The 144,179-nt window shown below is 42.7% G+C and overlaps 5 protein-coding genes and 2 long non-coding RNA genes across 8 annotated transcripts; all 7 read right to left on the reverse strand.

Annotated features, from left to right (window-relative positions):
* Positions 1-20,826: 20,826 nt before the first annotated feature.
* LOC142657339 (uncharacterized) lies at positions 20,827-22,520 on the reverse strand. Its single transcript, XR_012849902.1, has 5 exons — positions 22,389-22,520; positions 22,068-22,175; positions 21,441-21,575; positions 21,240-21,321; positions 20,827-21,152 (listed from the first exon to the last, which is right to left on the reverse strand). It is a non-coding gene; the product is annotated as an uncharacterized LOC142657339 (long non-coding RNA).
* Positions 22,521-22,762: 242 nt separating this feature from the next.
* On the reverse strand, positions 22,763-26,152 carry LOC142657340 (phosphatidylinositol polyphosphate 5-phosphatase type IV-like). The gene is made up of 7 exons (XM_075832362.1): positions 25,676-26,152; positions 24,881-24,972; positions 24,561-24,685; positions 24,164-24,283; positions 23,489-23,584; positions 23,212-23,373; positions 22,763-23,030 (listed from the first exon to the last, which is right to left on the reverse strand). The coding sequence occupies exons 1-7, from the start codon at positions 25,988-25,990 to the stop codon at positions 22,861-22,863; spliced, it is 1,080 nt and encodes a 359-aa protein (XP_075688477.1). The 5' UTR covers positions 25,991-26,152; the 3' UTR covers positions 22,763-22,860.
* Positions 26,153-54,641: 28,489 nt separating this feature from the next.
* Positions 54,642-56,347, reverse strand: LOC142657341 (uncharacterized). The gene is made up of 5 exons (XR_012849903.1): positions 56,216-56,347; positions 55,895-56,002; positions 55,268-55,402; positions 55,067-55,148; positions 54,642-54,979 (listed from the first exon to the last, which is right to left on the reverse strand). It is a non-coding gene; the product is annotated as an uncharacterized LOC142657341 (long non-coding RNA).
* A 340-nt stretch (positions 56,348-56,687) lies between these two features.
* LOC142657474 (phosphatidylinositol polyphosphate 5-phosphatase type IV-like) lies at positions 56,688-60,042 on the reverse strand. The gene is made up of 7 exons (XM_075832509.1): positions 59,566-60,042; positions 58,729-58,820; positions 58,383-58,507; positions 57,986-58,105; positions 57,316-57,411; positions 57,039-57,200; positions 56,688-56,857 (listed from the first exon to the last, which is right to left on the reverse strand). Exons 1-7 carry the CDS (start codon positions 59,878-59,880, stop codon positions 56,688-56,690), a joined length of 1,080 nt encoding a protein of 359 aa, XP_075688624.1. The 5' UTR covers positions 59,881-60,042.
* Positions 60,043-70,801: 10,759 nt separating this feature from the next.
* LOC142657342 (phosphatidylinositol polyphosphate 5-phosphatase type IV-like) lies at positions 70,802-113,515 on the reverse strand. Of its 2 annotated transcripts, none has more exons than XM_075832363.1 (11): positions 113,039-113,515; positions 112,202-112,293; positions 111,856-111,980; positions 110,127-110,246; positions 109,452-109,547; positions 109,175-109,336; positions 108,878-108,993; positions 108,352-108,488; positions 108,031-108,138; positions 107,404-107,538; positions 70,802-70,883 (listed from the first exon to the last, which is right to left on the reverse strand). In XM_075832363.1, exons 1-9 carry the CDS (start codon positions 113,351-113,353, stop codon positions 108,063-108,065), a joined length of 1,239 nt encoding a protein of 412 aa, XP_075688478.1. In that variant the 5' UTR covers positions 113,354-113,515; the 3' UTR covers positions 70,802-70,883; positions 107,404-107,538; positions 108,031-108,062. The 2 variants fall into 2 exon arrangements, with proteins under 2 accessions (XP_075688478.1, XP_075688479.1); XM_075832364.1 differs by lacking the exon at positions 70,802-70,883 and adding an exon at positions 107,203-107,284.
* LOC142657475 (phosphatidylinositol polyphosphate 5-phosphatase type IV-like) lies at positions 72,211-76,902 on the reverse strand. The gene is made up of 7 exons (XM_075832510.1): positions 76,426-76,902; positions 75,589-75,680; positions 75,243-75,367; positions 73,514-73,633; positions 72,839-72,934; positions 72,562-72,723; positions 72,211-72,380 (listed from the first exon to the last, which is right to left on the reverse strand). The coding sequence occupies exons 1-7, from the start codon at positions 76,738-76,740 to the stop codon at positions 72,211-72,213; spliced, it is 1,080 nt and encodes a 359-aa protein (XP_075688625.1). The 5' UTR covers positions 76,741-76,902.
* Positions 113,516-137,378: 23,863 nt separating the features above from the next.
* On the reverse strand, positions 137,379-142,692 carry LOC142657344 (phosphatidylinositol polyphosphate 5-phosphatase type IV-like). The gene is made up of 11 exons (XM_075832365.1): positions 142,216-142,692; positions 141,421-141,512; positions 141,101-141,225; positions 140,704-140,823; positions 140,029-140,124; positions 139,752-139,913; positions 139,455-139,570; positions 138,528-138,664; positions 138,207-138,314; positions 137,580-137,714; positions 137,379-137,460 (listed from the first exon to the last, which is right to left on the reverse strand). Exons 1-9 carry the CDS (start codon positions 142,528-142,530, stop codon positions 138,239-138,241), a joined length of 1,239 nt encoding a protein of 412 aa, XP_075688480.1. The 5' UTR covers positions 142,531-142,692; the 3' UTR covers positions 137,379-137,460; positions 137,580-137,714; positions 138,207-138,238.
* Between the last annotated feature and the right edge of the window lie 1,487 nt (positions 142,693-144,179).

A 144,179-nucleotide genomic window follows, 5' to 3' on the forward strand; every position in this document is an offset into this window, starting at 1 on the left:
TTGGGGGATGCTTGAGAGGTGGAGTTTTCTCTGGCTAAGGTGAATCGTTTCATTGCTGGGTTGGCGTTTGGATTTAAATTACGGGGTTTTCAGGATGTGTCCAAGAATTTTTTGGTAAGGCAAGCTGTGAAGGGTTTGCGTCGCGGCAGGGCTGAAGCAGATCAGAGGCGACCCGTGTCTTTTACCCTTCTTGGTTCGTTGGGCGCATTGCTGGGGGCTGTTTGTAATTCGCCTTATGAGGTAGAGTTGTTTCGTTTGGCTTTTTCTCTAGCGTTTTTTGGAGCACTCAGAATTGGTGAGTTGGTTTCTCCTAGTGCGGTGAGGGCTGGGGGATTGCGACAGGCTGATGTGGGTCTATATGGGGATAGACTCGGGTTGTTATTGTGGCGTTACAAGACTGATCAAGTAGGACGGGGTAAGCGGATAGTGTGGTTTGCCCTCCCGGGGTCGGCGATGTGTCCGGGCATTTGTGTTCGACACAGGGATTTGGAGTCAGTTGTTCGAAGATATTGGCGGAGTGATGGAGTACAATTGACCGAGGTTGGAATTGATTTGTGGAGCCTGTCCTTAGCAGAAGGAATTGAGAGGGCGGTGGTGGTTTGGAGGGACTCACAGGCTTAAGGTGGTCAAGGCCTGTTTCGCTGTGGCGGGGGGAGTCCTGGAGGTTGGTCAGTACAAAATGGTGGGGGTTCGCATCGGGGGTATGCGTCCCCCAAAGAGGTATATAATTTGAAGACTTCATAGGGTGTTATCCCTTTGAAGTGGTCTTCTGGTGGTTGGAGCCATCAGCAGAGGTGAGCGGTGCCTCCGAGCTGGTTTACGGCTGGAGGTAAATAGTTGTTGGTTGGTTTTTCAGATGGCTAACTTAAAAGGAAAATCTGTAAAAAAAACTGGCTTCAAGGACTTCCCCTGCTCTGTTTAGTGTTAAAATGTTGATTGTTATTTATGATTCTGACCCATGTTGGGTCATGTGAATTATAGGAGGAATTCTCTGGTCGAATTCCTAAAGTAGTTATCCAAATGTTTTGGATTAAATTGTATTTCAAAAATAATGTAAATTAATAAACGGCTGCTGTGGCCATTTCACATCCAATCTCGGTTGTCACATGTCCTTATTTGGTGGATGGGTGGAAAAGGGGAATAAAAGGTAAAATAGCACATGACCCTACTTAGGCCAGTCAAGACGAGGCTGGACTGCAGCACGGAGGGCTTAAGGGAAAGCCTCCATGACTGCCATAGGAGGGAAGGTTAGCCAATCAGGGGGGAAAGGGTTAGTGGAGGCAGGGAGAGGGAGGAGATGGAGAGTGGAGGAGTTGGGGTTCGGTATCTGTTCCTCCCGCTGTTTTCGGCATTGAGCCGGAAGCAGCGGGAGGAATAACAGGTAAAAAAGTTAGCTCCCACCCTCCCGCCCTGAATTGGGTTGTGTCTTTCGGGATTGGGTTTGTTTTTTGTGCGTTTGTCTATTTTCTTGTGCTTATGATGTATGCTTGTGTAAAATAGCAAAAAAAATATTATAGAGGGAGTAAAGAAAAAGGTTTCAAAAATGAAACAGAAAGACTGCCTAGATAACAAGGAACAGGGAAAAGTTATACCTTGTAAAAAAGCAAGACGGAAAAAAGAGAAAGAAAAATTTGGACTGACATTATTTTGCTAAATATAATGGTAATATTGAAGAAATTAAAAGAATCCTAAAGAGAAATTGGGAAATACTATTAAGTGATCTGTTTTTGAAAGATGAAGTAAGAAGTGCCCCACAAATTATCGTAAAAAGACCAAGGATAATAAATGATATAGTCGCACCATCCTATCCAAAAAAATAAGAAATACTAAAGAAAGGAATAGGGTTTGGGAATAATATTAGAGTTTGAGAACGAGTAAAGTAAATGAGTCTTTACTATTCCCCATAGATTCATATTGGTTGTTTTTATCCTATTTTATTAATATATGTATTTTTGCATGGAAAAAGAAATATAAGAAATTCCCTGTATTAAATAATGTAATTGGGATGAAGTATTAGAGGAATAGAAAGGGTAAAAGAGCGAGAAAGAGCCTCTTCCGAAACATCTGCCATAGAGAGATATGTCCATTGTAGGAAGTATAAAGAGATTTAGGCCCAGATCACACTGAGTTTTTTTACGCTGATTTTGACACGGAAACCGCATTGGAATCAGCACCAAAAAACGGCCGAAACTGTCTTCTATTAATTTCAATGGAAGGCGGAGGCGTTTCTTTTCTGCAGCAGCTTTTAGCGGCTCGCTGTTCCGCCTCTGACCTCCCATTGAAATCAATGAGAGGCAGAGAAAGTGTTTTTCACAGTGTTTTTTGCACGCGGCGCGCAGTGGCCACGGGCGAAAAACGCAATGGTAAATGCTGCGCAAATCGCAGGCAGGTCAAAGTCTGCCTCAAAATTTTTCTGCCTGCAAAAAAACTCTGTGTGAACAGGGCCTTAGAGTTCGGAACGTCACTTCCGGTATTGCGTGAGAAAACGTAGAAAGGTTTGTTTATATAATATAGAGATATTTAAATTGTTTCAATGCTGTGAAACATAGTATTCCTGATGAAGGGGGCTGCCCCGATACAACTGACACAGTGGGTTTTATACGTTTTAATACTTTTTACTATATTAAATATCTGCTCCTATGCACTCTTACTAGGGTCCTGACGCTGAAGGGCTCCTACCACACCACTCGTCGTAGTGACTACTGCACCCAGTCCAGTACAATTCAGGAGTGTACTACTAGGCCACATCTCAGGCCTGCAGGGCAACCATTCATCACTGCAGCTATCTAAGCGGCCCTCTAATACATGGAACGTTCTTTATCCTAATCAGGACCTAGTTACAGCCTCTCCTGGGTTTAAGCACAGTACTGCTCGGCTGACCACTGGTTCCCATGCCAGGCTGACTATTCTCACAGCCCCAGTAGACTCCTCAGAGCGAACCACTCTAGGCTGACTGCAGGGGCGTAGCTAGAGGCTCATGGGCCCCGATGCAAAAATTCTTACTGGGCCCCCCCCCCCGCAAACTTCTCATGGCCGACGGTCCGCGGCTTTCAGCTGCATCGCTGGGTCTCCTAAGTGACAAAACAATGCAGCACTAGCAGCCGGGGGCGTCACTAAGGCTGGGTTCACACACACTATTTACGGATGTAATTAGGGCGTTTTAGCATTGAATTACGTCCGAAAATGCGGCTCAAAAGCGTCGGCAAACATCTGCCCATTCATTTGAATGGGTCTTACGATGTTCTGTGCCGACGGTCATTTTTATTTACGCGTCGCTGTCAAAAGGCGGCGCGTAAAAAAGTGCCTGTCACTTCTTCAGATGTAAATGGAGCCGTTTTCCATGGACTCCATGGAAAACCAGCTTCAGTTACTTCCGTAATGGACGCAGCAAAAGACGCCTCCACATGCCATTACGGCCGAAATTACGGTGCTGTTTTCTCCTGAAAACAGCACAGTAATTTCAGCCGTAACGGACGCTGCCGTGTGAACATACCCTCAGGGCTTAAAATGTCCGGGAAATAGCCCCAATACATATGTGTCCGCCCCAAAAAAAAGTGTGTATATGAGATAGCATAGCATATCTATAGCACTACGACTCTATAAACTATGGATAAGATTAGATACAGTGGCTGAGCAGACAGTATCACACATGATAGCATTAGATACAGTGGCTCAGAAGGCAGTATCACACATGATAGGATTAGATACACAGCTCAGCAGACAGTATTACACATGATAGGATTAGATACAGTGGCCCAGCAGACAGTATCACACATGATAGGATTAGATACAGTGGCTCAGCAGACAGTACCACACATGATAGGATTAGATACAGTGGCTCAGCAGACAGTATCACACATGATAGGATTAGATACAGTGGCTCAGCAGACAGTACCACACATGATAGGATTAGATACAGTGGCTCAGCAGACAGTATCACACATGATAGGATTAGATACAGTGGCTCAGCAGACAGTATCACACATGATCGGATTAGATATAGGGCCCAGCAGACAGTATCATACATGATTGGATTAGATACACAGCTCAGCAGACAGTATCACACATGATAGGATTAGATACAGGGCCCAGCTCGCTGACATTGCGGCTCCAGCGCTGGACCCAGGATAGGTAAGAATAATAATTTTGCTTCTTTATGTGTTACTGATTATTTTTGCGTGTTTGTGTTTTTTTACAGGTTCGGTTGTTGGACTTCGGATTTGAGGACTTCAATGACGGCGTTTTTTTTATTCTCAATAAAATGGTTAATGAGGGTTGTGTTTTTTTATTTCAATAAAATATTTTTTCTATGTGCTTGTATCTTTTTAAACTTTATTATCACCGCCTTAGTAATGGCCGCTGGCTGATTGACAACCTCCATTACTAAGGCGAGGCTTAATGTCAGCCGGTGCAGAGGCTAACACCAACCCCCATTATTACCCCGGTACCCACCGCCACCAGGGGTACTGGGAAGAGCCGGGTACAAACCAGTACCCGACCATCTGTAGTGACGGGCAGGCACCGGGGTGGCCGCAGGCTGGTAGTATTAGGCTGGGGAAGGCCAAAAACAGTGGCCCTCCCACCCTTGTAATGCTGCCTGCTGCTGCTGTGTTGTATCTGGCTGGTTATGAAAATTGGGGGGGACCCGACATCATTCTTTCCAATTATTTTTTATTTTTTTAAATGACGTGGGGTCCCCCCCATTTTCATAACCAGCCAGATACAATAAAGCAGCAACAGCCTAGCATTACCAGGATGGGAAGGGCCACTGTTTTCGACCTTTCCCCTCCTGATAATACCAGCCTGCGGCCACCCCAGTGGCCAACCATCACTACAGATGGTCAAGTACTGGATGGTACTCGGCTCTTCCCAGCACCCCTGGTGGTGGTGGGTAACGGGGTAATAATGGGGGTTAGTGTTAGCCTCTGTACCTGCTAACACTAAGCCCCGCCTTAGCAATGGATGCTGTCAATCAGCCGGCGGCCATTACTAAGGCGGTAGTAATATAGTTTAAAAAAAAAACCACAAAGACATAGAAAAAATATTTTATTGAAAAAAAAAAACCCACACAGCCCTCATTAACCATTTTATTAATAAAAAAAAAAGCTGTCATCGAAGTAGTCCTGGAATCCGCCGTAGTCCAACGACCGAACCTGTAAGAAAACACACAAAAAATGATTAGTAACACATGTGTTAGGGTATGTGCACACACACTAATTACGTCCGTAATTGACGGACGTATTTCGGCCGCAAGTCCCGGACCGAACACAGTGCAGGGAGCCGGGCTCCTAGCATCATAGTTATGTACGATGCTAGGAGTCCCTGCCTCGCTGCAGGACAACTGTCCCGTACTGTAAACATGATTATACTACGGGACAGTTGTCCTGCAGCAAGGCAGGGACTCCTAGCGTCGTACATAAGTATGATGCTAGGAGCCCGGCTCCTTGCACTGTGTTCGGTCCGGGACTTGCGGCCGAAATACGTCCGTCAATTACGGACGTAATTAGTGTGTGTGCACATACCCTAAGGCTTAGATACAGGGCCCATGTGTGATACTGTCTGTGGGACCCTGTATCTAAACCTACCACAAGGTAGGCTTAGATACAGGGCCCAGCAGACAGGATCACGCATGGGCCATGTATCTAAGCCTACCATGTGATTGGCTTAGATACAGGGCCCAGCAGACAGGATCACACAATCTGTGATCCTGTCTCATGGGCCCCCTAAGCCTGATACATCGTAGGCTTAGGGGTTGTGCAGTCCCTAAACATTGATGGCCTATCCACAGGATAGGCCATCAATAGCTGATGTGTCGCCCGGGACCCGCAAATCAGCTGTTTTGAAGGGGCCGCAGCACTCGTACGAGAGCTGCTTCCACTTCATTTCACTACTCGCCCACACTGTGAATCGCCGACACCGATTCACAGTGTGACCGGAATGAAGTGACAGGAATGAAGGGGAGCAGCTCTCGTACGAGTGCTGCGGCCCCTTCAAAACAGCTGATTGGCGGGTCCCGGGAGTCGGACCCCGCCAGTCAGGGCTAACCTTACCTTCCTCTTCGGCCGCGGCGGGAGTTCTGTAGTCTCGATGCTGTGCGCGGCGGCATAGCGCTGTGACGTCATGCGCTGCGCACAGCGCCTGACATCAGGACCTCCGCTGCGATCCGGAACCAGGAAGGTAAGTAAAGTCTGTTACTATAGTAACAGGGGCCCGCGGCCCGAGTTACTATAGTAACTTTTTATTGATGTGGTGCGGGGGGCCGTGGGCCCCCCTGGCTTCGGGGCCCGGTCGCAATTGCGACCGCTGCGACCCCTATAGCTACGCCAGTGGCTGACTGTACTCTTCAGCCACGCATGTTTCAGTGACAGCCTACACTTATAGGCCTACCCCTACATAGGATAGGCCTTCTCTATCAGCCTACAGACCATAAGAGGTCATTTTGTTAGCTTATTTTCTGCTTTGTTATTGACTCTCACCGTCTCACCTGACTTCATGGTGGCGCAGCGCATCACTGCCATTACACTCTGATCCCAGCCAGCACCAGGCTCTTTCTTTCCAAACCCCCTGTACCTCCCCTGTCACTGTTCAGCAGCCTCTCATTGCTATGTACAGTGACAGCACTGCACATAAGACAGTGCCGCTGGGAACTGCGGCCTGTCCTACTGCCAACCGGTAAGACAAAACCTTCTATACAGTGAAACACAACAGATACACAAATATACATTAACAGTGAGCACCTAAACAGTTAATATAAAGAAACAGGCAACCAATTTAATAACATAATCAGTTTATCAGCTGGAAATGGAGGTTATACGGCTCGCCCTCATTACAAGCTGCTTGCAATCGACCAACTCATTTATCTGGGATCTGCATGAATTTAAGGGTCTGTTCTGGGATTTGAATTTATTCAGAGGTCTTGGTCAGGTATCTAAATCCATTTTCTTTACTCTGGTTTGGGGTCTGAATTTAGCGGTCTGGTCTGTGGTCTGCAATTAATTGAGGGGTCTGGTCTGAGGTCTGACATTATTTAGATGTCTGGTCTAGGGTCTGCATTCATTTTATTTACTCTGTTTTGGGGTTTACATTTTGGAGTCTTGCCTGGGGTCTGCAGTTAATTGGGTCTGTTCTGGGGTCTGGTCTAGGGTCTGAATTTATATAGGGGTTTATGCTGGTGTCTAAATTTATTTGGTGGTCTGGTCTGGGGTCTGCATGAATTAAGGGGTCTATTTTGTGGTCTGAATTCTTTACGTTGCTCTAGAAGCTGAAGATGGCTGCAGAAGTGAAGAACTAAAGATATCTCAGCAGCAAACTCTGTAATGTTATGTCAGGAGAAGTCATCATAGCGGTCCTGGCTGGGTGGAGATAAAATGGAAAGAGAAAGTCTACAATCAGAAAAGACGTCACCTGTGATTTACCCATTTTAAGGCGGACCTGTCAGCTCTCCTGATATGGAGCATCTTTACTCAGAACTCTGTGTTGTGATGGTCTTCTGTTATTTTTCCTGGAAATGTGAAAATAAGGCCATCATGGAAACGCATTGGCATGCAACTAATTGATTTTAGCTACAAATCAACAGCCGCAGTACAAAGCTATACATTGAGTTTCATGCAACCCTTAACCCCTTCCCGACATTTGCCGTACATGTACGTCATGGAAAGTACTGACTTCCCGCATCTTGCCGTACATGTACGCCAAATGTTTGGGACCGGCTCAGAAGCTGAGCCGGTCCCATCATCACCGGATCTCAGCTGTATCTTACAGCTGACATCCGGCTGTAACGGCGGGGACCGAAATTAGCTTCGATCCCCGCCATTAACCCCTTAAGTGCAGCGCTCAAACGCGATCGCTGCACTTAAGGTGTTTGCAGCTCATCGGAACCCCAGTAATGAAATTGCCGGGGTTCCGGTGGCTGCAATGGCAACCGGAGGCCTAATACTGGCCTCCCGGTCTGCCTAGCACCGAAGCCGGTCAAGATCCGCCCGGCGGCGGAGCCTGATCGGCTTCCGTAGCTGTCGGCAAGATGGCGCCGGGTCAGGAGCTGATCCGGCGTCATCAGCGGTGGAAGTCAGCTGTACTGTACAGCTGACATCCACCTGTAACGGCAGGAACCGGAGCTAGCTCCGATCCCTGCCATTAACCCCTTCGATGCAGCAATCGAAAGCGATTGCTGCATCGTAGCGGTTACTAGCAGATCGCCAGCCCTGACAGGCAATCGGGACTGGCGACTGCTGTTATGGCAACAGGAGACACAATGGTCTCCTGCTCTGCCATTACGGAAGCCGATTTAGGCCCCGCCGGGAGGCGAAGCCTAATCGGCTTGCTGTCAGTGAATGACTGACAGATCTAATACATTGCACTACATAGGTAGTGCAATGTATTAGAAAAAAAAAAATCTGACCGTTGGAACTTCAAGTCCCCTAGTGGGACTTGAGAAAAAGTGTAAAAAAAGTATAAAAAAGTGTAAAAAAAAGTGCACAAAATAAAAGTTTGAAAACAGTAAAAGTTTCAAGTAATCAAATAAAACACAATCCCCCTTTTACTCTTATCAAGTCCTTTATTATTGAAAAATAATAATAAACCATATGTATTTGGTATCGCCACGACCGTAACGACCGGAGGTATCAAAATATTATATTATTTATTGCACGCGGTGAACAGCGTAAAAAAAACCCGTAAAAAACGTTACCAGAGTTTCTGTTTTTTGGTCACTTTGCCCTACAAATATTAGAATAAAAAGTGATCAAAAAGGCGCACATATCCAAAAATGGTACCTATAAAAACTATAGCTCGTCCCGCAAAAAACAAGCCCTCATACAGCTCCGTCGACAAAAAAATGAAAAAGTTATGGTTCTCACAACTTGGCGACAGAAAAAATACATTCTTTTTACAAAAGTAATTTTATTGTGCAAAAAGTTGTAAAACATGAAAAAGTTCTATAAATTAGGTATCGCCGGAATCGTACGGACCCGCAGAATAAAGTTAACATGTAGTTTATAACGCATGGTGAACGCTGTATAAAAAAAAAAACGAAAAAAGCTGTGCCAGAATTGCGTTTTTTTGTTTACCTGGCATCCCAAAAAATAGGATAAAAGGTGATCAAAAAGTCGCATGTACCCCAAAATGGTACCAATAATAACTACAGCTCGTCCCGCAACAAACCAGCCCTCATACCGCTACGTCTATGAAAAATAAAATTAGTTATGGCTCCAATAAGTCAGGAAATAAAAAAATATGCAGTTGTGCCCGAGGGGAACATTTCTTCTGTTTGAAGAGGCGATTTATCAAGGACCTAAAATTAGGGAACCAGGAAAGGGAGGGCCCAAACATATCCGCTGGAAGCGAGGGGGCCCGTATTATACCAGGACAACACTTCCTAGCAAAATTCCCCAAACTACAAAGGCGCGGAGTGTGCTCCAAAAGGGGGATAATAAAGGACGCCATTTATCAGTGCGACACCGGCCTGTGCGGAAAGGATTGCTTCACAGCGTAACACACATCTATGGATCATTTTATTGTTTTTTTTTACCCCATTATTATACCACCTGACTATGCCCCTGATATACTCTGCCCGGCTTACATATGCCCTACATTATAAACGGAAACACCAGTAAGACTCCAAACAAATCTACTACCAAGCAAAATCCACGCTCCAAAAGCCAAATGGCATTTCCTCCCATCTGAACCCTACAGCGTGCCCAAACAGCAGTTTCCTTCCACATATATGGCACCGTCATACCCGGGAGAACCCTTTTAGCAATTTTTGGGGTGTGTGTCTCCAGTGGCATAAGCTGGGCACGACATATTTGCCACTGAATGGCATATCTAGGGAAAAATATAAATTTTTAATTTGCACCATCCACAGCGCATTCATTTATGGAAAAGATCTGTGGGGTGAAAATGCTCACTACACCCCTTAATAAATGCCTTGAGGGGTGCAGTTTCCATAGTGGGGTCACTTCCCAGGGGTTTATTTTTATTATTTCACATCTGAGCCTCTGCAGTTGTGAACCAATACTTTGTAAATCGCCAAATTAGGCCTCAATTTTACATGGTACCCTTTCACTCCTGAGCCTGGTCGACTGTCCAGGCAAGAGATTAGGGCCACATGTAGGGTGTTTCTAAAACCAGGAAACCCAGCATAATAATTAGAGAGCTGTCTCGTTATGGTGGCACAAGCTGGGCACCACATATTGTCCACATATCTGTGGAAAAAATCCCATTTTCACTCTGCAACATCGAGTTCACACTAATTTCTACAAAACACCTGCAGGGTTAACATGCTCACTACACCCGTAGGTAAAAGCATTGAGGGGTGTAGTTTCCAAAATGGGGTCACTTCTGGGGGGTTTCCACTGTTTTGGGCCCACAGGCGCCCAGAAACCAATCCAGAAACATCTGCACTCCAAATGGCGGTCCTTCTCTTCTGAGCCCTGCCGTGTGCCCAAACAGCAGTTTATGACCACATATGGGGTATTGCCGTACTCGGTAGAAATTGCTTTACAAATGTTGGGTTCTTTTTTTCCTTTATTTGTTGTGAAAATGAAAAAATTTGCGCTAAAGCTACGTCTTATTGAAGAAAAAGGATTGTTTTTATTTTCACTGCCCAATTCTAATAAATTCTATGAAACATCTGTGGGGTCAAAATGCTCACTACGCCCCTAGATGAATTCCTCAAGAGGTGTAGTTTCCTAAATGGTGTCACTTTTTGGGCGTTTTCATTGTTTTTTCCCCTCAGGGGCTTTGCAAATGTGACATGGCCGCCGCAAACCATTCCTGCTCAATGTGATCTCCAAAAGCCAAATAGCGCTCTTTCCCTTCTAAGCCAAGCCGTGTCTCCAAACAACCGTTTATTACCACATGTGGGGCATTGTTTTACTCGGGAGAAATTGCTTTACAAATTTTGTGGTGCTTTTTCTCCTTCAGTCCTTGTGGAAATGAGTAAAAATAAGCTAAACCTACATTTTCTTTGAAAAAATGTTGATTTTTATTTTCAGGGCCTACTTCCAATAATTTCTGCAAAAAACCTGTGGGGTCAAAGAGCTCACTATACCCCTAAATAATTTCCTCAATGGGTGTAGTCTCCAAAATGGGGTCACTTGTGGGGGGTTTCCACTGTTTTGTCTCCTCAGGGACTTCGTAAATGTGACCTGGCCTCCGCAAACCATTCCTGCTAAACTTGAGCTCCAAAAGCCAAATAGCGCTCTTTCCCTTCTCAGCCCTGCCGTGTCTCCAAACAACCGTTTATTACCACATATGGGGCATTGTTTTACTCGGGAGAGATTGGTTTACAAATTTTACGGTGCTTTTTCTCCTTCAGTCCTTGTGGAAATGAGAAAAAATTAGCTAAACCTACATTTTCTTTGAAAAAATTTAGATTGTCATTTTCAGGGCCTATTTCCAATAATTTATGCAAAAAACCTGTTGGGTCAAAACGCTCACTATACCCCTAGATAATTTCCTCAATGGGCGTAGTTTCCGAAATGGGGTCACTTGTGGGGGGTTTCCACTGTTTTGTCCCCTCAGGGGCTTTGTAAATGTGACATGGCCTCCACAAACCATTCCTGCTAAACTTGAGCTCCAAAAGCCAAATAGCGCTCTTTCCCTTCTCAGCCTCGCCGTGTCTCCAAACAACCGTTTATTACCACATGTGGGGTATTGTTTTACTCGGGAGAAATTGCTTTACAAATTTTACGGTGCTTTTTCTCCTTTAGTCTTTGTGAAAATGAGAAAAAAAATCGCTAAACCTACATTTTCTTTGAAGAAATGTTGATTTTAATTTTCACGACCTACTTCTAATAATTTCTGTAAAAAAGCTGTGCGGTCAAAATGCTCACTGTACCCCTAGATAATTTCCTTGAGGTGTGTAGTTTCCCAGATGGGGTCACTTTTGGGAGATTTTGACTGTTTTAGCACCGCAAGAGCCCTTCAAACCTGACATGGTGCCTAAAATTTATTCTAACAAAAATAAGGCCCCAAAATCCACTAGGTGCTCCTTTGCTTCTGAGGCCGGTGCTTCATTCCAGTAGCACACTACGGCCACATGTGGGATATTTCCTAAAACTGCAGAAACTGGGCAACAAATATTGAGTTGAATTTCTCTGGTAAAACCTTCTGTGTTATAAAAAAAATTGTACTAAAAATTTATTTCTGCAAAAAAATATGAAATTTGTAAAATTCACCTCTACATTGCTTTAATTCCTGTGACATGTGTAAAGGGTTAAGACATTTTCTAAATGCTGTTTTGAATACTTTGAGGGGTGAAGTTTTTAAAATGGGGTGACTTTTTGGGGGTTTCTAATATATAAGGCCCTCAAAGCCACTTCACAACTGAACTGGCCCCTGTAAAAATGGCCTTTTGAAATTTTCTTGAAAATGTGAGAAATTGCTGCTAAAGTTCTAAGCCTTGTGAGGTCATAGAAAAATAAAAGGATGTTCAAAAAACGATGCCAATCTAAAGTAGACATATGGGTGATGTTAATTAGAAACAATTTTGGGTGGTATAACTGCCTGTCTTACAAGCAGATACATTTAAATTGAGAAAAATGCTAATTTTTGCAATTTTTCGCTAAATTTTGGTGTTTTTCACAATTAAATACTGAACATATCGAGCAAATTTTGCCAGTAACATAAAGTGCAATGTGTCACGAGAAAACAATCTCAGAATCGCTTGGATAGGTGAAAGCATTCCGGAGTTATTACCACATAAAGTGACACATGTCAGATTTGAAAAATGAGGCTCGGTCAGGAAGGTCAAAAGTGGCTAAAGAGGGAAGGGGTTAAATAAGTAATAGAATTTAAAAATAAGATCAATTAAAATCAATCAGTCTCTGTGAAGTCCTAGCCTAAATAGCAATTGAGTGTTAGCATTCACCTTGTCTATAGAATGTATCCCTATGTAAGGCCAAGTACCGGCAAGGACCGCAGGGTTAGTCGCAAGCAATAAAATACAGTAGACCCAAGTAATGCAAACAACAAATTCTTTACTGACCAGTGGTATATAAACATCCACAAGGGGATGTAAACACTACTCTACAAAAAAAGAGGCACAATCTCTTTCAAACATTACACAAATAATGGCGCAATGCGGCATGGGTTGCACACCAGCTTCTTTTGCTTGTTGGACGGAGCATTAACTCATCCTTGCTTCGCTTTAGGAGTAAGTCCTCTTCTTCCAACATCTGCCCATTTATTTCAATAGGAAAAACGGCGTTCTGTTCCGACGGGCCGTTTTTTTTAAAAAAACGGAAGCGAAAAAGAAGTGCAGGTCACTTCTTGGGACGTTTTTGGAGCCATTTACATAGACTCTATTGAAAACAGCTCCAAATACGGCCGTAAAAAATGCAGCGAAAAACGCAGCGAAAATCGCAAGTGGCTTAAAAAAACGTTTGAAAATCAGGAGCTGTTTTCCCTTGAAAACAGCTCCGTATTTTCAGACGTTTTTGAGTTTGCGTGTGAACATACCCTAACTGCAAATTAACCTGCCATACATATTGGGAAGAAAAAGAAGGAAAGTTTGTGCTCCTGAACTATACAATACAAAATCTTCAATGTATCATTGTCTCAATTTATTTACCGCCACCCTTTAATCCTTCTGTCTTGGGTGTGGTACAGGAGTTTATTGATAAAAAGCCCTTGCAGATTATCCACTGCTACTAATTGGCGACTTCAATGGAGTAATGGACTTTAGTATGGACAAATGTAACAGGTGGGAGGGGGTTTAGGATGGTTACTGCCCCGCAGAGGAAATTGCACAGCAAGAACTTCAGACGACACAGGTATAAGATGCTGAACAGAACTTTACTCCAACAGAGGCACAGTCTTCACGGTTATAATATTTAGTACATAAGCTTGACGGTTTCACTAATAAATAGGCTCTATACTTGGCGGTTTCTGATTTAACTTGTGAGAATGGGACAATGTGTTTGCTATGGTTCAGTCTCAACTTAAACTTGTGCTGCAGAGGGTCTTTGTTCTCATATGAAATGCTGAGCTAGCGATACGCCATTCAGGCTAGCAATACAAAGTATTTTTGGTTGATCAGTCACTTTGTAACTTCTGCCCTAACTGGCAATCTCAACTGGCAGCTCTCATCCTGCCCGTTTGTCCAATCTGAGATCTGTGGGGATTGTGTCACCCTAGCGGCTTCCCTGCTTAATGTGATTGTCTCCGCTTGTAAAGAGAGCCCAACATTACATTTTATGGAACTGAAATTTAGACTGCAAGGACACATTATCCACTTTACCTGCCCAGGACCTTAACCATCCTTCTTTGAATTAACACACCAACACCATCTTTATGGAAATGTGGAAGTGGCCACAGCTTTATTCTTATTTACAAACATCGGCATGAAGACATATATATATATTTATTTTTCTCTCCTCCTGAAATGCCGATGCTCCCTGTCTCCATCAGGCATGTAGGGTGCTACCTCCGTCTTCATCTGCTGTACTTTCCGCCAGCTGTGACATCTACGAAAAAAACAGAAAAACGCCAGAACAAGAATATAACCGTAGAAAAATTTCCAAAACAAAAACCAAAACCACCAGGGGAGGGAGGGCGGGTGTTTCTTCCACTGCAGCTTGAAGGTAAGAGGGCTTCCTGCTCCAAACCCCTGCCTTATATCTTCTTAACCACGCCCCTCTTACCCCTTGTTGACCAATCCTGGTCCTGGGCATTATTTTAAACCGTTCCATCCTTTCTTAACCCCTTGCAGTCCCTGACACTCTCCCTAGGCGCTTCAGTGTCTACAAGACTGCAAGGACCCATTATCCACTTTACCTGCCCAGGACCTTAACCATCCTTCTTTGAATTAACACACCAACACCTTCTTTATGGAAATGTGGAAGTGGCCACAGCTTTATTCTTATTTACAAACATCGGCATGAAGACATATATATATATTTATTTTTCTCTCCTCCTGAAATGCCGATGCTCCCTGTCTCCATCAGGCATGTAGGGTGCTACCTCCGTCTTCATCTGCCGTACTTTCCGCCAAGAAGGGGGAACTGAGAAACCTACTCAGTCCCCCGACCACCCCCACCAAGCAACGCCAACCCTCTCTCGGCACCATCCAAGAGATCCAATAAAAAGATATCGAGCCCGATATCATTCAGCTGCACTCCATCCGGCGCCAGCAAATCTGCATTATCCCCCTCCAGGGATTGGTGTCGCAACCCGATCCCCCCTATAGAGCGAATGAACCGCGACACCCGCACATTAATTAACCTGCGCACTCTCTCCAACGCTGCCATGTTCCTCGCTCCTCGCCACACCGTGCGCGCCACTATTTCGGACCAAACTACCACGCAACGGGCGAACAGATCCTGAAAACGCGCCAAATCAGCCCGTATAAATGACAATAACTCGGCCATTTTTACTTGGCCGATATCATTCCCACCAGCATGTATGATCAGGACAACAGGTCCGTACGTGTGCCTTGTAACTGCCACTACTTCTGGCAGTAACTGCACCCACCGTAATCCCCGGACACCTCTCCAATGGACGTCGGCCTGTGCGAGGCCCAAATTCGGACTTAATGGCCTTCGACCCGCTCGAACCGCTGCCCAATGCACATACGAATGCCCCAAGATCCACACTTGGGGGCGCCGCGACCCTAACAAAGAAATTAAGCTACATTCCGGTCAAATGAAGATACAGGCAAGGATTAACATAACACTCCATCTAAAACAAGGAAGGAAAACAGGGGTGGGGGGGGGGGAAGGGGACGACATTTTTACTATGAAAACTTCCAGCTTACACATTCTTTAAAACCAAATCAGGTCGCACATATGACTTATAGCTATTAGAACGCCATCTACCCAGACTCATGATAGCCGCCGAATCCAAGCCCAAGGCATCCGCCTCAGTTGCCGCCCCTATCCTAAACGAATGTGTACCAAACTCGCCCGGTGGCAAACCCAGGTACTTCAAACCGGCCTTAAAAATCGCCTCAAATTGAAAACGCGACATTGCGGATCCATGCTGATGGATCAAGAATTGAGCCCCGGGCACTCGGACCAACACGAATTCCTGGACCCATTTTACCGGGCAATACTGCCCCCCAATCCTCCCAATCGACAGCCAAGCCCCCCTCCCTACCATGTCAGTCTTTGACCTCCGCACACAGACCCTGAGAGAATCTCCCAACGTTACTACATCCGATCCGAGAAGACCACCGCTTGCACTTACGCTGTGCGGAACCAGCTCACTAACCCGTAATGCGGCAAAGAAAGCCAAAGAAAACGCCGCGCCGAACAAGGACACTTCATATTCATCCCGACACACAAAACATAAAAACGGCTAGAAGCCGACCCAAAAGCGAAAAAGATACTGGCCGCCTCGTGTCCCTGGAACACGCCTCTTTATTCCACCCTTTTAAAGACTGCCGAACTACAAATTCTTTTGTAACATCTTTGCATCCCCACAATTTTAACATAAAGGCCACCCCTGCTAAAAACTTGCTCGCCGTGGCCGCACTACCCCCTTCCTGACGTATTTGTACCAAACTTGCTAACGTGACGTCCAGGTGACACCCATCCTGTGATGGGAAGTTATTCCTCGCAATCTCCAACCACCGATCCCACGCTCTGCAATGACTCTTCCAAGACGCCGGTACCACCGAACCCCTCAACAGCCTCATAAGTTGTCCTCGACCAGGGCCCATAAGTGAAGGGGGGGGGTACACCCCTTCTGCCAAAGCTGCCGGGTGCAATTCCCGAAACCGAGACATCTGTGAACGAGACAAAGCATCAGCCATCACATTACTGACACCCGGAACATGTTTTGCACGAAACCACACATTCAAACGCAAACACTTCAAAACCAACCGTCTTAATAAAGCTAATACCGGCAATGAACTAGACGACAACCCGTTCACCGCATGCACCACCGCTATGTTGTCTGTCCAAAATACAATCCTCTTATTCACCATCACGCTACCCCACAACTCTATTGCAACTATAATAGGAAACAATTCCAATAGCGTCAAATTACGTAAAACTCCCAAATCACTCCAATGCAAGGGCCAAGGGGATCTACACCAACTTCGGCCCAAACTTGCTCCAAAACCATCACTTCCAGCTGCATCCGTAAACAATTCCAAGTCTACATTAGACAACTCAGCGTCCTGACACACCGACCTCCCATTAAACGAACTCAAAAAAGAATGCCAGACAAACAAATCCTTCTTCATCCAAGAGGTTACCCGGATAAAATGATTTGGCTTCGAGATACCTCTAGTGGCTAAAGACAAACGCCTAGAGAAAACACGACCCATTGGAATTATACGACAAGCAAACACCAGCAATCCCATTAACGACTGTAACTGTTTTAACGTCACTTTTTTCGACCCCATGACCTGGTCAACTTGCGTCACTAGCCTTGCCAATTTATCATCGGGCAAGCGAAAAATCATCCGCTCGCTATCTATTTCGATACCCAAAAATGACAAAACAGTTACAGGACCTTCCGTCTTATCTTCGGAAATAGGTACACCGAAACGCGACATCACCTGTCGAAACACTCTCAGCAACGGGCTGCACAACCCAGAGCCCCCCGGGCCTACAAAAAGAAAATTATCCAGATAATGAATGACCGAATCACAACCAGACTCCAAACGAACTACCCATTCTAAAAATGACGCAAACATCTCAAAGTAACTGCATGATATTGAACAACCCATGGGAAGGCACATATCCACGTAAAACCCTTTATCTAAACAACAACCCAGCAGATGAAAACACTCCGGATGAACCGGCAGCAAACGAAAGGCCGCTTCAATATCAGATTTAGCTAACAACGCCCCCTGTCCAGCCGCCTGTACCAGCCTTACTGCAACATCGAAAGACGTATACGAAAGCACCGCCTCCGCCCTAGAAATACCGTCGTTAACAGAACCACCGCGAGGAAAGGAAAGGTGATGAATCAGCCTAAACTTTCCTCGTTCCTTCTTTGGAACTAAACCAAGGGGGGAAACTCGCAGGTTCGTATACGGCGGCTCTCTGAATGGACCTGCCATTCTCCCTAATTCCACTTCCTTCGCCAATTTTTGCCGCGCAATGCCCACATTCTCATTGATCGACTTCAAATTGTCAGCCAATGACAATGTCGCAGAATATTCAAAAGGAATCTCAAAACCAAACGAAAACCCGCTAGTGAGCACCTCTGCTTCCCGCCTCCTGTGGTACCGCTCTAACCATGGGCCCATCTCGAGAACGTTCACCGGCGTTCTCCGCTGCGCCGGAAGGAGGTGCCTTAACCGGCTGCTTGCCTCTCCGGAAACACCGGAGCGCCGCATGAGCGCCCCCACAGATGGAACATTCATGTCGGAATTTGCACGTGGCAAAGAAACGACAGTGGCCCTCGTTGTAGAGCCAACAGGCACCCGTGGGCCTAGCGGCCGCAACTCCAGGGGCGGGGCCCGGCGCTGCGGCCGCACTGGGAAAGGGGCGTTGTTGCCTGCTCCCTTGCGCTAAGATAAGCTGCAACCACACGTCCGTTGCCTTCGTCGCCCAACTAATATCAGGCGACAAAGCCAAACGACGCCGAAATTCTTCATCATATCGCCACCAGGCCGCACCACCGTGCAGCCTGTGGGCGCTGAAAATTGTGTCAAAATAGACAAACAACTCGGCCCCTTTCCCAGGATAGCGTTGGCAAATAACATGAGCCAGTGTAGCGTAACACTGTACCCAGTTGCCAAATGTTTTCGCTACTTTCGCTTTCCTATCTGAACCTCTCTCAAAACCCCGCTCCTTGTCGACAGTCACCTGCTCCACCGAGACCAAGGACCAAATATCCACAAATTCATTCCTCCAAATCTTGTCCTTGATCTCAGCTGACAAATGAGTCCCGAGAGGAGCGACTCCACAAAACAATGAATCTCTAAACGTCAAACTAGCTAAAGCATTCTCTTTCTCAGACGGGGGCATAGCTCCCTCTGGTGGCACCGAGGGACACGACGTTCCCTCATTCAGTTTTAACCCAGGCACCACGGCTTTTAAAACAGAAATCAAATCCGCACCCGCTGCATTAGATTTATTAAGCCATGCGTCACCGCAGGCCGACTCACCGCTCACAGAGGTCCCACCGACTGCAGAGGGTCCTTCAGCCACTTGCCGCGGCACTGGAACCACGGCCTGCCCCTCCTCCACCGGCCCGGCGGGAGGAACAACCTGGGACAGCTGCTCCTGATCCACCGACAAGCGCTGCACCTCCCGGCGTCGACTGCGTCTCTGCGGCCGTGATGATCTCCTCGACGACCTCCTCCACGATCCTGATGATGCGGACGTCGTCGCCGACGAGGAGGAGAATCCATCGCTGGAAGACGAGGAATACCGCCGACCACGCCTCTTCTCGTCACCTGACCTGCGACGTCTATGATGGCCGTGCCGGCGATGTCCTCCAGCCCGGCGTTTCCTCCCTCGCCTGGAACGCTCCCTTCTTGGACCTGCAGGAGAAAAAGATGACAAGGCAGGAGAAGGGCAAATCGAGTCCAAAACACCCTCGACCCTATCTTTCCTAGCACACTCCCCCCCTGGCCTTGACCCATGCTGACAGGGGCCCGGGGGGACCGGGGTGGAGAAGCGACGGGCACCGCAGAAGCCCCCGCCCCCTGGCTGGGCTGCTTGCTCACCGCCCGCTTCCCCGAACCCGCCGCCATCTTCTTTTTACGTGAGCCGCCATCTTGTGTCCTGGCCGCACTGCTCCTGCCAGGACGTCCCGCCCCTCTTCCCCCCGCCGCCAATTCTGGCTGCGTAGAGAACAGCACGGGGAAAGATGGCGCCGACCCCGGCTGCACACAGGCACCGGAAGCAAGTCCCAGCTCCTGTGAACATGCCGCATGGTAAGCGACCATGTCGGACCAGTCACCTGAGTCCGCCATATTCACCCCACTGTCACGCAAGTCGACCGCTGCCTCCGCGCCCGCATCAGCAGCTCGAGGCGGGTTGTACCGTGCCCGTGCCGGTTTAACAGCCGCCCTCTTACCGCCATGGGGAAGGACGCCAGCGCGACGAGTGGGCGGGGGGGAGGGGGGCACTATGTCGACCGACGAAGCACCCGTCGACATAGGCCTAGGGGACCTGCTGGGACCACCGCATGACTGTGCAGCAGTCACAGCACCCCTCATAGCAACGGGGCTAGGGCTCAGTCGAACCGGAGGGCGTGTAACGCGCTGCGGCCTACCTCGGGTAGCCGCTCCCGACTGTTCCGTGCCCCGCTCAGATCCTCGCTTCTCTCCTTCCTCCAACAGGGATTCCAGCCAGGCAGGTCCCTCCGACGCTACCCGCTGTGCCACCTTCCGCAACAGTTCTTCTGCCATCTTCTTGAAAGAACACGCTCTGAATCTCCACAGCAGCAACAAAGGTGTTTCTTCCACTGCAGCTTGAAGGTAAGAGGGCTTCCTGCTCCAAACCCCTGCCTTATATCTTCTTAACCACGCCCCTCTTACCCCTTGTTGACCAATCCTGGTCCTGGGCATTATTTTAAACCGTTCCATCCTTTCTTAACCCCTTGCAGTCCCTGACACTCTCCCTAGGCGCTTCAGTGTCTACAAAACAACTATCAAATATATCAATATTTTACATCTCCTGTCACTTTTTGTCCAACACAGGATCTAATCCAGTACATATGGCGGCACGTTCCATACTCTCTGTATTGTGTACATATGATACAATGTCCTGTCACCTACCACTGGATTAAACGCGATGTCACACAAATAGCGCTGTGAAGGGTCGGATAAGTGAATTGTATACACTGTGGTAAGTTGTAGCCGGGCACTGAACACAATAATAAATACCAGTCACACTTATGAATTGATGTTAAAGATTTATTTAAGGTTTTTGTGGATCAAAATATATAATGGTAAAGATGATGTTATACAAGATTCAGCAAAAACAATGGAAGATGTCACAGTATATACTGTAGTATCAGTAAGTGGTGGGAAATCTGTATTCCAGAGACACAGGAAGAGATGACATGTTCTCCTGTTCTGGGCCTGGTCTTCTGGGTAACATTGATGCACCGGTAACCACACTGATGTCTCTTCTGTGACAGATGTAGAAAATTTTAAGTCTCGCCATTGGAATACTTGTAAGATGGCGGGTTGTTATTGGCATTGATGTTGATGGTCTGTTTGTATCTGCTGACTTTTTCTGGGGGGAGAAGCACACAATCCTATTAAATATTCATCATTCAGGCTGCTTACCAAATATAGAGGGGACATATCTAGAGGAACTTACCTTTCTATCAGCAATGATGGCGGCTCCTCCGGTCACAGGGAGCGCAGTTCTCACCAGATATACTGCGGAATTGATGTTTATGCTGCAAGAGAAATATTTGCTATTAATGCTCAACTAATGTGTGTTTCTTGGCAGTCACAAAATCTAGAAGAGGTTTTATTGTGGATTTTCCTATTTGATCCTAGGGGTTACACTACAAACCTTGAAGATGATTGATCCAAGCGATGGGTTGGATCTAAAGCTGCGCTGTTCAGGATGTTACAGGAACTTTCTGATGTTCACAAAGGTGGAATCATTGTTTTATGCACCTGAGATGGTAAATGTTCCTTAGGAGTCCTGCAAGATGCCAAGTAATGTCTTACATCAATAACAATGTTCCTTGTATCTATCATGTAGTTTCTGCCGCTTACGGCACTTTTCTAAAAAAGTGGACAGAGAGTAGCTGAAGCAGCAGAGTCCCCAGCGGCCGACACATTTATCATAATAACATGGATTATTAGTTATTAAGGTGTGGGCCTTTTAATAAATTAGGCACATTTTACTCCATGTTTTTTTATATTAAGACCGGTGTATGAAACGTCAGTCTTAATGAATTCCCACCAATCTATTATACTACATACACGCTTACAGTTTTCTTCTAAAACCCATAACCTTCATTTAGAAATTAAATAAATATCTGAATACAAGAAAATTGAACTAGAAGATAGAATGACTTATTTACAATTTCTTTATGTTGGTTGATAAAATCAATTACTGATACAGAGGAAGACTTAAGAGATGGAAGAACATTCTCACATCAAACATAATAGACAAGTACAATGCTCTCACCTTATGTGCTGTAAGGACATGAACAGACGCAGCTACTTTTTTTGTCCTAACCTCCTAATGCCCTTCAAATAGATCTTGCGGTCAAAGCGTCCACCAGCCAATGGGATGCTGGAATGAGAAATATATTGATGTAAGACATATGATAATGTTAGCAGGTAACCACACAATAATTGTTTTGTTTCACATTCTAGATTACTCCAGTACTGTCACCCAGGTATACAGCCACCTACCCCAAAGTGTGAGCTCTGGCTATAAGGCCCATGTAGTAATGGCGGCTACTGAAAGAATCATACCAACAACATGGAGGAAATCATGACTTACTTATCTGAACCAGGTCTGAGCTTTACTTCAAAGATACCAAAAACGGGTCGGTGGTCTGAGGTCTTCAAAACAGGGCAAGAGTCGTATTTCAGGACTCGCACATCTCCCTCGTATTGGCTTTTAAACAACACCCTGTCCTGTAGAGGTAATAAAAATAACAAATATCATCAGTGCAATCATATTATAATTTATTTATAAACCTCATAGCATCATAGACTGAACATTTCGGCCTATTTTATTTAAGTAATATAAATTTTGAGACTTTCTTGCATTTAAGGTTTGACTTGGTCACTCAGATTTAATGAAATAAGTATCTTTGAGCCATGCTAGGCGAAGACATATTACACTGGGAGACGATGACAAACTCACTACAAGTAAAATGGACTGGATGCTTTGTTCTTAAGAATTTTTCCTTCATCTATAATAACAATTCATTACCTTGCGCGAGGGGATTTATTATATGAAAATCTAATCATGAAATGTATTCTTTCTTTAGCTCTGTAGACCTGGAAATAAGATATCTTACCGTATATGATGGGACTCTCTGCTTTTCTGATGTATCGTAGGTGTCTGTGCCAATGTCGAACTTATATGTAGGAAGGAATTCTATGGTGTGCTCCTTAAACCCTACAAATATGGACCCTTAAATTAAAAGAAAAAAAAACATGTCAGTATTAAAAACATGTGCAAGAGATGTAGGGCTATATAAGAATGTGGAGAACATATGAACCATCATGACAGTGATTTGTATTGATCTGTCGAGGTGTATGTGGTAATAATACAGGCTGAGGAGTGATAGAGATCTGTCTACTAGTAAATGTACCGTTGTTCTTGGCTTCATTCAGATGGTCGTGTTTGAGGAGACTGGACATATCTCTTCCTTTAATGTTCTTCAGAAGAGATTCCACGTTTTTTCTGTCCTCTTTCAGTTGAAAATTGAGGTCCCCAAACCAAAAAACTCGATCAAAGCGGCTGGTGACGTCCACTGTAGAATGAGATAAACACAGGACACAGTTAGACGACGTGACTGCATTAGAGTCAATGGAGATAAATAGAGAGATAAAGGAATCGATAGGTTCAACCACATAAGTAATACTCACAGGCATTGGAGTTTATTCTTTCCGGAATAATTTGAGGCAGACGGAGACCCTCGGTGATAGTTTTATAGTCCTGGATCCTCTTGTAGACTGCCCCAACTGCCAGCAAAAATATACATATCAGTAAATATGACCTCTTGGAATTTAGGACAACCACCATATTTAAGTTTTCTTTGACAATAGGTTTCTTTATCCTATATTATCTAGGTATCGTATCTATTTCTTGGGCTGTGTAGTCTGAATGTTCCCTCAACAATCAATTTTTTACAAATAGTATTTATATTAATTGGATTTCTATTGACATTTTAGAAGATGAGACTGGTGGAGTTCCATGATTTGGGTCTGCACTCTGTACACCACACATACTGATATTTCTGTTACTGTAAATCTAAGACACAATCATTTTCATGACAGAGGATAATGTATTTCTATAGCATTCTGTAGAGGACATTAGGCCGTTTATCCTTCCAGTATTATTCTCTCATTATATAGAATAAGTTTGATGGATTAGAAGAAGTTTGACCAAATGAGGAAGAACTTTTAATTTTACACCAAAACATCAATAGTACAGATCTTTTCATGTCATCTCATATATTCCAACTTATTATTATTAAACAGCAGCACTTTTATATACAATAACACTGTACATAGTCATATATTAAAAACAGACATACTTACATCTCATATGGGAATTAATAAACAGGAATGATGTCCCAAAGATGGTGAAGGCAACACCCAAGGCTCCTTTAGTTTTGACATGGTGGAATAGCCTGGTTGTTACATGGGTGTGCTCTACCTCTGTATAAGAAATGAAACACAAGAAGAAGGGTTAGTGGTTAATAGTATAACATGCAACAATGAAACAGAGATAGTTTCCTATTAAACGCTGGAAATATTACTACAACACCATTTCACACTTTGTAACTGTGGAGTAAACTATCAGATCTCCAATACTCCACAGTGAAGAATCTGAGAGTCGAGATTGCAGACATCTAGTTCTAATGACTAAATAATAAGTTCAAACTAATGACTTCAATTAGGACTTATTATGTAAATGTAAGAAAGTGAATCTTACCTGAGCAGAACCAGATCAGTTCCCGTCGAATAAAGATGGTGAGATACAGGACTCCGAGCCCGGATGAATGGTATAGCACGTAGTGTGGACCAAGAGTCTCTTGTAATTTTATTTCCCATTCCCGTCTACAAGAAGACACAATTTCAAGTTTACATATTAATAAATTACACCAGATTAAAATATTGAACTCATTTATTAAATAATCAATATTATAACCTCTGGGGTTAAATAGGAAAATTTATCAAGAGAGAATTTCAATCAGCCGACCTGTAGTCCATCTGCAGACATAGACTGTTGTAAGACAACCTGAGAAGACTTACCTGTTTGGACATCCTTCCTGAACGCCAATTACGTAAATGTCTTTGGAGTCATCTGATGGCAACAGCAGATCCTCTAGATTTTGTGGGAACTCCTGCTCAAAATATGAAGATATTAATAATGTATACACAGAGCACCAACCAAACTGACATCTTCTATATCACCTACAAAAAATTATATCTGATCGAATTGGATTTTAGTCTTTATAGACTATGGCCAGTGCTGCAGTCTTAGGATCAGAGGCATTGCCATTCCAAAGACATAGATTATTAGTTTGACAGTTTGCAGTGTGTGCAGCAACATTGATTGGCCCAAATGTTTAGAAAATTTGGGCCTAGGGTAGTATATAATATGTCTATCTCATATCCAACTGCAAATTTATCCAACTTTAGGCTATGTTCACACAGAGTATTTTGCAGGAGGAATATCTGCCTCAAAATTCCGTTTGGAAGAGTTTTTCGCTGCGTTTTTCGCCTGCGGCCATTGAGCGCCGCGGGCATAAAACACCGCGAATTACGCTTTCTCTGCCTCCCATTGAAGTCAATGGGAGGTCAGAGGCGGAAGCGCCCGAAGAAAGGGCATGTCGCTTCTTTTTACCGCGAGGCAGTTTTACTGCTCGCGGAAAAAAGACGCCGACGCCTCCCATTGAAATCAATGGGAGGCATTTTCGGGCCGTTTTTGCCGAGTTTTGCAACGCGGTTTCCACGTAAAAAAACTTGGCAAAATACTCCGTGTGAACATAGCCTTAGATCAGATACACTCATGGTTCACAATAGATATTGTATGTTACTTCTCACCTTTCCCTCCATATTCCAGGTGGCAACGTATAATCTCAGCCGTCTATTTGGGAAACAGCGATCCAGTTCTTTAGCGCCAATCACAGCGCTGCTGCCCAAGCTCCTGATTGCGCTCTTCTTGGCGTTCTTTGAGCCAATGTCACAAGGTTTGCTGTGACTTGGATCGCTGCATTTTTCGGCTGGCATATCTTTGATGTTGGAAAACTTCTGGAGTGAGATGTTAGGTTCCTCCATAGTTGGTATCTCTTTCATTAGATTTCCATTATCAGGAATCTGAGACACATGATATTTTTTTGATTTTTTCCAAAAGGGCATGGTTGGTTAATAACCCGGGTGCAAAACTGCACCAATGTCCGTGGTAGAAAACCAGGCGACAGTAAAGATTGAATTTAACTAATCGCCTCTAGTTCTCTGAAAATAGGACAAATCGCTGACCGTAAAAGCAACACAGTAATCCAACAGTGTCAATCCAACAGCAAGATCTAGAATGACCAGAAAAAGAAGTAGTTAGGGAAAACTTAAAGAAAACCAGCTGGAGAAATTAGTTATAAAAGGGGTATTCCAAGTACAGGATCTAGACAATCAGAAGTGTTTGAAGATCACATTGCTTGGGGTCTTGGGGCTCGGACCCCCTGTGAATGACATTGCTTGGGGTTTGGATTTTGGAACAATGTATTGGTTGTTGAATTGACCATACGGTATGACATTTCCGGGGTTTATGTCATTTTTATATGAGATACTAACTATAATTTAGAACCTCTGTAGTTTGTTATAGACATTATTACATTTTATATATATATATATATATATATATATATATATTAATGAAAAATGACAATTGCTTTTGAGGATACAGGATTAGGGGGTCAGGGCTGTTCTTAAGAAATCACTTCCCTAACATTTTTATATTAGTAATTATTATTATTATTATTATTAATAATAATAATAATAATAATAATTGTGTATTTTACACAAATAGAAAACCTCAAATACATAATTAGTAATTCCCTAGTAAATATTTATTACGTGAATTACTCCTGTTATAAACTGAAGGGTTCCAATAATAAGTTCTCAGGGCTGCAGGACATTCACATTCCTTTTCTTTGAGGTTGCTTTATCAATTTACCAGCAGAATACAGATGGCAATTTTTGTCTGCAAGCTGCATTCTGTCTCTGGAGCAGAAGTCACAGGCCGCCATATTGCCATTTAGCAACTTCTTAGTATATTAGTATAACTATTCCAAATATAAACTAAACTTTAAATGGCAGACACAGCAGAATTGTACCTAAGAATAAAATATTCATAAAGAAACTGATAGATGAGACTCATCTAGAGACGTAGTGCTGATAGAGTACTTACCGGTCACATCCAACTGATGAGTGACAGCTCTGTGGCCAGCATCATAGTATACACCCACGCTCTGTGACATCACAATAGCTATACCCGGGGTGAGCTGCTTTTATGACCTCACCCATAATTTGCATATTTCAATATGGATTTATCATTATTTTTAATAGTAGTGACATCACAATACATAAGCCCAAAATACACTATGTGGCCAAAAGATGTGGACAGCTGACCCTTTACACCATTATAAGCTTGTGGTACTTCCCATTACAAAGCCATGGATGTTAATATGAAGTTGGGCCCCCTTTTGTGGCTATAACTTCTTCTGACAAGGCTTTCCACAAGATTTTGTAGCGTGTTTGTTGGAATTTTTGCCCATTTAATTAAAAGAGCATTTGTGAGTTCAGGCTCTGATGTTGGGGTCAGGGCTCTGTGCAGAGTGTCAAGTTCCTCCACACCAAACTTATCACTCCATGTCTTTATGGACCTTGCTTTGTGCAAAGGGGCAACATCATACAGAAACAGGGAAGGGTCTTTACCAAACTAGTCTCACAAAGTCGGAAGCATGCAATGGTCTAAATAGTCTTTACATTACCATTCACTGGAAATAAAGGGCCTAGCCCAAACCATGATAAATAGCCCCAGACCAGTATCAATTCCCCACTAATAATTTTTATATCAATTGATCAAAATTCAGAATTGAATTAAATTGTAATTATTTCTGGTGAACCTAAATAATATAAGGAATTATAGTCCCCTAATATACAGTCCTCTAATATGAGCATATTGAAATTTCTCTTTTACAAGTGGTAAACATAATGATAATAAGGGAGCTCAAATTTTGGCCACTTACCCTGCAAATCTAAGATACTTGAGCAATTTAATTGCACACTAATACTAATACCATATTACTACCACTATCACACAATATCTTCTAGAGATGGAATAATTCAATGTTCCTAATAAAACAAATTAATTAGCGTGAAGTACAGATGTAGCATTGATAGATTACTTACCGGTCACATCCAACTGATAGTGACAGCTCTGTGACCAACATCATTGTTTATACCCAAGCTCTGTGACATCACAATAGCTATAACCGGTTTGAGCTGCTTTTATGACCACACCCATAATTTACATATATCAGTATGGCTTTACCATTGGGAATATGAATTTGATGATACTGTATGATTTGTACCTCTAGAAAAGTTTAGTGTGATCTGTAATTTTTCCGGGTGTTTTCATCAATTGCTTTACTGTATAGAGTATTTTTTTATTGAAAATAATAAAATTGACGTTTTTAATGGGAACGTTCTCTGATGAATTCTTTATAGGTGATAAATGATCATTTCTGTCTGTGTGACATGGGGGAAATCATTTATATTATCTTAAAATATATAATTTTAGTTTTGAATTTTAATAAACCCTAAAGACCCCCATTAGAGGATGTGACTCTGCACCAGTAAGAACACGCTACATGCTGCATCTCCTGTGCTCAGCCCTCTTACTCCTTATAATCCTGAATACATACTGCTTCACAATTCCCCTACCAGCTTGTAATAGGCATCAGAACAGCTGTGGGCAGCCATTACCTCATGTACCATGTCCTGGAAAGGTAATAGAGGTGGTAAGAATCGATCTAGGCATCCTGAGACAAGACGGTCATACCTGATGTGAACGAATGCAGCATAAATTATACATATCATAGGCCTACCAGAGAGGGTAGAAGGCCAACAACCATATGTATTCATTAAAAATGGCTGCATTATATTTTTATGGATACCACAATCTCTGCTGCATTTATAGTCAAGAGAACTGAAGAATTCCTTCATAGTCTCTTCATCTGGGTCATTTCTCAGACAATTGATGGCCCATTTGGTAAACTGTAAAGACAGGGATTGGCTTTACTAAACATCAAGTAGTCATGGCAGTCAGAACTCCACAATCAGAAAGTGATAACATATCCTAATTGTATTCCCCCCACTTTATGAGATGTAAAACCACTTTAACCCATTAATGATGCAGCCTAGTTTGGGCCTTAAGGCTCAGACACCATTTTTCAAATCTGACCTGTGTCACTTTACCTGGTAATAACTTTGGAATGCTATTCTTTTATCCAAGCGATTCTGAGAATTTTTTCTCGTGACACATTGTACTTTATGTTAATAGTAAAATTTGGTCAATACCTTTAGTGTTTATTTGTGAAAAACACCTACATTTAGAGACATTTTTGAAAATTTTTGATTTTTCTAAATTTGAGTGTATCTGCTTGTAAGACAGATAGTAATACAACACAAAATAGTTACTAGTTAACATTTTGGAGCATGTATTTTTTTTTTTTTAAGAAATTCCATTATAATCCATTTTATTTCTGTAACACAGAAGGTTTTAACAGAGAAACTCAGCTCAATATTTATTGTTCAGATTCTGCAGCTTTTAAAAATGTCCCACATGTGGCCCTGGTGGACTGAAGCACAGGCCTCAGAAGCAAAGGAACACCTACTAGATTTTGGGGCCTCCTTTTTATTAGAATATATTTTAGGCACCATGTCATGTTTGAAGAGGTCTTGTGGTGCCAAAACATAGGAAACATCCCCAAAAAGACGCCATTTCGGGACTACACTCCCAAGGAATTAATCTGAGGGCATAGTAAGCATTTTAACACCACAGGTGTTTTGCTGAATTTATTGAAATTAGGTCATAGAAATTAAAATTGAAACATTTTTCACACAAAAAGTAGTTTCAGCTCCGATTTTTTTTCATTTTCACAAAGAATGAAAGAGAAAAAGAACACCAACATTTGTAAATCAAGTTCTCTCAAATACGATAATACCCCATATGTTGTCATACACTGCTGTTTGGACACACGGTAGGGCTCAGAATGGCAGGAGCACCGTTTGGCATGCAGATTTTGCTGGTTTGGTTTAAAGGTGGCATGTCGTATTTGCAGAGTTCCTTAGGTACCAGTACCGTAAAAACCTCTTGAGAAGTGACTCCATTTTGGAAAATAAAACCCTCAAGGAATTCACTAGGGGGGTAGTGAATAGTTTGACCCCACAGCTGTTTCATAGATTTTATTAGAATTAGGCAGTGAAAATGACAAATTAAATTTTTCCAAAAACAATGCTGTTTTAGCTCTAAATGTTTTATTTTTACAAGGGGTAATTGGAGAAAAAAGCACCACACAATTTTTTACTCAATTTCTCCTGAGTACAGCAATATCCCATATGTGGCCCTAAACAGCTGTTTGGGCACACGGCAGGGCTCTGAAGAGAAGGAGCGTCATTTGTCTGTAGGAGCGCAGATTTTGCTGGATTGGTGTTAGATTAAAGGAGTGAAAGAGCACCATGCGCATTTGAGGTCTATTTTAGTGATTTTTCCATAGCATTTGCCCCCAATTGCAGGACTCTGAGGTCAAATAGTAAAGCAAAAACTTCCAAGAAGTGACCCCATTTTTTAAAATACACCCCTCAAGGCATTTATTAAAGGGTGCAGTGCGTATGACCCAAATCTACTATTTTTACTAGAAAAATGTGCAGTGGATTTTCCGCTGATATGCCATTTACAGTGGAGGAAATAAGTATTTGATCCCTTGCTGATTTGGTAAGTTTGCCCACTGTCAAAGTCATGAACAGTCTAGAATTTTTAGGCTAGGTTCATTTTACCAGTGAGAGATAGATTATAAAAAAAAAAAAAAAAAAACATTGTCAAAATTATATATATTTATTTGCATTGTGCACAGAGAAATAAGTATTTGATCCCCTACCAACCATTAAGAGTTCAGCCTCCTCCAGACCAGTTACACGCTCCAAATCAACTTGGTGCCTGCATTAATGACAGCTGTCTTACATGGTCACCCGTATAAAAGACTCCTGTCCACAGACTCAATTAATCAGTCTGACTCTAACCTCTACAACATGGGCAAGACCAAAGAGCTTTCTAAGGATGTCAGGGACAACATCATAGACCTGCACAAGGCTGGAATGGGATACAAAACCATAAGTAAGACGCTGGGTGAGAAGGAGACAACTGTTGGTGCAATAGTAAGAAAATGGAAAACATACAAAATGACTGTCAATCGACATCGATCTGGGGCTCCATGCAAAATCTCACCTCGTGGGGTATCCTTGATCCTGAGGAAGGTGAGAGCTCAGCCGAAAACTACACGGGGGGAACTTGTTAATGATCTCAAGGCAGCTGGGACCACAGTCACCAAGAAAACCATTGGTAACACATTACGCTGTAATGGATTCAAATCCTGCAGTGCCCGCAAGGTCCCCCTGCTCAAGAAGGCACATGTACAGGCCCGTCTGAAGTTTGCAAATGAACATCTGGATGATTCTGAGAGTGATTGGGAGAAGGTGCTGTGGTCAGATGAGACTAAAATTGAGCTCTTTGGCATTAACTCAACTCGCCGTGTTTGGAGGAAGAGAAATGCTGCCTATGACCCAAAGAACACCGTCCCCACTGTCAAGCATGGAGGTGGAAACATTATGTTTTGGGGGTGTTTCTCTGCTAAGGGCACAGAACTACTTCACCGCATCAATGGGAGAATGGATGGAGCCATGTACCGTCAAATCCTGAGTGACAACCTCCTTCCCTCCACCAGAACATTAAAAATGGCTTGTGGCGGGGGGGGCGGAGCTTGCCGAGCAAGGTGATGGACGTGTAATCCCGGCGCTCCACACTACATCCACCGATTCCTCAGGATATTGCCCACTTTTTTCGGCTAAAATGGTGAAGACAGGTCGGGACAAGTCTAAGGAACATGCAGGTACCCCCAGATCCCATAAACAGTCGTCCGACATGGACAAATACTTCGGCAAAAAGATGCCGCCTGCAGAGAGCAGATCCAAGATGGCGCCGACATCTTCCCGCTGTGAACAGGGAGAGGATTCAGATAGCTCATGTGCGCCTTCAGACTCGGTGGGGGATGCAGACTCTGTACCGATATCTAGGGCTTATCTAAAGAAAACACTGCTCCAGGCACTTATGCCTGTGATGAAAGACTTATCAGACATCAAAACCGACATACATCACATTGGCCACAGAGTAATGGCGCTGGAGGAAGCTCACATTTCTACTGTTAAATTTGGTGCTTCAGTTCATCAGGAGCTGTCTGCTCATCACACGCACTTGAATAATCTATATCTTCACATGGAAGATCAGGAAAACCGTAGTAGACGGAGAAATGTCCGCCTTCGGGGTATCCCCGAGTCAATTGACCATGATGCCTTACCTGCTGTGGTGGATTCTATTTTTCGCTCATTAGTAGGTCCCGAGCTGGCTTTGGATATCACAGTAGAAAGGGTACATCGAGCCCTTCGTCCCAGGCCTGGGGCTGGCGAACCTCCACGTGACGTCATCTGTGGGATTTTGAGCTATGTTCACACGGCGGCCATTTTAAGAGCTGCAAGAGATGCTCCAGAAGTAGTGTATGAAGGGACTAAGATCTTACTCTTCCAAGACCTGGCTGCGAGCACATTGGCCAAACGCCGTATTCTGAAGCCGGTTACAGAGGCGCTACGCGCTAAGAAACTACCTGTTCGTTGGCTTTATCCATTCGGCCTTGCCACGATGAAAGATGGCAGTCAGATTACTATCCGCACACCTGGAGATCTGGACACTGCATGGAAAAAGCTGGGGATAGAGCCTATGGAGATTCCGTCCTGGATGCCAGTGGCGCTGGAATTGGGAATGCCTTCAGTGCAAGAACCGTGGCAACCTACTCCCAAGCCCAAGTCTCCGAGAGGCAAGAAGACGCGTATGGCAGAGGACACTTGAATGATGTCTTAAAGTGATTTAGTTTAAATTTCTTCACAGAAATGTTGGGATCGTTTGCATGTGTTGGGCATTATATTTTACCCATGTAAACCCAATACACTGTGGCAAATTCACCGTGATAAGGGGGAGGAAGGTGTATTATTGTTCTATTATGGGGTTGGAAGTGATTGTTATATCATGGGTAAAGTTGGCCATGACTTATACCCCCTATATATATATGTATTTCTCCCAACTCTCCAATATATTCATGCGGTGATTCAGTTTAGTATTAATATGTGGATCAGTATTCGGTTTATGTCTTACGAGTTATGAAGAATTGGTGCGATGTTTTGTACAAAATGGCAACTTTCTTCTCCCCCCCCCCTCTGGCAGGGGTTCTGTTGGATACTTAGTTGCATCATGATAGCACCTCCCATTTCCGGGATGATACGGAGGTTTCCTTTTGATACCATTCCTTATTGTTTTGTTATTATTCGTTTTATTGTTGATTTTGTCTTATCTCCCTGGTGGTGGCACTTAACAAACGTACCTGCATTCAGGTTGGTTCTTAATGTAAAATATCATGGGTAGACTACGTATTTGCTCCTTCAATGTGAAGGGGTTGAACTCTCCTCAAAAGAGATCTCGTATTTTTAATTCCTTAAGGTTTAATACTCCGGATGTCTTAATGCTGCAAGAAACTCATTTCCGGCCTACACATATTCCAAACTTGTCTACGCAACCATATACACAATGGTTTCATAGCACTTACTCCTCCAAATCGAGGGGGGTTTCTATTGCTATACACAAAGACACTCCTTTTAAAGTAGAAGCTTCTTTGCTAGATCCTATGGGAAGGTATGTTTTCTTGAAGGGACACATCTCCAACACAAAGTTTACGATAGCAGCTGTATATGCACCTAATGTTGGACAATTGACGTGGTTGCATAAAACTCTTTGTTCTCTTAAAACGTTTAGTGAGGGATATCTTGTTTTTGGGGGAGACCTTAATGTATCTTTGGACTCTGCTCTGGATTCCACCACATCTAGTACGAGGTTTTCCATATCTGCTATGCGTCGCCTTAAACTTATCTTGTCACAACTAGGGATAGTAGATGCCTGGCGTGTTAAGAATCCGTCCTTAAAAGACTTTACTTTTTACTCTACACCACATGAGACTTATCATAGAATTGACTATATATTCATTCCTATGGTCCTTGTTCCCTCGTTACTTCAAGCGGATATAGGAAGTATTACGGTTTCAGACCATGCTTCGATATCGCTTTCCTTAGAATTGTTTAATTTACCTCGTAAGGAATGGACCTGGAGATTGAATGATACCATTATTGCAAACAAAGAGCATAGTCAAGCACTTGCCCTAAAAATAGAGGAATTCTATGGCTTTAATGATACTCCGCAAATCTCTAGACCAATTCTCTGGGAGACGCAAAAAGCCTTTATGAGGGGAGAACTTATTGCCCTGTCCTCACGTGTTAAAAAACAAAGGAATGCTCAAATTCTAGACTTACTCCATAAGATAACTCAAATGGAATTATCGCATAAAAACTCTAACTCGACTGAGGATTATAGGGAATTAAGTCAGTTACGTCAGGAACTTAAGGACCATATGAATGTAAAAGCGGCTAAGGCTTTTTTGGCTGCTCAAAGTCACATGTATCTTCATGGAGACAAAGGCTCCAAATTTATGACCCGTCTGATCCGACAAAAACAGTCCAAAACATTTATTGAGACCATAAAAGATGACAAAGGGGCGAGGGTGACTACCACTCCGCTTATAGCACAGACCTTTCAATCCTTTTACTCTTCCCTGTATAATTTGGGAAACTCGGTGGGGAATTCGGGGTTGACACCACAGGAGAAGACTGGCAAAATAGGGAGTTTTTTAGATTCTATCTCGGTACCTGGCCTCTCTGAGTTGGACTGTGGAGAGCTCCTGGCGCCTATCACTAAAGAGGAGGTTGAGAAAGTGTTGCATTCAATACCATCTGGGAAAAGCCCGGGGCCTGATGGTCTACCTATTTCATTCTATAAAAAATTTAGTCAGCAATTAATACCGAAGTTTGTGGAAGTATGTAACTCTCTGATGAAGGGTGCTTCATTACCTAAGCAAGCATTGGAAGCTTTTATAACTATTCTTCCTAAAGAGGGGAAGGATCTGAAATGCTGTGGGAGCTAAAGGCCTATCTCGCTCTTGAATTGTGATGTGAAGTGTTGGGCTAAAATTCTGTCTCTTCGCATTCAACCACTATTGCCGAAATACTAATAAATGAAGAACAGGTGGGATTTGTGAAGGGACGGGAAGGTAGGCACAATGTGAGCAGGGTATTGCACGCTATATGTCAAATAAGGCGTCGGGGGCACTCTATGGTCCTTCTTGGTACTGACGCAGAGAAGGCGTTTGATAGGGTCTGTTGGGAGTACATGAGAGCTACCTTACTTAAATTTAATTTTCCTCCTGTATTTATTGATGCCATATTTTCTCTATATACCTCCCCATCTGCTAGAATTCAAGTGAACGGTTCTTTGTCAGATTACTTTTCTATTACAAATGGAACACGTCAAGGTTGCCCCTTGTCCCCGTCTCTGTTCTGTATGGTGATGGAGACATTACTGGCGAAATTACGACAGACCGTTGGGATTGAAGGATTGAAGATAGGGAGTTATACTCATAAACTGGCAGCCTTTGCAGATGATTTGCTATTGATGATTACAAATCCACTTGAGGCCTTTGCAAAAATAATAGATGTTTTTAATGAATTTGGAGAGATATCTAACTTTAAGATTAATTATGATAAGTCGGAGGCCTTGGGCATTAATGTACCGGTTGGTCAGCTCTTGGTTCTGAAATCTATGTCGCCCTTTAAATGGCCTTCGCAGGCTATTAAATACTTGGGGATAATGATTTCAGCTGATGCGTCCCAGCTTTTCGTACTTAATTTTAAACCCCTCCTCTCCAAGATTCATAGATATATTTCCCAATTGAACATACCTTATGTCTCTTGGATAGGACGGAAAAATTTATTGGCGACTTATGTGCTCCCACAGATCCTATACATGCTGCAGAGTCTGCCTATTGAGCTACCAAATAGCTTTTTCAACAGTTTCAGGAGTCTTTTTGTTAAGTTCTTGTGGAAGGAGAAGCATCCCCGGTTGGCTTATCGGCTCCTTACTCTTAAAAAAGCGCAAGGAGGGATGGCATTGCCTGATTTAAAGACATACTATGAAGCGGTCCAATTGTCTCGATGGTCACAACTAGCTAATTTGTCTATAGGGGCTCTTCATCTGGATATGGAAAGAGCGCTCCTCTCGGAGGACTTAGCTCACTTGCTGTGGGTGAAATTACCATTACCTCCACCAAAGGTATTGGTGACTAGGGGAATGCTTAAAGTTTGTCATAAATCGGGTGCTCTGGCCATGTCTAGTGGAAATCTTTCTTTATTGGCTCCGTTGGCTGTTCTACCACATTATGTAAATAAAACGCAAAGTATGAGTTCTTCAATGTGGCAGACACTTAAAACTTATAAAGTAGCGGAGATATTAGATGCAGAAGTTCTACCTGAGTTGGAGGCTCTTAGGACAAGACTTAGGGGAAATGAACCGAATCCTTCTCTTCATAAGGTTAAGGTCTCCTTTCTACATCAACTTAATTTTAAATCAGTATGTCGTAAATTTTTGTCAACTAATGTAAGCTCATATCCGGACCCCACGTGGCTTGAAAATTATTCTCTTTTACCCAATACCCCGACTAAGCCTCTGTCTAAGATACATTCTGGTCTCCTCCTACAACGAGCTCCATCTAAACCACACTTCATTAGAGAATGGGAAGTCGAGCTGGGCTCTATTTTCTCGCAAATGGAGATTGATCTGATACTCTCTCACTCTCACGGGTTCTCTAGATGTGTGAGGTACCAGGAAAATTCGTACAAATTGGTGACAAGATGGTATAGGACACCTGCTTATCTTTATAGAATACATCTAGTTAGCACAGACGTTTGTTGGAGATGTGGCCTGGAGACAGGGACGCTTACACACATATTGTGGTCTTGTCCTAAAATTAAGAATTTCTGGAGGGAGGTGGAAATAGCTATAGGCAAGATAACAGGAAATAATATCCGGTTAACTGGTTCTGTTGTGGTTACCTGTGAAAGATTTTACGCCTTCGAAAAAGAATTTGATAACTTTCCTGGTGTCCACTGCAAAACTTCTAATTCCCTTGTATTGGAGGAAAACAGATCCCCCTACGATAGAGGTCTGGTGGTCTAAAATGCATCAACTATATAGACTTGAGGAGTTGGTAGACTGGAATACTTTCACAAGGGACAGCTTTCTTAAGACATGGCAACTATGGAAGCAATACTTAGAACAATTATCCAGGAACAATTCCAGAAGCCCTGTTTTGCTTAGGTAAATTAATACATGGGGATTACGGGATGAATAATTTCTATACCATGATACTGGATTTATTTTGACGGACGAGACCAGGGACGTTGCAAGGTGCTGACATTCCATAATTTTTCCACCACCAGGGAGACTGTATTTTTTTGTACTGTATCTATCCTTTTATGTAATTATTATTTTCTTTCCTTTACTTTGTGTTTTTATAAGCACACAGTAGGTTACTGATAATTGATTTGTAAAGCATGTCTCTGTTTTTTCTTTCACATTATATTTCATGAAGATATGTCGGGAATTATCCCATTCGCTCAGAGACAATTTTTTCTAAAGATACTTGGACTTATGTAACCTGCTACATTGTAAGAATGTTATTACGATGGATGTAAGGACTGTTTTATATGGTTGTTTTATATGTTAATACCCTTAATAAAAGAGAATTTATAAAAAAAAAAAAATGGCTCGTGGCTGGGTCTTCCAGCACGACAATTACCCGAAACATACAGCCAAGGCAACAAAGGAGTGGCTCAAAAAGAAGCACATTAACCCCTTCCCGCTCCTTGACGTACTATTACGTCATGGCAGCTGTATCGTTCGCGCTCCATGCCGTAATAGTACGTCTCGGGAGTAACGGCCGTTTCGGCCGTCCTCCCGACACATACAGGAGCTGTGACGCTGCTGTCTTGTTCAGCAGCTGTCACAGCTCCTACAGCAGGGACCGATCGCGATGTCCCCGCTGATTAACCCCTTAAAAGCCGCGTTCTATAGAGATCGCGGCTTTTTAGGGGTTAAGCTGCCATCGCCGGCCTGCTACGCGATAGCGGCCGGCGATGGTGACTATGGCAACCGGACACCAAACAATGGCGTCCGGCTATGCCATAGACGGAAGCCTAGTGGGTCCTGACAACGTCAGGACCCACTATGCTTGCTGTCAGTGAGTAGCTGACAGTTCTAATACACTGCACTACGCATGTAGTGCAGTGTATTAGAATAGCGATCAGAGCCTCCTGCCCTCATGTCCCCTAGTGGGACAAAGTAATAAAGTAAAAAAAAAGTTATAAAAAGATGTGTAAAAATAAGAAAATAAAAGATTTAAAAGTAATAAAAGTAAAAATCCCCCCTTTTCCCTTATCAGTCCTTTATTATTAATAAAAATATATAAACAAACAAATAAACTATACATAATTGGTATCGCCGCGTCCGTAACGGCCTGATCTACAAAATTATTTCGTTATTTATCCCGCGCGGTGAACGCCGTAAAATAAAATAATAATAAACCGAACCACAATCACAATTCTTTGGTCACTTCACCTCCCAAAAAATGGAATAAAAAGAGATCAAAAAGTCGCATGTACCTAAAAATGGTACTGATCGAAACTACAGTTCGTTACGCAAAAAATAAGTCCTCGCACGGCTTTATTGATTGAAAAATAAAAACGTTCTGGCTCTTAGAATAAGGCAACACAAAAAGTGAATGATTGTTTACAAAACGTATTTTATTGTGCAAACGCCATAAGACATAAAAAAAAACTATAAACATAGGGTATCGCCGTAATCGTATCGCCCCGCAGAATAAAGTGAATATGTCATTTATAGCGCACGGTGAATGCTGTAAAAAAAAAAGAAAAAAAAACAATAGTACAATTGCTGTTTTTTAGTCACCACGCCACCTAAAAATAGAATAAAAACTGATCAAAAAGCCGCATGCACCCCAAGAAAACTACAATGGATTCCTCAAGGGGTCTAGTTTCCAAATTGGGGTCACTTTTGGGGGGTTCCCAATGTTTTGGCACCACAAGACCTCTTCAAACCGGACATGGTGCCTAATAAAAAAGAGGCCTCAAAATCCCCTAGGTGCTCCTTTGCTTCGGAGGCCGCTGCTTCAGTCCATTACCGCACTAGGGCCACATGTGGGATATTTCTCAAAACTGCAGAATCTGGGCAATACGTATTAAGTTGCGTTTCTCTGATAAATCCTTTTGTGTTATAAAAAAAAAGGGTATAAAGGGGATTTTCTGACAAAAAAAATATGCAAATTTCACCTCTACTTTGCTCTAAATTTTTGTGAAACACCTAAAGGGTTCATAAACTTTCTACATGCTGTTGTGAATACTTTGAGGGGTCTAGTTTCTAAAATGGGGTATTTGATAGGGGTTTCTAATATATGGGCCCCTCAAAACAACTTCAGAACTGAACTGGAACCTAAAAAAATTAATAAATGAGGCAATACTTTGCTTCTTACATTATACTGATAATGAGCAGTGCCCACCCCAAGATGACCCCAGTTTTGACCGTTTGTATAAACGGAGACCCCTATTAGACCGTTCCAGTGCCCGGTTTTCCCAACATACACCCCCGAGAAGTGTATTTCTATTGATGAGTCCCTGGTACATTTTAAAGGGAGGGTTCAATTCCGCGAGTACCTGCCGGGTAAGAGGGCAAGGTATGGCGTGAAGATGTATAAGCTGTGAGAGTGCATCAGGGTATACCTACAGGTTTAGGGTATATGAAGGAAAGGCCACCCCCAAACCAGACTGCATCCTGGACTACAATAGGTACATGGGAGGGATGGACTTGTAAGATCAAGCCCTGAAGCCCTACAGCGCCATGCGGTGTGGTATAAGAAGCTGGCCGGGCACATCATACAGATGACATTGTACAAAGCGTACATGCTACATCGATGTGCAGGCCAGACGGGAACTTTCCTGGAATTTCAAGAGGTGATTATCAAGAACCTAATCTTTAAGGACCATGAAGGGGGGGGCACCCAGTACTTCTGGAAGCAAGCCCACACGCATCGTACCAGGGCAACACTTTCCAGGAGAAGTTCCCCAAACTGGCAAGAAGGGAAAAAGTCAAAAGAGGTGCAAAGTCTGCTATAAGAGGGAAATAAGGGAGGACACAATATATCAATGTGACACGTGTCCCGAATAACCAGAGCTCTGTATGAAAGTGTTTTAAAATTTATCATACATCCCTTGGTTTATAATTTACCCCAATTTTACTTACCCTGATGCACTCCGCACAGCTTATCCCCCCTCGTCTTTCCCCTCTGGACCCTGCTGTGTGTCCAGGCAGCTGATAACAGCCACATGTAGGGTATTGCAATACCCGGGAGAACCCACATTACAGTTTATGGGGTGTAGATCTCCGGTCAAAATGCTCACTACACCTCTAGATGAATGCCTTAAGGGTGTAGTTTTTAAAACGGGGTCACTTCTTGCGGGTTTCAACTGTACTGGTACCTCAGGGGCTTCTGCATACATGACTTCGCACTAGAAAATCCCGAGTAGGCCAAATGGTGGTCCTTTCCTTCTGAGCCCTCCCATGGGCCCAAACGGCAGTTTATCACAACAAATGGGGTATTGCGGCACTCAGAACAAATTGCGCAACAGAATGGGGTATTTTGTTTCTGGTGAAAATAAGAAATTTTCAGCCAAAACTACATATTATTTGACAAAAATAATTTTGTTTTCATTCCCAGCCCAATTCAAATAAGTTCTGTGAAAAAACTATGGGGTCAAAATGGTCACAACACCCATAAATGAATTCCTTGAGGGGTGTAGTTTCCAAAATGGGGTCATTTGTGGTGGGTTTCTATTGCTTTGATACCTCTGGGGCTCTGCAAATGCGACATGGCACCCGAAAACCAATCCAGCTAAATCTGTACTCCAAAGAACACACAGCGCTCCTTTCCTTCTGAGCCCTCCCATGGGCCCAAACAGCAGTTTATCACCACAAATGGGGTATTTCCGCACTCATGACAAATTGGGCAACAAAATTGAGTATTTTATTTCTTGTGAAAATAAGAATTTTTGAGCTAAAACGACATATTATTGTAAAAAATATATTTTTTTTTAATTCCCAGCCCAATTTAAATAAGTTCTGTGAAGAAACTATGGGGTCTAAATGGTCACATTACCCATAAATGAATTCCTTGAGGGGTGTAGTTTCCAAAATGGGGTCACTTCTGGTGGGTTTCCATTGCTTTGATACCTCTGGGGCTCTGCAAATGTGACATGGCACCCGAAAACCAATCCAGCAAAATCTGCACTCCAAAGAACACACAGCGCTCCTTCCCTTCTGAGGCCTCCCATGGGCCCAAACGGCAGTTTATCACCACAAATGGGGTATTGCCGCACTCAGGACAAATTGGGCAACAAAATGGAGTATTTTATTTCTTGTGAAAATAAGAATTTTTGAGCTAAAATGACATATTATTGGAAAAAATATATATTTTTTTAATTCCCAGCCCAATTCAAATAAGTTCTGTGAAGAAACTATGGAGTCTAAATGGTCACATTACCCATAAATGAATTCCTTGAGGGGTGTAGTTTCCAAAATGTGGTCACTTCTGGTGGGTTTCCATTGCTTTGATACCTCTGGGGCTCTGCAAATGCGACATGGCACACAAAAACCAAACCAGCAAAATCTGTACTCCAAAGAACACACAGCGCTCCTTCCCTTCTGAGGCCTCCCATGGGCCCAAACGGCAGTTTATTGCCACAAATGGGGTATTGATGCACTCAGGAGAAATTGGCCAACAAAATTGAGTATTTTGTTCCCTGTGAAAATAAGAAATTTTGGTAAAAAATTACATCTTATTGGAAAAAATGTCATTTTTTAAATGTCACAGCCCAATTGAAATAGGTGCTGTGAAAAAACTGTGCGGTCAAAATGCTAACAACAACCATAAATGAATTCCTTGAGGGGTGTAGTTTCCAAAATGGGGTCACGTTTGGTGGGTTTCTATTGCTTTGATACCTCTGAGGCTCTGCAAATGCGACATGGCACCCGAAAACCAATCCAACAAAATCTGGACTCCAACAAACATATAGCGCTCCTTTCCTTCTGAGCCCTCCCATGGGCCCAAACGGCAGTTTATCACCACAAATGGGGTATTGCCACACTAAGGACAAATTGGGCAACAAAATGGGGTATTTTGTTCCCTGTGAAAATAATAAATTTTGATCACAAATGACATTTTATTGGAAAAAATGAAATTTTTTTCATTTCAGAGCCCAATTCAAATACGTGCTGTGAAAAAACTGTGCGGTCAAAATGGTAACAACAACCCTAAATGAATTCCTTGAGGGGTGTAGTTTCCAAAATGGGGTCACTATTGGGGGATTCCTACTGTTTTGACACCTCAACACCTCTTCAAACCTGGCATGCTGCCTAAAATATATTCTAATAAAAAAAGAGGACTCAAAATGCACTAGGTGCTTCTTTTCTTCTGGGGCTTGTGTTTTAGTCCACGAGCGCAGTAGGGCCACATGTGGGACATTTCTAAAAACTGCAGAATCTGGACAATACATATTTAGTAGTGTTTCTCTGGTAAAAGCTTCTGTGTTACAGAAAAAAAAATGAATAAAATTGAAATTCAGCAAGAAAAATGAAATTTGCAAATTTCACCTCCACTTTGCTTTAATTCCTGTGAAATGCCTGAAGGGTTAAAAAACTTTCTAACTGCTGTTTTGAATACTTTGAGGGGTCTAGTTTTTAAAATGGGGTGTTTTATGGAGGTTTCTAATACATAGGCCCCACAAAGCCACTTCAGAACTCAAGAGGTACCTTAAAAAAAAGGCTTTTGAAATTTTCTTAAAAATATGAGAAATTGCTGTTTATGTTCTAAGCCTTGTAACGTCCAAGAAAAATAAAAGAATGTTCAAAAAACGATGCCAATCTAAAGTAGACATATGGGAAATGTGAACTAGTAACTATTTTGGGTGGTATAAACGTCTGTTTTACAAGCAGATGCATTTAAATTCTGAAAAATGCAATTTTTTCAAAATTTTCTCTAAATTTTGCAATTTTTCACCAATAAACACTGAATATATCGACCAAATTTTACCATGAACATGAAGCCCAATGTGTCACGAGAAAACAATCTCAGAATCGCTTGGGTAGGTTTAAGCATTCCGACGTTATTACCACATAAAGTGAAATATGTCAGATTTAAAAAATGGGCTCTGAGCCTTAAGGCCAAAACTAGGCTGCGTCCTTAAGGGGTTAAGGTCATGGAGTGGCCTAGCCAGTCTCCAGACCTTAATCCCATCAAAAACTTATGGAGGGAGCTGAAGATCCGAGTTGCCAAGCGACAGCCTCGAAATCTTAATGATTTACAGATGATCTGCAAAGAGGAGTGGGCCAAAATTCCATCTAACATGTGTGCAAACCTCATCATCAACTACTAAAAATGTCTGACTGCTGTGCTTGCCAACAAGGGTTTTGCCACCAAGTATTAAGTCTTGTTTGCCAAAGGGATCAAATACTTATTTCTCTCTTTGACAGTGGTCAAACTTACAAAATCAGCAAGGGATCAAAAACTTATTTCCTTCACTGTAAGTGCACGATATGTTATACCCAGATTGTGCCCCTGAAGACAAATACATCATAAACTGTTAAGCGGGTTCTCCCGGGTATGGCGATGCCATATAAGTGGATGTAAACTGCTGTTTGGGCACACTGAAGGGTTCAGAATGGAGGGAGCGCCATTTGGCTTATGAAGCACAGATTTTGCTTGGTAATTTTTCTGTTTGGGGTTTTGCTGGTATTTCAGTTTATAATCTGGGGGCATATGTAAACTGTGCGGAGTACATCAGTAGATAATAAGAGGATATAATAATGCGGTAAATAAATAATAATCCGCAGTTCTGTGGCCTGTGTCGCACTGATAAATGGTGCCCGATCTTATTCCCCTTTTGGATCGCACTCTGCACATTTTGTGTCGCCATATTCTGAGAGCCATAACTTTTTTTTTGTGACAGAGCGGTGTGACTAAAAAACAGCAATTCTGCTATTGTTTTTATCCTTTTTTTTTACAGCGTTCACCGTGTACTATAATTGACATATTTACTTTATTCTGTGGGTCAGTACGATTCTGGCGATACCAAATTTATATTGCTTTTTTATGTTTTACAACTATTTGCACAATAACATTTATTTTGTAAAAATAATGTATTTTTTCTGTTGCCACAATCTGAGAACCACAACTTTAAAAAAATGTTTTGGTCGACAGAACTGTATGAGGGCTTGTTTTTTGCAAGACGAGCTATATGTTTTTTTATTGGTACCATTTTTGGATACATGCAACTTTTTGATCACTTTTTATTCAAAGGTGACCAAAAACATAGCAATTCTGGTATTGTTTTTTTATTATTTATTTTTATGGCGTTCACTGCATTGGATAAATTACATCATATTTTTATAGTTCAGGCCATTACGGATGCGGCAATACCAATTCTGTATAGTTTATTATTTTTTCTAATAATTAAGTACTTGATAATGGAAAAAGGGTGAGTTTTAAATGTATTACTTTAAATTCTTACTTTTTTATTTTTGTATAACATTTTTTAACATTTTTTTTTCATCTCACTAGCGACTTGAAGGTCCAACTGTCCGATCGCTGTTATAATATCCTACAATTCTTATGTATTGCAGCATATTATACCTGTCAAATAGCTACAAATGTATACCACAAAACCATATAGCAAAACGACACATGGTCAATAACAAAATATCTTTATTAGTGCAATAAATACAGACAAAATAATATAATCTCATAAAAACTGTTAAAATCATCTAAAACAAAGGATTGCAGTGGTGGTCAGAAAATACACAACATCAAATATATAGTTATTTATATGGAGCAAACAATGAATCACAACTCGGTTAGATCAGGCAAAAGTCACAAAGTAAAGACGAGGCTGGACGGCAGCACGGAGGGCTTAAGGGAAAGCCTCCATGACTGCCATAGGAGGGAAGGTTAGCCAATCAGGGGGCAAAGGGTTAGTGGAGGCAGGGAGAGGGAGGAGATGGAGAGGGGAGGAGTTGGGGTTCGGTATCTGTTCCTCCCGCTGTTTTCGGCATTGAGCCGGAAGCAGCGGGAGGAATAACAGGTAAAAAAGTTAGCTCCCACTGCCCTGCTTACCTGCGAGTATGGCGTCTCCAGTCAGCATGCTTGATCAGCTGCGCGCGGCAGCTGAGTTCCACGGTCCGGGGTGGTTGGAGGAGACGGTGGCAGCGCTGGCCAGGATACCTCAGGCGGGCCCGTCTTCGCTCTGTGTCGGCTGCTAGCCCGGATGCGCTCCCCTCCCCCACCCCTTTCTCTGGCGCTGGTGACATGGTGGTGGGGGGGGAGAGTTGCTAATTGCTGCCCCTGCTGAAATAAAGCAGAGGGCATCGTCGGGAGCGGCGGTTGCTCAGGCTCGGTCACCCCGCCGCTTCCGGCGGTCCCGCCCACCTGAACGGTTGAGTCCGGATGTGGTCCAGCGGGCTCGACGTACAGGGGGAGCCCTTCTAAGGACACTGTAAGCCAGCTGCTGGGACGGCCGCCTCCTCCCAGGGCCTGCGTCCTGGCAGGAATCCCCAGCCATGACGGGGCTCGGCGGTTTACAGGGAGTCGCAGGCCGGGCTTCCTGTTACGCCACTGCCTTCAGATGCAGTGTCCAGGGTGCAGTCCACGGCCGCCCCACATGGTGATGTGCCGGCCAGGGGGCAGGCTTCGGTGAGGATGCCAAGAACAGCGACGACGACGAGGCAACAGGTCCGGTCGGAAGTCTGGGGCCTTGCGGTCAGGCGGCAGGTCGCCGGCCCCTCTGTCAGCATGCCGGGGTCCCCGTGTCAGAGATGTTGGTGCGAGTGCCAGTCGTCAGCGAGAGAGGATCTGGAAGATGGAGAGCTGGACGAGTCGCAGTGCGGTCAGAATTTTCCGGCTGGCGGGAACACAGCGACTGGGCAGCCTGGTGGGTGCGTAACTCCTACTTTGCCGTATCCAGCAATTTTCATGTCGGGTGTTGGGGGTGGGGCAACGAGCGCGGAAGTATCGGCTGTCCGTAGTGGCGTTGCCAGGCGCGATGGCTTATCGGATTTAGTGGGTATTTTGCGCAAGTTAGTCGGGCGCTTAGATAGGGCTGCGGCGCCTGCAGTTCCGGCGGGGTCCCCGGCGGTGGTCTGGGAAGGTCCTTGTGATGTACAGCCGCGGTCCCTGGTTGGGGAAGTTTCAGGGGCATCCAAGGAAGCAGTGGCAGTGTCTGTTCAAACCAAGGCGCAGAAGGACGGGGATAGAATTTGGCTTGATGATCGTGCTCGGGGCGAGGTTTATGTCTGTTTTGACGGTCCTTTAGGGGCCCACCTTAAACAGGAGGTTCGGGAATGGATTTGGAAGGACGAGTACGTGGACATTTTTTCTCTTTTGCCGCTTGCGAAGTTCAACTTGGATAAGGGCAAGCGGGATGAGAGTAAGAAGGAGGAAGAGGAGCGTCGGCGATATAGGCTTATCCCGCAGACGTTCGTGAATTGGTCGCAAGATTTTGGCGAGTGTGATTGGGGAAAAGGCGCCTGAAAATTGCTCAGCGTTGTTTTGTTATTTCGATGCCATCGGGGAGGCTCATCAGGCGTACGGGGGTCAGGTGTGGTTGCGGTATGATGAGCAGTTTCGCCAGCGGAAGGCGGTCCGGCCGGCGTTTTTTGTGGGATCAGAAGAATATTGCGCTTTGGTTGTGGGTGACGGCCCCGGTTAAGCAGTCCTTTCCCGGAAGCATTGGCCAAGGAGGTCAGTCTAGTCAGTCCGGACAGGGCTCTGGGTCAATACTCGGGTTCTGCTGGCAATTCAATGATGGCCAGTGTAAGTTCGGGGCCACTTGTAAATTTAAGCATGTCTGTTCGGAGTGCAACGGCTCCTCGCATGGGGCTGCAAAATGTATGCGAAAAGGGAAGTGGTCAGGCACTCAGTCCTCCTCCATTGGTCAAGGGGCTGTCGCCGGTGAGGGTGGAAAGGATGGCCCCGTATCTAAATGAATATCCGAATAGGGTTGCAGCCAAGTTAATTTATGAGGGGTTTTTGTTTGGTTTTGTTATTCCCCCTCCTCCGTATGAGGTTCCGCTTACACGGCGCAATCTTAAGTCGGCTTATTTGCACTCGGCGGTCGTTTCGAAAAAACTTTTGAAGGAAGTTTCGTTGGGTCGCATGGCCGGGCCTTTTGTCGAGCCGCCGATAGAGAATCTAGTGGTATCCCCCTTGGGAATTGTGCCGAAGCGGGAGCCCCATAAATTCCGTTTGATTCAGCATTTGTCTTTTCCCAGGGGGTCGTCGGTATATGATGGGATAGATCACGATTTATGCTCGGTTGTTTACACGTCATTTGACAAAGCGGAGGTGTTAGTGCGTGAGGCGGGGCCTGGGGCGTTGTTGGCAAAAACTGACATTGAGGCGGCTTTTCGCTAGCTGCCGGACCATCCGGAGAGCCAACGGCTGTTGGGTTGCTTCTGGAACGGGGGGTTTTATGTCGATAGGTGTCTTCCAATGGGGTGCTCCCTTTCTTGCGCATACTTCGAGGCATTTAGTAGCTTTGTGGAATGGGTGACGAAGGGCGTAGCTGGGGTGGATTCGTTAATACATTATCTTGACGATTTTTTGTGCGTCGGCCCTAGCGGTTCCCCTATTTGCGGTTATTTATTGTATTCCTTGCAGAAGGTTGCGACGGATTTTGGAATTCCTCTGGCGCCTGGTAAAACTGAGGGCCCTGTCCCTACCATCTGTTTTTTAGGGATCTAAATTGATTCGGTTGCAATGCAATTCGATTGCAATTCGAGTGCAGGCTTCCTGAGGATAAATTACTGTCATTGCGTCAAGAGGTGAGGCGTGCCTGCCGATTGAAGAAGATCACTTTGCGTGATCTCCAGTCTCTGCTGGGGAAGTTGAACTTTGCCAGTCGGATTTTGCCAATGGGTAGAGATTTTAGTAGGGATTGGCGGCAGCGACGGCGGGTATCCGGGCATCCCCTCATTTCGTGAGAATTGTGGTGGAACACAGGGCGGATCTGCAGGTCTGGGACGCGTTTCTCGGGCAATATAATGGTAGATCGTTGTGGATGTCGCCGGTACAGGATATGAGCGAGTTGGAGCTGTTTACTGATGTGGCGGTGTCCGGTGGTTTTGGTGCGTATGCAGGAGGTCAATGGTGTGCGGGGGACTGGCCACACAGCTGGGTGATCAGTGGTCTTACACGGAATCTGGCCCTGCTCGAGCTGTTCCCCATCATGGTTATGGTGACCATTTGGGGGCACATTCTCAGGGATAAAAAGGTTTGTTTCCACTGCGATAACATGGGAGTGGTGTTAGCGATTAATAACGTATCGGCATCTTCTCCACCTGTGGTTCAGTTGTTGCATCACTTAGTCTTGGTGTGCTTGACCTTAAACACGTGGGTGGTTGCGGTGCATGTACCGGGGGTTTACAATTGTATCGCTGATGCTCTTTCTCGCTCGCAGTGGGATCAATTTCGTCAATTGGCACCGGGAGCGGAGCTGTTCGGTTTGGCTTGCCCGGAACATCTATGGGATCTGATTTCGGTCCCGTGGAACGGTTGATCGAACGGTCGTTGGCTAGTGCGACTTGGAGTACTTATTCGGCTTGTTGGCAGCAGTGGGAGGAGTGGGTAAGAGTGTTGGGTAACGTCAGCACGGATCAAGACAGGTTGGTGGCATTGTTATACTGGTTGGGGGATGCTTTGGAGGCGGAGTTTTCTCTGGCTAAGGTAAATCGTTTCATTGCTGGGTTGGCATTTGGATTTAAATTACGGGGTTTTCAGGATGTGTCCAAGAATTTTTTGGTAAGGCAAGCTGTGAAGGGTTTGTGTCGCGGCAGGGCTGAAGCAGATCAGAGGCGACCCGTGTCTTTTACCCTTCTTGGTTCGTTGGGCGCATTGCTGGGGGCTGTTTGTAATTCGCCTTATGAGGTAGAGTTGTTTCGTTTGGCTTTTTCTCTAGCGTTTTTTGGAGCACTCAGAATTGGTGAGTTGGTTTCTCCTAGTGCGGTGAGGGCTGGGGGATTGCGACAGGCTGATGTGGGTCTATATGGGGATAGACTCGGGTTGTTTTTGTGGCGGTACAAGACTGATCAAGTAGGACGGGGTAAGCGGATAGTGTTGTTTGCCCTCCCGGGGTCGGCGATGTGTCCGGGCATTTGTGTTCGACACAGGGATTTGGAGTCAGGAGTTGGAAGATATTGGCGGAGTGATGGAGTACATTTGACCGAGGTTGGAATTGATTTGTGGAGCCTGTCCTTAGCAGAAGGAATTGAGAGGGCGGTGGTGGTTTGGAGGGACTCACAGGCTTAAGGTGGTCAAGGCCTGTTTCGCTGTGGCGGGGGGAGTCCTGGAGGTTGGTCAGTACAAAATGGTGGGGGTTCGCATCGGGGGTATGCGTCCCCCAAAGAGGTATATAATTTGAAGACTTCATAGGGTGTTATCCCTTTGAAGTGGTCTTCTGGTGGTTGGAGCCATCAGCAGAGGTGAGCGGTACCTCCGAGCTGGTTTACGGCTGGAGGTAAATAGTTGTTGGTTGGTTTTTCAGATGGCTAACTTAAAAGGAAAATCTGTAAAAAAATCTGGCTTCAAGGACTTCCCCTGCTCTGTTTAGTGTTAAAATGTTGATTGTTATTTATGATTCTGACCCATGTTGGGTCATGTGAATTATAGGAGGAATTCTCTGGTCGAATTCCTAAAGTAGTTATCCAAATGTTTTGGATTAAATTGTATTTCAAAAATAATTTAAATTAATAAACGGCTGCTGTGGCCATTTCACATCCAATCTCGGTTGTCACATGTCCTTATTTGGTGGATGGGTGGAAAAGGGGAATAAAAGGTAAAATAGCACATGACCCTACTTAGGCCAGTCAAGACGAGGCTGGACTGCAGCACGGAGGGCTTAAGGGAAAGCCTCCATGACTGCCATAGGAGGGAAGGTTAGCCAATCAGGGGGGAAAGGGTTAGTGGAGGCAGGGAGAGGGAGGAGATGGAGAGTGGAGGAGTTGGGGTTCGGTATCTGTTCCTCCCGCTGTTTTCGGCATTGAGCCGGAAGCAGCGGGAGGAATAACAGGTAAAAAAGTTAGCTCCCACCCTCCCGCCCTGAATTGGGTTGTGTCTTTCGGGATTGGGTTTGTTTTTTGTGCGTTTGTCTATTTTCTTGTGCTTATGATGTATGCTTGTGTAAAATAGCAAAAAAAATATTATAGAGGGAGTAAAGAAAAAGGTTTCAAAAATGAAACAGAAAGACTGCCTAGATAACAAGGAACAGGGAAAAGTTATACCTTGTAAAAAAGCAAGATGGAAAAAAGAGAAAGAAAAATTTGGACTGACATTATTTTGCTAAATATAATGGTAATATTGAAGAAATTAAAAGAATCCTAAAGAGAAATTGGGAAATACTATTAAGTGATCTGTTTTTGAAAGATGAAGTAAGAAGGGCCCCACAAATGATCGTAAAAAGACCAAGGATAATAAATGATATAGTCGCACCATCCTATCCAAAAAAATAAGAAATACTAAAGAAAGGAATAGGGTTTGGGAATAATATTAGAGTTTGAGAACGAGTAAAGTAAATGAGTCTTTACTATTCCCCATAGATTCATATTGGTTGTTTTTATCCTATTTTATTAATATATGTATTTTTGCATGGAAAAAGAAATATAAGAAATTCCCTGTATTAAATAATGTAATTGGGATGAAGTATTAGAGGAATAGAAAGGGTAAAAGAGCGAGAAAGAGCCTCTTCCGAAACATCTGCCATAGAGAGATATGTCCATTGTAGGAAGTATAAAGAGATTTAGGCCCAGATCACACTGAGTTTTTTTACGCTGATTTTGACACGGAAACCGCATTGGAATCAGCACCAAAAAACGGCCGAAACTGTCTTCTATTAATTTCAATGGAAGGCGGAGGCGTTTCTTTTCTGCAGCAGCTTTTAGCGGCTCGCTGTTCCGCCTCTGACCTCCCATTGAAATCAATGAGAGGCAGAGAAAGTGTTTTTCACAGTGTTTTTTGCACGCGGCGCGCAGTGGCCACGGGCGAAAAACGCAATGGTAAATGCTGCGCAAATCGCAGGCAGGTCAAAGTCTGCCTCAAAATTTTTCTGCCTGCAAAAAAACTCTGTGTGAACAGGGCCTTAGAGTTCGGAACGTCACTTCCGGTATTGCGTGAGAAAACGTAGAAAGGTTTGTTTATATAATATAGAGATATTTAAATTGTTTCAATGCTGTGAAACATAGTATTCCTGATGAAGGGGGCTGCCCCGATACAACTGACACAGTAGGTTTTATACGTTTTAATACTTTTTACTATATTAAATATCTGCTCCTATGCACTCTTACTAGGGTCCTGACGCTGAAGGGCTCCTACCACACCACTCGTCGTAGTGACTACTGCACCCAGTCCAGTACAATTCAGGAGTGTACTACTAGGCCACATCTCAGGCCTGCAGGGCAACCATTCATCACTGCAGCTATCTAAGCGGCCCTCTAATACATGGAACGTTCTTTATCCTAATCAGGACCTTGTTACAGCCTCTCCTGGGTTTGAGCACAGTACTGCTCGGCTGACCACAGGGTCCCATGCCAGGCTGACTATTCTCACAGCCCCAGTAGACTCCTCAGAGCGAACCACTCTAGGCTGACGGTACTCTTCAGCCACGCATGTTTCAGTGACAGCCTACACTTATAGGCCTACCCCTACATAGGATAGGCCTTCTCTATCAGCCTACAGACCATAAGAGGTCATTTTGTTAGCTTATTTTCTGCTTTGTTATTGACTCTCACCGTCTCACCTGACTTCATGGTGGCGCAGCGCATCACTGCCATTACACTCTGATCCCAGCCAGCACCAGGCTCTTTCTTTCCAAACCCCCTGTACCTCCCCTGTCACTGTCCAGCAGCCTCTCATTGCTATGTACAGTGACATCACTGCACATAAGACAGTGCCACTGGGAACTGCGGCCTGTCCTACTACCAACCGGTAAGACAAAACCTTCTATACAGTGAAACACAACAGATACACAAATATACATTAACAGTGAGCACCTAAACAGTTAATATAAAGAAACAGGCAACCAATTTAATAACATAATCAGTTTATCAGCTGGAAATGGAGGTTATACGGCTCGCCCTCATTACAAGCTGCTTGCAATCGACCAACTCATTTATCTGGGATCTGCATGAATTTAAGGGTCTGTTCTGGGATTTGAATTTATTCAGAGGTCTTGGTCAGGTATCTAAATCCATTTTCTTTACTCTGGTTTGGGGTCTGAATTTAGCGGTCTGGTCTGTGGTCTGCAATTAATTGAGGGGTCTGGTCTGAGGTCTGACATTATTTAGATGTCTGGTCTAGGGTCTGCATTCATTTTATTTACTCTGTTTTGGGGTTTACATTTTGGAGTCTTGCCTGGGGTCTGCAGTTAATTGGGTCTGTTCTGGGGTCTGGTCTAGGGTCTGAATTTATATAGGGGTTTAGGCTGGTGTCTAAATTTATTTGGTGGTCTGGTCTGGGGTCTGCATGAATTAAGGGGTCTATTTTGTGGTCTGAATTCTTTACGTTGCTCTAGAAGCTGAAGATGGCTGCAGAAGTGAAGAACTAAAGATATCTCAGCAGCAAACTCTGTAATGTTATGTCAGGAGAAGTCATCATAGCGGTCCTGGCTGGGTGGAGATAAAATGGAAAGAGAAAGTCTACAATCAGAAAAGACGTCACCTGTGATTTACCCATTTTAAGGCGGACCTGTCAGCTCTCCTGATATGGAGCATCTTTACTCAGAACTCTGTGTTGTGATGGTCTTCTGTTATTTTTCCTGGAAATGTGAAAATAAGGCCATCATGGAAACGCATTGGCATGCAACTAATTGATTTTAGCTACAAATCAACAGCCGCAGTACAAAGCTATACATTGAGTTTCATGCAACCCTTAAATAAGTAATAGAATTTAAAAATAAGATCAATTAAAATCAATCAGTCTCTGTGAAGTCCTAGCCTAAATAGCAATTGAGTGTTAGCATTCACCTTGTCTATAGAATGTATCCCTATGTAAGGCCAAGTACCGGCAAGGACCGCAGGGTTAGTCGCAAGCAATAAAATACAGTAGACCCAAGTAATGCAAACAACAAATTCTTTACTGACCAGTGGTATATAAACATCCACAAGGGGATGTAAACACTACTCTACAAAAAAAGAGGCACAATCTCTTTCAAACATTACACAAATAATGGCGCAATGCGGCATGGGTGGCACACCAGCTTCTTTTGCTTGTTGGACGGAGCATTAACTCATCCTTGCTTCGCTTTAGGAGTAAGTCCTCTTCTTCAAACATCTGCCCATTTATTTCAATAGGAAAAACGGCGTTCTGTTCCGACGGGCCGTTTTTTTTAAAAAACGGCAGCGAAAAAGAAGTGCAGGTCACTTCTTGGGACGTTTTTGGAGCCATTTACATAGACTCTATTGAAAACAGCTCCAAATACGGCCGTAAAAAACGCAGCGAAAAACGCAGCGAAAATCGCAAGTGGCTTAAAAAAACGTTTGAAAATCAGGAGCTGTTTTCCCTTGAAAACAGCTCCGTATTTTCAGACGTTTTTGAGTTTGCGTGTGAACATACCCTAACTGCAAATTAACCTGCCATACATATTGGGGAGAAAAAGAAGGAAAGTTTGTGCTCCTGGACTGTGCAATACAAAATCTTCAATGTATCATTGTCTCAATTTATTTACCGCCACCCTTTAATCCTTATGTCTTTGGTGTGGTACAGGAGTTTATTGATAAAAAGCCCTTGCAGATTATCCACTGCTACTAATTGGCGACTTCAATGGAGTAATGGACTTTAGTATGGACAAATGTAACAGGTGGGAGGGGGTTTAGGATGGTTACTGCCCCGCAGAGGAAATTGCACAGCAAGAACTTCAGACGACACAGGTATAAGATGCTGAACAGAACTTTACTCCAACAGAGGCACAGTCTTCACGGTTATAATATTTAGTACATAAGCTTGACGGTTTCACTAATAAATAGGCTCTATACTTGGCGGTTTCTGATTTAACTTGTGAGAATGGGACAATGTGTTTGCTATGGTTCAGTCTCAACTTAAACTTGTGCTGCAGAGGGTCTTTGTTCTCATATGAAATGCTGAGCTAGCGATACGCCATTCAGGCTAGCAATACAAAGTATTTTTGGTTGATCAGTCACTTTGTAACTTCTGCCCTAACTGGCAATCTCAACTGGCAGCTCTCATCCTGCCCGTTTGTCCAATCTGAGATCTGTGGGGATTGTGTCACCCTAGCGGCTTCCCTGCTTAATGTGATTGTCTCCGCTTGTAAAGAGAGCCCAACATTACATTTTATGGAACTGAAATTTAAACAACTATCAAATATATCAATATTTTACATCTCCTGTCACTTTTTGTCCAACACAGGATCTAATCCAGTACATATGGCGGCACGTTCCATACTCTCTGTATTGTGTACATATGATACAATGTCCTGTCACCTACCACTGGATTAAACGCGATGTCACACAAATAGCGCTGTGAAGGGTCGGATAAGTGAATTGTATACACTGTGGTAAGTTGTAGCCGGGCACTGAACACACTAATAAATACCAGTCACACTTATGAATTGATGTTAAAGATTTATTTAAGGTTTTTGTGGATCAAAATATATAATGGTAAAGATGATGTTATACAAGATTCAGCAAAAACAATGGAAGATGTCACAGTATATACTGTAGTATCAGTAAGTGGTGGGAAATCTGTATTCCAGAGACACAGGAAGAGATGACATGTTCTCCTGTTCTGGGCCTGGTCTTCTGGGTAACATTGATGCACCGGTAACCACACTGATGTCTCTTCTGTGACAGATGTAGAAAATTTTAAGTCTCGCCATTGGAATACTTGTAAGATGGCGGGTTCTGCCCTCGGTTGTTATTGGCATTGATGTTGATGGTCTGTTTGTATCTGCTGACTTTTTCTGGGGGGAGAAGCACACAATCCTATTAAATATTCATCATTCAGGCTGCTTACCAAATATAGAGGGGACATATCTAGAGGAACTTACCTTTCTATCAGCAATGATGGCGGCTCCTCCGGTCACAGGGAGCGCAGTTCTCACAAGATATACTGCGGAATTGATGTTTATGCTGCAAGAGAAATATTTGCTATTAATGCTCAACTAATGTGTGTTTCTTGGCAGTCACAAAATCTAGAAGAGGTTTTATTGTGGATTTTCCTATTTGATCCTAGGGGTTACACTACAAACCTTGAAGATGATTGATCCAAGCGATGGGTTGGATCTAAAGCTGCGCTGTTCAGGATGTTACAGGAACTTTCTGATGTTCACAAAGGTGGAATCATTGTTTTATGCACCTGAGATGGTAAATGTTCCTTAGGAGTCCTGCAAGATGCCAAGTAATGTCTTACATCAATAATAATGTTCCTTGTATCTATCATGTAGTTTCTGCCGCTTACGGCACTTTTCTAAAAAAGTGGACAGAGAGTAGCTGAAGCAGCAGAGCCCCCAGCAGCCGACACATTTATCATAATAACATGGATTATTAGTTATTAAGGTGTGGGCCTTTTAATAAATTAGGCACATTTTACTCCAAGTTTTTTTATATTAAGACCGGTGTATGAAACGTCAGTCTTAATGAATTCCCACCAATCTATTATACTACATACACGCTTACAGTTTTCTTCTAAAACCCATAACCTTCATTTAGAAATTAAATAAATATCTGAATACAAGAAAATTGAACTAGAAGATAGAATGACTTATTTACAATTTCTTTATGTTGGTTGATAAAATAAATTACTGATACAGAGGAAGACTTAAGAGATGGAAGAACATTCTCACATCAAACATAATAGACAAGTACAATGCTCTCACCTTATGTGCTGTAAGGACATGAACAGACGCAGCTACTTTTTTTGTCCTAACCTCCTAATGCCCTTCAAATAGATCTTGCGGTCAAAGCGTCCACCAGCCAATGGGATGCTGGAATGAGAAATATATTGATGTAAGACATATGATAATGTTAGCAGGTAACCACACAATAATTGTTTTGTTTCACATCCTAGATTACTCCAGTACTGTCACCCAGGTATACAGCCACCTACCCCAAAGTGTGAGCTCTGGCTATAAGGCCCATGTAGTAATGGCGGCTACTGAAAGAATCATACCAACAACATGGAGGAAATCATGACTTACTTATCTGAACCAGGTCTGAGCTTTACTTCAAAGATACCAAAAACGGGTCGGTGGTCTGAGGTCTTCAAAACAGGGCAAGAGTCGTATTTCAGGACTCGCACATCTCCCTCGTATTGGCTTTTAAACAACACCCTGTCCTGTAGAGGTCATAAAAATAACAAATATCATCAGTGCAATCATATTATAATTTATTTATAAACCTCATAGCATCATAGACTGAACATTTCGGCCTATTTTATTTAAGAAATATACATTTTGAGACTTTCTTGCATTTAAGGTTTGACTTGGTCACACAGATTTAATGAAATAAGTATCTTTGAGCCATGCTAGGCGAAGACATATTACACTGGGAGACGTTGACAAACTCACTACAAGTAAAATGGATTGGATGCTTTGTTCTTAAGAATTATTCCTTCATCTATAATAACAATTCATTACCTTGCGCGAGGGGATTTATTATATGAAAATCTAATCATGAAATGTATTCTTTCTTTAGCTCTGTAGACCTGGAAATAAGATATCTTACCGTATATGATGGGACTCTCTGCTTTTCTGATGTATCGTAGGTGTCTGTGCCAATGTCGAACTTATATGTAGGAAGGAATTCTATGGTGTGCTCCTTAAACCCTACAAATATGGACCCTTAAATTAAAAGAAAAAAAAACATGTCAGTATTAAAAACATGTGCAAGAGATGTAGGGCTATATAAGAATGTGGAGAACATATGAACCATCATGACAGTGATTTGTATTGATCTGTCGAGGTGTATGTGGTAATAATACAGGCTGAGGAGTGATAGAGATCTGTCTACTAGTAAATGTACCGTTGTTCTTGGCTTCATTCAGATGGTCGTGTTTGAGGAGACTGGACATATCTCTTCCTTTAATGTTCTTCAGAAGAGATTCCACGTTTTTTCTGTCCTCTTTCAGTTGAAAATTGAGGTCCCCAAACCAAAAAACTCGATCAAAGCGGCTGGTGACGTCCACTGTAGAATGAGATAAACACAGGACACAGTTAGACGACGTGACTGCATTAGAGTCAATGGAGATAAATAGAGAGATAAAGGAATCGATAGGTTCAACCACATAAGTAATACTCACAGGCATTGGAGTTTATTCTTTCCGGAATAATTTGAGGCAGACGGAGACCCTCGGTGATAGTTTTATAGTCCTGGATCCTCTTGTGGACTGCCCCAACTGCCAACAAAAATATACATATCAGTAAATATGACCTCTTGGAATTTAGGACAACCACCATATTTAAGTTTTCTTTGACAATAGGTTTCTTTATCCTATATTATCTAGGTATCTACTTCTTGGGCTGTGTAGTCTGAATGTTCCCTCAACAATCAATTTTTTACAAATAGTATTTATATTAATTGGATTTCTATTGACATTTTAGAAGATGAGACTGGTGGAGTTCCATGATCTGGGTCCGCACTCTGTACACCAGACACACTGATATTTCTATTACTGTAAATCTAAGACACAATCATTTTCATGACAGAGGATAATGTATTTCTATAGCAGTCTGTAGAGGACATTAGGCCGTTTATCCTTCCAGTATTATTCTCTCATTATATAGAATAAGTTTGATGGATTAGAAGAAGTTTGACCAAATGAGGAAGAACTTTTAATTTTACACCAAAACATCAATAGTACAGATCTTTTCATGTCATCTCATATATTCCAGCTTATTATTATTAAACAGCAGCACTTTTATATACAATAACACTGTACATAGTCATATATTAAAAACAGACATACTTACATCTCATATGGGAATTAATAAACAGGAATGATGTCCCAAAGACGGTGAAGGCAACACCCAAGGCTCCTTTAGTTTTGACATGGTGGAATAGCCTGGTTGTTACATGGGTGTGCTCTACCTCTGTATAAGAAATGAAACACAAGAAGAAGGGTTAGTGGTTAATAGTATAACATGCAACAATGAAACAGAGATAGTTTCCTATTAAACGCTGGAAATATTACTACAACACCATTTCACACTTTGTAACTGTGGAGTAAACTATCAGATCTCCAATACTCCACAGTGAAGAATCTGAGAGTTGGGTTCTTAGACATCTAGTTCTAATGACTAAATAATAAGTTCAAACTAATGACTTCAATTAGGACTTATTATGTAAATGTAAGAAAGTGAATCTTACCTGAGCAGAACCAGATCAGTTCCCGTCGAATAAAGATGGTGAGATACAGGACTCCGAGCCCGGATGAATGGTATAGCACGTAGTGTGGACCAAGAGTCTCTTGTAATTTTATCTCCCATTCCCGTCTACAAGAAGACACAATTTCAAGTTTACATATTAATAAATGACACCAGATTAAAATATTGAACTCATTTATTAAATAATCAATATTATAACCTCTGGGGTTAAATAGGAAAATTTAGGAGTGATCCTACAATAAGTAGTAGGTCAAGAGAGAATTTCAATCAGCCGACCTGTAGTCCATCTGCAGACATAGACTGTTGTAAGACAACCTGAGAAGACTTACCTGTTTGGACATCCTTCCTGAACGCCAATTACGTAAATGTCTTTGGAGTCATCTGATGGCAACAGCAGATCCTCTAGATTTTGTGGGAACTCCTGCTCAAAATATGAAGATATTTATAATGTATACACAGAGCACCAACCAAACTGACATCTTCTATATCACCTACAAAAAATTATATCTGATCGAATTGGATTTTAGTCTTTATAGACTATGGCCAGTGCTGCAGTCTTAGGATCAGAGGCATTGCCATTCCAAAGACATAGATTATTAGTTTGACAGTTTGCAGTGTGTGCAGCAACATTGATTGGCCCAAATGTTTAGAAAATTTGGGCCTAGGGTAGTATATAATATGGCTATGTGATATCCAACTACAAATTTATCCAACTTTAGGCTATGTTCACACGGAGTATTTTGCAGGAGGAATATCTGCCTCAAAATTCCGTTTGGAAGTTTTAGGCAGATTTTCCTCTCCCTGCACACCAATTTTCGCAGAGTTTTTCGCGGCGTTTTTCGCCCGCGGCCATTGAGCGCCGCGGGCATAAAACACAGCGAAATACGCTTTCTCTGCCTCCCATTGAAGTCAATGGGAGGTCAGAGGCGGAAGCGCCCGAAGAAAGGGCATGTCGCTTCTTTTTACCGCGAGGCAGTTTTACTGCTCGTGGGAAAAAGACGCCGACGCCTCCCATTGAAATCAATGGGAGGCATTTTCGGGCCGTTTTTGCCGAGTTTTGCGACGCGGTTTCCACGTCAATAAACTCGGCAAAATACTCTGTGTGAACATAGCCTTAGATCAGATACACTCATGGTTCACAATAGATATTGTATATTACTTCTCACCTTTCCCTCCATATTCCAGGTGGCAACGTATAATCTCAGCCGTCTATTTGGGAAACAGCGATCCAGTTCTTTAGCGCCAATCACAGCGCTGCTGCCCAAGCTCCTGATTGCGCTCTTCTTGGCGTTCTTTGAGCCAATGTCACAAGGTTTGCTGTGACTTGGATCGCTGCATTTTTCGGCTGGCATATCTTTGATGTTGGAAAACTTCTGGAGTGAGATGTTAGGTTCCTCCATAGTTGGTATCTCTTTCATTAGATTTCCATTATCAGGAATCTGAGACACATGATATTTTTTGGATTTTTTCCAAAAGGGCATGGTTGGTTAATAACCCGGGTGCAAAACTGCACCAATGTCCGTGGTAGAAAACCAGGCGACAGTAAAGATTGAATTTAACTAATCGCCTCTAGTTCTCTGAAAATAGGACAAATCGCTGACCGTAAAAGCAACACAGTAATCCAACAGTGTCAATCCAACAGCAAGATCTAGAATGACCAGAAAAAGAAATAGTTAGGGAAAACTTAAAGAAAACCAGCTGGAGAAATTAGTTATGAAAGGGGTATTCCAAGTACAGGATCTAGACAATCATAAGTGTTTGAAGATCACATTGCTTGGGGTCTTGGGGCTCGGACCCCCTGTGAATGACATTGCTTGGGGTTTGGATTTTGGAACAATGTATTGGTTGTTGAATTGACCATACGGTATGACATTTCCGGGGTTTATGTAATTTTTATATGAGAGATACTAACTATAATTTAGAACCTCTGTAGTTTGTTATAGACATTATTATTATTGTCATTTTTCATTAATATATATATATATATATATATATATATATATATCTATATATATATATAGACTTCAAAAAATAGGCAGCACTCCGTAGTATGGTGAAAAAAGTGAGGGTACTTTATTGCCCCATATGCGTGCAACGTTTCAGCTCTGTCCTGAGCTGAAACGTTGCACGCATATGGGGCAATAAAGTACCCTCACTTTTTTCACCATACTACGGAGTGCTGCCTATTTTTTGAAGTCTGTATAGGTGGAACCAAGGTCTGGTTCCTGAGGCTTGCACCCAGTGTACACCGGTGCTGCTGGGTTTTCCATTGCTGTTATCTATATATATATATATATATATATATATTAATGAAAAATGACAATTGCTTTTGAGGATACAGGATTACGGGGTCAGGGCTGTTCTTAAGAAATCACTTCCCTAACATTTTTATATTAGTAATTATTATTATTAATAATAATAATAATAATTGTGTATTTTACACAAATAGAAAACCTCAAATGCATAATTAGTAATTCCCTAGTAAATATTTATTATGTGAATTACTCCTGTTATAAACTGAAGGGTTCCAATAATAAGTTCTCAGGGCTGCAGGACATTCACATTCCTTTTCTTTGAGGTTGCTTTATCAATTTACCAGCAGAATACAGATGCCAATTTTTGTCTGCAAGCTGCATTCTGTCTCTGGAGCAGAAGTTACAGGCCGCCATATTGCCATTTAGCAACTTCTTAGTAAATTAGTATACCTATTCCAAATATAAACTAAACATTAAATGGCAGACACAGCAGAATTATACCGAAGAATAAAATATTCATAAAGAAACTGATAGGTGAGACTCATCTAGAGACGTAGTGCTGATAGAGTACTTACCGGTCACATCCAACTGAGTGACAGCTCTGAGGCCAGCACCATAGTATACACCCACGCTCTGTGACATCACAATAGCTATACCCGGGGTGAGCTGCTTTTATGACCTCACCCATAATTTGCATATTTCAATATGGATTTATCATTATTTTTAATAGTAGTGACATCACAATACATAAACCCAAAATACACTATGTGGCCAAAAGGATGTGGACAGCTGACCCTCACACCATTATAAGCTTGTGGTACTTCCCATTACAAAGCCATGGATGTTAATATGAAGTTGGGCCCCCTTTTGTGGCTATAACTTCTTCTGGAATTTTTGCCCTTTTAATTAAAAGAGCATTTGTGAGTTCAGGCTCTGATGTTGGGGTCAGGGCTCTGTGCAGAGTGTCAAGTTCCTCCACACCAAACTTATCACTCCATGTCTTTATGGACCTTGCTTTGTGCAAAGGGGCAACGTCATATAGAAACAAGGAAGGGTCTTTACCAAACTAGTCTCACAAAGTCGGAAGCATGCAATGGTCTAAATAGTCTTTACATTAACATTCACTGGAAATAAAGGGCCTAGCCCAAACCATGATAAGTAGCCCCAGACCAGTATCAATTCCCCACTAATAATTTTTATATCAATTGATCAAAATTCAGAATTGAATTAAATTGTAATTATTTCTGGTGAACCTAAATAATATAAGGAATTATAGTCCCCTAATATACAGTCCTCTAATATGAGCATATTGAAATTTCTCTTTTACAAGTGGTAAACATAATGGTAATAAGGGAGCTCAAATTTTGGCCACTTACCCTGAAAATCTAAGACACTTGAGCAATTTAATTGCACACTAATACTAATACCATATTACTACCACTGTCACACAATATCTTCTAGAGATAGAATAATTGAATGTTCCTAATAAAACAAATTAATTAGCGTGAAGTACAGATGTAGCATTGATAGATTACTTACCGGTCACATCCAACTGATAGTGACAGCTCTGTTACCAACATCATTGTTTATACCCAAGCTCTGTGACATCACAATAGCTATAACCGGTTTGAGCTGCTTTCATGACCACACCCATAATTTACATATATCAGTATGGCTTTACCATTGGGAATATGAATTTGATGATATTGTATGATTTGTACCTCTAGAAAAGTTTAGTGTGATCTGTAATTTTTCCGGGTGTTTTCATCAATTGCTTTACTGTATAGAGTATTTTTTTATTGAAAATAATAATATTGAAGTTTTTAATGGGAATGTACTCTGATGAATTCTTTATAGGGGATAAATGATCATTTCTGTCTGTGTGACATGGGGGAAATCATTTATATTATCTTAAAATATATAATTTATGTTTTGAATTTTAATAAACCCTAAAGACCCCCATTAGAGGATGTGACTCTGCACCAGTAAGAACACGCTACATGCTGCATCTCCTGTGCTCAGCCCTCTTACTCCTTACAATCCTGAATACATACTGCTTCACAATTCCCCTACCAGCTTGTAATAGGCATCAGAACAGCTGTGGGCAGCCATTACCTCATGTACCATGTCCTGGAAAGGTAATAGAGGTGGTAAGAATCAATCTAGAAATCCTGAGACAAGACGGTTATACCTGATGTGAACGAATGCAGCGTCAATTCTATATATCATAGGCCTCCCAGAGAGGGTAGAAGGCCAACAACCATATGTATTCATTAAAAATGGCTGCATTTTACTTTTATGGATACCACAATCTCTGCTGCATTTATAGTCAAGAGAACTGAAGAATTCCTTCATAGTCTCTTCATCTGGGTCATTTCTCAGACAATTGATGGCCCATTTGGTAAACTATAAAGACAGGGATTGGCTTTACTAAACATCAAGTAGTCATGGCAGTCAGAACTCCACGATCAGAAAGTGATGACATATCCTAATTGTATTCCCCCTACTTTATGAGATGTAAAACCACTTTAACCCATTAATGATGCAGCCTAGTTTGGGCCTTAAGGCTCAGACACCATTTTTCAAATCTGACCTGTGTCACTTTACCTGGTAATAACTTTGGAATGCTATTCTTTTATCCAAGCGATTCTGAGAATTTTTTCTCGTGACACATTGTACTTTATGTTAATAGTAACATTTGGTCAATACCTTTAGTGTTTATTTGTAAAAAACACCTACATTTAGAGACATTTTTGAAAATGTTTGATTTTTCTAAATTTGAGTGTATCTGCTTGTAAGACAGATAGTAATACAACACAAAATACTTACTAGTTAACATTTTGGATGTGAAATTTACAAATATATATATATTATTATTTTTTTAAGAAATTCCATTATAATTCATTTTATTTCTGTAACACAGAAGGTTTTAGCAGAGAAACTCAGCTCAATATTTATTGTTCAGATTCTGCAGCTTTTAAAAATGTCCCACATGTGGCCCTGGTGGACTGAAGCACAGGCCTCAGAAGCAAAGGAGCACCTACTAGATTTTGGGGCCTCCTTTTTATTAGAATATATTTTAGGCACCATGTCATGTTTGAAGAGGTCTTGTGGTGCCAAAACATAAGAAAACATCCCCAAAAAGACGCCATTTCGGGACTACACTCCCAAGGAATTAATCTAAGGGCATAGTAAGCATTTTAACACCACAGGTGTTTTGCTGAATTTATTGAAATTAGGTCATAGAAATTAAAATCGAAACATTTTTCACACAAAAAAGTAGTTTCAGCTCCGATTTTTTTTCATTTTCACAAAGAATGAAAGAGAAAAAGAACACCAACATTTGTAAATCAAGTTCTCTCAAATACGATAATACCCCATATGTTGTCATAAATGTTTTATTTTTACAAGGGTTAATTGGAGAAAAAAACACCACACAATTTTTTACCCAATTTCTCCTGAGTACAGCAATATCCCATATGTGGCCCTAAACAGCTGTTTGGGCACACGGCAGGGCTCTGAAAATAAGGAGCGTCATTTGTCTGTAGGAGCGCAGATTTTGCTGGATTGGTGTTAGATTAAAGGAGTGAAAGAGCACCATGCGCATTTGAGGTCTATTTTAGTGATTTTTCCATAGCATTTGCCCCCAATTGCAGGACTCTGAGGTCAAATAGTAAAGCAAAAACTTCCAAGAAGTGACCACATTTTTTAAAAAATACCCCTCAAGGCATTTATTAAAGGGTGCAGTGCGTATGACCCAATACTACTATTTTTACTAGAAAAATGTGCAGTGGATTTTCCGCTGATATGCCATTTAAGTGCACGATATGTTATACCCAGATTGTGCCCCTGAAGACAAATACATCATAAACTGTTAAGCGGGTTCTCCCGGGTATGGCGATGCCATATAAGTGGATGTAAACTGCTGTTTGGGCACACTGAAGGGTTCAGAATGGAGGGAGTGCCATTTGGCTTATGAAGCACAGATTTTGCTTGGTAATTTTTCTGTTTGGGGTTTTGCTGGTATTTCAGTTTATAATCTGGGGGCATATGTAAACTGTGCGGAGTACATCAGTAGATAATAAGAGGATATAATAATGTGGTAAATAAATAATAATCCGCAGTTCTGTGGCCTGTGTCGCACTGATAAATGGTGCCCGATCTTATTCCCCTTTTGGATCGCACTCTGCACATTTTGTGTCGCCATATTCTGAGAGCCATAACTCTTTTTTTGTGACAGAGCGGTGTGAGGGCTTGTTTTTTGCGGTACAGTCTGTAGTTTTTATCGGCACCATTTTTGGATACATGCAACTTCTTGATCACTTTTTATTCTATTTTTTGAGAAGCGTGGTGACCAAAAAACAACAATTCTGCTATTGTTTTTATCCTTTTTTTTACAGCGTTCACCGTGCTTTTTTATGTTTTACAACTATTTGCACAATAACATTTATTTTGTAAAAATAATGTATTTTTTCTGTTGCCACAATCTGAGAACCACTACTTTAAAAAAATGTTTTGGTCGACAGAGCTGTATGAGGGCTTGTTTTTTGCAAGACGAGCTACATGTTTTTTTATTGGTACCATTTTTGGATACATGCAACTTTTTGATCACTTTTTATTCTAAAGTGACCAAAAACATAGCAATTCTGGTATTGTTTTTTTATTATTTATTTTTATGGCGTTCACTGCATTGGATAAATTACATAATATTTTTATAGTTCAGGCCATTACGGATGCGGCAATACCAATTCTGTATAGTTTATTATTTTTTCTAATAATTAAGTTCTTGATAATGGAAAAAGGGTGAGTTTTAAATGTATTACTTTAAATTCTTACTTTTTTATTTTTGTATAACATTTTTTTAAACTTTTTTTTAACATTTTTTTTTCGTCTCACTAGGGACTTGAAGGTCCAACTGTCCGATCGCTGTTATAATATCCTACAATTCTTATGTATTGCAGCATATTATACCTGTCAAATAGCTACAAATGTATACCACAAAACCATATAGCAAAACGACACATGGTCAATAACAAAATATCTTTATTAGTGCAATAAATACAGACAAAATAATATAATCTCATAAAAACTGTTAAAATCATCTAAAACAAAGGATTGCAGTGGTGGTCAGAAAATACACAACATCAAATATATCGTTATTTATATGGAGCAAACAATGAATCACAACTCGGTTTGATCAGGCAAAAGTCACAAAGTAAAGACGAGGCTGGACGGCAGCACGGAGGGCTTAAGGGAAAGCCTCCATGACTGCCATAGGAGGGAAGGTTAGCCAATCAGGGGGGAAAGGGTTAGTGGAGGCAGGGAGAGGGAGGAGATGGAGAGATGGAGAGGGGAGGAGTTGGGGTTCGGTATCTGTTCCTCCCGCTGTTTTCGGCATTGAGCCGGAAGCAGCGGGAGGAATAACAGGTACAAAAGTTAGCTCCCACCCTGCCGCCCTGAATTGGGTTGTGTCTTTCGGGATTGGGTTTGTTTCTTGTGCGTTTGTCTATTTTCTTGTGCTTATGATGTATGCTTGCGTAAAATAGCAAAAAAAATATTATAGAGGGAGTAAAGAAAAAGGTGTCAAAAACGAAACAGAAAGACTGCCTAGATAACAAGGAACAGGGAAAAGTTATACCTTGTAAAAAAGCAAGATGGAAAAAAGAGAAAGATAAATTTGGACTGACATTATTTTGCTAAATATAATGGTAATATTGAAGAAATTAAAAGAATCCTAAAGAGAAATTGGGAAATACTATTAAGTGATCTGTTTTTGAAAGATGAAGTAAGAAGGGCCCCACAAATGATCGTAAAAAGACCAAGGATAATAAATGATATAGTCGCACCATCCTATCCAAAAAATAAGAAATACTAAAGAAAGGAATAGGGTTTGGGAATAATATTAGAGTTTGAGAACTAGTAAAGTAAATGAGTCTTTACTATTCCCCATAGATTCATATTGGTTGTTTTTATCCTATTTTATTAATATATGTATTTTTGCATGGAAAAAGAAATATAAGAAATTCCCTGTATTAAATAATGTAATTGGGATGAAGCATTAGAGGAATAGAAAGGGTAAAAGAGCGAGAAAGAACCTCTTCCGAAACATCTGCCATAGAGAGATATATATGTCCATTATAGGAAGTATAAAGAGATTTAGGCCCAGATCACACTGAGTTTTTTTACGCTGATTTTGACACGGAAACCGCATTGGAATCAGCACCAAAAAACGGCCAAAACTGTCTTCTATTAATTTCAATGGAAGGCGTTTCTTTTCTGCAGCAGCTTTTAGCGGCTCGCAGTTCCGCCTCTGACCTCCCATTGAAATCAATGAGAGGCAGAGAAAGTGTTTTTCACAGTGTTTTTTGCACGCGGCGCGCAGTGGCCACGGGTGAAAAACGCAATGGTAAATGCTGCGCAAATCGCAGGCAGGTCAAAGTCTGCCTCAAAATTTTTCTGCCTGCAAAAAAACTCTGTGTGAACAGGGCCTTAGAGTTCGGAACGTCACTTCCGGTATTGCGTGAGAAAACGTAGAAAGGTTTGTTTATATAATATAGAAACATTTAAATTGTTTCAATGCTGTGAAACATAGTATTCCTGATGAAGGGGGCTGCCCCGATACAACTGACACAGTGGGTTTTATAAGTTTTAATACTTTTTACTATATTAAATATCTGCTCCTATGCACTCTTACTAGGGTCCTGACGCTGAAGGGCTCCTACCACACCACTCGTCGTAGTGACTACTGCACCCAGTCCAGTACAATTCAGGAGTGTACTACTAGGCCACATTTCAGGCCTGCAGGGCAACCATTCATCACTGCAGCTATCTAAGCGGCCATCTAATACATGGAACGTTCTTTATCCTAATCAGGACCTAGTTACAGCCTCTCCTGGGTTTGAGCACAGTACTGCTCTACTGACCACTGGTTCCCATGCCAGGCTGACTATTCTCACAGCCCCTGTAGACTCCTCAGAGCGAACCACTCTAGGCTGACGGTACTCTTCAGCCACGCATGTTTCAGTGACAGCCTACACTTATAGGCCTACCCCTACGTAGGATAGGCCTTCTCTATCAGCCTACAGACCATAAGAGGTCATTTTGTTAGCTTATTTTCTGCTTTGTTATTGACTCTCACCGTCTCACCTGACTTCATGGTGGCGCAGCGCATCACTGCCATTACACTCTGATCCCAGCCAGCACCAGGCTCTTTCTTTCCAAACCCCCTGTACCTCCCCTGTCACTGTCCAGCAGCCTCTCATTGCTATGTACAGTGACAGCACCGCACATAAGACAGTGCCACTGGGAACTGCGGCCTGTCCTCCTGCCAACCTGTAAGACAAAACCTTCTATACAGTGAAACACAACAGATACACAAATATACATTAACAGTGAGCACCTAAACAGTTAATATAAAGAAACAGGCAACCAATTTAATAACATAATCAGTTTATAAGCTGGAAATGGAGGTTATACGGCTCGCCCTCATTACAAGCTGCTTGCAATCGACCAACTCATTTATCTGGGATCTGCATGAATTTAAGGGTCTGTTCTGGGATTTGAATTTATTTAGAGGTCTTGGTCAGGTATCTAAATGAATTTTCTTTACTCTGGTTTGGGGTCTGAATTTAGCGGTCTGGTCTGTGGTCTGCAATTAATTGAGGGGTCTGGTCTGAGGTCTGACATTATTTAGATGTCTGGTCTAGGGTCTGCATTCATTTTATTTACTCTGTTTTGGGGTTTACATTTTGGAGTCTTGCCTGGGGTCTGCAGTTAATTGGGTCTGTTCTGGGGTCTGGTCTAGGGTCTGAATTTATATAGGGGTTTAGGCTGGTGTCTAAATTTATTTGGTGGTCTGGTCTGGGGTCTGCATGAATTAAGGGGTCTATTTTGTGGTCTGAATTCTTTACGTTGCTCTAGAAGCTGAAGATGGCTGCAGAAGTGAAGAACTAAAGATATCTCAGCAGCAAACTCTGTAATGTTATGTCAGGAGAAGTCATCATAGCGGTCCTGGCTGGGTGGAGATAAAATGGAAAGAGAAAGTCTACAATCAGAAAAGACGTCACCTGTGATTTACCCATTTTAAGGCGGACCTGTCAGCTCTCCTGATATGGAGCATCTTTACTCAGAACTCTGTGTTGTGATGGTCTTCTGTTATTTTTCCTGGAAATGTGAAAATAAGGCCATCATGGAAACGTATTGGCATGCAACTAATTGATTTTACTTACAAATCAACAGCCGCAGTACAAAGCTATACATTGAGTTGCATGCAACCCTTAAATAAGTAATAGAATTTAAAAATAAGATCAATTAAAATCAATCAGTCTCTGTGAAGTCCTAGCCTAAATAGCAATTGAGTGTTAGCATTCACCTTGTCTATAGAATGTATCCCTATGTAAGGCCAAGTACCGGCAAGGACCACAGGGTTAGTCGCAAGCAATAAAATACAGTAGACCCAAGTAATGCAAACAACAAATTCTTTACTGACCAGTGGTGTATAAACATCCACAAGGGGATGTAAACACTACTGTACAAAAAAGAGGCACAATCTCTTTCAAACATTACACAAATAATGGCGCAATGCGGCATGGGTGGCACACCAGCTTCTTTTGTTTGTTGGACGGAGCTTTAACTCATCCCTGCTTCGCTTTAGGAGTAAGTCCTCTTCTTCAAACATCTGCCCATTTATTTCAATAGGAAAAACTGCGTTTTGTTCCGACGGGCCGTTTTTTTTAAAAACGGCAGCGAAAAAGAAGTGCAGGTCACTTCTTGGGACGTTTTTGGAGCCATTTACATAGACTCTATTGAAAACAGCTCCAAATACGGCCGTAAAAAACGCAGCGAAAATCGCAAGTGGCTTAAAAAACGTTTGAAAATCAGGAGCTGTTTTCCCTTGAAAACAGCTCCGTATTTTCAGACGTTTTTGAGTTTGCGTGTGAACATACCCTAACTGCAAATTAACCTGCCATACATATTGGGGAGAAAAAGAAGGAAAGTTTGTGCTCCTGGACTGTGCAATACAAAATCTTCAATGTATCATTGTCTCAATTTATTTACCGCCACCCTTTAATCCTTATGTCTTTGGTGTGGTACAGGAGTTTATTGATAAAAAGCCCTTGCAGATTATCCACTGCTACTAATTGGTGACTTCAATGGAGTAATGGACTTTAGTATGGACAAATGTAACAGGTGGGAGGGGGTTTAGGATGGTTACTGCCCCGCAGAGGAAATTGCACAGCAAGAACTTCAGACGACACAGGTATAAGATGCTGAACAGAACTTTACTCCAACAGAGGCACAGTCTTCACGGTTATAATATTTAGTACATAAGCTTGACGGTTTCACTAATAAATAGGCTCTATACTTGGTGGTTTCTGAATTAACTGCTTAATGTGATTGTCTCTGCTTGTAAAGATAGCCCAACATTACATTTTATGGAACTGAAATTTAAACAACTATCAAATATATCAATATTTTACATCTCCTGTCACTTTTTGTCCAACACAGGATCTAATCCAGTACATATGGCGGCACGTTCCATACTCTCTGTATTGTGTACATATGATACAATGTCCTGTCACCTACCACTGGATTAAACGCGATGTTACACAAATAGCACTGTGAAGGGTCGGATAAGGGAATTGTATACACTGTGGTAAGTTGTAGCCGGGCACTGAACACACTAATAAATACCAGTCACACTTATGAATTGATGTTAAAGATTTATTTAAGGTTTTTGTGGATCAAAATATATAATGGTAAAGATGATGTTATACAAGATCCAGCAAAAACAATGGAAGATGTCACAGTATATACTGTAGTATCAGTAAGTGGTGGGAAATCTGTATTCCAGAGACACAGGAAGAGATGACATGTTCTCCTGTTCTGTGCCTGGTCTTCTGGGTAACATTGATGCACCGGTAACCACACTGATGTCTCTTCTGTGACAGATGTAGAAAATTTTAAGTCTCGCCATTGGAATACTTGTAAGATGGCGGGTTCTGCCCTCGGTTGTTATTGGCATTGATGTTGATGGTCTGTTTGTATCTGCTGACTTTTTCTGGTGGGAGAAGCACACAATCCTATTAAATATTCATCATTCAGGCTGCTTACCAAATATAGAGGGGACATATCTAGAGGAACTTACCTTTCTATCAGCAATGATGGCGGCTCCTCCGGTCACAGGGAGCGCAGTTCTCGCCAGATATACTGCGGAATTGATGTTTATGCTGCAAGAGAAATATTTGCTATTAATGCTCTACTAATGTGTGTTTCTTGGCAGTCACAAAATCTAGAAGAGGTTTTATTGTGGATTTTCCTATTTGATGTAGTTTCTGCCGCTTACGGCACTTTTCTAAAAAAGTGGACAGAGAGTATCTGAAGCAGCAGAGCCCCCAGCAGCCGACACATTTATCATAATAACATGGATTATTAGTTATTAAGGTGTGGGCCTTTTAATAAATTAGGCACATTTTACTTCAAGTTTTTTTATATTAAGACCGGTGTATGAAACGTCAGTCTTAATGAATTCCCACCAATCTATTATACTACATACATGCTTACAGTTTTCTTCTAAAACCCTTAACCTTCATTTAGAAATTAAATAAATATCTGAATACAAGAAAATTGAACTAGAAGATAGAATGACTTATTTACAATTTCTTTATGTTGGTTGATAAAATAAATTACTGATACAGAGGAAGACTTAAGAGATGGAAGAACATTCTCACATCAAACATAATACACAAGTACAATGCTCTCACCTTATGTGCTGTAAGGACATGAACAGACGCAGCTACTTTTTTTGTCCTAACCTCCTAATGCCCTTCAAATAGATCTTGCGGTCAAAGCGTCCACCAGCCAATGGGATGCTGGAATGAGAAATATATTGATGTAAGACATATGATAATGTTAGCAGGTAACCACACAATAATTGTTTTGTTTCACATCCTAGATTACTCCAGTACTGTCACCCAGGTATACAGCCACCTGCCCCAAAGTGTGAGCTCTGGCTATAAGGCCCATGTAGTAATGGCGGCTACTGAAAGGATAATACCAACAACATGGAGGAAATCATGACTTACTTATCTGAACCAGGTCTGAGCTTTACTTCAAAGATACCAAAAACGGGTCGGTGGTCTGAGGTCTTCAAAACAGGGCAAGAGTCGTATTTCAGGACTCGCACATCTCCCTCGTATTGGCTTTTAAACAACACCCTGTCCTGTAGAGGTCATAAAAATAACAAATATCATCAGTGCAATCATATTATAATTTATTTATAAACCTCATAGCATCATAGACTGAACATTTCGGTCTATTTTATTTAAGTAATATAAATTTTGAGACTTTCTTGCATTTAAGGTTTGACTTGGTCACACAGATTTAATGAAATAAGTATCTTTGAGCCATGCTAGGCGAAGACATATTACACTGGGAGACGATGACAAACTCACTACAAGTAAAATGGACTGGATGCTTTGTTCTTAAGAAATATTCCTCCATCTATAATAACAATTCATTACCTTGCGCGAGGGGATTTATTATATGAAAATCTATTCATGAAATGTATTCTTTCTTTAGCTCTGTAGACCTGGAAATAAGATATCTTACCGTATATGATGGGACTCTCTGCTTTTCTGATGTATCGTAGGTGTCTGTGCCAATGTCGAACTTATATGTAGGAAGGAATTCAATGGTGTGCTCCTTAAACCCTACAAATATGGACCCTTAAATTAAAAGAAAAAAAAACATGTCAGTATTAAAAACATGTGCAAGAGATGTAGGGCTATATAAGAATGTGGAGAACATATGAACCATCATGACAGTGATTTGTATTGATCTGTCGAGGTGTATGTGGTAATAATACAGGCTGAGGAGTGATAGAGATCTGTCTACTAGTAAATGTACCGTTGTTCTTGGCTTCATTCAGATGGTCGTGTTTGAGGAGACTGGACATATCTCTTCCTTTAATGTTCTTCAGAAGAGATTCCACGTTTTTTCTGTCCTCTTTCAGTTGAAAATTGAGGTCCCCAAACCAAAAAACTCGATCAAAGCGGCTGGTGACGTCCACTGTAGAATGAGATAAACACAGGACACAATTAGACCACGTGACTGCATTAGAGTCAATGGAGATAAATAGAGAGATAAAGGAATCGATAGGTTCAACCACATAAGTAATACTCACAGGCATTGGAGTTGATTCTTTCCGGAATAATTTGAGGCAGACGGAGACCCTCGGTGATAGTTTTATAGTCCTGGATCCTCTTGTAGACTGCCCCAACTGCCAACAAAAATATACATATCAGTAAATGTGACCTCCTGGAATTTAGGACAACCACCATATTTAAGTTTTCTTTGACAATAGGTTTCTTTATCTTATATTATCTAGGTATCATATCTACTTCTTGGGCTGTGTAGTCTGAATGTTCCCTCAACAATCAATTTTTTACAAATAGTATTTATATTAATTGGATTTCTATTGACATTTTAGAAGATGAGACTGGTGGAGTTCCATGATTTGGGTCTGCACTCTGTACACCACACATACTGATATTTCTGTTACTGTAAATCTAAGACACAATCATTTTCATGACAGAGGATAATGTATTTCTATAGCAGTCTGTAGAGGACATTAGGCCGTTTATCCTTCCACTATTATTCTCTCATTATATAGAATAAGTTTGATGGATTAGAAGAAGTTTGACCAAATGAGGAAAAACTTTTAATTTTACACCAAAACATCAATAGTACAGATCTTTTCATGTCATCTCATATATTCCAGCTTATTATTATTAAACAGCAGCACTTTTATACACAATAACTCTGTACATAGTCATATATTAAAAACAGACATACTTACATCTCATATGGGAATTAATAAACAGGAATGATGTCCCAAAGACGGTGAAGGCAACACCCAAGGCTCCTTTAGTTTTGACATGGTGGAATAGCCTGGTTGTTACATGGGTGTGCTCTACCTCTGTATAAGAAATGAAACACAAGAAGAAGGGTTAGTGGTTAATAGTATAACATGCAACAATGAAACAGAGATAGTTTCCTATTAACCCCTTAGTGACCACTAATACGCCTTTTTACGTCGGTCACTAATGGGCTTTAGGCTAGGCTGACGCCTTTTCACGTCAGCCTAGTCTAAGTCCTGCACGGGTCTCCCGTGCAGGCAGGAGCCGGGGCTCTGCTGTCTGATGACAGCTGAGCTCCTGCTCCAACGCCCGCGATCGAAGTTTACTTCGATCGCGGCCGTTTAACCCGTTAAATGCCGCCGTCAATAGCGACCGCGGCATTTAACTTTGTTTACAGAGGGAGTGCGCTCCCTCTGTCACCCATCGGCGTCCCGCGAATGCAATCGCGGGTCTCCGATGGGGTGTCATGGCAGCCGGGGGCCTGATAAAAGCCCCCAGGTCTGCCTTGGACATATGCCTGTTAGGACGCGCCGGAGGCACGTCCTAACAGATTGCCTGTCAGATTTACACTGACAGGCAATAATGCTTCGTATACCAGAGCATTATAGCAGCGATCGGAATATCGCACAGTAAAGTCCCCTAGTGGGACTAATAAAATAAGTGAAATAAAGATTATTAATAAAAAGTACAGTAAAAAAATAAATAAAACCATTTTTTTCCATAAAAAGTGGTTTTATTTAGTAAAAGTGTAAAAAAAAAAAAAAAGTACACATATCTGGTATCGCCGCGACCGTAATGACTCCATTAATAAAGTTAATATGTAATTTAAACCGCAAAGTGAACACCGTAAAAAAAAAACGCAAAAAACCATGGCAAAATTGCAATTTTTTTCCATTGCCCCCCAAAAAAGTCCTAATAAAAATGAATCAATAAGTCCCATGCACCCCAAAACAGAACTATTCAAAACGACGTCTTGTCCCGCAGAAAACAAGCCCAAAAAATCACTACATTGATGGAAAAATAAAAAAATTACGGCTCTTGGAAAGCGACGATGCAAAAGCAAATAATTTTAGTTCAAAAGGGTTTTTATTGTGCAAAAGTCGTAAAACATAAAAAAACCTCTACATATGTGGTATCGCCGTAATCGTAATCGTACCGACCCATAGAATAAAGGCAACATGTTATTTACGTCGCACAGTGAACGGCGTCAATTTAAAAACGCATAGAACAATGGCGGAATTTCAGTTTTTTTTTATAATCCCCCCAAAAAAGGTTAATAAAAGTTAATATAAAAATTATATGTACCCAAAAATGGTGCTATTAAAAAGCACAACTAATCCCGCAAAAAACAAGTCCTCATACAGCTATGTAGACGAAAAAATAAAAAAGTTATAGCTCTTTGAATGCGACTATAGAAAAACGAATAAAATATCTTGGTCATTAGGGCCTAAAATGGGCTGGTCACTAAGGGGTTAAACGCTGGAAATATTACTACAAAACCATTTCACACTTTGTAACTGTGGAGTAAACTATCAGATCTCCAATACTCCACAGTGAAGAATCTGAGAGTTGGGTTCTTAGACATCTAGTTCTAATGACTAAATAATAAGTTCAAACTAATGACTTCAATTAGGACTTATTATGTAAATGTAAGAAAGTGAATCTTACCTGAGCAGAACCAGATCAGTTCCCATCGAATAAAGATGGTGAGATACAGGACTCCGAGCCCGGATGAATGGTATAGCACGTAGTGTGGACCAAGAGTCTCTTGTAATTTTATCTCCCATTCCCGTCTACAAGAAGACACAATTTCAAGTTTACATATTAATAAATGACACCAGATTAAAATATTGAACTCATTTATTAAATAATCAATATTATAACCTCTGGGGTTAAATAGGAAAATTTAGGAGTGATCCTACAATAAGTAGTAGGTCAAGAGAGAATTTCAATCAGCCGACCTGTAGTCCATCTGCAGACATAGACTGTTGTAAGACAACCTGAGAAGACTTACCTGTTTGGACATCCTTCCTGAACGCCAATTACGTAAATGTCTTTGGTGTCATCTGATGGCAACAGCAGATCCTCTAGATTTTGTGGGAACTCCTGCTCAAAATATGAAGATATTAATAATGTATACACAGAGCACCAACCAAACTGACATCTTCTATATCACCTACAAAAAATTATATCTGATCGAAATGGATTTTAGTCTTTATAGACTATGGCCAGTGCTGCAGTCTTAGGATCAGAGGCATTGCCATTCCAAAGACATAGATTATTAGTTTGACAGTTTGCAGTGTGTGCAGCAACATTGATTGGCCCAAATGTTTAGAAAATTTGGGCCTAGGGTAGTATATAATATGTCTATCTCATATCCAACTGCAAATTTATCCAACTTTAGGCTATGTTCACACAGAGAATTTTGCAGGAGGAATATCTGCCTCAAAATTCCGTTTGGAAGTTTTAGGCAGATTTTCCTCTCCCTGCACGCCGATATTCACAGAGTTTTTCGCTGCGTTTTTCGCCCGCGGCCATTGAGCGCCGCGGGCATAAAACACCACGAAATACGCTTTATCTGCCTCCCATTGAAGTCAATGGGAGGTCAGAGGCGGAAGCGCCCAAAGATAGGGCATGTCGCTTCTTTTTACCGCGAGGCAGTTTTACTGCTCGCGGGAAAAAGACGCAGACGCCTCCCATTGAAATCAATGGGAGGCATTTTCGGGCCGTTTTTGCCGAGTTTTGCGACGCGGTTTCCACGTCAAAAAACTCGGCAAAATACTCTGTGTGAACATAGCCTTAGATCAGATACACTCCTGGTTCACAATAGATATTGTATATTACTTCTCACCTTTCCCTCCATATTCCAGGTGGCAACGTATAATCTCAGCCGTCTATTTGGGAAACAGCGATCCAGTTCTTTAGCGCCAATCACAGCGCTGCTGCCCAAGCTCCTGATTGCGCTCTTCTTGGCGTTCTTTGAGCCAATGTCACAAGGTTTGCTGTGACTTGGATCGCTGCATTTTTCGGCTGGCATATCTTTGATGTTGGAAAACTTCTGGAGTGAGATGTTAGGTTCCTCCATAGTTGGTATCTCTTTCATCAGATTTCCATTATCAGGAATCTGAGACACATGATATTTTTTTGATTTTTTCCAAAAGGGCATGGTTGGTTAATAACCCGGGTGCAAAACTGCACCAATGTCCGTGGTAGAAAACCAGGCGACAGTAAAGATTGAATTTAACTAATCGCCTCTAGTTCTCTGAAAATAGGACAAATCGCTGACCGTAAAAGCAACACAGTAATCCAACAGTGTCAATCCAACAGCAAGATCTAGAATGACCAGAAAAAGAAATAGTTAGGGAAAACTTAAAGAAAACCAGCTGGAGAAATTAGTTATAAAAGGGGTATTCCAAGTACAGGATCTAGACAATCAGAAGTGTTTGAAGATCACATTGCTTGGGGTCTTGGGGCTTGGACCCCTGTGAATGACATTGCTTGGGGTTTGGATTCTGGAACAATGTATTGGTTGTCGAATTGACCATACGGTATGACATTTTATGTAATTTTTATATGAGATACTAACTATAATTTAGAACCTCTGCAGTTTGTTATAGACATTATTACATTTTATATATATATATTAATGAAAAATGACAATTGCTTTTGAGGATACAGGATAACGGGGTCAGGGCTGTTCTTAAGAAATCACTTCCCTAACATTTTTATATTAGTAATTATTATTATTAATAATAATAATTGTGTATTTTACACAAATAGAAAACCTCAAATGCATAATTAGTAATTCCCTAGTAAATATTTATTACGTGAATTACTCCTGTTATAAACTGAAGGGTTCCAATAATAAGTTCTCAGGGCTGCAGGACATTCACATTCCTTTTCTTTGAGGTTGCTTTATCAATTTACCAGCAGAATACAGATGGCAATTTTTGTCTGCAAGCTGCATTCTGTCTCTGGAGCAGAAGTCACAGGCCGCCATATTGCCATTTAGCAACTTCTTAGTATATTAGTATAACTATTCCAAATATAAACTAAACTTTAAATGGCAGACACAGCAGAATTGTAACTAAGAATAAAATATTCATAAAGAAACTGATAGATGAGACTCATCTAGAGACGTAGTGCTGATAGAGTACTTACCGGTCACATCCAACTGATGAGTGACAGCTCTGTGGCCAGCACCATAGTATACACCCACGCTCTGTGACATCACAATAGCTATACCCGGGGTGAGCTGCTTTTATGACCTCACCCATAATTTGCATATTTCAATATGGATTTATCATTATTTTTAATAGTAGTGACATCACAATACATAAGCCCAAAATACACTATGTGGCCAAAAGATGTGGACAGCTGACCCTTTACACCATTATAAGCTTGTGGTATTTCCCATTACAAAGCCATGGATGTTAATATGAAGTTGGGCCCCCTTTTGTGGCTATAACTTCTTCTGACAAGGCTTTCCACAAGATTTTGTAGCGTGTTTGTTGGAATTTTTGCCCATTTAATTAAAAGAGCATTTGTGAGTTCAGGCTCTGATGTTGGGGTCAGGGCTCTGTGCAGAGTGTCAAGTTCCTCCACACCAAACTTATCACTCCCTGTCTTTATGGACCTTGCTTTGTGCAAAGGGGCAACGTCATACAGAAACAGGGAAGGGTCTTTACCAAACTAGTCTCACAAAGTCGGAAGCATGCAATGGCCTAAATAGTCTTTACATTACCATTCACTGGAAATAAAGGGCCTAGCCCAAACCATGATAAGTAGCCCCAGACCAGTATCAATTCCCCACTAATAATTTTTATATCAATTGATCAAAATTCAGAATTGAATTAAATTGTAATTATTTCCGGTGAACCTAAATAATATAAGGAATTATAGTCCCCTAATATACAGTCCTCTAATATGAGCATATTGAAATTTCTCTTTTACAAGTGGTAAACATAATGATAATAAGGGAGCTCAAATTTTGGCCACTTACCCTGCAAATCTAAGATACTTGAGCAATTTAATTGCACACTAATACTAATACCATATTACTACCACTGTCACACAATATCTTCTAGAGATGGAATAATTCAATGTTCCTAATAAAACTAATTAATTAGCGTGAAGTACAGATGTAGCATTGATAGATTACTTACCGGTCACATCCAACTGATAGTGACAGCTCTGTGACCAACATCATTGTTTATACCCAAGCTCTGTGACATCACAATAGCTATAACCGGTTTGAGCTGCTTTTATGACCACACCCATAATTTACATATATCAGTATGGCTTTACCATTGGGAATATGAATTTGATGATATTGTATGATTTGTACCTCTAGAAACGTTTAGTGTGATCTGTAATTTTTCCGGGTGTTTTCATCAATTGCTTTACTGTATAGAGTATTTTTTTATTGAAAATAATAAAATTGAAGTTTTTAATGGGAACGTTCTCTGATGAATTCTTTATAGGGGATAAATGATCATTTCTGTCTGTGTGACATGGGGGAAATCATTTATATTATCTTAAAATATATAATTTTAGTTTTAAATTTTAATAAACCCTAAAGACCCCCATTAGAGGATGTGACTCTGCACCAGTAAGAACACGCTACATGCTGCATCTCCTGTGCTCAGCCCTCTTACTCCTTACAATCCTGAATACATACTTCTTCACAATTCCCCTACCAGCTTGTAATAGGCATCAGAAAAGCTGTGGGCAGCCATTACCTCATGTACCATGTCCTGGAAAGGTAATAGAGGTGGTAAGAATCGATCTAGGCATCTTGAGACAAGACGGTCATACCTGATGTGAACGAATGCATCGTAAATTATACATATCATAGGCCTACCAGAGAGGGTAGAAGGCCAACAACCATATGTATTCATTAAAAATGGCTGCATTATATTTTTATGGATACCACAATCTCTGCTGCATTTATAGTCAAGAGAACTGAAGAATTCCTTCATAGTCTCTTCATCTGGGTCATTTCTAAGACAATTGATGGCCCATTTGGTAAACTATAAAGACAGGGATTGGCTTTACTAAACATCAAGTAGTCATGGCAGTCAGAACTCCACGATCAGAAAGTGATGACATATCCTAATTGTATTCCCCCCACTTTATGAGATGTAAAACCACTTTAACCCATTAATGATGCAGCCTAGTTTGGGCCTTAAGGCTCAGACACCATTTTTCAAATCTGACCTGTGTCACTTTACCTGGTAATAACTTTGGAATGCTATTCTTTTATCCAAGCGATTCTGAGAATTTTTTCTCGTGACACATTGTACTTTATGTTAATAGTAAAATTTGGTCAATACCTTTAGTGTTTATTTGTGAAAAACACCTACATTTAGAGACATTTTTGAAAATTTTTGATTTTTCTAAATTTGAGTGTATCTGCTTGTAAGACAGATAGTAATACAACACAAAATAGTTACTAGTTAACATTTTGGAGGTGAAATTTACAAATATATATATATTATTATTTTTTTAAGAAATTCCATTATAATCCATTTTATTTCTGTAACACAGAAGGTTTTAGCAGAGAAACTCAGCTCAATATTTATTGTTCAGATTCTGCAGCTTTTAAAAATGTCCCACATGTGGCCCTGGTGGACTGAAGCACAGGCCTCAGAAGCAAAGGAGCACCTACTAGATTTTGGGGCCTCCTTTTTATAGAATATATTTTAGGCACCATGTCATGTTTGAAGAGGTCTTGTGGTGCCAAAACATAGGAAACATCCCCAAAAAGACGCCATTTCGGGACTACAGTCCCAAGGAATTAATCTAAGGGCATAGTAAGCATTTTAACACCTCAGGTGTTTTGCTGAATTTATTGAAATTAGGTCATAGAGATTAAAATCAAAACATTTTTCACACAAAAAGTCTTTTCAGCTCCGATTTTTTTGGAATGAAAGAGAAAAAGAACACCAACATTTGTAAATCAAGTTCTCTCAAATACGATAATACCCCATATGTTGTCACAAACTGCTGTTTGGACACACAGTAGGGCTCAGAATGGCAGGAGCACCGTTTGGCATGCAGATTTTGCTGGTTTGGTTTAAAGGTGACATGTTGTATTTGCAGAGTTCCTTAGGTACCAGTACCGTAAAAACCTCTTGAGAAGTGACTCCATTTTGGTAAATAAAACCCTCAAGGCATTCACTAGTAGGGTTGTGAATAGTTTGACCCCACAGCTGTTTCATAGATTTTATTAGAATTAGGCAGTGAAAATGACAAATTTAATTTTTCCCAAAACAATGCTGTTTTAGCTCTAAATGTTTTATTTTTACAAGGGGTAATTGGAGAAAAAAACACCACACAATTTTTTACTCAATTTCTCCTGAGTACAGCAATATCCCATATGTGGCCCTAAACAGCTGTTTGGGCACACGGCAGGGCTCTGAAGAGAAGGAGCATCATTTGTCTGTAGGAGCGAAGATTTTGCTGGATTGGTGTTAGATTAAAGGAGTGAAAGAGCACCATGCGCATTTGAGGTCTATTTTAGTGATTTTTCCATAGCATTTGCCCCCAATTGCAGGACTCTGAGGTCAAATAGTAAAGCAAAAACTTCCAAGAAGTGACCCAATTTTTTAAAATATACCCCTCAAGGCATTTATTAAAGGGTGCAGTGCGTATGACCCAATACTACTATTTTTACTAGAAAAATGTGCAGTGGATTTTCCGCTGATATGCCATTTAAGTGCACGATATGTTATTCCCAGATTGTGCCCCTGAAGACAAATACATCATAAACTGTTAAGCGGGTTCTCCCGGGTATGGCGATGCAATATAAGTGGATGTAAACTGCTGTTTGGGCACACTGAAGGGTTCAGAATGGAGGGAGTGCCATTTGGCGTATGAAGCACAGATTTTGCTTGGTAATTTTTCTGTTTGGGGTTTTGCTGGTATTTCAGTTTATAATCTGGGGGCATATGTAAACTGTGCGGAGTACATCAGTACATAATAAGAGGATATAATAATGCGATAAATAAATAATAATCCGCAGTTCTGTGGCCTGTGTCGCACTGATAAATGGTGCCCGATCTTATTCCCCTTTTGGATCGCACTCTGCACATTTTGTGTCGCCATATTCTGAGAGCCATAACTTTTTTTTTGTGACAGAGCGGTTTGAGGGCTTGTTTTTTGCGGGACAGTCTGTAGTTTTTATCGGCACCATTTTTGGATACATGCAACTTCTTTTTATTCTATTTTTTGAGAAGCGTGGTGACCAAAAAACAGCAATTCTGCTATTGTTTTTATCCTTTTTTTTTACAGCGTTCACCGTGTACTATAATTGACATATTTACTTTATTCTGTGGGTCAGTACGATTCTGGCGATACCAAATTTATATTGCTTTTTTATGTTTTACAACTATTTGCACAATAACATTTATTTTGTAAAAATAATGTATTTTTTCTGTTGCCACAATATGAGAACCACAACTTTAAAAAAATGTTTTGGTCGACAGAGCTGTATGAGGGCTTGTTTTTTGCAAGACGAGCTATATGTTTTTTTATTGGTACCATTTTTGGATACATGCAACTTTTTGATCACTTTTTATTCAAAGGTGACCAAAAACATAGCAATTCTGGTATTGTTTTTTTATTATTTCTTTTTATGGCGTTCACTGCATTGGATAAATTACATAATATTTTTATAGTTCAGGCCATTACGGATGCGGCAATACCAATTCTGTATAGTTTATTATTTTTTCTAATAATTAAGTTCTTGATAATGGAAAAAGGGTGAGTTTTAAATTTATTACTTTAAATTCTTACTTTTTTATTTTTGTATAAAAAAAATGTAAACTTTTTTTTAACAATTTTTTTCGTCTCACTAGGGACTTGAAGGTCCAACTGTCCGATCGCTGTTATAATATCCTACAATACCTATGTATTGCAGCATATTATACCTGTCAAATAGCTACAAATGTATACCACAAAACCATATAGCAAAACGACACATGGTCAATAACAAAATATCTTTATTAGTGCAATAAATACAGACAAAATAATATAATCTCATCTAAAACAAAGGATTGCAGTGGTGGTCAGAAAATACACAACATCAAATATATAGTTATTTATATGGAGCAAACAGTGAATCACAACTCGGTTTGATCAGGCAAAAGTCACAAAGTAAAGACGAGGCTGGACGGCAGCACGGAGGGCTTAAGGGAAAGCCTCCATGACTGCCATAGGAGGGAAGGTTAGCCAATCAGGGGGCAAAGGGTTAGTGGAGGCAGGGAGAGGGAGGAGATGGAGAGGGGAGGAGTTGGGGTTCGGTATCTGTTCCTCCCGCTGTTTTCGGCATTGAGCCGGAAGCAGCGGGAGGAATAACAGGTAAAAAAGTTAGCTCCCACTGCCCTGTCTACCTGCTAGTATGGCGTCTCCAGTCAGCATGCTTGATTAGCTGCGCGCGGCAGCTGAGTTCCACGGTCCGGGGTGGTTGGAGGAGACAGTGGCAGCGCTGGCCAGGATACCTCAGGCGGGCCCGTCTTCGCGCCGAGCCCGGCGCTCTGTGTCAGCTGCTAGCCCACATGCGCTCCCCTCCCCCGCCCCTCTCTCTGGCGCTGGTGACATGGTGGTGGGGGGGAGAGTTGCTAATTGCTGCCCCTGCTGAAATAAAGCAGAGGGCATCGTCGGGAGCGGCGGTTGCTCGGTCACCCCGCCGCTCCCGGCGGTCCCGCCCACCTGAACGGTTGAGTCCGGATGTGGTCCATCGGGCTCGACGTACAGGGGGAGCCCTTCTAAGGACACTGTAGGCCGGCTGCTGGGACGGCCGCCTCCTCCCAGGGCCTGCGTCCTGGCAGGAATCCCCAGCCGTGACGGGGCTCGGCGGTTCACAGGGAGTCGCAGGCCGGGCTCCCTGTTACGCCACTGCCTTCAGATGCAGTGTCCAGGGTGATGTGCCGGCCAGGGGGCAGGCTTCGGTGAGGATGCCAAGAACAGCGATGACGAGTCGGAAGTCTGGGTCCTTGCGGTCAGGCGGCAGGTTGCCGGCCCCTCTGTCAGCATGCCGGGGTCCCTGTGTCGGAGATGTTGGTGCGAGTGCCAATCGTCAGCGAGAGAGGGTCTGGAAGATGGAGAGCTGGACGAGTCGCAGCGCGTTCAGAATTTTCTGGCTGGCGGGAACACAGCGCCTGGGCAGCCTGGTGGGTGCGTAACTCCTACTTTGCCGTATCCAGCAATTTTCATGTCGGGTGTTGGGGGTGGGGCAGCGAGCGCGGAAGTATCGGCTGTCGGTAGTGGCGTTGCCGGGCGCGATGGCTTATCGGATTTAGTGGGTATTTTGCGCAAGTTAGTCGGGCGCTTAGATAGGGCTGCGGCGCCTGCAGTTCTGGCGGGGTCCCCGGCGGTGGTCTGGGAAGGTCCTCGTGATGTACAGCCGCGGTCCCTGGTTGGGGAAGTTTCGGGGGCATCCAAGGAAGCAGTGGCAGTGTCTGTTCAAACCAAGGCGCAGAAGGACGGGGATAGAATTTGGCTTGATGATCGTGCTCGGGGCGAGGTTTATGTCTGTTTTGAGGGTCCTTTAGGGGCCCACCTTAAACAGGAGGTTCGGGAATGGATTTGGAAGGACGAGTACGTGGACATTTTTTCTCTTCTGCCGCTTGCGAAGTTCAACTTGAATAAGGGCAAGCGGGATGAGAGTAAGAAGGAGGAAGAGGAGCGTCGGCGGTATAGGCTTATCCCGCAGACGTTCGTGAATTGGTCGCAAGCTTTTGCTATTTTGGCGAGTGTGATTGGGGAAAAGGCGCCTGAAAATTGCTCAGCGTTGTTTTGTTATTTCGATGCCATCGGGGAGGCTCATCGGGCGTACGGGGGTCAGGTGTGGTTGCGGTATGATGAGCAGTTTCGCCAGCGGATGGCGGTCCGGCCGGCGATTCGGTGGGATCAGAAGAATATTGCGCTTTGGTTGCGGGTGACGGCCCCGGTTAGGCAGTCCTTTCCCGGAAGCATTGGCCAAGGAGGTCAGTCTAGTTAGTCCGGACAGGGCTCTGGGTCAATACTCGGGTTCTGCTGGCAATTCAATGATGGCCAGTGTAAGTTCGGGGCCACTTGTAAATTTAAGCATGTCTGTTCGGAGTGCAACGGCTCCTCGCATGGGGCTGCAAAATGTATGCGAAAAGGGAAGCGGTCAGGCACTCAGTCCTCCTCCGTTGGTCAAGGGGCTGTCGCCGGTGAGGGTGGAAAGGATGGCCCCGTATCTAAATGAATATCCGAATAGGGTTGCAGCCAAGTTAATTTATGAGGGGTTTTTGTTTGTTTTTGTTATTCCCCCTCCTCCGTATGAGGCGCAATCTTAAGTCGGCTTATTTGCACTCGGCGGTCGTTTCAAAAAAACTTTTGAAGGAAGTTTCGTTGGGTCGCATGGCCGGGCCTTTTGTCGAGCCGCCGATAGAGAATCTAGTGCTATCCCCCTTGGGAATTGTGCCGAAGCGGGAGCCCCATAAATTCCGTTTGATTCAGCATTTGTCTTTTCCCAGGGGGTCGTCGGTAAACGATGGGATAGATCACGATTTATGCTCGGTTGTTTACACGTCATTTGACAAAGCAGAGGTGTTAGTGCGTGAGGCGGGGCCTGGGGCGTTGTTGGCAAAAACTGACATTGAGGCGGCTTTTTGCTAGCTGCCGGACCATCCGAGGAGGCAACGGCTGTTGGCTTGCTTCTGGAACGGGGGGTTTTATGTCGATAGGTGTCTTCCAATGGGGTGCTCCCTTTCTTGCGCATACTTTGAGGCATTTAGTAGCTTTGTGGAATGGGTGACGAAGGGCGTAGCTGGGGTGGATTCGTTAATACATTATCTTGACGATTTTTTGTGCGTCGGCCCTAGCTGTTCCCCTATTTGCAGTTATTTGTTGTATTCCTTGCAGAAGGTTGCGACGGATTTTGGAATTCCTCTGGCGCCTGGTAAAACGGAGGGCCCTGTCCCTACCATCTGTTTTTTAGGGATCTAAATTGATTCGGTTGCAATGCAATTCGAGTGCAGGCTTCCTGAGGATAAATTACTGTCATTGCGTCAAGAGGTGAGGCGTGCCTGCCGATTGAAGAAGATCACTTTGCGCGATCTCCAGTCTCTGCTGGGGAAGTTGAACGTTGGCTGTCGGATTATGCCAATGGGTAGAGATTTTAGTAGGCGATTGGCGGCAGCGACGGCGGGTATCCGGGCATCCCCTCATTTCGTGAGGATTGTGGTGGAGCACAGGGCGGATTTGCAGGTCTGGGACGCGTTTCTCGGGCAATATAATGGTAGATCGTTGTGGATGTCGCCGGTACAGGATATGAGCGAGTTGGAGCTGTTTACTGACGTGGCGGTGTCCGGTGGTTTTGGTTCGTATGCAGGAGGTCAATGGTGTGCGGGGGACTGGCCACACAGCTGGGTGATCCGTGGTCTTATACGGAATCTGGCCCTGCTCGAGCTGTTCCCCATCATGGTTGTGGTGACCATTTGGGGGCACATTCTCAGGGATAAAAAGGTTCGTTTCCACTGCGATAATATGGGAGTGGTGTTATCGATTAATAACGTATCAGCATCTTCTCCACCTGTGGTTCAGTTGTTGCGTCACTTAGTCTTGGTGTGCTTGTCCTTAAACACGTGGGTGGTTGCGGTGCATGTACCGGGGGTTTACAATTGTATCGCTGATGCTCTTTCTCGCTCGCAGTGGGATCAATTTAGTTAATTGGCACCGGGAGCGGAGCTGTTCGATCCCATCTATGGGATCTGGTTTCGGTCCCGTGGAACGGTTGATCGAACGGTCGTTGGCTAGTGCGACTTGGAGTACTTATTCGGCTTGTTGGCAGCAGTGGGAGGAGTGGGTAAGAGTGTTGGGTAACGTCAGCACGGATCAAGACAGGTTGGTGGCATTGTTATACTGGTTGGGGGATGCTTTGGAGGCGGAGTTTTCTCTGGCTAAGGTAAATCGTTGCATTGCTGGGTTGGCGTTTGGATTTAAATTACGGGGTTTTCAGGATGTGTCCAAGAATTATTTGGTAAGGCAAGCTGTGAAGGGTTTGTGTCGCGGCAGGGCTGAAGCAGATCAGAGGCGACCCGTGTCTTTTACCCTTCTTGGTTCGTTGGGCGCATTGCTGGGGGCTGTTTGTAATTCGCCTTATGAGGTAGAGTTGTTTCGTTTGGCTTTTTCTCTAGCATTTTTTGGAGCACTCAGAATTGGTGAGTTGGTTTCTCCTAGTGCGGTGAGGGCTGGGGGATTGCGACAGGCGGATGTGGGTCTATATGGGGATAGACTCGAGTTGTTTTTGTGGCGGTCCAAGACTGATCAAGTAGGACGGGGTAAGCGGATAGTGTTGTTTGCCCTCCCGGGGTCGGCGATGTGTCCGGGAATTTGTGTTCGACACAGGGATTTGGAGTCAGGAGTTGGAAGATATTGGCGGAGTGATGGAGTACATTTGACCGAGGTTGGAATTGATTTGTGGAGCCTGTCCTTAGAGGAAGGAATTGAGAGGGCGGTGGTGGTTTGGAGGGACTCACAGGCTTAAGGTGGTCAAGGCCTGTTTCGCTGTGGCGGGGGGAGTCCTGGAGGTTGGTCAGTACAAAATGGTGGGCGGTCGCATCGGGGGTATGCGTCCCCCAAAAAGGTACACTACCGTTCAAAAGTTTGGGGTCACTTAGAAATGTCCTTATTTTTGCAAGAAAAGCACAGTATTTTTCAATGAAGATAACATTAAATTAATCAGAAATACACTCTATACATTGTTAATGTGGTAAATGACTATTCTAGCTGTAAACGTCTGGTTTTTAATGCAATATCTACATAGGTGTATGGAGGCCCATTTCCAGCAACCATCACTCCAGTGTTATAATGGTACATTGTGTTTGCTAACTGTGTTAGAAGGCTAATGGATGATTAGAAAACACTTGAAAACCCTTGTGCAATTATGTTAGCACCGCTGTAAACAGTTTTGCGGTTTAGAGGAGCTATAAAACTGACCTTCCTTTGAGCTACTTGAGAATCTGGAGCATTAAATTTGTGGGTTAGATTAAACTCTCAAAATGGCTAGAAAAAGAGAGCTTTCATGTGAAACTCGACAGTCTATTCTTGTTCTTAGAAATGAAGGCTATTCCAAGAAATTGCCAAGAAACTGAAGATTTCCTACAACGGTGTGAACTACTCCCTTCAGAGGACAGCACAAACAGGCTCTAACCAGAATAGAAAGAGAAGTGGTAGGCCCCGCTGCACAACTGAGCAACAAGACAAGTACATTAGAGTCTCTAGTTTGAGAAATAGACGCCTCACAGGTCCTCAACTGGCAGCTTCATTAAATAGTACCCGCAAAACGCCAGTGTCAACGTCTACAGTGAAGAGGCGACTCCGGGATGCTGGCCTTCAGGGCAGAGTGGCAAAGAAAAAGCCATATCTGAGACTGGCTAATAAAAGGAAAAGATTAATATGGGCAAAAGCACACAGACATTGGACAGAGGAAAATTGGAAAAAAGTTTTATGGACAGACGAATTGAAGTTTGAGGTGTTTGGTTCACACAGAAGAACATTTGTGAGACGCAGAACAGCTGAAAAGATGCTGGAAGAGTGCCTGACGCCATCTGTCAAGCATGGTGGAGGTAATGTGATGGTCTGGGGTTGCTTTGGTGCTGGTAAAGTGGGAGATTTGTACAAGGTAAAAGGGATTTTGAATAAGGAAGGCTATCCCTCCATTTTGCAACGCCATGCCATACCCTGTGGACAGCGCTTGATTGGAGCCAATTTCATCCTACAACAGTACAATGACCCAAAGCACACCTCCAAATTATGCAAGAACTATTTAGGGAAGAAGCAGGCAGCTGGTATTCCATCTGTAATGGAGTGGCCAGCACAGTCACAAGATCTCAACCCCATAGAGCTGTTGTGGGAGCAGCTTGACCGTATGGTACGCAAGAAGTGCCCATCAAGCCAATCCAACTTGTGGGAGGGACTTCTGGAAGCATGGGGTGAAATTTCTCCCGATTACCTCAGCAAATTAACAGCTAGAATGCCAAAGGTCTGCAATGCTGTAATTGCAGCAAATGGAGCATTCTTTGACGAAAGCAAAGTTTGAAGGAGAAAATAATTATTTCAAATAAAAAACATTATTTCTAACCTTGTCAATGCCTTGACTATATTTTCTAGTCATTTTGCAACTCATTTGATAAATATAAGTGTGAGTTTTCAGGGAAAACACAAAATTGTCTGGGTGACCCCAAACTTTTGAACGGTAGTGTATATAATTTGAAGACTTCATAGGGTGTTATCCCTTTGAAGTGGTCTTCTCGTGGTTGGAGCCATCTGCAGAGGTGAGCGGTGCCTCCGAGCTGGTTTACGGCTGGAGGTAAATAGTTGTTGGTGGTTTGCAGATGGCTAACTTAAAAGGAAAATCTGTAAAAAAACTGGCTTCAAGGACTTCCCCTGCTCTGTTTAGTGTTAAAATGTTGATTGTTATTTATGATTCTGACCCATGTTTGGTCATGTGAATTATAGGAGGAATTCTCTGGTCGAATTCCTAAAGTAGTTATCCGAATGTTTTGGATTAAATTGTATTTCAAAAATAATGTGAAAAAATGAAAAAAGTTTTACCAAAAGTTTTGCTCACCTCATAACCTTCATACTAGATTGCGTTATTTCAATGCGCTTTGATGAAGTTTGATAAATACCAATGTAGGCATAAGAAATCCAAAAAGCTGTAGGTGCTCGTAGATCCTCCTGAGTAGAGATGAGCGAACTTATCAAAAGTTCGGTTCGGCTAGTTCGCCGAATTTCACAAAAAAGTTCGGTTCGGACCGAACTAGTTCTGACCGAACCTGTCACTTCCGTGCGCCGAGCATGCTACTGTCCGGGGTGCTGATAGAGTTAATGGGCTGCACTAACTCTTTCAGCAACCTTCACAGTACATGCTCGGCGCGCGGAAAATACAATTTAAATGTAATAAAAAAATAAAAATTATACGTTCGTACTTACTTTCCTCCTGTCCGGCCTCCAGCGATGACGTTTCATCCCTTTCGCCGCTGCAGCCAATCACAGGCTGTAGTGGCGGTCACGCACGTCAGGATGACGCTTCATCCCACGTGACCGCCTCTGCAGCCAATCACAGGCTGCAGCGGCGACATGGATGAAACGTCATCGCTGGAGGCCGGACAGGAGGAAAGTAAGTATGAACGTATTATTATTTTTTTTTGGCATGTATGTAAGTTGGCATGTATGTATGTATGTATGTATGTATGTTGGCATGTATGTATGTTGTCATGTATGTATGTATGTATATCTGTGCATGTATGTTGGCATGTATGTATATATGTGCATGTTTGTATGTATATTTGCATGTATATATTTGCATGTATGTATGTATGTTTGCATGTGTGTATGTTTGCATGTATGTATTTTTGCATGTATGTTGTCATGTATGTATGTATGTATGTTGTCATGTATGTATGTATGTATGTATGTGCATGTGTGTATGTATATTTGTATGTATGTATGTATGTTTGCATGAATGTATGTATGTATGTTTGCATGTATGTGTGTTTGCATGAATGTATGTTTGCATGTATGTATGTATGCATGTTTGTATGTATATTTGCATGTGTGTATATATGTATGTATGTATGTTGTCATGTATGTATGTATGTATGTTGTCATGTATGTATATATGTGCATGTATGTTGGCATGTATGTATATATGTGCATGTGTGTATGTATGTATATTTGCATGTATATATTTGCATGTATGTATGTTGTCATGTATGTATGTATGTATGTATGTATATATGTGCATGTATGTATACATGTGCATGTTTGTATGTATATTTGCATGTATATATGTTTGCATGTGTGTATGTATGTTTGCATGTATGTATGTATGTTTGCATGTATGTATGTTGTCATGTATGCATGTATATATGTGCATGTATGTATGTTTTTATTTTTGCATGTATGTTTGCATGTATGTTTATATATATGTGCATGTATGTAATTATGTTTGCATGTATTTATGTTTGCATGTATATTTGTGCATGCTTGTATATATGTATGTATGTATCTTTGCATGTTTGTTTGTATGTATGTATGTTTTCATGTGTGTGTGTATGCATGTATGTATGATAGTTTGCATGTATATATGTGTGTATGTTTGCATGTATGTATATTTGCATGTATATATGTGCATGCTTGTATGTATGTTTGTATATATGTATGTATGGCCATGTATGATACTGTCTGCTGGCGCCCTGTATCTAAGTCAACTTCACGGCAGGCTTCTATACATGGTATAACAGTCAGTATCACACATTAAACTGAATCTAAGCCTACGACATGTTTTATTTCATTTTTTTTTACAGGTTTGGTGTTTGGACCACGTCGGTTTCGAGGACTACTTAGATGACGTTTTTTTTTCTACAATAAAATGGTTAATGAGGGTTGTGTTGGGGGTGCTTTATTTCAATAAAATATTTTATCTATATCTTTGTCTTTTTCTTTTCAAATTTTATTACTACCACTTTAGTAATGGCCGCTGTCTGAGTGACAACATCCATTACTAAGGCGAGGCTTAGTGTTAGCCGGTGCAGAGGCTAACACTAACCACCATTATTACCCCGGTACCCACCACCACCAGGGGTGCCGGGAAGAGCCAGGTACGATCCAGTACCCGACCATCTGTTGTGATGGTCGGGCTCTGGGGCGGCCGCAGGCTGGTATTATGAGGCTGGGAAGGGCCAAAAACAGTGGACCTTCCCACCCTTGTAATGCTAGGCTGCTGCTGATGTGTTGTATCTGGCTGGTTATAAAAGTGGGGGGGACCCCACGTCATTTTTTTAAATTATTTATTTATTTAAATTTTTTTTTTTTAAAAAGACATGGGGTTCCACCCAATTTATCATAACCAGCCACATACAACACAGTGTTATTAGCCTGGGAATGGACAAAACCAGTGGCCCTTCCCACCAATGTAATGCCAGACTGCTGCGGCCATGTATATGGCTGGTTATTAAAAATGTGGGGGACCCGTCTATTGCTAAATTTGTTAAATTCAAAAAAAAAAACGACGTGGGGGTCCCCCCATTTTTATAACCAGCCCGATACAACACAGCAGCAGCAGCCTAGCATTACAAGGGTGGGAAGGTCCACTGATTTTGGCCCTTCCCAGCCTCATAATACCAGCCTACGGCCGCCCCAGTACCCGACCATCACAACAGATGGTCGGGTACTGGATCATACCAAGCTCTTCCCGGCACCCCTGGTGGTGGTGGGTACCGGGGTAATAATGGGTGGTTAGTGCTAGCCTCTGCATCGGCTAACACTAAGTACCGCCTTAATAATGGATGCTGTCAATCAGCCAACTGCCATTATCTAGGCACTAATAAAGTTTAAAAAAAAACACAAAGACAATTCTTTTTTATTGAAATAAGAAATCCCCAACAAAACCCTCGTTAACCATTTTATTAAAATTTGAAAAAACGTAGATCTACGCAGTAGTCCAACGAATCGAAGATGTAGTCCAATCGGTACATCAAAATCTGCAACAACATAAAAAAACAGTTATCAATGTGAACAATACCAATATTTCTACTCACCTACACACATATATACACGCACACACAAACAAACAACCATACACAGACACACACATATATACACAAACACAACAAGATATACACACACACACACACACACACACACAGACAAACACACACACATATACACGAACTCACACATATACAAACAAAAACACACATATCCAAACACACACACACACACACAGTTATACACACACACATACACGAACACATATACACAAACACATAAACAAACAAAAACACACATATACACAAACACATATACACAAACACACCCATATATACACACAAACACACACCCATATACACACATATACACAAACACACACATATACAAAAACACACACAAACATCTACACACAAACATATACACAAATACACCCATATATACACAAACATATACACAAACACATATACACAAACACACCCATATATATACACACACACACACACACACACACACACACACAAACACACATATAAAAACAAAAACAGACAAAGTCACATACCCAAACACACATATATACACAAACACACACATACACAAACACGGTTTCTTTTAAATGCTGCTGGGGAACCCGCTCGATCCACTATATAAGGCTGCGCTACAGTGCAGCATTTAAAAGAAACAGGATCCTGACCTGTCCATAGAGTTTAAGGCAGCACAGAGTATTTCAGGACATGAGCGTGCAGATTCAGTGCTGCTGTGAACTCTGCTCTTACCATTACGTAGCTCTCAGTCTGTTACCTCTCCTCCACTCCTGTCCTCCAGAACACCTTCACATGATTGGCAAGTCACCACGTAATGGTAAGAGCAGAGTTCACAGCAGCACAGAGTATTTCAGGAGATGAGCGTGCAGATCTTGTGCGGGGTGGTGACTTGCCAATCTGTGCTGCCTTAAACTCTGTGGACAGGTCAGGATCCTGTTTCTTTTAAATGCTGCACTGTAGCGTAGCCTTATATAGTGGATCGAGCGGGTTCCCTAGCAGCATTTAAAAGAAACAGGATCCTGACCTGTCCACAGAGTTTAAGGCAGCACAGAGTATTTCAGGAGATGAGCACGGGCAGCCGTTCGTTTTTCCGAGCCGTGCTCCCATTATGTACACGACCGTAAAAACACCCGTTATTGCGGGTCGTAATTACGACCCGCAATAACGGGCTCATAGACTTCTGTTACCCACGGGTACCTTTCCGTTTTCTCACGGGAAGGTGCCCGTGCCGTTAAAAAAATAGAACATGTTCTATTTTTCTATTTTACGGGCCGTGCTGCTATAATTATAATGACAGCACGGTTCGCAAAAGCGGCCGGCTGCCCGTGGCCGGCCGTGCTCGTAATTACGAGTCATAATTACGAGCACGGCCCGTAAAATAAAATATAGAACATGTTCTATCTTTTTAACGGCACGGGCACCTTCCCGTGAGAAAACGGGAAGGTACCCGTGGCTAACAGAAGTCTATGGGCCCGCTATTTCGGGTCGTAATTACGACCCGTGATAACGGGTGTTTTTATGGTCGTGTGCATGAGGCCCCGTAATGACGGGTGGCTACATGTGTGCACCCGTCATTACGGCAGCGTTGCTAGGCGACGTCAGTAAGGGTATGTGCACACACACAAATTACGTCCGTAATTGACGGACGTATTTCGGCCGCAAGTACCGGACCGAACACAGTGCAGGGAGCCGGGCTCCTAGCATCATATTTATGTACGATGCTAGGAGTCCCTGCCTCTCCGTGGAACTACTGTCCCGTACTGAAAACATGATTACAGTACGGGATAGATGTCCTGCAGAGAGGCAGGGACTCCTAGCATCGTACATAACTATGATGCTAGGAGCCCGGCTCCTTGCACTGTGTTCGGTCCGGCACTTGCGGCCGAAATACGTCCGTCAATTACGGACGTAATTAGTGTGTGTGCACATACCCTAAATAGTCACTGTCCAGGGTGCTGAAAGAGTTAACTGATCGGCAGTAACTGTTTCAGTACCCTGGACAGTGACTACCGATCACAGTACCTGTAAAAAAAAAGACGTTCATACTTACCGGGAACTCCCTGCTTCCTCCAGTCCGGTCTCCTGGCCGTTGCCTTGGTGACGCGTCCCTCTCGACATCCGGCCCGACATTCCTTGATGACGATGCAGCCCATGTGAGCGCTGCAGCCAATCACAGGCTGCCGCGGCCTCTGCAGCCAATCACAGGCTGCAGAGGCCTCTGCAGCCAATCACAGGCTGCCGCGTCAGAAAAGGTCGGACTGGAGGAAGAAGAGGGACTCGTCACCAAGACAACGACCGGGTACGTATGAAATGCTTTTTATTTTATTTTTAATCAGCAGCCTCTTTTCTCTATCAGTGATTGATAGAGACAAGTGGCTGCCGATTTGTATAATGTTTTTGACTGGGTTCGGTCAAAACGGGTTCGGCCGAACCCGGTGAAGTTCGGATTCGCTGCGAACCGAACTTTTCCGGAAGTTCGGACCGAAACCGGGTTCGGTTGTCCCGGTTCGCTCATCTCTACTCCTGAGCTTAATCCTGTGTCGACAGCAGGCTATAGAAACAAAATGGTGTGTAGAAAAGGCAGATCCAGCACTCTGATGTATAAAAAATTCGATTTTTATTAGGTCATGTTAAAAATAGGGATAAAACAACAATCCCGGGACCACGCTTACGCGTTTCAGACCACTAGGGTCCTTAATCATAGCATTATAGCATATCATGCTATGATTAAGGACCCTAGCGGTCTGAAACGCGTAAACGTGGTCCCGGTATTGTTGTTTTATCCCTATTTTTAACATGACCTAATAAAAATCGAATTTTTTATACATCAGAGTGCTGGATCTGCCTTTTCTACACACCATTTTGTTTCAAAAATAATGTAAATTAATAAACGGCTGCTGTGGCCATTTCACATCCAATCTCGGTTGTCACATGTCCTTATTTGGTGGATGGGTGGAAAAGGGGAATAAAAGGTAAAATAGCACATGACCCTACTTAGGCCAGTCAAGACGAGGCTGGACGGCAGCACGGAATGCTTAAGGGAAAGCCTCCATGACTGCCATAGGAGGGAAGGTTAGCCAATCAGGGGGGAAAGGGTTAGTGGAGGCAGGGAGAGGGAGGAGATGGAGAGGGGAGGAGTTGGGGTTCGGTATCTGTTCCGCCCGCTGTTTTCGGCATTGAGCCGGAAGCAGCGGGAGGAATAACAGGTAAAAAAGTTAGCTCCCACCCTCCCGCCCTCAATTGGGTTGTGTCTTTCGGGATTGGGTTTGTTTTTTGTGCGTTTGTCTATTTTCTTGTGCTTATGATGTATGCTTGTGTAAAATAGCAAAAAAAATATTATAGAGGGAGTAAAGAAAAAGGTGTCAAAAACGAAACAGAAAGACTGCCTAGATAACAAGGAACAGGGAAAAGTTATACCTTGTAAAAAAGCAAGATGGAAAAAAGAGAAAGATAAATTTGGACTGACATTATTTTGCTAAATATAATGGTAATATTGAAGAAATTAAAAGAATCCCAAAGAGAAATTGGGAAATACTATTAAGTGATCTGTTTTTGAAAGATGAAGTAAGAAAGGCCCCACAAATGATCGTAAAAAGACCAAGGATAATAAATGATATAGTCGCACCATCCTATCCAAAAAATAAGAAATACTAAAGAAAGGAATAGGGTTTGGGAATAATATTAGAGTTTGAGAACGAGTAAAGTAAATGAGTCTTTACTATTCCCCATAGATTCATATTGGTTGTTTTTATCCTATTTTATTAATATATGTATTTTTGCATGGAAAAAGAAATATAAGAAATTCCCTGTATTAAATAATGTAATTGGGATGAAGTATTAGAGGAATAGAAAGGGTAAAAGAGCGAGAAAGAACCTCTTCCGAAACATCTGCCATAGAGAGATATGTCCATTGTAGGAAGTATAAAGAGATTTAGGCCCAGATCACACTGAGTTTTTTTACGCTGATTTTGACACGGAAACCGCATTGGAATCAGCACCAAAAAACGGCCGAAACTGTCTTCTATTAATTTCAATGGAAGGCGGAGGCGTTTCTTTTCTGCAGCAGCTTTTAGCGGCTCGCAGTTCCGCCTCTGACCTCCCATTGAAATCAATGAGAGGCAGAGAAAGTGTTTTTCACAGTGTTTTTTGCATGCGGCGCGCAGGGGCCACGGGCGAAAAACGCAATGGTAAATGCTGCGCAAATCGCAGGCAGGTCAAAGTCTGCCTCAAAATTTTTCTGACTGCAAAAAAACTCTGTGTGAACAGGGCCTTAGAGTTCGGAACGTCACTTCCGGTATTGCGTGAGAAAACGTAGAAAGGTTTGTTTATATAATATAGAGATATTTAAATTGTTTCAATGCTGTGAAACATAGTATTCCTGATGAAGGGGGCTGCCCCGATACAACTGACACAGTGGGTTTTATAAGTTTTAATACTTTTTACTATATTAAATATCTGCTCCTATGCACTCTTACTATGGTCCTGACGCTGAAGGGCTCCTACCACACCACTCGTCTCAGTGACTACTGCACCCAGTCCAGTACAATTCAGGAGTGTACTACTAGGCCACATCTCAGGCCTGCAGGGCAATCATTCATCACTGCAGCTATCTAAGCGGCCATCTAATACATGGAACGTTCTTTATCCTAATCAGGACCTAGTTACAGCCTCTCCTGGGTTTGAGCACAGTACTGCTCTACTGACCACTGGTTCCCATGCCAGGCTGACTATTCTCACAGCCCCAGTAGACTCCTCAGAGCGAACCACTCTAGGCTGACGGTACTCTTCAGCCACGCATGTTTCAGTGACAGCCTACACTTATAGGCCTACCCCTACATAGGATAGGCCTTCTCTATCAGCCTACAGACCATAAGAGGTCATTTTGTTAGCTTATTTTCTGCTTTGTTATTGACTCTCACCGTCTCACCTGACTTCATGGTGGCGCAGCGCATCACTGCCATTACACTCTGATCCCAGCCAGCACCAGGCTCTTTCTTTCCAAACCCCCTGTACCTCCCCTGTCACTGTCCAGCAGCCTCTTATTGCTATGTACAGTGACAGCACCACACATAAGACAGTGCCACTGGGAACTGCGGCCTGTCCTCCTGCCAACCGGTAAGACAAAACCTTCTATACAGTCAAACACAACAGATACACAAATATACATTAACAGTGAGCACCTAAACAGTTAATATAAAGAAACAGGCAACCAATTTAATAACATAATCAGTTTATCAGCTGGAAATGGAGGTTATACGGCTCGCCCTCATTACAAGCTGCTTGCAATCGACCAACTCATTTATCTGGGATCTGCATGAATTTAAGGGTCTGTTCTGGGATTTGAATTTATTTAGAGGTCTTGGTCAGGTATCTAAATCCATTTTCTTTACTCTGGTTTGGGGTCTGAATTTAGCGGTCTGGTCTGTGGTCTGCAATTAATTGAGGGGTCTGGTCTGAGGTCTGACATTATTTAGATGTCTGGTCTAGGGTCTGCATTCATTTTATTTACTCTGTTTTGGGGTTTACATTTTGGAGTCTTGCCTGGGGTCTGCAGTTAATTGGGTCTGTTCTGGGGTCTGGTCTAGGGTCTGAATTTATATAGGGGTTTAGGCTGGTGTCTAAATTTATTTGGTGGTCTGGTCTGGGGTCTGCATGAATTAAGGGGTCTATTTTGTGGTCTGAATTCTTTACGTTGCTCTAGAAGCTGAAGATGGCTGCAGAAGTGAAGAACTAAAGATATCTCAGCAGCAAACTCTGTAATGTTATGTCAGGAGAAGTCATCATAGAGGTTCTGGCTGGGTGGAGATAAAATGGAAAGAGAAAGTCTACAATCAGAAAAGACATCACCAGACGAGGCTGGACGCAGCCTGCAGGGCTTAGGAGGGAAGCCTCCATGACAGCCCTAGGAGGGAAAGGGTTAACTTCGTAGGGAAAGTTAGAGGTGGAGGAGGGACAGGGAGGAGTTAGGGGGCCGTTACGGAGCTTCCCGCTGTTTTTCGGCAGTGAGCCGGAAGCAGCGGGAGAAGTAACACTCACACAAGTAAGCTCCCGTTGCCCCGCTCTGTACTGCATGTCTGAGGCTGAGATTCTTGCGCGGCTGCGTGCCGCTGCTGTGCACCACGGTCCCGGTTGGTTGGAGGAGACCGTGGCTGCACTTACAATGATCCCCGACGCCGATTCGCCACGTCAGGCACGGCATATGAGGTCTGTTGCAGTGGGGGACAGGCTCCCCTCCCCCGGCCCCCTTCCTGGCAGTAATATGGCGGCGGGGGGGGAGTCTACAACACCCGCTCCTGCTCAGAGGAGGCAGAGAGCGTCGCCGGGGGTGACGGCGACTCAGGCCGGGTCTGCCCGTCGCTCCCGGCGGTCCCGACCTCCAGAACGCCTCAGCCCTGAGGTGGTCCCGCGGACACGGCGTCGCAGGGGGAGCCCTAATATGGACGCTGCAGGCCAGGCAGCTGGGAGGACCGTCCCTTCCCAGGCCCTGCGTCCTGGCAGGAATCCCAGGCCGCGACGGGGTCCGGCGGTTCTCAGGGAGTCGCAGGCCGGGCTCCCTGTCACCCCCCCCCCATCAGATGCAAGATCGGGAAGACTGGTTACGGCCGCCCCGCCTGGTGATGCTCCGGCCAGGGGGCAGGCTTCATCAGGATCGTCGAGACGGACGCCTAGACCTGCAGCGACGTCGAGGCAACAGGTCCGGTCGGAAGTTTGGATCCCAGCGGTCGGGCGGCAGGTTGCCGGCACATCTGCCAGCGCGTCATCATCCCCGGTTCGGAGATGTCGGTGGGATGGCCAGTCGTCGGCGAGAGAGGAGCTGGAAGACGGTGAAATAGACGTGTATCGGCGAGGGCAGGATGGTCCGGCTGACGGGAACACAGCGCCTGTGCAGCCCGGTGAGTGCATAACTCCATCTTTGTCGTATCCAGCGATTTTTATGTCGGGTGTCGGCAGGGGGGCTGCTAGCGTCGCATCGGTGGCCGGTAGTGGCGCGGGCGGGCGCGACGGCGCGGGTCTAGCGGACTTGGTGGGTTGCTTGCGGGAGCTGGTCGGGCGTCTAGATAGGGCGGCGGCGCCAGTAGTTACGGAGGTGTCCCCGGCGGTAGTTTGGGAAGGCCCCAGGGAAGTGGGACTGTTACAGGCGCGTCCCGTAATGGCGGCTACGGAGGCGGTCGCGGTGTCGGTACAGACCGAGGCCCAAAAAGACGGCGATCGGGTGCGTATTGATGATCGTGCTCGCGGGGAGGTGTATGTTTGCTTTGAAGGTCCGTTGGGGGCGCACTTAAAGCAGGAGGTGCGTGAGCGTATTTGGAAGGACGAATACGTTGAGATTTTTTCTCTTCTGCCGCTTGCTAAATTCAATTTGGATAGGAGCAAGCGGGATGAGAGCAAGAAGGACGAGGAGGAGCGTCGGCGGTATAGGCTTATCCCGCAGACGTTCGTTAATTGGTCGCAGGCGTTCGCCATCTTAGCCAGTGTAATAGGAGAAAAGGCGCCGGAAAATTGTTCGGCGTTGTTTTGTTATTTTGACGCCATTGGGGAGGCTCATCGGGTGTACGGGGGGCAGGCTTGGCTCAGATACGATGAGCAATTCCGTCAGCGAAAAGCGGTTCGGCCGGCGATTCAGTGGGACCAGAAGGATATTGCTCTCTGGTTAAGGGTCACGGCTCCGGTTAGGCAGCCCTTTCCCGGGAGCGTTGGCCAAGGGGGCCAGTCCAGTCAGGTCGGACAGGGCGGTGGGGCAAAGTTGGGATTCTGCTGGCAATTCAACGATGGCCAGTGTAAGTTTGGGGCCACGTGCAAGTTCAAGCACGTGTGTTCGGAGTGTAATGGTGCATCCCATGGGGCGGCAAAATGTATGCGAAAAAAGAGGTCAGGGAACCAGTCCTCCTCGGCTGGTCAAGGGGTTGTCACCGGTGAGGGTGGAAAGGATGGCCCCCTATCTAAATGAGTATCCGGATAGGGCTGCGGCGAAGTTGCTTTACGAAGGGTTTAGTGTTGGTTTTATTATTCCTCCGCCTCCTTATGAGGTCCCGGTTACGCGGAGGAACCTTAAATCGGCCTACTTGCATGCTGAGGTCGTGTCAAAAAAGTTGTTTAAAGAAGTTTCGTTAGGCCGCATGGCGGGGCCTTTTATTGATCCGCCAATAAAGGATTTAGTCGTGTCCCCATTGGGTATTGTTCCAAAGCGCGAGCCCCAAAAATTCCGGTTGATTCAGCACTTATCGTTTCCCAAGGGTTTGTCGGTAAATGACGGGATTGATCATGAGTTGTGCTCCGTAGTGTATACCTCATTCGATAAAGCGGTGGGGTTAGTTCGTGCTGCGGGTCCAGGCGCGCTGCTCGCAAAAACCGACATCGAGGCGGCGTTCAGGTTGTTGCCAGTTCATCCAGAAAGCCAACGGCTGTTGGGTTGTTTTTGGAATGGGGCTTTTTACGTGGATCGGTGCCTTCCGATGGGGTGTTCCCTTTCTTGCGCGTACTTCGAGGCTTTTAGTAGCTTCGTGGAGTGGGTGACGAAGGGTGTAGCCGGGGTCGATTCGTTGATACATTACTTAGACGATTTCTTGTGCGTCGGCCCGGGGGGTTTGCCCGTTTGCGGTAATCTGCTTCACGCACTGCAGAAGGTTGCGAGGGATTTTGGGATCCCTTTGGCGCCAGAAAAGACTGAGGGCCCGGTAACGACGATTTGTTTTTTGGGAATTGAGATAGATTCGGTGGCTATGGAGTGTCGTCTTCCGATGGATAAGTTGGGGGCTTTGAGTCAGGAGGTACGTCGGGCTTGCAAGTTAAAAAAAATTACGCTGCGGGAGATTCAGTCGTTGCTGGGGAAGTTGAATTTCGCCTGCCGGATTATGCCAATGGGGAGGGTGTTCGGTAGACGGTTGGCGGCGGCTACGGCGGGAGTGCGTGCGGCACATCACTTCGTACGGCTCAAGGAGGAGCATCGGGCTGATTTGCAGGTATGGGATGACTTCTTGGGCCAGTATAACGGTCGGTCGCTATGGATGGCTCCAGCGCAGGATACGAGTGATTTGAATATTTTTACGGATGCAGCTGGAGCGGGCGGTTTTGGAGCTTATGGGGGGGGTCCGTGGTGCGCGGGTCAATGGCCGGCTAGCTGGGTGTCCAGTGGACTCACGCGGAATCTGGCCCTGCTCGAGCTGTTCCCCATCGTGGTTGCGGCGACCATCTGGGGGGACAGGCTCAGGGATAAGAAGGTTCGTTTTTACTGCGACAACATGGGGGTGGTGCTGGCCATTAACAACATCACGGCGTCCTCTCCTCCGGTAATTCAGTTGTTGCGACATTTAGTGTTGGTGTGCTTGTCATTGAACGCGTGGGTGGTGGCGGTGCACGTGCCGGGGGTACGGAATTGTATCGCTGATGCTCTTTCTCGCTCGCAGTGGGACCGGTTTCGGCAATTGGCACCGGGAGCGGAACGTCTCGGTTTGGTCTGCCCGGAACATCTTTGGGATCTGGTCTCGGTCCCGTAGAACGATTGGTGAAAAGGTCTTTGGCGCGCTCAACGTGGAGTGCTTATTCTGCTTGCTGGAGGCAGTGGGAGGAGTGGGTAAGAGAGTTGGGTGATGTCAACACGGATAGAGACAGGTTGGTGGCACTTTTGTACTGGTTAGGGGACGCCTGGGAGGCGGGGTTTTCATTGGCAAAGGTTAACCGCTTCATGTCGGCGGTGGCGTTTGGTTTCAAGTTACGGGGCTTTAGGGATGTGTCTAAGGAATTCTTAGTGGGGCAGGCTTTGAAGGGTTTGCGCCGAGGTAGGGTCGAGGCGGATCGTAGAAGGCCTGTGTCGTTTTCTCTGCTGAGCTCTTTGGGCGGATCATTAGCATCGGTCTGTCGTTCTTCGGCCGAGATGAGGTTGTTTCGGTTAGCTTTTTCTTTGGCGTTCTTTGGGGCATTTAGAATCGGCGAGTTGGTTTCGCCGAGTACCAAGCAAGCTGGGGGGTTGAGACTGAGAGACGTGAGCCTATATACAGATCGGTTGGAGGTATGGTTGCGTCGGTCAAAGACTGACCAATTAGGAAAGGGGAAGCTGATAGTGTTGTTCGCTCTCCCGGGTTCGGCTATGTGCCCGGTGGCGTGCAGGCAGGGTTTTAAGCCACAAGTGGGGTCTCCGGAGTTGCCATTGCTATGTCACGAGGACGGGTTATTTTTGTCTAGATTTCAATTTAGAGCTGTATTCAAAAAATGCTTGGCGGCGGTCGGTGTTGCGGCGGACGCGTACTCATCTCATTCCTTCAGGATTGGCGCAGCAACGGAAGCAGGGCGCTGGGGGTTGGATGATGAGGGGGTGCGGCGCATCGGTCGTTGGGAGTCCAACAGATTTAGGTCTTATGTCCGCCCCCATCTGTTATGAGTTTTGCCGTTTGCACTTATAAGAATGTTTTGTGTGGTGGTATTTAACTTGCTTTTCCGTTTCAGATCCGCCTCCGTGTTTGGTGTGGTTGCTGGGCCACTCTTACGTGCATTGGGGGGCTTTGAGGGCGGACGTCCGCCCGGACGGTCGCCAGTTGCGCATTCCGCGACAGGATGCGGTTTTGCATTGGCTGGGATTTAGAGGTATGTCGTGGAGTAGGGTGTTAGCGGAATTCCAGACATATGCCCGGCTTGATAGGGTCCCGGAGATCTTGGTCTTGCACGTGGGTGGGAACGATTTGGGTGTCCGCCCTTTTCGTGAGTTGGTGCGGGATATTAAACACGATATGTTGTGTTTGTGGGTTTCTTATCCCAGGTTGGTAATTGTGTGGTCGGACATTGTCCCAAGAAAACATTGGCGGCTGGCTAGGTCAGTGGAAAGAGTCAATAAGGCTCGCATTAAGGTTAATCGCGCGGTGTCCCGATTTGTAGCCAAAAACGGGGGCATTTGTGTTCGGCACAGGGACTTGGAGTCAGGAGTGGGGAACTACTGGAGGAGCGATGGGGTTCATTTGACCGAGGTTGGGATTGATCTGTGGAGCTTGGCAATAGCAGAAGGAATTGAAAGGGCGGTGGTGGTGTGGCGGAACTCACAGGCTTAAGGTGGTCAAGGCCTGTTTCGCTGTGGCGGGGGGAGTCCTTGAGGCCAGTCAGTACAAAATTGGTGGGGGGGTCGCATCGGGGGTATGCGTCCCCCAAAAAAGGTACATGGTTGAAGACTTCATCGGGTGTTATCCCTTTGAAGTGGTCTTCTGGTGGAAGGTATATCACTCGAAGGCTTCATCGGGTGTTATCCCTTTGAAGTGGACTTCTAGTGGTCGGTATAGCACTTGAAGGCTTCATCGGGTGTTATCCCCTTGAAGTGGACTTCTGGTGGTTGGAGCCATCTGCAGAGGTCAGTGGTGCCTCCGAGCTGGTTTACGGCTGGAGGTAATTGGTGGTTTGCAGATGGCTAACTCGAGGTGTGTAAAAAAGGAATATCTAAAATGGCTTCAAGGACTGCCCCTGCTCGGTCTAATGTTAACGTTAAATTGTTATTTATGATTCTGACCCATGTTGGGTCATGTGAATTATTAGGAGGAATTCTCTGGTGGATTCCTAATTAGTTATCCGAATGTTTCGGATTTAATTTGGTTTTAAAACTGTGAAATTAATAAAACGGCTGCTGTGGCCATTTCACATCCAACCTCGGTGTCACGTGTCTTTTCCTAAAGGTGGGGGTGAAGGGATTGGTAGGGATAAGGGAAGGTGCACTAACACACGACTCTACTTAGGCAGGTCAAGACGAGGCTGGACGCAGCCTGCAGGGCTTAGGAGGGAAGCCTCCATGACAGCCCTAGGAGGGAAAGGGTTAACTTCGTAGGGAAAGTTAGAGGTGGAGGAGGGACAGGGAGGAGTTAGGGGGCCGTTACGGAGCTTCCCGCTGTTTTTCGGCAGTGAGCCGGAAGCAGCGGGAGAAGTAACACTCACACAAGTAAGCTCCCACCCTCCCTCCCATTTGGTGTTATCCCTTGTGGTCTTTATTAATTCTGTTTATGAGTGTGGCAATTTTATTGTGTGCTTATTTAACATGTTTTTTTTTTTTTTTCTTTTCATTCGGAGTAGGTCCTGGTGTCATGGCAGCTGGCGGGGGGAGTCCTTGAGGCCAGTCAGTACAAAATTGGTGGGGGGGTCGCATCGGGGGTATGCGTCCCCCAAAAAAGGTACATGGTTGAAGACTTCATCGGGTGTTATCCCTTTGAAGTGGTCTTCTGGTGGAAGGTATATCACTCGAAGGCTTCATCGGGTGTTATCCCTTTGAAGTGGACTTCTAGTGGTCGGTATAGCACTTGAAGGCTTCATCGGGTGTTATCCCCTTGAAGTGGACTTCTGGTGGTTGGAGCCATCTGCAGAGGTCAGTGGTGCCTCCGAGCTGGTTTACGGCTGGAGGTAATTGGTGGTTTGCAGATGGCTAACTCGAGGTGTGTAAAAAAGGAATATCTAAAATGTCTTCAAGGACTGCCCCTGCTCGGTCTAATGTTAACGTTAAATTGTTATTTATGATTCTGACCCATGTTGGGTCATGTGAATTATTAGGAGGAATTCTCTGGTGGATTCCTAATTAGTTATCCGAATGTTTCGGATTTAATTTGGTTTTAAAACTGTGAAATTAATAAAACGGCTGCTGTGGCCATTTCACATCCAACCTCGGTGTCACGTGTCTTTTCCTAAAGGTGGGGGTGAAGGGATTGGTAGGGATAAGGGAAGGTGCACTAACACACGACTCTACTTAGGCAGGTCATGTGATTTACCCTTTTTAAGGCGGACCTGTCAGCTCTCCTGATATGGAGCATCTTTACTCAGAACTCTGAGTTGTGATGGTCTTCTGTTATTTTTCCTGGAGATGTGAAAATAAGGCCATCATGGAAATGTATTGGCATGCAACTAATTGATTTTACTTACAAATCAACAGCCGCAGTACAAAGCTATACATTGAGTTGCATGCAACCCTTAAATAAGTAATAGAATTTAAAAATAAGATCAATTAAAATCAATCAGTCTCTGTGAAGTCCTAGCCTAAATAGCAATTGAGTGTTAGCATTCACCTTGTCTATAGAATGTATCCCTATGTAAAGCCAAGTACCGGCAAGGACCGCAGGGTTAGTCGCAAGCAATAAAATACAGTAGACCCAAGTAATGCAAACAACAAATTCTTTACTGATCAGTGGTGTATAAACATCCACAAGGGGATGTAAACACTACTCTACAAAAAAGAGGCACAATCTCTTTCAAACATTACACAAATAATGGCGCAATGCGGCATGGGTGGCACACCAGCTTCTTTTGTTTGCTGGACGGAGCATTAACTCATTCCTGCTTCGCTTTAGGAGTAAGTCCTCTTCTTCAAACATCTGCCCATTTATTTCAATAGGAAAAACGGCGTTCTGTTCCGACGGGCCGTTTTTTTTTAAAAACGGCAGCGAAAAAGAAGTGCAGGTCACTTCTTGGGACGTTTTTGGAGCCATTTACATAGACTCTATTGAAAACAGCTCCAAATACGGCCGTAAAAAACGCAGTGAAAAACGCAGCGAAAATCGCAAGTGGCTTAAAACACGTTTGAAAATCAGGAGCTGTTTTCCCTTGAAAACAGCTCCGTATTTTCAGACGTTTTTGAGTTTGCGTGTGAACATACCCTAACTGCAAATTAACCTGCCATACATATTGGGAAGAAAAAGAAGGAAAGTTTGTGCTCCTGAACTATACAATACAAAATCTTCAATGTATCATTGTCTCAATTTATTTACCGCCACCCTTTAATCTTTCTGTCTTGGGTGTGGTACAGGAGTTTATTGATAAAAAGCCCTTGCAGATTATCCACTGCTACTAATTGGTGACTTCAATGGAGTAATGGACTTTAGTATGGACAAATGTAACAGGTGGGAGGGGGTTTAGGAGGGTTACTGCCCCACAGAGGAAATTGCACAGCAAGAACTTCAGACGACACAGGTATAAGATGCTGAACAGAACTTTACTCCAACAGAGGCACAGTCTTCACGGTTATAATATTTAGTACATAAGCTTGACGGTTTCACTAATAAATAGGCTCTATACTTGGCGGTTTCTGATTTAACTTGTGAGAATGGGACAATGTGTTTGCTATGGTTCAGTCTCAACTTAAACTTGTGCTGCAGAGGGTCTTTGTTCTCATATGAAATGCTGAGCTAGCGATACGCCATTCAGGCTAGCAATACAAAGTATTTTTGGTTGATCAGTCACTTTGTAACTTCTGCCCTAACTGGCAATCTTAACTGGCAGCTCTCATCCTGCCCGTTTGTCCAATCTGAGATCTGTGGGGATTGTGTCACCCTAGCGGCTTCCCTGCTTAATGTGATTGTCTCCGCTTGTAAAGAGAGCCCAACATTACATTTTATGGAACTGAAATTTAAACAACTATCAAATATATCAATATTTTACATCTCCTGTCACTTTTTGTCCAACACAGGATCTAATCCAGTACATATGGCGGCACGTTCCATACTCTCTGTATTGTGTACATATGATACAATGTCCTGTCACCTACCACTGGATTAAACGCGATGTCACACAAGTAGCACTGTGAAGGGTCGGATAAGTGAATTGTATACACTGTGGTAAGTTGTAGCCGGGCACTGAGCACACTAATAAATACCAGTCACACTTATGAATTGATGTTAAAGATTTATTTAAGGTTTTTGTGGATCAAAATATATAATGGTAAAGATGATGTTATACAAGATTCAGCAAAAACAATGGAAGATGTCACAGTATATACTGTAGTATCAGTAAGTGGTGGGAAATCTGTATTCCAGAGACACAGGAAGAGATGACATGTTCTCCTGTTCTGGGCCTGGTCTTCTGGGTAACATTGATGCACCGGTAACCACACTGATGTCTCTTCTGTGACAGATGTAGAAAATTTTAAGTCTCGCCATTGGAATACTTGTAAGATGGCGGGTTCTGCCCTCGGTTGTTATTGGCATTGATGTTGATGGTCTGTTTGTATCTGCTGACTTTTTCTGGGGGGAGAAGCACACAATCCTATTAAATATTCATCATTCAGGCTGCTTACCAAATATAGAGGGGACATATCTAGAGGAACTTACCTTTCTATCAGCAATGATGGCGGCTCCTCCGGTCACAGGGAGCGCAGTTCTCACCAGATATACTGCGGAATTGATGTTTATGCTGCAAGAGAAATATTTGCTATTAATGCTCTACTAATGTGTGTTTCTTGGCAGTCACAAAATCTAGAAGAGGTTTTATTGTGGATTTTCCTATTTAATCCTAGGGGTTACACTACAAACCTTGAAGATGATTGATCCAAGCGATGGGTTGGATCTAAAGCTGCGCTGTTCAGGATGTTACAGGAACTTTCTGATGTTCACAAAGGTGGAATCATTGTTTTATGCACCTGAGATGGTAAATGTTCCTTAGGAGTCCTGCAAGATGCCAAGTAATGTCTTACATCAATAACAATGTTCCTTGTATCTATCATGTAGTTTCTGCCGCTTACGGCACTTTTCTAAAAAAGTGGACAGAGAGTATCTGAAGCAGCAGAGCCACCAGCAGCCGACACATTTATCATAATAACATGGATTATTAGTTATTAAGGTGTGGGCCTTTTAATAAATTAGGCACATTTTACTCCAAGTTTTTTTATATTAAGACCGGTGTATGAAACGTCAGTCTTAATGAATTCCCACCAATCTATTATACTACATACACGCTTACAGTTTTCTTCTAAAACCCATAACCTTCATTTAGAAATTAAATAAATATCTGAATACAAGAAAATTGAACTAGAAGATAGAATGACTTATTTACAATTTCTTTATGTTGGTTGATAAAATAAATTACTGATACAGAGGAAGACTTAAGAGGTGGAAGAACATTCTCACATCAAACATAATAGACAAGTACAATGCTCTCACCTTATGTGCTGTAAGGACATGAACAGACGCAGCTACTTTTTTTGTCCTAACCTCCTAATGCCCTTCAAATAGATCTTGCGGTCAAAGCGTCCACCAGCCAATGGGATGCTGGAATGAGAAATATATTGATGTAAGACATATGATAATGTTAGCAGGTAACCACACAATAATTGTTTTGTTTCACATCCTAGATTACTCCAGTACTGTCACCCAGGTATACAGCCACCTACCCCAAAGTGTGAGCTCTGGCTATAAGGCCTATGTAGTAATGGCGGCTACTGAAAGAATCATACCAACAACATGGAGGAAATCATGACTTACTTATCTGAACCAGGTCTGAGCTTTACTTCAAAGATACCAAAAACGGGTCGGTGGTCTGAGGTCTTCAAAACAGGGCAAGAGTCGTATTTCAGGACTCGCACATCTCCCTCGTATTGGCTTTTAAACAACACCCTGTCCTGTAGAGGTCATAAAAATAACAAATATCATCAGTGCAATCATATTATAATTTATTTATAAACCTCATAGCATCATAGACTGAACATTTCGGCCTATTTTATTTAAGAAATATAAATTTTGAGACTTTCTTGCATTTAAGGTTTGACTTGGTCACACAGATTTAATGAAATAAGTATCTTTGAGCCATGCTAGGCGAAGACATATTACACTGGGAGACGTTGACAAACTCACTACAAGTAAAATGGACTGGATGCTTTGTTCTTAAGAATTATTCCTTCATCTATAATAACAATTCATTACCTTGCGCGAGGGGATTTATTATATGAAAATCTAATCATGAAATGTATTCTTTCTTTAGCTCTGTAGATCTGGAAATAAGATATCTTACCGTATATGATGGGACTCTCTGCTTTTCTGATGTATCGTAGGTGTCTGTGCCAATGTCGAACTTATATGTAGGAAGGAATTCTATGGTGTGCTCCTTAAACCCTACAAATATGGACCCTTAAATTAAAAGAAAAAAAAACATGTCAGTATTAAAAACATGTGCAAGAGATGTAGGGCTATGTAAGAATGTGGAGAACATATGAACCATCATGACAGTGATTTGTATTGATCTGTCGAGGTGTATGTGGTAATAATACAGGCTGAGGAGTGATAGAGATCTGTCTACTAGTAAATGTACCGTTGTTCTTGGCTTCATTCAGATGGTCGTGTTTGAGGAGACTGGACATATTTCTTCCTTTAATGTTCTTCAGAAGAGATTCCACATTTTTTCTGTCCTCTTTCAGTTGAAAATTGAGGTCCCCAAACCAAAAAACTCGATCAAAGCGGCTGGTGACGTCCACTGTAGAATGAGATAAACACAGGACACAATTAGACCACGTGACTGCATTAGAGTCAATGGAGATAAATAGAGAGATAAAGGAATCGATAGGTTCAACCACATAAGTAATACTCACAGGCATTGGAGTTGATTCTTTCCGGAATAATTTGAGGCAGACGGAGACCCTCGGTGATAGTTTTATAGTCCTGGATCCTCTTGTAGACTGCCCCAACTGCCAACAAAAATATACATATCAGTAAATGTGACCTCCTGGAATTTAGGACAACCACCATATTTAAGTTTTCTTTGACAATAGGTTTCTTTATCTTATATTATCTAGGTATCATATCTACTTCTTGGGCTGTGTAGTCTGAATGTTCCCTCAACAATCAATTTTTTACAAATAGTATTTATATTAATTGGATTTCTATTGACATTTTAGAAGATGAGACTGGTGGAGTTCCATGATTTGGGTCTGCACTCTGTACACCACACATACTGATATTTCTGTTACTGTAAATCTAAGACACAATCATTTTCATGACAGAGGATAATGTATTTCTATAGCAGTCTGTAGAGGACATTAGGCCGTTTATCCTTCCACTATTATTCTCTCATTATATAGAATAAGTTTGATGGATTAGAAGAAGTTTGACCAAATGAGGAAAAACTTTTAATTTTACACCAAAACATCAATAGTACAGATCTTTTCATGTCATCTCATATATTCCAGCTTATTATTATTAAACAGCAGCACTTTTATACACAATAACTCTGTACATAGTCATATATTAAAAACAGACATACTTACATCTCATATGGGAATTAATAAACAGGAATGATGTCCCAAAGACGGTGAAGGCAACACCCAAGGCTCCTTTAGTTTTGACATGGTGGAATAGCCTGGTTGTTACATGGGTGTGCTCTACCTCTGTATAAGAAATGAAACACAAGAAGAAGGGTTAGTGGTTAATAGTATAACATGCAACAATGAAACAGAGATAGTTTCCTATTAACCCCTTAGTGACCACTAATACGCCTTTTTACGTCGGTCACTAATGGGCTTTAGGCTAGGCTGACGCCTTTTCACGTCAGCCTAGTCTAAGTCCTGCACGGGTCTCCCGTGCAGGCAGGAGCCGGGGCTCTGCTGTCTGATGACAGCTGAGCTCCTGCTCCAACGCCCGCGATCGAAGTTTACTTCGATCGCGGCCGTTTAACCCGTTAAATGCCGCCGTCAATAGCGACCGCGGCATTTAACTTTGTTTACAGAGGGAGTGCGCTCCCTCTGTCACCCATCGGCGTCCCGCGAATGCAATCGCGGGTCTCCGATGGGGTGTCATGGCAGCCGGGGGCCTGATAAAAGCCCCCAGGTCTGCCTTGGACATATGCCTGTTAGGACGCGCCGGAGGCACGTCCTAACAGATTGCCTGTCAGATTTACACTGACAGGCAATAATGCTTCGTATACCAGAGCATTATAGCAGCGATCGGAATATCGCACAGTAAAGTCCCCTAGTGGGACTAATAAAATAAGTGAAATAAAGATTATTATTAAAAAGTACAGTAAAAAAATAAATAAAACCATTTTTTTCCATAAAAAGTGGTTTTATTTAGTAAAAGTGTAAAAAAAAAAAAAAAGTACACATATCTGGTATCGCCGCGACCGTAATGACTCCATTAATAAAGTTAATATGTAATTTAAACCGCAAAGTGAACACCGTAAAAAAAAAACGCAAAAAACCATGGCAAAATTGCAATTTTTTTCCATTGCCCCCCAAAAAAGTCCTAATAAAAATGAATCAATAAGTCCCATGCACCACAAAACAGAACTATTCAAAACTACGTCTTGTCCCGCAGAAAACAAGCCCAAAAAATCACTACATTGATGGAAAAATAAAAAAATTACGGCTCTTGGAAAGCGACGATGCAAAAGCAAATAATTTTAGTTCAAAAGGGTTTTTATTGTGCAAAAGTCGTAAAACATAAAAAAACCTCTACATATGTGGTATCGCCGTAATCGTAATCGTACCGACCCATAGAATAAAGGCAACATGTTATTTACGTCGCACAGTGAACGGCGTCAATTTAAAAACGCATAGAACAATGGCGGAATTTCAGTTTTTTTTTATAATCCCCCCAAAAAAGGTTAATAAAAGTTAATATAAAAATTATATGTACCCAAAAATGGTGCTATTAAAAAGCACAACTAATCCCGCAAAAAACAAGTCCTCATACAGCTATGTAGACGAAAAAATAAAAAAGTTATAGCTCTTTGAATGCGACTATAGAAAAACGAATAAAATATCTTGGTCATTAGGGCCTAAAATGGGCTGGTCACTAAGGGGTTAAACGCTGGAAATATTACTACAAAACCATTTCACACTTTGTAACTGTGGAGTAAACTATCAGATCTCCAATACTCCACAGTGAAGAATCTGAGAGTTGGGTTCTTAGACATCTAGTTCTAATGACTAAATAATAAGTTCAAACTAATGACTTCAATTAGGACTTATTATGTAAATGTAAGAAAGTGAATCTTACCTGAGCAGAACCAGATCAGTTCCCATCGAATAAAGATGGTGAGATACAGGACTCCGAGCCCGGATGAATGGTATAGCACGTAGTGTGGACCAAGAGTCTCTTGTAATTTTATCTCCCATTCCCGTCTACAAGAAGACACAATTTCAAGTTTACATATTAATAAATGACACCAGATTAAAATATTGAACTCATTTATTAAATAATCAATATTATAACCTCTGGGGTTAAATAGGAAAATTTAGGAGTGATCCTACAATAAGTAGTAGGTCAAGAGAGAATTTCAATCAGCCGACCTGTAGTCCATCTGCAGACATAGACTGTTGTAAGACAACCTGAGAAGACTTACCTGTTTGGACATCCTTCCTGAACGCCAATTACGTAAATGTCTTTGGTGTCATCTGATGGCAACAGCAGATCCTCTAGATTTTGTGGGAACTCCTGCTCAAAATATGAAGATATTAATAATGTATACACAGAGCACCAACCAAACTGACATCTTCTATATCACCTACAAAAAATTATATCTGATCGAAATGGATTTTAGTCTTTATAGACTATGGCCAGTGCTGCAGTCTTAGGATCAGAGGCATTGCCATTCCAAAGACATAGATTATTAGTTTGACAGTTTGCAGTGTGTGCAGCAACATTGATTGGCCCAAATGTTTAGAAAATTTGGGCCTAGGGTAGTATATAATATGTCTATCTCATATCCAACTGCAAATTTATCCAACTTTAGGCTATGTTCACACGGAGAATTTTGCAGGAGGAATATCTGCCTCAAAATTCCGTTTGGAAGTTTTAGGCAGATTTTCCTCTCCCTGCACGCCGATATTCACAGAGTTTTTCGCTGCGTTTTTCGCCCGCGGCCATTGAGCGCCGCGGGCATAAAACACCACGAAATACGCTTTATCTGCCTCCCATTGAAGTCAATGGGAGGTCAGAGGCGGAAGCGCCCAAAGATAGGGCATGTCGCTTCTTTTTACCGCGAGGCAGTTTTACTGCTCGCGGGAAAAAGACGCAGACGCCTCCCATTGAAATCAATGGGAGGCATTTTCGGGCCGTTTTTGCCGAGTTTTGCGACGCGGTTTCCACGTCAAAAAACTCGGCAAAATACTCTGTGTGAACATAGCCTTAGATCAGATACACTCCTGGTTCACAATAGATATTGTATATTACTTCTCACCTTTCCCTCCATATTCCAGGTGGCAACGTATAATCTCAGCCGTCTATTTGGGAAACAGCGATCCAGTTCTTTAGCGCCAATCACAGCGCTGCTGCCCAAGCTCCTGATTGCGCTCTTCTTGCCGTTCTTTGAGCCAATGTCACAAGGTTTGCTGTGACTTGGATCGCTGCATTTTTCGGCTGGCATATCTTTGATGTTGGAAAACTTCTGGAGTGAGATGTTAGGTTCCTCCATAGTTGGTATCTCTTTCATCAGATTTCCATTATCAGGAATCTGAGACACATGATATTTTTTTGATTTTTTCCAAAAGGGCATGGTTGGTTAATAACCCGGGTGCAAAACTGCACCAATGTCCGTGGTAGAAAACCAGGCGACAGTAAAGATTGAATTTAACTAATCGCCTCTAGTTCTCTGAAAATAGGACAAATCGCTGACCGTAAAAGCAACACAGTAATCCAACAGTGTCAATCCAACAGCAAGATCTAGAATGACCAGAAAAAGAAGTAGTTAGGGAAAACTTAAAGAAAACCAGCTGGAGAAATTAGTTATAAAAGGGGTATTCCAAGTACAGGATCTAGACAATCAGAAGTGTTTGAAGATCACATTGCTTGGGGTCTTGGGGCTTGGACCCCTGTGAATGACATTGCTTGGGGTTTGGATTCTGGAACAATGTATTGGTTGTCGAATTGACCATACGGTATGACATTTTATGTAATTTTTATATGAGATACTAACTATAATTTAGAACCTCTGCAGTTTGTTATAGACATTATTACATTTTATATATATATATTAATGAAAAATGACAATTGCTTTTGAGGATACAGGATAACGGGGTCAGGGCTGTTCTTAAGAAATCACTTCCCTAACATTTTTATATTAGTAATTATTATTATTAATAATAATAATAATTGTGTATTTTACACAAATAGAAAACCTCAAATGCATAATTAGTAATTCCCTAGTAAATATTTATTACGTGAATTACTCCTGTTATAAACTGAAGGGTTCCAATAATAAGTTCTCAGGGCTGCAGGACATTCACATTCCTTTTCTTTGAGGTTGCTTTATCAATTTACCAGCAGAATACAGATGGCAATTTTTGTCTGCAAGCTGCATTCTGTCTCTGGAGCAGAAGTCACAGGCCGCCATATTGCCATTTAGCAACTTCTTAGTATATTAGTATAACTATTCCAAATATAAACTAAACTTTAAATGGCAGACACAGCAGAATTGTAACTAAGAATAAAATATTCATAAAGAAACTGATAGATGAGACTCATCTAGAGACGTAGTGCTGATAGAGTACTTACCGGTCACATCCAACTGATGAGTGACAGCTCTGTGGCCAGCACCATAGTATACACCCACGCTCTGTGACATCACAATAGCTATACCCGGGGTGAGCTGCTTTTATGACCTCACCCATAATTTGCATATTTCAATATGGATTTATCATTATTTTTAATAGTAGTGACATCACAATACATAAGCCCAAAATACACTATGTGGCCAAAAGATGTGGACAGCTGACCCTTTACACCATTATAAGCTTGTGGTATTTCCCATTACAAAGCCATGGATGTTAATATGAAGTTGGGCCCCCTTTTGTGGCTATAACTTCTTCTGACAAGGCTTTCCACAAGATTTTGTAGCGTGTTTGTTGGAATTTTTGCCCATTTAATTAAAAGAGCATTTGTGAGTTCAGGCTCTGATGTTGGGGTCAGGGCTCTGTGCAGAGTGTCAAGTTCCTCCACACCAAACTTATCACTCCATGTCTTTATGGACCTTGCTTTGTGCAAAGGGGCAACGTCATACAGAAACAGGGAAGGGTCTTTACCAAACTAGTCTCACAAAGTCGGAAGCATGCAATGGCCTAAATAGTCTTTACATTACCATTCACTGGAAATAAAGGGCCTAGCCCAAACCATGATAAGTAGCCCCAGACCAGTATCAATTCCCCACTAATAATTTTTATATCAATTGATCAAAATTCAGAATTGAATTAAATTGTAATTATTTCCGGTGAACCTAAATAATATAAGGAATTATAGTCCCCTAATATACAGTCCTCTAATATGAGCATATTGAAATTTCTCTTTTACAAGTGGTAAACATAATGATAATAAGGGAGCTCAAATTTTGGCCACTTACCCTGCAAATCTAAGATACTTGAGCAATTTAATTGCACACTAATACTAATACCATATTACTACCACTGTCACACAATATCTTCTAGAGATGGAATAATTCAATGTTCCTAATAAAACTAATTAATTAGCGTGAAGTACAGATGTAGCATTGATAGATTACTTACCGGTCACATCCAACTGATAGTGACAGCTCTGTGACCAACATCATTGTTTATACCCAAGCTCTATGACATCACAATAGCTATAACCGGTTTGAGCTGCTTTTATGACCACACCCATAATTTACATATATCAGTATGGCTTTACCATTGGGAATATGAATTTGATGATATTGTATGATTTGTACCTCTAGAAACGTTTAGTGTGATCTGTAATTTTTCCGGGTGTTTTCATCAATTGCTTTACTGTATAGAGTATTTTTTTATTGAAAATAATAAAATTTAAGTTTTTAATGGGAACGTTCTCTGATGAATTCTTTATAGGGGATAAATGATCATTTCTGTCTGTGTGACATGGGGGAAATCATTTATATTATCTTAAAATATATAATTTTAGTTTTAAATTTTAATAAACCCTAAAGACCCCCATTAGAGGATGTGACTCTGCACCAGTAAGAACACGCTACATGCTGCATCTCCTGTGCTCAGCCCTCTTACTCCTTACAATCCTGAATACATACTTCTTCACAATTCCCCTACCAGCTTGTAATAGGCATCAGAAAAGCTGTGGGCAGCCATTACCTCATGTACCATGTCCTGGAAAGGTAATAGAGGTGGTAAGAATCGATCTAGGCATCTTGAGACAAGACGGTCATACCTGATGTGAACGAATGCATCGTAAATTATACATATCATAGGCCTACCAGAGAGGGTAGAAGGCCAACAACCATATGTATTCATTAAAAATGCCTGCATTATATTTTTATGGATACCACAATCTCTACTGCATTTATAGTCAAGAGAACTGAAGAATTCCTTCATAGTCTCTTCATCTGGGTCATTTCTAAGACAATTGATGGCCCATTTGGTAAACTATAAAGACAGGGATTGGCTTTACTAAACATCAAGTAGTCATGGCAGTCAGAACTCCACGATCAGAAAGTGATGACATATCCTAATTGTATTCCCCCCACTTTATGAGATGTAAAACCACTTTAACCCATTAATGATGCAGTCTAGTTTGGGCCTTAAGGCTCAGACACCATTTTTCAAATCTGACCTGTGTCACTTTACCTGGTAATAACTTTGGAATGCTATTCTTTTATCCAAGCGATTCTGAGAATTTTTTCTCGTGACACATTGTACTTTATGTTAATAGTAAAATTTGGTCAATACCTTTAGTGTTTATTTGTGAAAAACACCTACATTTAGAGACATTTTTGAAAATTTTTGATTTTTCTAAATTTTAGTGTATCTGCTTGTAAGACAGATAGTAATACAACACAAAATAGTTACTAGTTAACATTTTGGAGGTGAAATTTACAAATATATATATATTATTATTTTTTTAAGAAATTCCATTATAATCCATTTTATTTCTGTAACACAGAAGGTTTTAGCAGAGAAACTCAGCTCAATATTTATTGTTCAGATTCTGCAGCTTTTAAAAATGTCCCACATGTGGCCCTGGTGGACTGAAGCACAGGCCTCAGAAGCAAAGGAGCACCTACTAGATTTTGGGGCCTCCTTTTTATAGAATATATTTTAGGCACCATGTCATGTTTGAAGAGGTCTTGTGGTGCCAAAACATAGGAAACATCCCCAAAAAGACGCCATTTCGGGACTACAGTCCCAAGGAATTAATCTAAGGGCATAGTAAGCATTTTAACACCTCAGGTGTTTTGCTGAATTTATTGAAATTAGGTCATAGAGATTAAAATCAAAACATTTTTCACACAAAAAGTCTTTTCAGCTCCGATTTTTTTGGAATGAAAGAGAAAAAGAACACCAACATTTGTAAATCAAGTTCTCTCAAATACGATAATACCCCATATGTTGTCACAAACTGCTGTTTGGACACACGGTAGGGCTCAGAATGGCAGGAGCACCGTTTGGCATGCAGATTTTGCTGGTTTGGTTTAAAGGTGACATGTTGTATTTGCAGAGTTCCTTAGGTACCAGTACCGTAAAAACCTCTTGAGAAGTGACTCCATTTTGGTAAATAAAACCCTCAAGGCATTCACTAGTAGGGTTGTGAATAGTTTGACCCCACAGCTGTTTCATAGATTTTATTAGAATTAGGCAGTGAAAATGACAAATTTAATTTTTCCCAAAACAATGCTGTTTTAGCTCTAAATGTTTTATTTTTACAAGGGGTAATTGGAGAAAAAAACACCACACAATTTTTTACTCAATTTCTCCTGAGTACAGCAATATCCCATATGTGGCCCTAAACAGCTGTTTGGGCACACGGCAGGGCTCTGAAGAGAAGGAGCATCATTTGTCTGTAGGAGCGAAGATTTTGCTGGATTGGTGTTAGATTAAAGGAGTGAAAGAGCACCATGCGCATTTGAGGTCTATTTTAGTGATTTTTCCATAGCATTTGCCCCCAATTGCAGGACTCTGAGGTCAAATAGTAAAGCAAAAACTTCCAAGAAGTGACCCAATTTTTTAAAATATACCCCTCAAGGCATTTATTAAAGGGTGCAGTGCGTATGACCCAATACTACTATTTTTACTAGAAAAATGTGCAGTGGATTTTCCGCTGATATGCCATTTAAGTGCACGATATGTTATTCCCAGATTGTGCCCCTGAAGACAAATACATCATAAACTGTTAAGCGGGTTCTCCCGGGTATGGCGATGCAATATAAGTGGATGTAAACTGCTGTTTGGGCACACTGAAGGGTTCAGAATGGAGGGAGTGCCATTTGGCGTATGAAGCACAGATTTTGCTTGGTAATTTTTCTGTTTGGGGTTTTGCTGGTATTTCAGTTTATAATCTGGGGGCATATGTAAACTGTGCGGAGTACATCAGTACATAATAAGAGGATATAATAATGCGATAAATAAATAATAATCCGCAGTTCTGTGGCCTGTGTCGCACTGATAAATGGTGCCCGATCTTATTCCCCTTTTGGATCGCACTCTGCACATTTTGTGTCGCCATATTCTGAGAGCCATAACTTTTTTTTTGTGACAGAGCGGTTTGAGGGCTTGTTTTTTGCGGGACAGTCTGTAGTTTTTATCGGCACCATTTTTGGATACATGCAACTTCTTTTTATTCTATTTTTTGAGAAGCGTGGTGACCAAAAAACAGCAATTCTGCTATTGTTTTTATCCTTTTTTTTTACAGCGTTCACCGTGTACTATAATTGACATATTTACTTTATTCTGTGGGTCAGTACGATTCTGGCGATACCAAATTTATATTGCTTTTTTATGTTTTACAACTATTTGCACAATAACATTTATTTTGTAAAAATAATGTATTTTTTCTGTTGCCACAATATGAGAACCACAACTTTAAAAAAATGTTTTGGTCGACAGAGCTGTATGAGGGCTTGTTTTTTGCAAGACGAGCTATATGTTTTTTTATTGGTACCATTTTTGGATACATGCAACTTTTTGATCACTTTTTATTCAAAGGTGACCAAAAACATAGCAATTCTGGTATTGTTTTTTTATTATTTCTTTTTATGGCGTTCACTGCATTGGATAAATTACATCATATTTTTATAGTTCAGGCCATTACGGATGCGGCAATACCAATTCTGTATAGTTTATTATTTTTTCTAATAATGAAGTTCTTGATAATGGAAAAAGGGTGAGTTTTAAATTTATTACTTTAAATTCTTACTTTTTTATTTTTGTATAAAAAAAATGTAAACTTTTTTTTAACAATTTTTTTCGTCTCACTAGGGACTTGAAGGTCCAACTGTCCGATCGCTGTTATAATATCCTACAATACCTATGTATTGCAGCATATTATACCTGTCAAATAGCTACAAATGTATACCACAAAACCATATAGCAAAACGACACATGGTCAATAACAAAATATCTTTATTAGTGCAATAAATACAGACAAAATAATATAATCTCATCTAAAACAAAGGATTGCAGTGGTGGTCAGAAAATACACAACATCAAATATATAGTTATTTATATGGAGCAAACAGTGAATCACAACTCGGTTTGATCAGGCAAAAGTCACAAAGTAAAGACGAGGCTGGACGGCAGCACGGAGGGCTTAAGGGAAAGCCTCCATGACTGCCATAGGAGGGAAGGTTAGCCAATCAGGGGGCAAAGGGTTAGTGGAGGCAGGGAGAGGGAGGAGATGGAGAGGGGAGGAGTTGGGGTTCGGTATCTGTTCCTCCCGCTGTTTTCGGCATTGAGCCGGAAGCAGCGGGAGGAATAACAGGTAAAAAAGTTAGCTCCCACTGCCCTGTCTACCTGCTAGTATGGCGTCTCCAGTCAGCATGCTTGATTAGCTGCGCGCGGCAGCTGAGTTCCACGGTCCGGGGTGGTTGGAGGAGACAGTGGCAGCGCTGGCCAGGATACCTCAGGCGGGCCCGTCTTCGCGCCGAGCCCGGCGCTCTGTGTCAGCTGCTAGCCCACATGCGCTCCCCTCCCCCGCCCCTCTCTCTGGCGCTGGTGACATGGTGGTGGGGGGGAGAGTTGCTAATTGCTGCCCCTGCTGAAATAAAGCAGAGGGCATCGTCGGGAGCGGCGGTTGCTCGGTCACCCCGCCGCTCCCGGCGGTCCCGCCCACCTGAACGGTTGAGTCCGGATGTGGTCCATCGGGCTCGACGTACAGGGGGAGCCCTTCTAAGGACACTGTAGGCCGGCTGCTGGGACGGCCGCCTCCTCCCAGGGCCTGCGTCCTGGCAGGAATCCCCAGCCGTGACGGGGCTCGGCGGTTCACAGGGAGTCGCAGGCCGGGCTCCCTGTTACGCCACTGCCTTCAGATGCAGTGTCCAGGGTGATGTGCCGGCCAGGGGGCAGGCTTCGGTGAGGATGCCAAGAACAGCGATGACGAGTCGGAAGTCTGGGTCCTTGCGGTCAGGCGGCAGGTCGCCGGCCCCTCTGTCAGCATGCCGGGGTCCCTGTGTCGGAGATGTTGGTGCGAGTGCCAATCGTCAGCGAGAGAGGGTCTGGAAGATGGAGAGCTGGACGAGTCGCAGCGCGTTCAGAATTTTCTGGCTGGCGGGAACACAGCGCCTGGGCAGCCTGGTGGGTGCGTAACTCCTACTTTGCCGTATCCAGCAATTTTCATGTCGGGTGTTGGGGGTGGGGCAGCGAGCGCGGAAGTATCGGCTGTCGGTAGTGGCGTTGCCGGGCGCGATGGCTTATCGGATTTAGTGGGTATTTTGCGCAAGTTAGTCGGGCGCTTAGATAGGGCTGCGGCGCCTGCAGTTCCGGCGGGGTCCCCGGCGGTGGTCTGGGAAGGTCCTCGTGATGTACAGCCGCGGTCCCTGGTTGGGGAAGTTTCGGGGGCATCCAAGGAAGCAGTGGCAGTGTCTGTTCAAACCAAGGCGCAGAAGGACGGGGATAGAATTTGGCTTGATGATCGTGCTCGGGGCGAGGTTTATGTCTGTTTTGAGGGTCCTTTAGGGGCCCACCTTAAACAGGAGGTTCGGGAATGGATTTGGAAGGACGAGTACGTGGACATTTTTTCTCTTCTGCCGCTTGCGAAGTTCAACTTGAATAAGGGCAAGCGGGATGAGAGTAAGAAGGAGGAAGAGGAGCGTCGGCGGTATAGGCTTATCCCGCAGACGTTCGTGAATTGGTCGCAAGCTTTTGCTATTTTGGCGAGTGTGATTGGGGAAAAGGCGCCTGAAAATTGCTCAGCGTTGTTTTGTTATTTCGATGCCATCGGGGAGGCTCATCGGGCGTACGGGGGTCAGGTGTGGTTGCGGTATGATGAGCAGTTTCGCCAGCGGATGGCGGTCCGGCCGGCGATTTGGTGGGATCAGAAGAATATTGCGCTTTGGTTGCGGGTGACGGCCCCGGTTAGGCAGTCCTTTCCCGGAAGCATTGGCCAAGGAGGTCAGTCTAGTTAGTCCGGACAGGGCTCTGGGTCAATACTCGGGTTCTGCTGGCAATTCAATGATGGCCAGTGTAAGTTCGGGGCCACTTGTAAATTTAAGCATGTCTGTTCGGAGTGCAACGGCTCCTCGCATGGGGCTGCAAAATGTATGCGAAAAGGGAAGCGGTCAGGCACTCAGTCCTCCTCCGTTGGTCAAGGGGCTGTCGCCGGTGAGGGTGGAAAGGATGGCCCCGTATCTAAATGAATATCCGAATAGGGTTGCAGCCAAGTTAATTTATGAGGGGTTTTTGTTTGTTTTTGTTATTCCCCCTCCTCCGTATGAGGCGCAATCTTAAGTCGGCTTATTTGCACTCGGCGGTCGTTTCAAAAAAACTTTTGAAGGAAGTTTCGTTGGGTCGCATGGCCGGGCCTTTTGTCGAGCCGCCGATAGAGAATCTAGTGCTATCCCCCTTGGGAATTGTGCCGAAGCGGGAGCCCCATAAATTCCGTTTGATTCAGCATTTGTCTTTTCCCAGGGGGTCGTCGGTAAACGATGGGATAGATCACGATTTATGCTCGGTTGTTTACACGTCATTTGACAAAGCGGAGGTGTTAGTGCGTGAGGCGGGGCCTGGGGCGTTGTTGGCAAAAACTTACATTGAGGCGGCTTTTTGCTAGCTGCCGGACCATCCGAGGAGGCAACGGCTGTTGGCTTGCTTCTGGAACGGGGGTTTTATGTCGATAGGTGTCTTCCAATGGGGTGCTCCCTTTCTTGCGCATACTTTGAGGCATTTAGTAGCTTTGTGGAATGGGTGACGAAGGGCGTAGCTGGGGTGGATTCGTTAATACATTATCTTGACGATTTTTTGTGCGTCGGCCCTAGCTGTTCCCCTATTTGCAGTTATTTGTTGTATTCCTTGCAGAAGGTTGCGACGGATTTTGGAATTCCTCTGGCGCCTGGTAAAACGGAGGGCCCTGTCCCTACCATCTGTTTTTTAGGGATCTAAATTGATTCGGTTGCAATGCAATTCGAGTGCAGGCTTCCTGAGGATAAATTACTGTCATTGCGTCAAGAGGTGAGGCGTGCCTGCCGATTGAAGAAGATCACTTTGCGCGATCTCCAGTCTCTGCTGGGGAAGTTGAACGTTGCCTGTCGGATTATGCCAATGGGTAGAGATTTTAGTAGGCGATTGGCGGCAGCGACGGCGGGTATCCGGGCATCCCCTCATTTCGTGAGGATTGTGGTGGAGCACAGGGCGGATTTGCAGGTCTGGGACGCGTTTCTCGGGCAATATAATGGTAGATCGTTGTGGATGTCGCCGGTACAGGATATGAGCGAGTTGGAGCTGTTTACTGACGTGGCGGTGTCCGGTGGTTTTGGTTCGTATGCAGGAGGTCAATGGTGTGCGGGGGACTGGCCACACAGCTGGGTGATCAGTGGTCTTATACGGAATCTGGCCCTGCTCGAGCTGTTCCCCATCATGGTTGTGGTGACCATTTGGGGGCACATTCTCAGGGATAAAAAGGTTCGTTTCCACTGCGATAATATGGGAGTGGTGTTAGCGATTAATAACGTATCAGCATCTTCTCCACCTGTGGTTCAGTTGTTGCGTCACTTAGTCTTGGTGTGCTTGTCCTTAAACACGTGGGTGGTTGCGGTGCATGTACCGGGGGTTTACAATTGTATCGCTGATGCTCTTTCTCGCTCGCAGTGGGATCAATTTAGTTAATTGGCACCGGGAGCGGAGCTGTTTGATCCCATCTATGGGATCTGGTTTCGGTCCCGTGGAACGGTTGATCGAACGGTCGTTGGCTAGTGCGACTTGGAGTACTTATTCGGCTTGTTGGCATCAGTGGGAGGAGTGGGTAAGAGTGTTGGGTAACGTCAGCACGGATCAAGACAGGTTGGTGGCATTGTTATACTGGTTGGGCGATGCTTTGGAGGCGGAGTTTTCTCTGGCTAAGGTAAATCGTTGCATTGCTGGGTTGGCGTTTGGATTTAAATTACGGGGTTTTCAGGATGTGTCCAAGAATTATTTGGTAAGGCAAGCTGTGAAGGGTTTGTGTCGCGGCAGGGCTGAAGCAGATCAGAGGCGACCCGTGTCTTTTACCCTTCTTGGTTCGTTGGGCGCATTGCTGGGGGCTGTTTGTAATTCGCCTTATGAGGTAGAGTTGTTTCGTTTGGCTTTTTCTCTAGCATTTTTTGGAGCACTCAGAATTGGTGAGTTGGTTTCTCCTAGTGCGGTGAGGGCTGGGGGATTGCGACAGGCGGATGTGGGTCTATATGGGGATAGACTCGAGTTGTTTTTGTGGCGGTCCAAGACTGATCAAGTAGGACGGGGTAAGCGGATAGTGTTGTTTGCCCTCCCGGGGTCGGCGATGTGTCCGGGAATTTGTGTTCGACACAGGGATTTGGAGTCAGGAGTTGGAAGATATTGGCGGAGTGATGGAGTACATTTGACCGAGGTTGGAATTGATTTGTGGAGCCTGTCCTTAGAGGAAGGAATTGAGAGGGCGGTGGTGGTTTGGAGGGACTCACAGGCTTAAGGTGGTCAAGGCCTGTTTCGCTGTGGCGGGGGGAGTCCTGGAGGTTGGTCAGTACAAAATGGTGGGCGGTCGCATCGGGGGTATGCGTCCCCCAAAAAGGTACACTACCGTTCAAAAGTTTGGGGTCACTTAGAAATGTCCTTATTTTTGCAAGAAAAGCACAGTATTTTTCAATGAAGATAACATTAAATTAATCAGAAATACACTCTATACATTGTTAATGTGGTAAATGACTATTCTAGCTGTAAACGTCTGGTTTTTAATGCAATATCTACATAGGTGTATGGAGGCCCATTTCCAGCAACCATCACTCCAGTGTTATAATGGTACATTGTGTTTGCTAACTGTGTTAGAAGGCTAATGGATGATTAGAAAACACTTGAAAACCCTTGTGCAATTATGTTAGCACCGCTGTAAACAGTTTTGCGGTTTAGAGGAGCTATAAAACTGACCTTCCTTTGAGCTACTTGAGAATCTGGAGCATTAAATTTGTGGGTTAGATTAAACTCTCAAAATGGCTAGAAAAAGAGAGCTTTCATGTGAAACTCGACAGTCTATTCTTGTTCTTAGAAATGAAGGCTATTCCAAGAAATTGCCAAGAAACTGAAGATTTCCTACAACGGTGTGAACTACTCCCTTCAGAGGACAGCACAAACAGGCTCTAACCAGAATAGAAAGAGAAGTGGTAGGCCCCGCTGCACAACTGAGCAACAAGACAAGTACATTAGAGTCTCTAGTTTGAGAAATAGACGCCTCACAGGTCCTCAACTGGCAGCTTCATTAAATAGTACCCGCAAAACGCCAGTGTCAACGTCTACAGTGAAGAGGCGACTCCGGGATGCTGGCCTTCAGGGCAGAGTGGCAAAGAAAAAGCCATATCTGAGACTGGCTAATAAAAGGAAAAGATTAATATGGGCAAAAGCACACAGACATTGGACAGAGGAAAATTGGAAAAAAGTTTTATGGACAGACGAATTAAAGTTTGAGGTGTTTGGTTCACACAGAAGAACATTTGTGAGACGCAGAACAGCTGAAAAGATGCTGGAAGAGTGCCTGACGCCATCTGTCAAGCATGGTGGAGGTAATGTGATGGTCTGGGGTTGCTTTGGTGCTGGTAAAGTGGGAGATTTGTACAAGGTAAAAGGGATTTTGAATAAGGAAGGCTATCCCTCCATTTTGCAACGCCATGCCATACCCTGTGGACAGCGCTTGATTGGAGCCAATTTCATCCTACAACAGTACAATGACCCAAAGCACACCTCCAAATTATGCAAGAACTATTTAGGGAAGAAGCAGGCAGCTGGTATTCCATCTGTAATGGAGTGGCCAGCACAGTCACAAGATCTCAACCCCATAGAGCTGTTGTGGGAGCAGCTTGACCGTATGGTACGCAAGAAGTGCCCATCAAGCCAATCCAACTTGTGGGAGGGACTTCTGGAAGCATGGGGTGAAATTTCTCCCGATTACCTCAGCAAATTAACAGCTAGAATGCCAAAGGTCTGCAATGCTGTAATTGCAGCAAATGGAGCATTCTTTGACGAAAGCAAAGTTTGAAGGAGAAAATAATTATTTCAAATAAAAAACATTATTTCTAACCTTGTCAATGCCTTGACTATATTTTCTAGTCATTTTGCAACTCATTTGATAAATATAAGTGTGAGTTTTCAGGGAAAACACAAAATTGTCTGGGTGACCCCAAACTTTTGAACGGTAGTGTATATAATTTGAAGACTTCATAGGGTGTTATCCCTTTGAAGTGGTCTTCTCGTGGTTGGAGCCATCTGCAGAGGTGAGCGGTGCCTCCGAGCTGGTTTACGGCTGGAGGTAAATAGTTGTTGGTGGTTTGCAGATGGCTAACTTAAAAGGAAAATCTGTAAAAAAACTGGCTTCAAGGACTTCCCCTGCTCTGTTTAGTGTTAAAATGTTGATTGTTATTTATGATTCTGACCCATGTTTGGTCATGTGAATTATAGGAGGAATTCTCTGGTCGAATTCCTAAAGTAGTTATCCGAATGTTTTGGATTAAATTGTATTTCAAAAATAATGTGAAAAAATGAAAAAAGTTTTACCAAAAGTTTTGCTCACCTCATAACCTTCATACTAGATTGCCTTATTTCAATGCGTTTTGATGAAGTTTGATAAATACCAATGTAGGCATAAGAAATCCAAAAAGCTGTAGGTGCTCGTAGATCCTCCTGAGTAGAGATGAGCGAACTTATCAAAAGTTCGGTTCGGCTAGTTCGCCGAATTTCACAAAAAAGTTCGGTTCGGACCGAACTAGTTCTGACCGAACCTGTCACTTCCGTGCGCCGAGCATGCTACTGTCCGGGGTGCTGATAGAGTTAATGGGCTGCACTAACTCTTTCAGCAACCTTCACAGTACATGCTCGGCGCGCGGAAAATACAATTTAAATGTAATAAAAAAATAAAAATTATACGTTCGTACTTACTTTCCTCCTGTCCGGCCTCCAGCGATGACGTTTCATCCCTTTCGCCGCTGCAGCCAATCACAGGCTGTAGTGGCGGTCACGCACGTCAGGATGACGCTTCATCCCACGTGACCGCCTCTGCAGCCAATCACAGGCTGCAGCGGCGACATGGATGAAACGTCATCGCTGGAGGCCGGACAGGAGGAAAGTAAGTATGAACGTATTATTATTTTTTTTTGGCATGTATGTAAGTTGGCATGTATGTATGTATGTATGTTGGCATGTATGTATGTTGTCATGTATGTATGTATGTATATCTGTGCATGTATGTTGGCATGTATGTATATATGTGCATGTTTGTATGTATATTTGCATGTATATATTTGCATGTATGTATGTATGTTTGCATGTGTGTATGTTTGCATGTATGTATTTTTGCATGTATGTTGTCATGTATGTATGTATGTATGTATGTATGTATGTTGTCATGTATGTATGTATGTATGTATGTATGTATGTATGTGCATGTGTGTATGTATATTTGTATGTATGTATGTATGTTTGCATGAATGTATGTATGTATGTTTGCATGTATGTGTGTTTGCATGAATGTATGTTTGCATGTATGTATGTATGCATGTTTGTATGTATATTTGCATGTGTGTATATATGTATGTATGTATGTTGTCATGTATGTATGTATGTATGTTGTCATGTATGTATATATGTGCATGTATGTTGGCATGTATGTATATATGTGCATGTGTGTATGTATGTATATTTGCATGTATATATTTGCATGTATGTATGTTGTCATGTATGTATGTATGTATGTATATATGTGCATGTATGTATACATGTGCATGTTTGTATGTATATTTGCATGTATATATGTTTGCATGTGTGTATGTATGTTTGCATGTATGTATGTTTGCATGTATGTATGTTGTCATGTATGTATGTATATATGTGCATGTATGTATGTTTTTATTTTTGCATGTATGTTTGCATGTATGTTTATATATATGTGCATGTATGTAATTATGTTTGCATGTATTTATGTTTGCATGTATATTTGTGCATGCTTGTATATATGTATGTATGTATCTTTGCATGTTTGTTTGTATGTATGTATGTTTTCATGTGTGTGTGTATGCATGTATGTATGATAGTTTGCATGTATATATGTGTGTATGTTTGCATGTATGTATATTTGCATGTATATATGTGCATGCTTGTATGTATGTTTGTATATATGTATGTATGGCCATGTATGATACTGTCTGCTGGCGCCCTGTATCTAAGTCAACTTCACGGCAGGCTTCTATACATGGTATAACAGTCAGTATCACACATTAAACTGAATCTAAGCCTACGACATGTTTTATTTCATTTTTTTTTACAGGTTTGGTGTTTGGACTACGTCGGTTTCGAGGACTACTTAGATGACGTTTTTTTTTCTACAATAAAATGGTTAATGAGGGTTGTGTTGGGGGTGCTTTATTTCAATAAAATATTTTATCTATATCTTTGTCTTTTTCTTTTCAAATTTTATTACTACCACTTTAGTAATGGCCGCTGTCTGAGTGACAACATCCATTACTAAGGCGAGGCTTAGTGTTAGCCGGTGCAGAGGCTAACACTAACCACCATTATTACCCCGGTACCCACCACCACCAGGGGTGCCGGGAAGAGCCAGGTACGATCCAGTACCCGACCATCTGTTGTGATGGTCGGGCTCTGGGGCGGCCGCAGGCTGGTATTATGAGGCTGGGAAGGGCCAAAAACAGTGGACCTTCCCACCCTTGTAATGCTAGGCTGCTGCTGATGTGTTGTATCTGGCTGGTTATAAAAGTGGGGGGGACCCCACGTCATTTTTTTAAATTATTTATTTATTTAAATTTTTTTTTTTTAAAAAGACATGGGGTTCCACCCAATTTATCATAACCAGCCACATACAACACAGTGTTATTAGCCTGGGAATGGACAAAACCAGTGGCCCTTCCCACCAATGTAATGCCAGACTGCTGCGGCCATGTATATGGCTGGTTATTAAAAATGTGGGGGACCCGTCTATTGCTAAATTTGTTAAATTCAAAAAAAAAAACGACGTGGGGGTCCCCCCATTTTTATAACCAGCCCGATACAACACAGCAGCAGCAGCCTAGCATTACAAGGGTGGGAAGGTCCACTGATTTTGGCCCTTCCCAGCCTCATAATACCAGCCTACGGCCGCCCCAGTACCCGACCATCACAACAGATGGTCGGGTACTGGATCATACCAAGCTCTTCCCGGCACCCCTGGTGGTGGTGGGTACCGGGGTAATAATGGGTGGTTAGTGCTAGCCTCTGCATCGGCTAACACTAAGTACCGCCTTAATAATGGATGCTGTCAATCAGCCAACTGCCATTATCTAGGCACTAATAAAGTTTAAAAAAAAACACAAAGACAATTCTTTTTTATTGAAATAAGAAATCCCCAACAAAACCCTCGTTAACCATTTTATTAAAATTTGAAAAAACGTAGATCTACGCAGTAGTCCAACGAATCGAAGATGTAGTCCAATCGGTACATCAAAATCTGCAACAACATAAAAAAACAGTTATCAATGTGAACAATACCAATATTTCTACTCACCTACACACATATATACACGCACACACAAACAAACAACCATACACAGACACACACATATGTACACAAACACAACAAGATATACACACACACACACACACACACACAGACAAACACACACACATATACACGAACTCACACATATACAAACAAAAACACACATATCCAAACACACACACACACAGTTATACACACACACATACACGAACACATATACACAAACACATAAACAAACAAAAACACACATATACACAAACACATATACACAAACACACCCATATATACACACAAACACACACCCATATACACACATATACACAAACACACACATATACAAAAACACACACAAACATCTACACACAAACATATACACAAATACACCCATATATACACAAACATATACACAAACACATATACACAAACACACCCATATATATACACACACACACACACACACACACACACACACAAACACACATATAAAAACAAAAACAGACAAAGTCACATACCCAAACACACATATATACACAAACACACACATACACAAACACGGTTTCTTTTAAATGCTGCTGGGGAACCCGCTCGATCCACTATATAAGGCTGCGCTACAGTGCAGCATTTAAAAGAAACAGGATCCTGACCTGTCCATAGAGTTTAAGGCAGCACAGAGTATTTCAGGAGATGAGCGTGCAGATTCAGTGCTGCTGTGAACTCTGCTCTTACCATTACGTAGCTCTCAGTCTGTTACCTCTCCTCCACTCCTGTCCTCCAGAACACCTTCACATGATTGGCAAGTCACCACGTAATGGTAAGAGCAGAGTTCACAGCAGCACAGAGTATTTCAGGAGATGAGCGTGCAGATCTTGTGCGGGGTGGTGACTTGCCAATCATGTGAAGGTGTTATTGAGGACAGGAGTGGAGGAGAGGTAACAGACTGAGCTACGTAATGGTAAGAGCAGAGTTCACAGCAGCACAGAATCTGCACGCTCCTCTCCTGAAATACTCTGTGCTGCTGTGAACTCTGTTCTTACCATTACGTAGCTCAGTCTGTTACATCTCCTCCACTCCTGTCCTCTATAACACGTTCACATGATTGGCAAGTCACCACCACGCACAAGATCCGCACGCTCATCTCCTGAAATACTCGGTGCTGCTGTGAACTCTGCTCTTACCATTACGTGGTGACTTGCCAATCATGTGAAGGTGTTCTTGAGGACAGGAGTGGAGGAGAGGTAACAAACTGAGAGCTACATAATGGTAAGAGCAGAGTTCACAGCAGCACTGAATCTGCACGCTCATCTCCTGAAATACTCTGTGCTGCCTTAAACTCTGTGGACAGGTCAGGATCCTGTTTCTTTTAAATGCTGCACTGTAGCGTAGCCTTATATAGTGGATCGAGCGGGTTCCCTAGCAGCATTTAAAAGAAACAGGATCCTGACCTGTCCACAGAGTTTAAGGCAGCACAGAGTATTTCAGGAGATGAGCACGGGCAGCCGTTCGTTTTTCCGAGCCGTGCTCCCATTATGTACACGACCGTAAAAACACCCGTTATTGCGGGTCGTAATTACGACCCGCAATAACGGGCTCATAGACTTCTGTTACCCACGGGTACCTTTCCGTTTTCTCACGGGAAGGTGCCCGTGCCGTTAAAAAAATAGAACATGTTCTATTTTTCTATTTTACGGGCCGTGCTGCTATAATTATAATGACAGCACGGTTCGCAAAAGCGGCCGGCTGCCCGTGGCCGGCCGTGCTCGTAATTACGAGTCATAATTACGAGCACGGCCCGTAAAATAAAATATAGAACATGTTCTATCTTTTTAACGGCACGGGCACCTTCCCGTGAGAAAACGGGAAGGTACCCGTGGCTAACAGAAGTCTATGGGCCCGCTATTTCGGGTCGTAATTACGACCCGTGATAACGGGTGTTTTTATGGTCGTGTGCATGAGGCCCCATAATGACGGCTGGCTACATGTGTGCACCCGTCATTACGGCAGCGTTGCTAGGCGACGTCAGTAAGGGTATGTGCACACACACAAATTACGTCCGTAATTGACGGACGTATTTCGGCCGCAAGTACCGGACCGAACACAGTGCAGGGAGCCGGGCTCCTAGCATCATATTTATGTACGATGCTAGGAGTCCCTGCCTCTCCGTGGAACTACTGTCCCGTACTGAAAACATGATTACAGTACGGGACAGATGTCCTGCAGAGAGGCAGGGACTCCTAGCATCGTACATAACTATGATGCTAGGAGCCCGGCTCCTTGCACTGTGTTCGGTCCGGCACTTGCGGCCGAAATACGTCCGTCAATTACGGACGTAATTAGTGTGTGTGCACATACCCTAAATAGTCACTGTCCAGGGTGCTGAAAGAGTTAACTGATCGGCAGTAACTGTTTCAGTACCCTGGACAGTGACTACCGATCACAGTACCTGTAAAAAAAAAGACGTTCATACTTACCGGGAACTCCCTGCTTCCTCCAGTCCGGTCTCCTGGCCGTTGCCTTGGTGACGCGTCCCTCTCGACATCCGGCCCGACATTCCTTGATGACGATGCAGCCCATGTGAGCGCTGCAGCCAATCACAGGCTGCCGCGGCCTCTGCAGCCAATCACAGGCTGCAGAGGCCTCTGCAGCCAATCACAGGCTGCCGCGTCAGAAAAGGTCGGACTGGAGGAAGAAGAGGGACTCGTCACCAAGACAACGACCGGGTACGTATGAAATGCTTTTTATTTTATTTTTAATCAGCAGCCTCTTTTCTCTATCAGTGATTGATAGAGACAAGTGGCTGCCGATTTGTATAATGTTTTTGACTGGGTTCGGTCAAAACGGGTTCGGCCGAACCCGGTGAAGTTCGGATTCGCTGCGAACCGAACTTTTCCGGAAGTTCGGACCGAAACCGGGTTCGGTTGTCCCGGTTCGCTCATCTCTACTCCTGAGCTTAATCCTGTGTCGACAGCAGGCTATAGAAACAAAATGGTGTGTAGAAAAGGCAGATCCAGCACTCTGATGTATAAAAAATTCGATTTTTATTAGGTCATGTTAAAAATAGGGATAAAACAACAATCCCGGGACCACGCTTACGCGTTTCAGACCACTAGGGTCCTTAATCATAGCATTATAGCATATCATGCTATGGTTAAGGACCCTAGCGGTCTGAAACGCGTAAGCGTGGTCCCGGTATTGTTGTTTTATCCCTATTTTTAACATGACCTAATAAAAATCGAATTTTTTATACATCAGAGTGCTAGATCTGCCTTTTCTACACACCATTTTGTTTCAAAAATAATGTAAATTAATAAACGGCTGCTGTGGCCATTTCACATCCAATCTCGGTTGTCACATGTCCTTATTTGGTGGATGGGTGGAAAAGGGGAATAAAAGGTAAAATAGCACATGACCCTACTTAGGCCAGTCAAGACGAGGCTGGACGGCAGCACGGAATGCTTAAGGGAAAGCCTCCATGACTGCCATAGGAGGGAAGGTTAGCCAATCAGGGGGGAAAGGGTTAGTGGAGGCAGGGAGAGGGAGGAGATGGAGAGGGGAGGAGTTGGGGTTCGGTATCTGTTCCGCCCGCTGTTTTCGGCATTGAGCCGGAAGCAGCGGGAGGAATAACAGGTAAAAAAGTTAGCTCCCACCCTCCCGCCCTGAATTGGGTTGTGTCTTTTGGGATTGGGTTTGTTTTTTGTGCGTTTGTCTATTTTCTTGTGCTTATGATGTATGCTTGTGTAAAATAGCAAAAAAAATATTATAGAGGGAGTAAAGAAAAAGGTTTCAAAAATGAAACAGAAAGACTGCCTAGATAACAAGGAACAGGGAAAAGTTATACCTTGTAAAAAAGCAAGATGGAAAAAAGAGAAAGAAAAATTTGGACTGACATTATTTTGCTAAATATAATGGTAATATTGAAGAAATTAAAAGAATCCTAAAGAGAAATTGGGAAATACTATTAAGTGATCTGTTTTTGAAAGATGAAGTAAGAAGGGCCCCACAAATGATCGTAAAAAGACCAAGGATAATAAATGATATAGTCGCACCATCCTATCCAAAAAAATAAGAAATACTAAAGAAAGGAATAGGGTTTGGGAATAATATTAGAGTTTGAGAACGAGTAAAGTAAATGAGTCTTTACTATTCCCCATAGATTCATATTGGTTGTTTTTATCCTATTTTATTAATATATGTATTTTTGCATGGAAAAAGAAATATAAGAAATTCCCTGTATTAAATAATGTAATTGGGATGAAGTATTAGAGGAATAGAAAGGGTAAAAGAGCGAGAAAGAACCTCTTCCGAAACATCTGCCATAGAGAGATATGTCCATTGTAGGAAGTATAAAGAGATTTAGGCCCAGATCACACGGAGTTTTTTTACGCAGATTTTGACACGGTAACCGCATTGGAATCAGCACCAAAAAACGGCCGAAACTGTCTTCTATTAATTTCAATGGAATGCGGAGGCGTTTCTTTTCTGCAGCAGCTTTTAGCGGCTCGCTGTTCCGCCTCTGACCTCCCATTGAAATCAATGAGAGGCAGAGAAAGTGTTTTTCACAGTGTTTTTTGCACGCGGCGCGCAGTGGCCACGGGCGAAAAACACAATGGTAAATGCTGCGCAAATCGCAGGCAGGTCAAAGTCTGCCTCAAAATTTTTCTGCCTGCAAAAAAACTCTGTGTGAACAGGGCCTTAGAGTTCGGAACGTCACTTCCGGTATTGCGTGAGAAAACGTAGAAAGGTTTGTTTATATAATATAGAGATATTTAAATTGTTTCAATGCTGTGAAACATAGTATTCCTGATGAAGGGGGCTGCCCCGATACAACTGACACAGTGGGTTTTATACGTTTTAATACTTTTTACTATATTAAATATCTGCTCCTATGCACTCTTACTAGGGTCCTGACGCTGAAGGGCTCCTACCACACCACTCGTCGTAGTGACTACTGCACCCAGTCCAGTACAATTCAGGAGTGTACTACTAGGCCACATCTCAGGCCTGCAGGGCAATCATTCATCACTGCAGCTATCTAAGCGGCCATCTAATACATGGAACGTTCTTTATCCTAATCAGGACCTAGTTACAGCCTCTCCTGGGTTTGAGCACAGTACTGCTCTACTGACCACTGGTTCCCATGCCAGGCTGACTATTCTCACAGCCCCAGTAGACTCCTCAGAGCGAACCACTCTAGGCTGACGGTACTCTTCAGCCACGCATGTTTCAGTGACAGCCTACACTTATAGGCCTACCCCTACGTAGGATAGGCCTTCTCTATCAGCCTACAGACCATAAGAGGTCATTTTGTTAGCTTATTTTCTGCTTTGTTATTGACTCTCACCGTCTCACCTGACTTCATGGTGGCGCAGCGCATCACTGCCATTACACTCTGATCCCAGCCAGCACCAGGCTCTTTCTTTCCAAACCCCCTGTACCTCCCCTGTCACTGTCCAGCAGCCTCTCATTGCTATGTACAGTGACAGCACCGCACATAAGACAGTGCCACTGGGAACTGCGGCCTGTCCTCCTGCCAACCTGTAAGACAAAACCTTCTATACAGTGAAACACAACAGATACACAAATATACATTAACAGTGAGCACCTAAACAGTTAATATAAAGAAACAGGCAACCAATTTAATAACATAATCAGTTTATAAGCTGGAAATGGAGGTTATACGGCTCGCCCTCATTACAAGCTGCTTGCAATCGACCAACTCATTTATCTGGGATCTGCATGAATTTAAGGGTCTGTTCTGGGATTTGAATTTATTTAGAGGTCTTGGTCAGGTATCTAAATCCATTTTCTTTACTCTGGTTTGGGGTCTGAATTTAGCGGTCTGGTCTGTGGTCTGCAATTAATTGAGGGGTCTGGTCTGAGGTCTGACATTATTTAGATGTCTGGTCTAGGGTCTGCATTCATTTTATTTACTCTGTTTTGGGGTTTACATTTTGGAGTCTTGCCTGGGGTCTGCAGTTAATTGGGTCTGTTCTGGGGTCTGGTCTAGGGTCTGAATTTATATAGGGGTTTAGGCTGGTGTCTAAATTTATTTGGTGGTCTGGTCTGGGGTCTGCATGAATTAAGGGGTCTATTTTGTGGTCTGAATTCTTTACGTTGCTCTAGAAGCTGAAGATGGCTGCAGAAGTGAAGAACTAAAGATATCTCAGCAGCAAACTCTGTAATGTTATGTCAGGAGAAGTCATCATAGAGGTTCTGGCTGGGTGGAGATAAAATGGAAAGAGAAAGTCTACAATCAGAAAAGACATCACCTGTGATTTACCCTTTTTAAGGCGGACCTGTCAGCTCTCCTGATATGGAGCATCTTTACTCAGAACTCTGTGTTGTGATGGTCTTCTGTTATTTTTCCTGGAGATGTGAAAATAAGGCCATCATGGAAATGTATTGGCATGCAACTAATTGATTTTACTTACAAATCAACAGCCGCAGTACAAAGCTATACATTGAGTTGCATGCAACCCTTAAATAAGTAATAGAATTTAAAAATAAGATCAATTAAAATCAATCAGTCTCTGTGAAGTCCTAGCCTAAATAGCAATTGAGTGTTAGCATTCACCTTGTCTATAGAATGTATCCCTATGTAAAGCCAAGTACCGGCAAGGACCGCAGGGTTAGTCTCAAGCAATAAAATACAGTAGACCCAAGTAATGCAAACAACAAATTCTTTACTGATCAGTGGTGTATAAACATCCACAAGGGGATGTAAACACTACTCTACAAAAAAGAGGCACAATCTCTTTCAAACATTACACAAATAATGGCGCAATGCGGCATGGGTGGCAAACCAGCTTCTTTTGTTTGCTGGACGGAGCATTAACTCATTCCTGCTTCGCTTTAGGAGTAAGTCCTCTTCTTCAAACATCTGCCCATTTATTTCAATAGGAAAAACGGCGTTCTGTTCCGACGGGCCGTTTTTTTTTTAAAAACGGCAGCGAAAAAGAAGTGCAGGTCACTTCTTGGGACGTTTTTGGAGCCATTTACATAGACTCTATTGAAAACAGCTCCAAATACGGCCGTAAAAAACGCAGTGAAAAACGCAGCGAAAATCGCAAGTGGCTTAAAACACGTTTGAAAATCAGGAGCTGTTTTCCCTTGAAAACAGCTCCGTATTTTCAGACGTTTTTGAGTTTGCGTGTGAACATACCCTAACTGCAAATTAACCTGCCATACATATTGGGAAGAAAAAGAAGGAAAGTTTGTGCTCCTGGACTGTACAATACAAAATCTTCAATGTATCATTGTCTCAATTTATTTACCACCACCCTTTAATCCTTCTGTTTTGGGTGTGGTACAGGAGTTTATTGATAAAAAGCCCTTGCAGATTATCCACTGCTACTAATTGGTGACTTCAATGGAGTAATGGACTTTAGTATGGACAAATGTAACAGGTGGGAGGGGGTTTAGGAGGGTTACTGCCCCGCAGAGGAAATTGCACAGCAAGAACTTCAGACGACACAGGTATAAGATGCTGAACAGAACTTTACTCCAACAGAGGCACAGTCTTCACGGTTATAATATTTAGTACATAAGCTTGACGGTTTCACTAATAAATAGGCTCTATACTTGGCGGTTTCTGATTTAACTTGTGAGAATGGGACAATGTGTTTGCTATGGTTCAGTCTCAACTTAAACTTGTGCTGCAGAGGGTCTTTGTTCTCATATGAAATGCTGAGCTAGCGATACGCCATTCAGGCTAGCAATACAAAGTATTTTTGGTTGATCAGTCACTTTGTAACTTCTGCCCTAACTGGCAATCTTAACTGGCAGCTCTCATCCTGCCCGTTTGTCCAATCTGAGATCTGTGGGGATTGTGTCACCCTAGCGGCTTCCCTGCTTAATGTGATTATCTCCGCTTGTAAAGAGAGCCCAACATTACATTTTATGGAACTGAAATTTAAACAACTATCAAATATATCAATATTTTACATCTCCTGTCACTTTTTGTCCAACACAGGATCTAATCCAGTACATATGGCGGCACGTTCCATACTCTCTGTATTGTGTACATATGATACAATGTCCTGTCACCTACCACTGGATTAAACGCGATGTCACACATGTAGCACTGTGAAGGGTCGGATAAGTGAATTGTATACACTGTGGTAAGTTGTAGCCGGGCACTGAGCACACTAATAAATACCAGTCACACTTATGAATTGATGTTAAAGATTTATTTAAGGTTTTTGTGGATCAAAATATATAATGGTAAAGATGATGTTATACAAGATTCAGCAAAAACAATGGAAGATGTCACAGTATATACTGTAGTATCAGTAAGTGGTGGGAAATCTGTATTCCAGAGACACAGGAAGAGATGACATGTTCTCCTGTTCTGGGCCTGGTCTTCTGGGTAACATTGATGCACCGGTAACCACACTGATGTCTCTTCTGTGACAGATGTAGAAAATTTTAAGTCTCGCCATTGGAATACTTGTAAGATGGCGGGTTCTGCCCTCGGTTGTTATTGGCATTGATGTTGATGGTCTGTTTGTATCTGCTGACTTTTTCTGGGGGGAGAAGCACACAATCCTATTAAATATTCATCATTCAGGCTGCTTACCAAATATAGAGGGGACATATCTAGAGGAACTTACCTTTCTATCAGCAATGATGGCGGCTCCTCCGGTCACAGGGAGCGCAGTTCTCACCAGATATACTGCGGAATTGATGTTTATGCTGCAAGAGAAATATTTGCTATTAATGCTCAACTAATGTGTGTTTCTTGGCAGTCACAAAATCTAGAAGAGGTTTTATTGTGGATTTTCCTATTTGATCCTAGGGGTTACACTACAAACCTTGAAGATGATTGATCCAAGCGATGGGTTGGATCTAAAGCTGCGCTGTTCAGGATGTTACAGGAACTTTCTGATGTTCACAAAGGTGGAATCATTGTTTTATGCACCTGAGATGGTAAATGTTCCTTAGGAGTCCTGCAAGATGCCAAGTAATGTCTTACATCAATAACAATGTTCCTTGTATCTATCATGTAGTTTCTGCCGCTTACGGCACTTTTCTAAAAAAGTGGACAGAGAGTAGCTGAAGCAGCAGAGTCCCCAGCGGCCGACACATTTATCATAATAACATGGATTATTAGTTATTAAGGTGTGGGCCTTTTAATAAATTAGGCACATTTTACTCCATGTTTTTTTATATTAAGACCGGTGTATGAAACGTCAGTCTTAATGAATTCCCACCAATCTATTATACTACATACACGCTTACAGTTTTCTTCTAAAACCCATAACCTTCATTTAGAAATTAAATAAATATCTGAATACAAGAAAATTGAACTAGAAGATAGAATGACTTATTTACAATTTCTTTATGTTGGTTGATAAAATCAATTACTGATACAGAGGAAGACTTAAGAGATGGAAGAACATTCTCACATCAAACATAATAGACAAGTACAATGCTCTCACCTTATGTGCTGTAAGGACATGAACAGACGCAGCTACTTTTTTTGTCCTAACCTCCTAATGCCCTTCAAATAGATCTTGCGGTCAAAGCGTCCACCAGCCAATGGGATGCTGGAATGAGAAATATATTGATGTAAGACATATGATAATGTTAGCAGGTAACCACACAATAATTGTTTTGTTTCACATTCTAGATTACTCCAGTACTGTCACCCAGGTATACAGCCACCTACCCCAAAGTGTGAGCTCTGGCTATAAGGCCCATGTAGTAATGGCGGCTACTGAAAGAATCATACCAACAACATGGAGGAAATCATGACTTACTTATCTGAACCAGGTCTGAGCTTTACTTCAAAGATACCAAAAACGGGTCGGTGGTCTGAGGTCTTCAAAACAGGGCAAGAGTCGTATTTCAGGACTCGCACATCTTCCTCGTATTGGCTTTTAAACAACACCCTGTCCTGTAGAGGTCATAAAAATAACAAATATCATCAGTGCAATCATATTATAATTTATTTATAAACCTCATAGCATCATAGACTGAACATTTCGGCCTATTTTATTTAAGTAATATAAATTTTGAGACTTTCTTGCATTTAAGGTTTGACTTGGTCACTCAGATTTAATGAAATAAGTATCTTTGAGCCATGCTAGGCGAAGACATATTACACTGGGAGACGATGACAAACTCACTACAAGTAAAATGGACTGGATGCTTTGTTCTTAAGAATTTTTCCTTCATCTATAATAACAATTCATTACCTTGCGCGAGGGGATTTATTATATGAAAATCTAATCATGAAATGTATTCTTTCTTTAGCTCTGTAGACCTGGAAATAAGATATCTAAGGGTATGTTCACACGCTGAGAGGCAGTTACGTGTGAAAAGACAGACTGTTAACAGCTGCCTCGTTTCACACGTAAAAGCTCCTCCTCGTAATTTACGAGGCGTCTGAGACGCTCGTAAACCTTGAGCCGTGCTTCATTGATTTCAATGAAGAACGGCTCAAATTACGTGGCAAAGAAGTGCCCTGCACTTCTTTGCCGAGGCAGTAAATTTACGGGTCGTCGTTTGACAGCTGTCAAACGACGACTCGTAAATAACAGGTCGTCTGCACAGTACGTCGGCAAACCCATTCAAATGAATGGGCAGATGTTTGCCGACGTATTGCAGCCCTATTTTCAGACGTAAAACGAGGCATAATACGCCTCGTATACGTCTGAAATTTGGCCGTGTGAACATACCCTTACCGTATATGATGGGACTCTCTGCTTTTCTGATGTATCGTAGGTGTCTGTGCCAATGTCGAACTTATATGTAGGAAGGAATTCTATGGTGTGCTCCTTAAACCCTACAAATATGGACCCTTAAATTAAAAGAAAAAAAAACATGTCAGTATTAAAAACATGTGCAAGAGATGTAGGGCTATATAAGAATGTGGAGAACATATGAACCATCATGACAGTGATTTGTATTGATCTGTCGAGGTGTATGTGGTAATAATACAGGCTGAGGAGTGATAGAGATCTGTCTACTAGTAAATGTACCGTTGTTCTTGGCTTCATTCAGATGGTCGTGTTTGAGGAGACTGGACATATCTCTTCCTTTAATGTTCTTCAGAAGAGATTCCACGTTTTTTCTGTCCTCTTTCAGTTGAAAATTGAGGTCCCCAAACCAAAAAACTCGATCAAAGCGGCTGGTGACGTCCACTGTAGAATGAGATAAACACAGGACACAGTTAGACGACGTGACTGCATTAGAGTCAATGGAGATAAATAGAGAGATAAAGGAATCGATAGGTTCAACCACATAAGTAATACTCACAGGCATTGGAGTTTATTCTTTCCGGAATAATTTGAGGCAGACGGAGACCCTCGGTGATAGTTTTATAGTCCTGGATCCTCTTGTAGACTGCCCCAACTGCCAGCAAAAATATACATATCAGTAAATATGACCTCTTGGAATTTAGGACAACCACCATATTTAAGTTTTCTTTGACAATAGGTTTCTTTATCCTATATTATCTAGGTATCGTATCTATTTCTTGGGCTGTGTAGTCTGAATGTTCCCTCAACAATCAATTTTTTACAAATAGTATTTATATTAATTGGATTTCTATTGACATTTTAGAAGATGAGACTGGTGGAGTTCCATGATCTGGGTCCGCACTCTGTACACCAGACACACTGATATTTCTATTACTGTAAATCTAAGACACAATCATTTTCATGACAGAGGATAATGTATTTCTATAGCATTCTGTAGAGGACATTAGGCCGTTTATCCTTCCAGTATTATTCTCTCATTATATAGAATAAGTTTGATGGATTAGAAGAAGTTTGACCAAATGAGGAAGAACTTTTAATTTTACACCAAAACATCAATAGTACAGATCTTTTCATGTCATCTCATATATTCCAACTTATTATTATTAAACAGCAGCACTTTTATATACAATAACACTGTACATAGTCATATATTAAAAACAGACATACTTACATCTCATATGGGAATTAATAAACAGGAATGATGTCCCAAAGACGGTGAAGGCAACACCCAAGGCTCCTTTAGTTTTGACATGGTGGAATAGCCTGGTTGTTACATGGGTGTGCTCTACCTCTGTATAAGAAATGAAACACAAGAAGAAGGGTTAGTGGTTAATAGTATAACATGCAACAATGAAACAGAGATAGTTTCCTATTAAACGCTGGAAATATTACTACAACACCATTTCACACTTTGTAACTGTGGAGTAAACTATCAGATCTCCAATACTCCACAGTGAAGAATCTGAGAGTCGAGATTGCAGACATCTAGTTCTAATGACTAAATAATAAGTTCAAACTAATGACTTCAATTAGGACTTATTATGTAAATGTAAGAAAGTGAATCTTACCTGAGCAGAACCAGATCAGTTCCCGTCGAATAAAGATGGTGAGATACAGGACTCCGAGCCCGGATGAATGGTATAGCACGTAGTGTGGACCAAGAGTCTCTTGTAATTTTATTTCCCATTCCCGTCTACAAGAAGACACAATTTCAAGTTTACATATTAATAAATTACACCAGATTAAAATATTGAACTCATTTATTAAATAATCAATATTATAACCTCTGGGGTTAAATAGGAAAATTTATCAAGAGAGAATTTCAATCAGCCGACCTGTAGTCCATCTGCAGACATAGACTGTTGTAAGACAACCTGAGAAGACTTACCTGTTTGGACATCCTTCCTGAACGCCAATTACGTAAATGTCTTTGGAGTCATCTGATGGCAACAGCAGATCCTCTAGATTTTGTGGGAACTCCTGCTCAAAATATGAAGATATTAATAATGTATACACAGAGCACCAACCAAACTGACATCTTCTATATCACCTACAAAAAATTATATCTGATCGAATTGGATTTTAGTCTTTATAGACTATGGCCAGTGCTGCAGTCTTAGGATCAGAGGCATTGCCATTCCAAAGACATAGATTATTAGTGTGACAGTTTGCAGTGTGTGCAGCAACATTGATTGGCCCAAATGTTTAGAAAATTTGGGCCTAGGGTAGTATATAATATGTCTATCTCATATCCAACTGCAAATTTATCCAACTTTAGGCTATGTTCACACAGAGTATTTTGCAGGAGGAATATCTGCCTCAAAATTCCGTTTGGAAGAGTTTTTCGCTGCGTTTTTCGCCTGCGGCCATTGAGCGCCGCGGGCATAAAACACCGCGAATTACGCTTTCTCTGCCTCCCATTGAAGTCAATGGGAGGTCAGAGGCGGAAGCGCCCGAAGAAAGGGCATGTCGCTTCTTTTTACCGCGAGGCAGTTTTACTGCTCGCGGAAAAAAGACGCCGACGCCTCCCATTGAAATCAATGGGAGGCATTTTCGGGCCGTTTTTGCCGAGTTTTGCAACGCGGTTTCCACGTAAAAAAACTTGGCAAAATACTCCGTGTGAACATAGCCTTAGATCAGATACACTCATGGTTCACAATAGATATTGTATGTTACTTCTCACCTTTCCCTCCATATTCCAGGTGGCAACGTATAATCTCAGCCGTCTATTTGGGAAACAGCGATCCAGTTCTTTAGCGCCAATCACAGCGCTGCTGCCCAAGCTCCTGATTGCGCTCTTCTTGGCGTTCTTTGAGCCAATGTCACAAGGTTTGCTGTGACTTGGATCGCTGCATTTTTCGGCTGGCATATCTTTGATGTTGGAAAACTTCTGGAGTGAGATGTTAGGTTCCTCCATAGTTGGTATCTCTTTCATTAGATTTCCATTATCAGGAATCTGAGACACATGATATTTTTTTGATTTTTTCCAAAAGGGCATGGTTGGTTAATAACCCGGGTGCAAAACTGCACCAATGTCCGTGGTAGAAAACCAGGCGACAGTAAAGATTGAATTTAACTAATCGCCTCTAGTTCTCTGAAAATAGGACAAATCGCTGACCGTAAAAGCAACACAGTAATCCAACAGTGTCAATCCAACAGCAAGATCTAGAATGACCAGAAAAAGAAGTAGTTAGGGAAAACTTAAAGAAAACCAGCTGGAGAAATTAGTTATAAAAGGGGTATTCCAAGTACAGGATCTAGACAATCAGAAGTGTTTGAAGATCACATTGCTTGGGGTCTTGGGGCTCGGACCCCCTGTGAATGACATTGCTTGGGGTTTGGATTTTGGAACAATGTATTGGTTGTTGAATTGACCATACGGTATGACATTTCCGGGGTTTATGTCATTTTTATATGAGATACTAACTATAATTTAGAACCTCTGTAGTTTGTTATAGACATTATTACATTTTATATATATATATATATATATATATATATATATATATATATTAATGAAAAATGACAATTGCTTTTGAGGATACAGGATTAGGGGGTCAGGGCTGTTCTTAAGAAATCACTTCCCTAACATTTTTATATTAGTAATTATTATTATTATTATTATTAATAATAATAATAATAATAATTGTGTATTTTACACAAATAGAAAACCTCAAATACATAATTAGTAATTCCCTAGTAAATATTTATTACGTGAATTACTCCTGTTATAAACTGAAGGGTTCCAATAATAAGTTCTCAGGGCTGCAGGACATTCACATTCCTTTTCTTTGAGGTTGCTTTATCAATTTACCAGCAGAATACAGATGGCAATTTTTGTCTGCAAGCTGCATTCTGTCTCTGGAGCAGAAGTCACAGGCCGCCATATTGCCATTTAGCAACTTCTTAGTATATTAGTATAACTATTCCAAATATAAACTAAACTTTAAATGGCAGACACAGCAGAATTGTACCTAAGAATAAAATATTCATAAAGAAACTGATAGATGAGACTCATCTAGAGACGTAGTGCTGATAGAGTACTTACCGGTCACATCCAACTGATGAGTGACAGCTCTGTGGCCAGCATCATAGTATACACCCACGCTCTGTGACATCACAATAGCTATACCCGGGGTGAGCTGCTTTTATGACCTCACCCATAATTTGCATATTTCAATATGGATTTATCATTATTTTTAATAGTAGTGACATCACAATACATAAGCCCAAAATACACTATGTGGCCAAAAGATGTGGACAGCTGACCCTTTACACCATTATAAGCTTGTGGTACTTCCCATTACAAAGCCATGGATGTTAATATGAAGTTGGGCCCCCTTTTGTGGCTATAACTTCTTCTGACAAGGCTTTCCACAAGATTTTGTAGCGTGTTTGTTGGAATTTTTGCCCATTTAATTAAAAGAGCATTTGTGAGTTCAGGCTCTGATGTTGGGGTCAGGGCTCTGTGCAGAGTGTCAAGTTCCTCCACACCAAACTTATCACTCCATGTCTTTATGGACCTTGCTTTGTGCAAAGGGGCAACATCATACAGAAACAGGGAAGGGTCTTTACCAAACTAGTCTCACAAAGTCGGAAGCATGCAATGGTCTAAATAGTCTTTACATTACCATTCACTGGAAATAA

The sequence above is a fragment of the Rhinoderma darwinii genome, chromosome 7 (genome assembly GCF_050947455.1).
Source record: "Rhinoderma darwinii isolate aRhiDar2 chromosome 7, aRhiDar2.hap1, whole genome shotgun sequence".
NCBI lineage: Eukaryota > Metazoa > Chordata > Amphibia > Anura > Rhinodermatidae > Rhinoderma > Rhinoderma darwinii.

Bases quoted from the DNA above. Each gene is read 5' to 3' on its own strand.
- LOC142657340 (XM_075832362.1), bottom strand. From the start codon at position 25,990: ATGCCCTTTTGGAAAAAATCAAAAAAATATCATGTGTCTCAGATTCCT. The intron at 24,686-24,880 runs GTAAGTCTTCTC...GTCTTCTTGTAG, and splicing joins CAGGAAGGATGTCCAAACAG to ACGGGAATGGGAAATAAAAT. The intron at 23,585-24,163 runs GTAAGTATGTCT...TTTTGCTGGCAG, and splicing joins TATTAATTCCCATATGAGAT to TTGGGGCAGTCTACAAGAGG.
- LOC142657474 (XM_075832509.1), bottom strand. From the start codon at position 59,880: ATGCCCTTTTGGAAAAAATCCAAAAAATATCATGTGTCTCAGATTCCT. The intron at 58,821-59,565 runs GTGAGAAGTAAT...TATTTTGAGCAG, and splicing joins CCTGGAATATGGAGGGAAAG to GAGTTCCCACAAAATCTAGA. The intron at 56,858-57,038 runs GTACATTTACTA...TTTTAATTTAAG, and splicing joins GAATGAAGCCAAGAACAACG to GGTCCATATTTGTAGGGTTT.
- LOC142657475 (XM_075832510.1), bottom strand. From the start codon at position 76,740: ATGCCCTTTTGGAAAAAATCAAAAAAATATCATGTGTCTCAGATTCCT. The intron at 75,368-75,588 runs GTAAGTCTTCTC...GTCTTCTTGTAG, and splicing joins CAGGAAGGATGTCCAAACAG to ACGGGAATGGGAGATAAAAT. The intron at 73,634-75,242 runs GTAAGATTCACT...TTTCTTATACAG, and splicing joins ACTGATCTGGTTCTGCTCAG to AGGTAGAGCACACCCATGTA.
- LOC142657342 (XM_075832363.1), bottom strand. From the start codon at position 113,353: ATGCCCTTTTGGAAAAAATCAAAAAAATATCATGTGTCTCAGATTCCT. The intron at 112,294-113,038 runs GTGAGAAGTAAT...TATTTTGAGCAG, and splicing joins CCTGGAATATGGAGGGAAAG to GAGTTCCCACAAAATCTAGA. The intron at 111,981-112,201 runs GTAAGTCTTCTC...GTCTTCTTGTAG, and splicing joins CAGGAAGGATGTCCAAACAG to ACGGGAATGGGAGATAAAAT.
- LOC142657344 (XM_075832365.1), bottom strand. From the start codon at position 142,530: ATGCCCTTTTGGAAAAAATCAAAAAAATATCATGTGTCTCAGATTCCT. The intron at 141,226-141,420 runs GTAAGTCTTCTC...GTCTTCTTGTAG, and splicing joins CAGGAAGGATGTCCAAACAG to ACGGGAATGGGAAATAAAAT. The intron at 139,914-140,028 runs GTGAGTATTACT...CTCATTCTACAG, and splicing joins AAGAATAAACTCCAATGCCT to TGGACGTCACCAGCCGCTTT.